The sequence below is a fragment of the Equus przewalskii genome, chromosome 6 (assembly GCF_037783145.1).
Source record: "Equus przewalskii isolate Varuska chromosome 6, EquPr2, whole genome shotgun sequence".
Lineage (NCBI taxonomy): Eukaryota > Metazoa > Chordata > Mammalia > Perissodactyla > Equidae > Equus > Equus przewalskii.
In genome coordinates this window covers 90,044,364-90,188,542 of record NC_091836.1, presented here as the reverse complement: position 1 = coordinate 90,188,542, position 144,179 = coordinate 90,044,364, and the positions used below count along the sequence as shown (strand labels likewise).

Below are 144,179 nucleotides of genomic sequence, written 5' to 3'. Positions count from 1 at the left end.
ATTTCCAGTCATAAAACAACGTTATTTTACTGTAGTCATGAGTGAATTCCGACAACAAAAATAATGCAATATCTGGTAGAATGTATTAATATGTATTATATATTTTATTATACAAAATACATATAATATAATAAATACATTACCTCAGTAACAACTGAATCAAATCATATTTTCCTAGACCATTTGAGAGAGAAGTAACGACTGATTCTCCATTCCCTTAGTGAGTATACACATTTATTATTTAAAATGAAGCCCCTATGTTTTTGTTTATTTTAATATAATAAATATCTTAGATTACATATGAAGCATATTTTTGTAGAATGATAGTTTATCTGTTTTTTTTTTGAGGAAGATTAGCCCTGAGCTAACATCTGCTGCCACTCCTCCTCTTTTTGCTGAGGAAGGCTGGCCCTGAGTTAACATCTGTGCCCATCTTCCTCCACTTTATATGTGGAATGCCTACCACAGCATGGTTTGACAAGTGGTGCCATGTCTGCACCCGGGATCTGAACCAGTGAACCCCGGGCCGCCAAAGCGGAACGTGAGAACTTTGCTGCACCACTGGGCCGGCCCTGATATTTTATCTTTTAAACTTTACCTTTTATAATATATTTGCTTAAATTAATGGTAGTGAATTTCCACTGCATTGGTTTAATAGTGGTCCCCTATCAGTCTGGAAAAGATTATCCCCCATTTTAGCAATGTAAATAATAACATTTACAATGAAACTTGAGTGAGTATTAAAATATATACAACATAATAGATCATTTGGACTATTGTCCTAATTTTTAAAGATATAATTAACAAAAGTTGTTTTTCTATTCCACACCTATTTTGCTTTTGAGTCATTTTTCTGGTGTGTCTATTTTTCTAGGCAAGAACAAGGACTGTATGAGAGATGATGTATTTCTACTGAGTACATGTGAGTAATACAGAAAGGAGAATTTGAGAAAACTTTCTGGCCCCAGATTTCCAGTGATATATGCCACTTGTCAAATGCCTTCATGTTTTCACTGCTGCAGCAGCTCTTGGGTGAAGCCATGTGGACCATTCATCACAGGGTTCAATGTTGAGTGTGAGTGTTGTTTACATATAATTCTTGCTACGTCTTCACGTTCATAGAATGAAGCAGTGGCTAAAGAGGAGCATGTGGACTACTATAAGTTAGAGACAGGTCCACACCTACTCCATTTCCTGAACTACATGAAGTCATTTACTGAAAGGTTCATTACTACATTAAACATGGCTAATATGCGACTTGAAATCAAGGAAATACAATTAGCACTTTTTTGAATTTATTTATAATTAACTTTATTAGTAGTATTTATTTCACTAATAAAACAGTTAATATTCTCTAAGCTGCCAAGTATCTGTATGGGCAAAACAGAATGAGAGGTATGATTCCATTATAAATATGCATTATAAGTACACACAGTACATTTTATAAATCTGGTCATAATATGCTATACCTAATCATCCTTTAAATTAAGTGACCGTAAATGTCGACTTCAATACACAGCATCTACTTATCAAAAGAACCAAGCCTTCCTTACTCATCTCATCACTAAGCATCTAGTTCCTCATTCATTCAGTCAACACCTTGCCCCACTGCTGCTATGTGAGTCTCTGATCGTGATAAAAGATGAGTACGTGCATAAGATAAACACTTTCATTGTATAGTTTGAGAATTGTTCACTTGTAAAAGCTATGTTAACACTTAAATTACCCTAAATTCCAACAATGGAATACAAAATTAACAAATTTAGAGTTGCTTGTTATAGAAATTTATGGAAAGCAAATTCATCCACTCCTAACTATGAAGCTTAAAACTAAGAGGGTTAACAGAATTTGATAATTAGTGTTAACAATGGAAATGCAACCAGGATCCTAAGTTATATATTAGCTAGGCGTTTAGTTTTATATCAAGTAAGGTTTTATTTACTTGATTTATCTTTTTTCTTAAACTCCTACTTAACAACATATTTGTTATTGCATTACTAATAAATAAGATGCACTTCAATCTTGATCAAGTTCTTTTTTGCCCACCTAGAGTATTGAAAATAATGGAATAACAAGCACAAATGTTGTGATAAGAGCAAATGAAAAAAGAAAAAGAATAAAGAGACTTAAGAGCTGGCTCTGAAATGATAAAAACCAGCAGAAGCTGAAAGCTCGCGTTAAACTTGGCTTTTCGGGGGCTGGCCCCGTGGCCGAGTGGTTAAGTTCGCGCGCTCCGCTGCAGGCGGCCCAGTGTTTCGTTAGTTCGAATCCTGGGCGCGGACACAGCACTGCTCATCAGACCACGCTGAGGCAGCGTCCCACATGCCACAACTAGAAGGACCCACAACGAAGAATACACAACTATGTACCGGGGGGCGTTGGGGAGGAAAAGGAAAAAATAAAATCTTAAAAAAAAAAAAAAAACAAACTTGGCTTTTCGTCCTGAGGTATTTGCACATGATGTTTCGCTGTCAAGAGCCGTGGAAAGCAGATGATCTTACATGCTAAATATTTACTAGTGATTAGAGAGAAAAGACTGATCTTTCTGTCTTTGAAAGTATAAATCTAGAATGTTTTTAAAAGAAACAAATTAACTCAAAATTAATGTAAGTTTTTTTTTCAATGTAGGGTACTAAAAAGATGCTGGGTGAATCATTCAAATCTTAACCTTCCATTTAGCTCATAGTACAGTAGGTGTAAGGACAAAAATCATGTAACAATGACAATGAAAGTATTTCCCTATCGAGTCTGATTCTCTTATTGCTGTCGTAACTACCAAAATTATCAAAGTATTAAACTATCAAAATCACCAGCGGAATCAAATATCTTGACCTTCAACAAGTATTTTTATAGGGAGAAAGATTCAAACGGAAAACTGAATTCTTCCGCTTTCGCCTGGATTGGGGATGGTTCTATCTGACTGGTAGTGACGGCTTCCTGAAGCACTAAGATGGGGGTTGGGAGACAACCTTGGGGCTCAGTATTTACTGATCAATATCGGCTGACCCCACTGGAATGAGGCGGTAGGGGCATGTCCACCAGCTGTTTATCATGGGCTGCATCTAACTTTTCACTAAGAATATTTCTGTGTGTAAACTGTCAGAGGATAGAACCAGTAACAGGCAGTCTCTCTCCTTAGCTGTCCTACTGATTCAGATCATAGGTAAAGATTTCTCTATGTCATTTATGTAAAATAGATGGTATGGTTCAGCTGTGGACTCTAACTGAGCAGGACAGAGGTTCAGAAACAACATTGGTGGATGTGATTACTTTACTTTTTACCTGGCATATGGTTCTTTTATTGAGGGAAAGAAATCTCTCCTGCTGATTTAATTTTTCATGTTTATAAGGTGTAAGTATAGGCTCATATGGTAGATCCATATAAAACGGTCAGCTGCGAATAACTTATAAAACACGATTTATTTATATTAGTTCCACATTTTCCTTTTTATATAAAAGGCATTTTATATATTTGGCCAAAGTTATCACATTTTATCACTTAAAAATTGCAAAGATTGTGCCCATGCTTTCTTTGTTTTTTAGTTTAAAATGAGATTTATTACTCTTAGCTGAAAAGGCACTTCTCTAATGACAATACCATATGCACCAGCAAAGATAGTCTCCGTTCCGGCTTGTGCTGGCCTTGGCTGCCTGTCATGCCTGTTGACACACCTTTTATCTATTGCAAACTACAGTCTCCACCTTAGCGTCTCAGAGCACCGCCATGCAGGGCGTTCAGAGGCTGGCCTTTTCGTACGTAGCCAATTCACCCACGTCCCCGCCTCTCACAACTCATGTGGTCTTCTTAACGTTTTCATTTTTAATTTCAAACATAATTTAAATCCAATCACACAGCCAAATAGTGAAAGTCCCCTCACATCGCCCCTGTCACCTACACCCTGTCTCGCTTCATCTTTTAGAGATGATCACTTTTAACAATTGGTGTGTATGCTTTCAGACAGAAGAGTTTTTTTAATTATATATATCGTGGTGATATTTCCAACTTGGTTCATATAGGCCTAACTCATTCCCTCTAATAGCTGCATGTTATTCTGTAATGTGAATACATCATTATACACATTTTATAAATATATAAAATCATTCCCATAGTAAGGACATTTTAGATTTCCTGTTTATTGCTATTAAAATATGGCAATATGCATCCTTTTACAGACATCCGTTTTTATGTAAAATTACTTCTGCAGAATAGGTTCTGCATCTCAGCATACCATTATTTTAAATTTTAAAGCTGTCTCCAAATTTCCTCCTCCAAAGGTAGTACTCATTTACAAATGCACAGATTTCATTTGATCCAGTAATTCTACTCCTAAGAATCGATCCTGCAGGCATATTCACATCTATGTAGTACAACATATGTATAGTGTTTTTTATTGTAGCATTATAATCAACCTATACATCCATCAATTATGTTGCATTTACACAATAGAATACTATAGAGCCATAAAAAAGAATGAGAAAGCTCTCTGAGCGTTTGTATGAAAATTAAAGTGCAAAAGTACTGTGTATTTGCTTATAAATGCATAAAATATTTTTGTAAAAAGACAAAGAAGATCAATCAAATTAATTGCCTGTAAGAGATAAACTGTGGGCAGGGAAGGAGACATTATTATATAGCATTTTTTACTTGCACATTTTGACCCATGTGCATATATTACCTATTCAAATATCAAATTTAAAAAATATACAATTTGCCCTACCAAATTTCATACGAACGTACTCTATATCTTATATGCTAACTTTTCATTTTAAAATGTACTTCCCTGACTATGAGTGACATTAAGCATCTTTTATATGGTGATTGGCCATTGGTATTTCTTCTTTAGTGAAATATCTGTATATCCTTTATCTCTCTTTTTTTTTTAAAGATTTTATTTTTTCCTTTTTCTCCCCAAAGTCCCCCAGTACACAGTTGTACACTCTCCGTTGTGGGTCCTTCTAGCTGTGGCATGTAGGACGCTGCCTCAGCATGACTTGATGAGCAGTGCCACGTCCGCGCCCAGGATCCGAACCAATGAAACACTGGGCCGCCTGCAGCGGAGGGTGCGAACTTAACCACTCCGCCACGAGGCCAGCCCCTACCTCTGTTTTTATCTTACAGGTTTTCAGCCTTCTTATACATTTGAGACATTAGTATTTTATGTGTTAAAAATGTTCCAAATACTTTCCAAGCTGACACATATTTTAACTGTTATTGTAGCATCTTTAATCATAATAGTCTTGAGTTTTTAAAGCCAGTTACGCTTTTTCTTTTACAGTCTCTGACTTGCTTACTTAGGAAAGCTTCCCCTACTTTGGTATTATCAAAACTATCCTCTTCTATTTTCTCCTGAAATTTTATAGTTTTTGGTTTTTATGTGTCTTATGTATATTTTTTATTATATCTAATTCACTTAAAGTTTATCTCTATTCCATCTGGGATTTGTTTTTGTCCTTACTAGGTACAAATGGAGATCCAGTTATCCCAACACCACTTATTAAGTACTGTTTATCTTCCCCACTGATTTGCAAAGTTAGCTTTTTATATGCTAAAATCCCCATGAGAATGTTTCCAGATTCTCTATTCTGTTTGATCTCTTTCTTCACTAAACCCACTCTGCTTTAATATCTGTATCTTTATAATGTGATTTGATATCTGATAAGTTTCCTTGCATTATTTTTACCAAGAATTTCTTAGTTATTCTGACACGTTTTCTACTTCAGGTGAACTTTGGAATTACCATACCAAATTCCATCTAAATATTTAATGGTTTTCTCATTGGATTATATTAAATGTGTGCATTAATTTGGGGCTGACACCTCTATAGTTTTTGAGTTTTCAAAAATCATCCGGGATAATTATAGCTCTCTCCTTTTTTCAGTGATTTTTATGTCCTTTACATTATTAATTTTTTTATCCTTTATGTTATATTATTTAATGTATTCTTCATAGATCTTGGACATTTTTTGTTAAGTTTCTTTCTAGTTATTTTACAGCTTTGCTGGTGTTTTGAAATACCTTTTGTTTCTAAAGTACTTGAAAGGACTGTGAATAAGAGGCAATTAGTTCTGCCAGTCATTTTTTTTTTGCTTTTTTTGAGGAAGATTCGGCCTAAGCTAACATCAGCTGCAATTCTTTCTTTTTTTTTTTTTTCTTGCTTGAGGAAGATTGTCGCTGAGCTAACATCTGTGCCAATCTTCCTCTATATTACGTGGGATGCCACCACAGTGTGGCTTGACAAGCAGTGCTATGCACCCAGGATTCGAAACTGTGAACCCCAGGCTGCCAAAATGGAGCCATGCAAACTTAACTGCTATGTCCCTGGGCCAGTCCCTGCCAGTCATTTCTTATAATCAATATTTTTGTCCTACTGTATATAAGATCTTTTATTTGAGAAATGTGATTTTATGTATATATGTATAAACTAAAAATATATTTTATACGTGGACATATACACACTTGCTTGTGTTTGTTGGTTTTTTAAGCTTCAGCTCTTTGAGGGTTAATCTCAAGCTATCTCAAGCTTGTCTCATCTGGCTGAACTCTCAAAATTTCAGGGGAAAATATTCTATATTTCTTGTCCTTGAGAAAAGGCAACACCCCTGTCTTCAGTTTCAGTGTTTCTGGGAATGAGTACAAAAAATGTATTCAAGTATTTTTAGTTTTTCACCTCAGATTCAGTTTGTGTGCAAAGTGAAATGTGGAACTAGATTTGAGTGCTTGAATTAACAGAACACTTCAGTTTATTTTTACCTAAGACTTCTTTCTCAGTTGGGTCTCTAAATTTCTGCCAGTCAAGTTATGAAATCTAAATTTGCATAGCTATTTTGGACATTGTTCATTATATCATTGACTCAACTCTATATTTTTCGTGATGGTTTATTCGTTTCAGAGTGGCAATGCAAACAAAAGCAGCAAACAATTTTTAAATTCATGTCGAGTAACGGACATTTGGGACAACACTTGGATTCACCGCGGCAGACCATTTCAGCGTCTTCCTCTCTGGTCTACCACACTAGGCCTTAAGCAGCTCGGCTGTGGCTAACCTTGATCCCAATTTCTCTATGCCATATAAGTATATATATATGCTTTCATCTCAATTTCTATATATGTTAGCGCTTACTAACACTTCCCTCATCTTGCTTACTTTCACTGGTTCTGCTACTGAAGACAGATTTTTAAGAAATAAAACCAGACCAGAGCTCATGTTGAAAAATCATCCTGACTTTCAGGAAACATGGGCCTTTCTGTTTCATGTCTCACAATAAGGAGCCATCGGCATTGAAAGAATCGCAGGGATGAATAACTACTTTCATTGTTAGCCGTTGTCCTGGGAAGGCGTAAACAATGACGTGTCCCTTGTCCTTGAGTAGTGGTAGTCTGGCGCCTGTCATCGTTGGGGCCCTGCCCTTCTTTCTGTGTGGTTTGGCTTCCAACCCTACGGCTCTCCATTGGAAGATTGCTTTCAGGAGCTGTGGCCTGCTTTGCCAGACTTGTGGGGAATTAGAAGTGTGTTGGGACTTAAATTTATGTCTCCCCACTTCTCTGGGGATCCTGAAACCAATGGGTAAAACTCCAGCTCTCTTCATCTTGGGACAACTTTGAGGCGAGCTTGCGCTCCAGGAATTCCCTGAAGGTCCTGCTGAAGTTTCCCGCTGTGAGACTTTTCTTGGGAGACAACCCACCTTGTTTGGCCTTCTCCTTTCCTCTAGTCAGCTTCCCACTGTCTCTTGCTGATTTTCCCCAGAATCTCTCCTTGCTAACCCACTTATTGTGAAACCTTGTCTCAGGAGCTTTCTTGCAGGCAATCTCATCTAAGCTATGGCAAATAAAAGCATTTTGAATGTCATTTTCATATTTTGTGCACATTTTCCATTTTCCTCATTAAATAGATTGGCTCTCTATATGTTCTGCTTTAGTTCTTTTCTCTTCATTTTACTGTAAAAACTCTGCCTTTTTTCGATAATTACTACCACTTCACTGTCTGGTGTCCCTAAGTCTCTTGACCCTTTGTTGGTCCTGCCTTCTCCCTCAGACTTACTTCACAACCCTGGGCCTCCTGCATTTGCTATCAATTTCTGCAGGGGTTTGGGTGGATCAAAGCTGGAAATATTAGGCTTGGGGTTTAACCTCACTTAGCCAACAAAGAGTTTTTTGAGCAAGTAATCTCAGTCATAGGTGGGGGGAAATCATGAGACCCCATACTACCATTTATTGAGTGCTTGCCATATGCCAGGTACTCTGCTAAATATTTTAATACATTATTTCAGTTAAATATCATGATACCTCTACAAAATACTGATACTGCTATCAAATTTTTATTTGTAAGGAAATTAAGTCAAGGAGAGATTAATAATTTCCCTGTATTTACTCAATTAATAAGTACAGGAGTAAAATTGGAGCTCATGTCTCTCTGACCGCAGTTCATGATTTTAAGTACTCTGCAGCATTGTTTCACAGACATAAGACCCTCAGGAGCGAGTTAGACCCCTGTTTCTGAAAGTATGGTCCAGGGAACAGCAGCACCTAAATCACTTGGGAGCTTATTAGAAGCACAGAATCTCAGGCCCCACCCTGGATCTGCTCAGTCAGAATCTGAACTTTAACAAACTCCTCAGATAACTGTATTCACATTTGTTTGAGAAGCATTTGTCTTGAGCTCTTGATGTCATCAACTTAGATGGAAGTCAAACTGACAAACAGTTAATTTATTCTACAAACTTTCCTTGAAATTTTACTGTGGGCAGCTTTGTATGCAGTAATAAAGTTGATCCCTGTCTTTAAGGTGTTTATAGCTGAGTTGGGATCCAAATGAGTCAACTGATGAAATAGATGAGCATTCTCAACTGGATTGTCAGTGTGCAAACAACTGGGAACCTTAGAGTCAGTTGCACAGTGAGTGGAAAAGTCTATCATCTAGAAAAGTCTAAACCTGATTTTCCTTAGTCACTATCTTACGCAGATCTATCTCACGATCCTGGACCTCCTGCCATTTGCTATCAGTTTTCGCTTGGGGTTGGGGGAATCTAACCTAGCAAGATTAGGCTTGAGGTTTAGCCTCAGGTAGCCTCCATCCATCCATCTATCTATCTATCTATCTATCTATCTATCTATCTATCCATCCATCTATCTGTCTATCATTTATCTATCTGTCTATAAAATATTTTAAAACAGCTAGTGAATGGTGTATCTGACCTTGGATTTTAGACCAAAATTACTCATAATTTAAAGGACTTTAGCATTTTAACATTTGTTTACAGTTGATAAAATGAACTTAGCTAGTCAGGTATGTACCATAATTAAGAAGTAGAGGCTCTTGTTTTCACCTTGATATACCAGCTTAAAATGGAAACTCAATATCTATTTTATAGGTAGAATAGCATTAAAAATAATGAGAACTCAATAGAGCATTACTTTTTTTTAAGGAGTGATGGAGTCCTAGTTATTTCTGTACTTGCTTTCACTAACTCCCGTGTGGCTTAAGTAGAATACCTGACAGTTCTAAAACTATCTTTACCCAAGTAGGTCAAGGATTCATGCAAATATTATCTTGTTAAGTGTGAATATTTATCTTGGACACAGCAAGACTATTTCTTTCCATTTTATAGTCTAAGCCTTGCCAGATGGCCATAAAACTACTGGATTACCAGAAAAGTCAGGGAAAAAATCCTACTCCCTGCTCCTCAGTCTAGGACTCAAGGGGAAGTTTTCAATGACATGAGCACCAAGAACTCAAGAATAACTGATTGATGCCTTGTCCATGACCCAAGAAGTCCCACAGAAAGCTCCACATTCAAAGAAGAGCAGCACAGGTCTTGCTTTTGTTTAACTGTGAAGTGCCTGGTAGCACTTAATACCGTGTTCTGCTAAAGCTTAGTTGGAAAATCAGCTTAGATTTGGGGTCTAAACAGAGCCTCCATCTTTTGTCTTAGTCCAATGGAAAACTCACCCCTAGCTGGTCTCTGAGTCAGAAGACATGACAGTACTGTGGTGCGCAGGGGAGAAATGGGGAGCAAAGAGGGAGATGGTCGAATCTGCTCTGAAGAAATAAGACTCAGTTTACCTATCCAGCAGCATAGCATGCACATGGGTGCACTCAACTCTACCAGTAACCAATAGGTAGTAAATAAGGCCCAGTTAGGATCTGTAATCTAGACATTCAAATATGTATGTAATTTCCCTTTGGGAAGAGCAAGGAGTTTTTCTTGGTGTGGGAGGACAACTGAGAGCTCCCTCCCCATGCAGCGATTATAAGAGCCTTTTTGAAGTGGAATTTTTAACACCTCAGTCTGAAGTACTTCCATTCCATCAACTCCACCAAAATCACAGGCTGAGTGGAGGATATTGAGCAGCAACTTACCACGAAGTTGATAAACTGATCCCTCTCGCAGTTAAAAAAGAAAAAAGAATTTAATAAAAGAAATATTTCTTCTTCTACCCTTAAAATCATAAACATCTACCAGTTTTAGGATTTAATCTCTGCTTTCACCTTTTAAAAGTTCAGGAATATTGCGTTTAATTTGAGCTCACAGGCTCACATAGAGCCTCCCTCTTTCATCTTAGCCCAGTTTGAAAACTTTCCCATATCTGGTCTCTGAGCAGAAAGAGATTTGAAACAGCCTGTTAGCTGCTCATAAAATGACTACAAAAGCTGGAGGAGCAGGCTCTAGCCTGGTGCCTGAGAAAAGACCCCAGAATAAACTGTAAGGGAAGTGCTGTGTCTTCCACGAGGTGGAATCATGAAATCATTATACAGCTACTGGCTCTCGCACCACATTTCCTCATCCACAATCCAGTCAGGAAGCTGCTGCTACTACATCAATGTCTCCAGGAAATCACTGCTTGGCAGTGACGTGGAAGTCAGGAGGAACCTGCAGGAAAGGTGGGCTTCGGGTCCTTGCTGCACCTGCTGATCTGCACCTGTAAAATGGATGCCTCAGGTCCTGATTCTCTCCTCAGAGTTCACCTGCTTGGCAGAACCAATATCATGTCTGGAACTCTAGCTTCAAGGGAATCTGGGACAGTCCCTTTTCACCTTTCCAAATTCCGTGTACTTCTTCCGTGTAGAAGAAGACTGGAAAAGATGTAGAGTGAGTCCATCTAGAGAATAGGATGTGGTCCAGTCTAGTCTTAGAGAATCCTGCTATAAAACCAAGAACGTTTTAATGGTTAAGATATGGTTTTTGTACATCTATTGTTTTCTTATTTCATTTACTATAAAGAAAGTTAAAATGTCAAATTATTAAGTTAAAGTTCAAACAACTAGCAAACATTAATAGCATGGGAAGTTTAAGTACCAAAATGAAAACTACAGGAAATGTCAGTGACAAAATTATAGAAACCAAGAATAGGAAATATGTTTCAATTTCTAAGTATACCACTTCTAAGTCATTTTAGAAAAGTGTATAAATGATTAATGAAAATATCTTCCATTCATTATACTTTTCATGATGGGGTCTGGGCATTTGAGAACATTTTTAAATTTTTCATGATTTAATGATTTCTCTAATAACTATTTGAGCAGGAATTTCAACTATGTTAATAACTGGCAATGCTGGATAAACCAGGGTAATATTTTAGGATGCAAATCTGAGCCATGAATCTATTTTCTCACATAAGAAGACACAATATTAGACTATTTGGCTAACATCCCTGCTCCACAATTCTGAAGTATATGGTGTAGCTATGAGTACCTAAACTGAATCCATTAAGAAAAGCATTCATGTCCTCATTTTTTCCCATTCAGCTTTGATTTTGCCTTTGATTAAAAATTCTTTATGCCATATGCAGACTATTTGAAGAAGTAAAACAATGGATTTATAAGCCATCTGGTTCCCCTTGGGTAAAATGGTACCAATGTTCCACTATTTGCAAAATCTTCTAGCTGTATACGTCAATTTGTCATTCCTCAACCTTTTAGAGAAATTCAGCCATAATTTCTACAACTTTATATTCTGCATAAGCTTAGTCCAGTGCTAAGGCAAAAATATCATACTCCCAAGGGTATAACTGAAACCATATCAACTCACACAATCAGGCGGTCTCACTCTAAGATGCATATTGCCTGGAAGATTCTGAGAGCCCTTGAGTCTTTGAGGTGGCTCACTAGATAGGGGGCTTTGCTATAGGGGTGCACGTAACTATAAAGAGGGAGAATTGGAAAGGATGACCAGATACATGCGTTATGAGGTTTTAAGATTCAAATCTAGAGAGTCATACATAGTTATATGAAAAAACAAAATGGTAAAAGGCCAACACAAAACCAGTGGTGGATCAAAAGGAAGTAAGCATAATTTACGCACCCAGCTTTTGGCATATCTCGCTTTTCCTCAACATTTAGATTTCAGCACAGCTTTCACTTCAGTTGGCTCTTCCAGAAATTAGCTACCCATACACTAACCAGTTACTTTCCATTTCATCCTTCTATTTTATTTTTTCATGTATCTTACCACTGTCAGAAATTATTTTACTTGTGTGCTGGTTTGGTTGTACGTCCCCTAACTCCCTCCAGTAGAATATTATCTCTACAAGCACAGCTGCCTTGTCTCTCGTGTTCCCCATTTGTCTCTCCAGGGCCTAGAATGAGGTCTAGCACATAGTAGTCACTCAATAAATATTCCTTGAATGAATGATTGAAAGAATCCTTAGCCAGGTGCTCTTGCTTTCTCTGTCAAAGCTTTCTACGTATACTCATACGCACGAACTACAATATGTAATTTCCGAGATTATCCTCAGTTAAGCTTCTGTGGAAAATTCCTGAAAGGTGTTCTAACACCATCTTATACCCTTTGGCTATATTGAATCTACTAAAACCAGTCTATAAAATCTCAAAACTAATAACTTGACACTTCTGGTTAGAGCCAATATCGCAAGTCAAATGTACCTCATGATTGGGTGCTCTGTGAGGGTTTGTGTCACAGCTGTTATTTATTGGCTGTTGCTAATGAATCAGGTCTTCATATCAAATCGCCCTAGGTCCATTTTAAGGAACACATATTTATATAGAATATAATAGTAACATTATAGACCTTGGCATAAGCCCTTGGAAAATTCTCTCACAGGGTTATGCTTTTCTCATAACAGTGATTATTTTTCCTGCACAATGATCTTGGCCAAGGCAATGAACATTCCATATTACCCAGTATTGATTCTTCATTGTTGAGTTTGGTTTCCACGTCCATAGCTTTCTCTGCCTATCCATCTCCAGAGTTTGTCCTTATTATTACTCATCCTTTTATTAAATTTCCAATAGAATAGTTGCGCTTTTCAGGTTATGAGGAGTTTTCGTTGAGTGGATTTTCTTTTTGATCAAGGGTTACCTTAGGAAGTGGGGGGTGTCATTGAATCTTTGATGACGGCAGTTTCACAGCGCTGACAGTCACCGATCTGGACGTGACTCCCATTTAAAGTACCTTGGATGGAGAAGGAAAGGATTTATTGAGTCCATGAAAGTAATTCTTTTTATCATACCTCAGAAAAAGAACAGCTCACAGGTTGAATGGCTAATTTCTTAGAAAAAGAGAGAATAGGAGAAAAATCCGATCGATAAAAATTCTGTTACTTTGTAATGCTGATGTTTTTTACAAAACCAAGTTATTTTAAATATTTGCATTCAATTTTGAGGAAAAAATTCATTTTTATTTGTTCAAAGTCATTCATATTATTAAAACATTTTATATAATCCACAAACATCTTTAAAATTCATTTATAAAACAGACCATAATTCCCCTTATATTGTGAGACTTGTGAGAACCATAAAGTGTCTATTCGAGTACTCTATCTGAGAATTACATACTGCCTGCACAGGCTCAGAACAGGAAAGTGAGAGAGGTAGCTACTAGATCTTGAGAGCTCAGATCTTATGGCAATTTTTTTAAGAGCTTAGATTTTGTAGTTGGATCAACCTGCCTTCAAACTTCCGTCCTGATAATCAGATTTTGGACAAGTTGTTTAACTCTGAGTCTCCCTATTTGTAAAATGAGAAAAATTCTAATATCTACTTCTTAAGGTAGCTGTAAAGGTTAAATAAGAAACTATTAGCACAGTAACTGACACAGAGTAACTTATCTCTTACATTAGCTGTTATTGCTGTTGGTTTTGTAAAAGTCCTTGTACCCAGAAAAAGTTACTCCTAAACTATCCTCTCTTGTGAAAATGCAATAACCAAAATCTTTGTGATGCATTATAAGATCTTTGGATGAGGGAATAAGAATTGGAACCTTAGGCTAACCTTAGCATTTGAAGATTTCTCAGTTGGTACAAATTAGTGACCTGTGAACTACTTCTCTCTACAAATGTGTTTATCTTATACCTATCCTGAGGCACTCTTTTGTATTACCTGCCAGTAATAATATATGCTCTTGAAGTTTATATATATGTATATATAAAATAATCTAAGAATATGTGTGTATATACATATACACACACATATTTACATAGATATACGTAAGAGTATATATGGATAAATACATAAACATACACTTAGAAATTCTAAACCATGTGCATGTACTATTTTTATTTTAAAAAATGTCAACAGTGGTTATGTGGGTTTTGTGGGTAGTGGGATATGATATGTTTTTTTGTTTTTTTGTTTTAATTTTTCTGAGATAATAAAAGAAATTTATACATAGAAACATTTAAGAGATTCATCTGATTAAAGTGGTGCCCCTCTTCCTATTTCCTTTTTCTAGTCCCAAATATAAAGTCTAGTTATAAATTATGGAAAGAAAGTTATGAAAACATTTGTTTCCTATTAACCTCAACTCTCAGTTTAAAGGAGTTCTGCTTATGAAATCAGAGATAAGCAATGATAATTATATAATCACGTGTTCACTTCTGACAGCCATAGACAATTGTTAATTTGCCATGGATTTGAGGACATCAGTTTAGTTACAGGTTTTCGCAAGAAAGGCTTGGTGAATGTTACAAACAGCATTCCACATAGGACACTTGTAACTTACCCTCGGGAGCTTTGGGCTACACTGATTGAGGCTGCCAGCATTTCTCTGATGGAATCTGGTTCATGATAGTGGCTCACTCAAGACAACACACAGAGATTTGACCCAGTCCTCACTCATTTAACACAGGAGCCATGGATGGAAATGCTTTGAAATATATTTTTTAATCTATAAACTGTAATAAGTCAACTCCAGAGACCATCTGGAATAAACTTCCAGTGCACAATGTCATCAAAGGAGAAGGCATATATCATTTTAAGACATTTGACAGGAACAGATTTCTAATAGGGAAGAAACATTGAAGAAACTCAAATTATATCTAGTTGTCTAGTTTTAGCTTCTTTCAAAAGAATAGGCTGATGGAGTAACAGATTTCTCTGGCTTGAGATACACTTCAATGTGGGCTACAAATAGACTCAATATCACTTATCAAATTGTGTCGTAAACACATTTCAGAACCCAGTGCTGTACAGGGATGTATCTGGGAAATATTCGCCTAACGAGGAAGGGAAAAGGAGAACTTAGGCTTTTTATTACTGAAAAACCAAGCCAGGTAAATCATTAAGATGACATAAGAGCTCATTGCCCTCAGCAGCAGTGTATCTCTTGGGACTTTAATGATTAAGATTTATTGAGTTTTTCTTTGTGCCGGGAAATGTGCCGAGTATTCAATATGTGTTATCATATTTAATCCCTTTTAAAACCCTGTGAAGCAGGCACTATTATTGTCTTCATTTTACACACACACACACACACACACACACACACAAAGGAGGTTGCTTGTAAATGGCCAAGCTGGGATTCAAAACTAGGAAGTCAAACTCCATAACTCACTCCCTTAACCAGAAAGCTATGCTGATTTTAACAAATGCAGAGCAGTTGGCTGAAAGACACATTACACAGTTTTACGGACCCCTTGATGTGTCTGATAGCCTGTAAATAACCTTTAGTGATTCATACAGACCTCAAATTAGGACCGCTCCAGGTGTCTTACCTGGGATTCCCAAGTTTTTAATTGAAACAGTCACCTTCCTATTTCCTAAAAGACTTTAATCAGTCTAGAAAGAATAAAAAGTAAAACATGGACATGTGGAGGGGCAATTAAGGGGAAACATGCACTGCTTTAGTCATGGGAGGAGCTCCTTTAATAGCTGCTGCCATTGTGGAGTATCCGGGACTAACTTTAAATCTCGTCCTCATTACAAACTTGCATGGTGGGTATTATTTTACTGATGAGGAACTGAAGCTGAGAGATGTTCAACAACTTGCACAGAGTCACACAGGACTCTGGTAATTTGTCTCCTGTGGTTTTTTTCTTCGTACCATACTGACTACTTATGACCAATCAGGTAAAATTTAGTGATTAAAGAACTCCTGGGACATCTTAATGGGCCTTTCCAGGAACCTTCAGCCTTTGAATATCCTAGCCTTGCGAGGAGGGTGTGGGAAACTGCTGCACAATCCATTTTAAGAGGATTATTAATATGATCCAAAATGAACAAACAGGAAATAATTAAAACCAATAAATAACCACAGAGTTCTGCTCATGCTTGAGAACTCATGACCCTAAGGAGTGGAAGAATAATTACATGGGTAAACAAGTCAAACACATGAAAGCCCTGGGGTCACATATCCACCTCCTTCATCTACTTTAATGTGCTCATAAGAGCCGCTCTGACCAAATGATGGCTAGCAGGGTATATGTTCCAAGCAAATATGGCCCAAGAAAGACTGGGTAGTGAAAAGGATATGCGTAGAGTACGATGTTGCAAGTTTAGTCCCTCTAAATCAGTATAGAGACAAAAACAAAGAGCAGAGCTAAGAATCACAGTGACTTAGCAGTATTAGCAGCAAGATTCAGAAGAAACCTGGTGATAATACTTATTGGAAATATTCTACTTTCAAAGAGACTCTAAGATACCTGAGTATCCTTGACTAAGCAGTCAAAGATTCTTCAAGAAATAGACGTTCTTCCAGCAGAAAGTATTAAGGAATACAAAGACTGAAGTAAGAGACTATGGTTGGGATCAATCCCCCTTGTCTGTATTGATTATCTACAGTGGCATAACACATCCTCCCATTAAGTGCCTTAAAGCAATAACAATCATTTATTTATCTTGCAGTTTCTGTGGCTGGTGCATTCATGAGCAGCTCACTTGGTTAGTTCTTGCTGAGGTCTGTCGTGAGATTATAGACAGATGTCAGCTAGGCTTGCTGAATCTGAAGGTTTGCTAATTAGAGGATCCATTTCCAAGGTGGGTTATTCAATGTCTGGCAAGTTAGTGCTGGCTGTTGGCAGGAGGCTCACTTTCTAGCCTTGTGGGCATCTCCACAGGACTGCTCTAGTGTCCTCATAGCCTGGCAGCAGAATGAAAATTTCAAAAGACCGAGGCAGGAGCTATCCTTGTTATGACCCAGCCTTGAAAGTCACTTACCATGCTATCTTTTGTATTCTATTGATTACACATACCAGTCCTGATTTTATGTGGAGGAAAACTATGAAAGGGTGTGAAGACGAGGAAGTGAGGATCATTGGAGGTCATAGAAGGCTAGATGGCTAATTTTCCAATCTCCTCCCCAGAACCTTGAAAAATGGCTTGTGACCTATTATTGGCTACCAATGTGGGGATCCAAGCCAAGTTCAGAGTTATAAAAATGTAGCATAAGAGATGTGTAATTGGTTGCATATCTCTTATTTAAATATTCAACAAATCATTATTTTATCCACATTGTGAGTATAATGTTTTTATTTAATATTTTTTCATTATTAAGAAGCTTATCATGTTATTTCACTAAAAATAGTTAAATAATGATATTTACCAGGAGTACCATTTATTGAGCCCTTACCCATGTAGTAGTCATCTGCCAAGCACTTAGAAGCATTACCTAATTTAATTCTCACAATAACTATATAATTCTCATTTTGCAAGTTAAAAGGTTAAAGCAAGAGAATTTAAGGAAGATGCTCAAGGCAGTAGAACTGAGGTTTGAACTTATATTGATCTGAATCCAAAATCTTTCCTATTAACCTCTATGCTATTCTTCTAGGTTCCTGTAGTACTCTGATCACTAAACTTTGTGTCCTAACATTAGTAGTAGTAAGGGGCTACAGAGTTAACTTCAAAAGAGGGATAGTTACCAGTTGTAAGCAATAGAAAGAGAGATTGAGGTGTACTCGAGGGATTGGGAGAATTGTAATGGAGCTAGAGAGAGCACAGCAAGGTTGGAGGGTATCAAGAAGGGAGATATGTAGCAAAAGAGAGCATAGTATGTATGCCGATGATCAGGTCCACAGCCCCTTTGAAATATCCAGACAGAAAAAAAAGTGAATAACTAGGAAGATCTGGGCTGGATTAAGTGCTAAGGAGATTTTGAGGGTAGCAGGGTGCAACGGGAAAAGCTGGCATGTACTTGGGATCAGGCTGACCAGGGTTCAGACCTTGGCTACCACTGCTACTAGTCACTTGGTGATCTCAGACGAGGTACTTGAACTCCTCGAACCTTAGTGTTCTAATCTTTAAAATAGGCATGATAAGGATAATATCTACCTTATTGGGTAGTTGTAAGGATTAAAGGCAATGCCATTGTTAGTGCACCGGGGGAACATTTACTGTGTTTCAGGCTCTAGGCTAGGTGCTTTACACAGTAGTCCCCCCTTATCTGCGGTTTCGGGTATCAACTTGGGGTCTTAGAACATATCCCCCATGGATAAGGGGGGGCTACTGTACACATTATTATCTTTAATCATTAATACCAGCTTGGATTCTCCCCTTTCTAACACAAGATCCTGAGGGATGTAAGGTGAGGTACCTATAATGCCAGAACAGTTTAGAACTGAGTTTAGTTAACGTTAATGCTAACAGAAAATAAACATTCTCCATAAGAATTCTTTCATTAGGAAATGAATGTATATATTCTTGTTTTTTGGATTAAAGACTCTGAAATACACTCCTTTAGCATTCTGTAATTCTAAAACTATAGCACTTCATTTGCTGTTTGATGAGTATTTGTTAATTAATCCACACCTCCTCCATCCCCCCAACTGAAATCATAGACTCTGCGAGGGCAGACATTTCTCTTTCTGACTCACTCTTGTATTCCCAGCCCTTGGTACAGTACCCGACACAGAGGGAGGCCTCAAATATTTACGTAATTAAACAAAAGAAGTCACTGTAAAGCGTTATGGTGAAGAATAGACATGAATTAGCTTTGTAATTGTAAAACAACATGCACATACATGAAGTTTTATTGTAATGAACTTTTTGCATTGCTGTACTCAGGTATCACTTCAGCTTTAATCCAGGCCTGTAAGATGAATTTGGGGTCTTCTCCAGAGAAGAGTGGCAAGAGTGGGAAGATAAATACTCTTTTTCATGAATGAAGCCAATTTTCATTTTCTTTTTAAAACTAGAATTCTTTTATTTTTAATTTTTTCCCCAGCTTTATTGTGATAAAATTGACAATAAAATTATAAGATATTTAAAGTGTGCATTGTGATGATTTGATATACACATACCAGCCAATTATGTTTTATCAGTCATAGCAAGGTCCTTATAGGTAGTGGGGCAATTGTGAGTGTGGAAAATTGATCTATAAGACTGATATATTTTAAGCAGTCACTGGCAGAGCATGCTGTACATACTCTAGTCCTGAAGTCCCTCCACAGACTAGAAAAAAAGTGGACTCTTGTTTTCCTTTAAATCCAATAAATCCACCCTTATTAGACACTATGACTGTGTGTGACATAGTTGAAAATATATATTGGTCTGCCCCTGGTTCGTGGCACAGAGCTTCTGAAACCCTTGCAATTTCCTAAGTGATAGGAGTGTCTTTGGTTCTAATGAGGTGCTTCTGGGTGAGGGCTCGTCACGGGAAAGACCAAGATGTGACTAGAAGCTTGGCATCTTCAGCCACAGCCCCCATTCTCTTGGGAAGGGAGAAGGAGTGAAAATGGAGTTAATGATACATCATGTCTATGTGAGGAAGTCACCACAAGAATCCCAATAGTATGAAGTTTGGAGAGCTACCATGTTGGTGAACTCGTGAAGATGCAGGGAGACTGGTGCACCCAAAGAAGGCATGGAAGCTCCGCGCTGCTTCCCCCCTGCCTTGCCCCACGCAGCTCTTCCTTCTGGATGTTTGTTTAGATCCTTTTATAATAAACTGGTATAGGTAAGTAAATGTTTTCCTGAGTTCCGTGAGCTTCTCTAACAAATTAATTGAACCTGAGGAGGGGGTCATGGGAACCTCCAATTTGTAGTCAAAGTGGACAGAAGATGTGGGTAACCTAGAGACTTACTATTTGTGGTCGGCATCTGAAGTGGGGCGGGAGCAGTCTTGTGGGACTGAGCCCTGTACCTGGGGGATCTGACACAATCTCCAGGTAGATAGTGTCCGAATTGAATTAAATTGTAGGACACCAGATGGTGTCCCGGAGAATTGCTTGGTGGGGGTGGAGGTAGGGGTGGGGAACCTGCAGATGTTTGGTAATGAGAAGTGTCAGAAGTGAAGTGTTGTGTGTGAGTAAAGGAGACACACAGGAAAGAAAGACACAGGGGTAGAAGACTGAGTTTTTCTAACTTACTGGGCATTGTATTAAACCAAGAGATACAAAGATGAATATGTATAGGCTCTGCCTGCCCTCAGGGAACTTAAAATCTAGTGGGAGAGAGGCGTTACTGTAATTCAGATTAAACCATGAGAGGCAATGTGTTTTAAGACTATGGGGCTCATAATGGGAAGTATTTTGACATAAAGGATTGAAGGACGCCTAGAGAATAACCAGGATTTTGAACGTTAGAAAAGAGACAAGAAGGAGCACTTATTTTTATGCTTATGGTTTGTTATGTTATTTTAAATAAAGTCATCCCACTCAGTGCTGAGCAGTTGACACGGAAAGTTGATACAGAGAGGAGTGTTCTGCTGACTTTGCCATTGAGAGGTCGTGGATGTCTCCAGATCCCTTGGAATAGGATGTGTCATTGTATCTTACTGGAACAGCACTTTTTCAAAGTTAATGTTAGTATATTTATTTTTCTGTACAGAAAAATTAGCTGGGTATACACAACCTAATTTGGTTGCAAGCTCCTTCATAATTGCTTTTTCAAAATTCACAGGGTGTACAGTTTTTTTAGAAAAATAACATTTGTATTCTGACTACAAAAGCAGAACACGCACTTGCTCATTACTCATTTTCTGAGAAGTCACCATATTGCCTCCACCAGAAGCAGCGATGTAAAGACAACCATCAGGAGTGTTTACAGCAGAAACAAGTGATTTCCACAGAATGAGTACCTGATTCCGCAAAGTAAGACGAGTGGACATGATGAGCTGGAGTATCAATACAACCTTGGACGTCCTGGGTTATGTAGGAGTGTGGAAGAGACCCCAGGCATCATTTGAAAGGGAGGAATAGGAGGAAAGGAGGTGAGGGCAAGGGTTTTAGGGAATTTTACTGATGAGGAAATGAGCTTCAATTTTTCCTTTCCGTCATTGGGACCCATATTTTTCAACTGCAAACTTTGTCTGGTATGGCAAGAATAACGTGTTTCAACTTGCTTCAATTATTTCATTGTGCTTAGATAGTCCTATCTAATGTTTGCTGCTAGTTACATTGCATAGTCAACAAATAGTCTTTGAACACCTACCATGCATGGGTGCCATGGAAACCCAGTGATAAACAAGGAAAAGTTCCTCCTTTGTGCAATTTACAGTGTTATTGAATTTGCAAATAAGCATATATGTCAAGTTTGAATTAATGTTTTTGGTATGACAGATTTAAAAGGAAAATACATACACTTATGCTGGGTCTTTCTAGAAACAGCAATCAATGTAACTATTTTATTTGAGATTCATTCCATTAACCTGTAGAACTAAACAGACGTTATAACTGTTTTTACTAAGGTTATTTTTTTCCCCATTGCAGCCCTTGTAAATTAGTTTTCACACAATGGCAATGATAACAGTAAAATGATATTTTTTCAAACTCTTTTTTTCTACCAGCCTTCCTCCTCCTGGCAAATGTGCATTTAAAGTGGGATTTAAATGAAAACCTTAAACCCACTACTCAGCATGCAGGTCTCTCTGACGTGCTCATATCCATATAAGGCTATAGGGAGGTGAGGCACGGAGAGCTGTTGTAATAAAGGGATTTGGTGATGAGAAGAAAATGAAACAGCTGGGGCAAGATGAAGCCATGGACTCCAGGGAAAATCAAAATCATGTCCACACTAATGCTTTTGCTAGCTGACTCACTGGAAAACAAATACAATTTATTAGATAAATTTACTGGAGTGAATGTTTTTTGCAGAATCACTGGTGCACGCTGCTGAATACTATAACAATAGATAAAATAATAAAGATTTTTAATCGTGTTGATTACTGATTTGTTTCCATTTACTTCAAAAGCAGTTAAAAAAAGAAGCAATTACGTGCTGTTTCATTTGGATTGATGAAAGAGTGAAACCCAGTGTATAAAGAATGACAAGTTCATTTTCTTTCCTTTTTTTTTGGTATGGACTTTCAACACAATTTATAATGCATTCCCTTCTAATTAGACTGAACTAAAATTTCAGCTAAAGCAAGCATGAATCCTCTATTGTTTTATTTAAACAATGACTGTACAGAAACCCAACTTTCATCCAATGCAGAACGGGGAGCAGGTCTAGAAGGTTGCCATTGAGAAGGGCAATGACTGTTTCTATTTAAATGGAACGTTCGTATCTGGTGACCTTGCTGTATAATTTTTTTTATGTGTGCGTGCAGTTTTTATTTTTTCACAGGGAGGTGAGATCGTGTGCTGTGGGTTTTCTCTGGAGGTCTATTCTCCTGGCTGGATGTGTATGACAGGTTTAGACATTAAATGGCTTTAAGCTTGTCAAAGAAAGGTTATTAAAAATGTCCCTGCCTTTCAGGCTCCGTGCTCAGTAGGAGCCCAAATGCAGTCCTATGGGGCTGTCTTTCTATTTAGTCATGTCATTTGGCTCTTTGCCTATAGCAAAAAATGAGACACCATCTGTTATTTCTCACTAATGGCTGTCGGACCTGAGCTGGCCGGCCTCACGGTGCTGATCCGTTTTCCACCAGTGGCTGGACACAGCTTCGCCAGCACGAGTCTATCGAGAAGTGTGCTTTTTATCAAATAAGCTCAGAGATGTGGAAGCACTCACATATTCTAAAACATGATTCAAATCTAAGGTATTGTCATTATTTTATTACCACTGTGAAATCTATACTTTTTTTATATTAGGGTGATCCAGATTACATATGGACAGTGCCTTTTTGCTGATAATAACGATAGCTCATATTAATTGAAGGCTTAGATGAGTTATCCCTTTAATTTTAACAAAACCCTATGAGCTAGGCATTATTACCTCCATTTTATAGATGAGAAAATGAGCACGTTTACATAACTTGCTCAGTTCCACAGCAACAGAGAGCAGAATTAGGATTCACCCAGTTCAAACCTTCCTCCTGAGCTGTACTCTCAACCACTATCCTACTGCATCTTCACGTAACACGCTAGGCTCTTTGGGGTTATAATCTGAAACTTGAAGCTTAAAAATTGCTATATGCTGGAAGCAAATTATTTTCTCTTGGGTGATTTTCAGTGTCTGCATGTATTTATGAGGGAAGAAACATCTTCTGTTTAGCTTTAAGAACCGTCGTGGATTTCCAACTTTGCAGTCAGCCTTGCTGAGACTACTCCTCAGTTTACAGATGGGGGTTCAGAACCCAAGGAAGACCTGCTCTGTCAGCCTGGGGTGAGGCTCCCACAAGCTGCACTCACTTGAAAAACATTGGCTGAAATACCACTTCTCATCACGGCCTTTTGTCTTTTCCATTTCAAAACCTCAACATGAGGCGATGTTTTGGGAGCGAACGTTGTTCTATAGCCACAGATAACTGTGCTATCAGACTAAAAGCTTGGTAAGTTTTTCAGGTAGGATGCATCTTTTTCCCCAAGATACAAACATTTTTTGCATGGTTTTAGAAACCTTATTGCACTAGTTGCGATAGAGGGATTTGCAAATACTGAAATAGCTAAAAGAATAAAAATGTTTGATTTTATTTATAAATTCAAATCAAAATTCATTCCTGAAGAGTTCACTATGACTAATGTGAACCTAAAAAACGTGTTAACTACCTTGTTGGAGTATCATTTTTTGCAGTTTTTCTTGGCCATTTAATGATGAGTTGGGCAAACTGTGAATTGTTATCCAGAATGCTAGATTTACAGTATGTTAACAAAAGTCAAGCAAAGGGAAGGTTCACAGATTTTCTAAGCCTATTTATCATAGAAACTTCCTTTTTGAAGTTTTCACGTGACTAGTTTTCCAGTGAACATGCACTGGAAAATTCTTATCAGATATATTACCTGCATGTTCAAAAGCTATCTCAAGCTTGTATTTATGCTTTATCACCTCCCCAGTTAGAGCCCCTTCTAGCTCTCACTTCCCCAGCGGCCCAAGGCAAAAGGTCATCAACCTCACCTGTGTCTTATTTTCTGTCGTCTCCCACATCAATTGATTGCCAGTTCCTGTTCATTTCACCTCCCAACCAGCCCTCGGAGGTGATTCTCCTTTCCCACTGCACATGCCCCAGCTCATGTCATTATTGTGTCTTGTCGCCATACCACTGTCACAGTTTCTCAGCTGATCTCTCTGCTTTCCTTCGCCACACTATGGCGAGAACAATCTTCCTAAAATATGAATTGAATTTTGTAAATCAAGTCCTTGCATGACTTCACAGATTCTCCACAGTGAACAACAAAGTCACTCCTTCTTGGCGTGGCTTTTAAAGTCTTCTGTGATCTGACCAGGCTTATATCTCTCACTCTTCCTATGCTTTAGCCATGTGAGGCCTCTTGTGGTTTCCCAATACAGGGTGACGTTTTTTCACGCATGTCTGCTTTTCCTGTTTAGTCAGCTCAGAGTGTCTGCCTACATGTTGGCCCCATTCACGGGTGAAATTATCATTCTTTCTGCAAGGCTGTGATTAAACTCATCTCTTTTGCAACAGCTTTCTGGCTTCTCCAGGCAGAGTTATATATTTGGCTTCCCAGTAGCACAGGGTTTCTTAGCCTAGGATCTATGGTGCATTTTTGTGGGAATCAGTCCAAGGAGAATGTGGTAGTTAACTCTAAAGATGGCCTGTCTGCCCAATAGGATACTGCATACGTGATGGCATGGCACTTCTGATGGTAGCTCATAGAAAGCATCATAGCTTTCTCCTCCGTCTCTTCATGAATTACTTGTTCTGAGGAGAGCCATCTGCCATGTTGTAATGAGTCCTATGAAGAGGCCCATTTGGCTGGGAACTGAGTTTCTCTGCCACAGCCTGTAGGGAACTCCCTGAGGCCTCCTTCCAACAGCCATGTAGAGTGAGCCATATTGGAAACTTAGCCTCCAGCCCCAGTCAAGCTTTCAGCTGACAGCAGCCACCCAGACAGCTTGACTGTGGCCTCATGAGAGACCCCAAGCCAGAACCATCCACAAAGCCACTTTCAGAGTCTTGACCTTTAGTAATTACATAAGATAATAAATGTTTGTTGTTTTAAGCTGCTAAGCATTCAGGCAAATATTTGTTATATAGCAACAGATAACTAAAACTGACCATCATATTCTCAAAAGGGTCTATGACCCAAAAATGACTAGGAATTCCTGGCATACTTATTGTTCTAACTTCTATTTGCATTTGTCACTGGGTGTCATTTAGTTATTCTATGCATCCCAGCCTAAGCTGCCTGGAAACAACAAAACTGCATTCATCATTACGCCATCAGTACCTCCTACCTAAGAGCCAGAAATGTTAACAGATATTGTTGAAAAAGATTTGCTGATTCAATAAAGTTTGCCTTTTATGTGGATCTTGAAACAAAGGCCGACTCATAGGAAAGATTCAAGTCACTGGAAAGCCATCTTAAGGGCTTTTGATGCTATGGCAGTTTTACTGAGAAGGACTAGAGAATTCCAAGCTATCTGAGATTTTAAAGGATTTCTCCAAGTAAAAGAGATATAGAAAAAGTCACATGTAAATGAAAACCTTTGGCCTGAAAAGGTACTACAGCACTTTCCTTGTCTCTCAACAGAATTAAAACCTCTGACTTATGACGTGAGAGTCAGGGAGAAAAATGTCCCTCGGTCATTTTGAGGTGATTGGGTCATCAATGAATAAGGACATTACAAACTAGGTATGTTCTCAGGCTAGTCCGTGTGTGCGCGTGCGTGTGTGTGTGTGCGCGCGTGTGTTTGTCTGTTTGTGTATTTCAGATGTATTTGGCTAGGAGGCAATTAGAAAGTGTCATGTTTCTGTAAAATCCAATATCTGGCTTGGAGAAATTTTTATGGGATTCTATAAAAGGCACAAAGGGCTTTTGACTGGGGTTAACTACAGCATGTATGCACAAAAAGAAACAGTTTTATAATTGCTTGTATCCACTGATTAAGATATTTCATATGAGTTCTAGTTTATGATTAAAAGACTCACTCTTGCACTTTATAGTAAAGAATATTACTTCTTTGTCTCCCTTGCTTTTGCAAGAGAAATGACTCTGTTATGCAGAAATGACTGAGTGAGTAGTCTAGCAAGGGTGGCTGTATGTATCATACCATGCACAATCAAAGAACATTCTAGAAATCCCGGATCATTCAAAAATACAAAATGAAAATGACTCAGGAGAGAAGAGTGGACTTAACCAAACAGAGCTGCCTTATAAACACCTTATGTCCATTTATATTTTTATTCAACAGTGGAATCAAAGTGCACAGTTTTATAGGGAAAAATTGACACTATCTGCTCGTATTCTTGTTTTCTCATCAGTCTTCAGCTGCATGCAGGTTATTGACATTAATCACATGCAATCAGCCAGAGTGAGTCAGTATTTTCCACATTTTGACATCTTTTGGAGGGAAAAAAGCAAAGAAGAAAACAGCTTTCTCAAAATGTGAATGCTGTGTTCCCAGGACTGCACAACTCTAGCCAGGACTGAGATTTCTGAAAGTCTTGCGATTGCCTGATCAGAAAGGAATCGCCCAGACTTTACTTTGCCCCTGGGGAATTTTTAATGGCATCCTTTCATCAGATGTTTGCCTCTATGGACTAGCTTGCTTTGTTGTGGTTGGTTGTTTGTTTTTAATTGAAAGTAAGTGATTCACAAAACCTTCCTATTGAGAAGGGCTTAAATATTCAACAGGCCCAGCACCCTTTTATCTTCTCTACAACATCCTAACCAAGTAGTGATCTAGCTCACACTTAGACAGCTCTGGGGATAGAGGCTCACTTGCATCACAACACTGACGCCGGAAGTTTCTCCTCATTTTAAATTAAAATATCTTTCTATAGCTTCCACTGTATCAGGCTAGGACAAGCTATCTAGAATACTCTCACTCGGCTCAACTCTACCCCAGTCCCAAGCCACCACGGTAATCTGCTCTTTAGACTAAATATGCAACTTCCTTGTGTCAGCTTTTCTCTCAGTCTGCTAATGGGCTCATCCTTCCTCATTCAAGACCTTTGTGCATGCCCTTTTCCCAGCCTAGAATACTCCCTAGTCCTTTACCCAGTTAACTGTTAACTTGCCCTTCAGAGCTCAGCCCTACAGTCGCTTCCTCAGAGCTGCAGTCCCTTGCGCTGCCCATAGAGCCCCCAAGGACACTCCAGTAAAAGCACAAGGTACATCTACTCATTGCTCTTACTATAGTCTGTAATTTTACATCTGCTTGACCACTAGATAAACGTCTGTGTCCTCTACTAGACTCCATGCTCTACAGGGCAGAGAACTCTGGATATCCAACTCTGGCACAGTGCCTAGTGCATCATAGGTATTCAATAAATGGATATTGAATGAAAGAATGCCTCATATGTCATGGGCTTATCATCTTAATAACCCAGGAGCTCTTCTCCTTAAGAGAATTTCCCAGATTGTTTTGACCCGCAGAGCATAGAATGGGTCTGTCACAACCCTTTATTAGATACTATGATTATTTTAACGTAGCCCAAGATCTCATTAGCGTTTTGGTAGTCACACTCCCCTGCATCACCGTGTTGACACATGGGGACTCTTTCTCCTCCAGTGATGCTGTTAGGTCTTCACCTTTACTCCTCTCCCCATTTTTTTAAATCTGAGCATAGGAACAGAGTAAATCAGGCTGCAACCGATAGCATCAAGGGTCTTGTGGTGTGCAAGTGGGAAATGTTCCTCAAATTATTCAAGAGCAACAGGAAGGGAATTGTAGTTTCTCTCCAGGTTTTGGTCAGGATCTTAATTAGGACTACTAGAATTCTAATTATTTAAAGGCAGGTTACCAGTTCTATAGAAGGTTTGAGTACTAAACAGGCTAACTAGCAGAAGCTACGGAGGGACAACCTAGTCGAAACTCAGGTTTCAAAGTTGACCCAATCCAGGATTAGGAAAAAACACAATTTAGCATCCACAGGGGCATTTAGGCCTTACATCATTTTTGTACTAGATTTCCTTCCTGGCTGGAAGCAAATAAGATTCTAGGTGGGAGGTAAAAAGGGATACAAGGACATGAGAACCCAGCAGAATTGCTGGGGCCACAGAATTCCAGTTCAAACAAGGATGATGACTAGGGTGACCGCATAACCAACATTTAAGAGTGAGGGGCCTTATTAAGAACTATTTCAAGACAATAAGTGTAACCAGGGACTGTCTTTGGGCAAACCAGGATGTGTGGTCATCCTAGTGATGGCTTAATTCTCCATCCCATCAGCTTTAGACACTGTTTGCTTCCTGCTTTATTTTTCTCATCTGTAAAAAGAGAGCTAATAATACTCACCTCACGAGTAGCGCCTAACACACCACCTGACACAGTGTAGATTCTCAAATTTAATCACTATTAGTTACTCTCCCCACTTTTTTCTTCATCCTCTCAGTAATGACTCAGAAATTGAGAGATTGCTCCTGGAAAGAGGGTAGAAGAGGCGTCAGCAGACACAGCAGAGTGTTGGGAAAGACAGAAAAAACTAGGACTGCCAGGTCAAAGAGATTTTTTTAGCCTAGGTGTGTGTTGGCTGGGATGTTGGCTTTCCAAATTCCTTCAAATTCTAGAACACAAGAAACTGTCACTCGCCTGCTTATGTGCCCAGTACCAACCAGAGACTGTTGTGGCAATCCTTCGGGGGAGATATTTTTAACAACTAACGCTAGAGGTCTAAAATAATTAATGTTGCAGCTGTTTGATTTATGAGCCGAGTATTCAGGAAAGGCTGTATAGGAAAAGGAGAAAAGAAGAAGGCACGATTGGTCCATCAATTTAGAAGCCCAGGCCCCATCCCAGGGGAATGCTCCCAGGACATAACACTCAATTCTCCCGAACTCACACTTCATTTTCTTGGTTTACGTATTTAGGATTTTCATAGTTCTTCATTCTCTCTGAATACTTTTTCCAAACATTAGAGTTTTGAAGGCACGTTTCCAGGGAAGGGAAAGAAAACACAAAATGGACAGTGGCTGATTCTTTTTATTGTTTTCTTTGAAAGTTTTCAGACAGATTGCCAACTTAAAAACACAGTGACACACTGAGAACACAGAAATCCGATGCAATATGTGCCAACCAGCAACAAAAAGGGGCTGTGAGGAATGGACTTGTTAGCATCTTCCCAGGGATGTCGGAGAATAAAGGGAGCTCTCAGGACTTGCTTCCAACTCAACCTCACTCGTTATTTCTAAGCTGAAGCTGATACTAAGGCCCGGTAGGGGTGGAGAGCACTGGGGATCTAGGAAACTAAATTCACAGGTTCACTGCTGCTCTAGAGGAAAGTGGAGGCAGTTCTGCCTGGGCTGTGGGGAAGTGGGAGAGGAGAGAGAACGCCGGAAGACTGCCCCTCCACTCTCTCACCCCGTCCCTCATGATGAGAAGTGGGATGACGTGATGATTAGGAAGGACTCCTGAGCTAGACTGCTGGGCTCCAATCTCTGCCCTGCCCCTTATTAGCTGTGAGACCAGGAGCATATTATTTCACCTCTTACACCTCATTTTTGTCATCTATAAAGTGGGAATAATTCAACATTATAGGATTTTTTTCGAGGATTAAATGAGTTAATACTTGTAAAGCTCTTAGGACAGGGTCTGGCTCAGAGGAAGTATTTTATGAGTGTAGTCTGTTATTACTATTAATTATTATTATTAGAGAAATCCTCTTCTCTCCCCTTATCCTCCCTGCAGGTACGTCAAGAGCACCATATCCTTTCTCATTGGACTCAACAAGTCGTAACGTTGATTAACCCATCCAACAAGCAAACCAATGTCTTATTATCAGTATCCCCAGTGTCTAGCATAGTGTCTGGGATGTGACATTTAATAAAGTTTGTTGAACTGAGCTGTCGTACGTCCATATGACAATACAGAAAAATGTGCCACTTGAGATCCCAGTTTGGCAGGATCTTAGGATTACCTGAAACATATAAATGAAACAAAGGTTCAATACTATGCCTACTCTGACTACCTGAGATGCACTGTGACATTTTTATTTTCCCCTATTTATTTCTGTTCTGTCCTGCTCTAGCCCAGTGGAGTTGATTTTATAACTACAATATGCAGGTTTTAGGCACCCACCCCCATAGCTGCCATTCTGACTTGCATATATTGAGTTTCTTGGTTCTTATCTTTGCAAATACAAAACTCGATCAATGTTCAAACTTGTGGTTCAGAAAGACATTAACTTTTCTGATGGGCTGGAATGCAAGGGTGCAACAGAAGCCATCTTATAAGGGACATCTAGACCCAAAAGAAACAGCCCAGGCAGAAGCAATCTCGCTGAGTGAGCTAGATAAAGCCAGTGACTGTTACTTGAACTTTCCTGAAAAAAGAAAGAAAAAGAAAAGAAAAGAGGCTAAAACCCATAGAGAGCCAATCTGCTCTGCGGTAGGATCTCTCTTAAAACTCAGAGTCAGAGAAGGGAAATGTACTTCCCAACTGGCAGGTTCAAGGTGACCCTGGGAGTCTTGTGCTGAAGGCAGCTTTAGTGAGCAATTTGAGGGCATTCAGTGGATGGTTCAAGGGAAAGTATTTCACAAATATCTCAGAGATGGAAGGGAGTGGCATTGATCATTCCTTGAGGAAAGCACCTCCTACTCTCTGACTTTTTTCTCTTTCTTTAAAGAGTGGTTCAAGAACAGATCTTTTTCCTTTATAAACAGGTTAGATATTTTAAAAAGTATTGCTGGGCAACCACTGTGTGTGAGGAGTTGATCACATGGAAAAGAATAATAAAATAAAAATTGCTAATTTCATTACATGCCTAATATCTGCAGCTGCTTTATATACATTAGCTCATATGGTTCTCACAACAAACGTATGATGTACTTTTGTGTTATCCTCATCTTACAGATAAGAGAAATAAAGAATGATTTAATGTGTCCACTTCAAGGGTCAGAAACAATCTTGAAAGCCTGGGGTCGTTCCACCACATTACTACTGAGAGGGACCCTCCATTCTCCTGGGCTCGGCATTTGTATGAAATGAGAATTGAACTGGAATAACATTCATGGAACTTTCCCATCCATCACCCAATCCTCCCCAGGATCAGGGGTGCTTTATTTGATTGGTAAATAGGGTAATGGAACCAAGCTTGCTCATCTCCTTATCTGCTCCTTTTGGGATCTATCTACCTGGAGACATTGCATTCTGGTCTGCTTTCTAAATGTCGTAAGGTTACTAGACAGAATGTTCCTCTAGGAGGTGAGGAGGTGGGCTCAGTTGTCCAGCTGAATCAAAAGTGGGTGGGGAAATCCATCTAATAATGTATCAGTGAAATATTAGCAATTCATTTGGCCACTTACCTAACCAATGTTCTCCACGTGTGTCTTATTTCTCAGTTATTTCTGAAAATGAAGGGAAGGAAAGGGATGATAGTAACAGACCTCTAGCCCCAAAGATTATCTGGCAGGATATATCAAGTGAAACCTCCCCTTAAAAGAGGCAGTATTTTAACTAGTTTTCAAAACTATATTTTATAGGTCGATATTAAATTGGTCTTTTAAATTTTAATTTACTTGTTTATTTTTTTTTACTTTGATGCCAATTAGGGTGTTATGAATTATGTTAACTTGCAGTCTGACTAATGGAGATAGACAAATGGTAACCATGAAAGCTCTGCCTTTCCCTGACTCAGATTTTGATGGTTTGCTTACCTAGAATACTCTTAGGTTTCAAGTAATTCCTTGATTTATTGGTCTGAGTTGCTGATTTATCGTTTTCTCCATCAATAACATTATTTAGCCTGTGTTCTTGCCTTTAAAGTTATGGAGAACTCTATAAAATGGCACATATGGTGTATGGGGAGAAAATTTTGAATCTATCCCTTAATAGCATCACTTCAACTGATATTTTGATGATGATTGATTGTTCTATAATTGTCTCAGTTCTTTTGATTTTATCGAGTTCTAGCAACTGTGTTCATTTGTGTACTTTTGCCTTTCTCAGCTTCTTTGCCGCAAACTACTTGAGATCAGGTCCATGTCGTAATCATCTCAGTATTACCCACATAGCTTGAACTCCAGCTTAGCAAATTATAATCATTTAATATGAGCATCTTTGACAAATACATAATACTAGAAGCGATCCTTCTGTTTTTTCCAGTTATCAGGTTCCATCATGGCGATTATGTTGGATATAGTTCCCAACTAGTTGCTTACCAATGCCTTTCAATTCCTGAGCAGTAGGATGGAGGGGAAATTCAAGCCAAAGGCATGGTCTGCTGGTGACAAGGCTTCTACCACAAACCTTATATTCAACCCTGGTGAGATAGATGGTTGAATGGAAGAACCTCAAAGACCTCCATTTAAAAACTCTTAATCCCTGGGAGTTGGTATCAAAATTATCTTGTTGCGGTGGGGTGGGGGGAGGGGCTGGAATCAATAGCTTTCTAAAATCATGAATTTCAGTGTTAGTTAATCACAGAAGATGTACCTTTACAAGTTTGTATTAAAGTTTTCTATTGGTAACTCTCTTACTTCTTTACCCTGCCAACCAAAGATTTTTTCCATAAACCTGGCAAATGGGGTATCTAGAGCCTGCAGGATGACATCACTGTGCCAGAGCCCTTCACAGGTTGGGCTTGGAGGGCAGGTGTTGAGGGATGGGTAGATAAAGGGGAGGGTGGGCAATTGCAGCAAAAGAGGGTTTTGAACTGGGTGAGTTAGGCTGGATTATATGAAGATGGGGAAATTCATTAATAGGTAAGCCACATAAAAATGAACCATTCATCCATAAAATCTAAACATATGCTAAGGGATTGCCTTTCCATCTGTACCTCATGGATTTGGTTTTAATATTGTGCTCTATTTTGAAGGATTTGCTCAAATCAGCAATTCCAGAATGATTCACAAAGGAAAAGCTAGGGTTCTCGTTTATGCTTTATTAATGGCATTTCCCAAACCTCCCATCAAAATGAAAAAGCCCCCCACAAAATAACAATCTCTTACTTCTTAGATTGCTTTTGTGATTGTTGCTTTGGTTTTTATTTTAGGCTGCTTGAGATTTTTTTTTTGTTAATTTGCACAGAACCTTAGTAGAATTCATCACTTTTTGTCTACTGACTAAACTCTACCAGGAGGCATCATCTGGCAATTGTCCCCTGTGCCTCTAATTGCTTAATTAACATTAAAATCCAAGGTTTTAGGAAAGACTTGGCATTATTATAAGTTATGAGGTAGTTAATTGCTGCCATGGCACCTTTGAAGCTGTCATATAGTATCTATAAAGAGATCTGCTGGAGATGGGTCTTGTTTGAGGTAAAATGAAGAATTACAGATTTTTAAAAACTATTTGAATAATAACTCACAGATTACTATTTCTCTTGAGGAAAAATAATATCTAAGCATGAAACTTATAATTTAGTACCACTTATTCAGTCCAATAAATGAACAACTTTTTAAAAATGTTTATGGATTTTAAAATTATTTTATGTTGTTTTGAAGCAATATTTACACCAAATGGTTAGGTGCCAGTGTATTTCATTTTATTTATGAATTTCAGAGAATTTTAGAAATAATGACTCAATTTGACAAAAATATGGCACGAGAAGACTCAGTGATGCATATTTAGAGTATATGCCCTATAAACAAGTACAACTTCTCTGATCTAGTAAACTATTTCATCCGGAAAATATTATCCCCTAAAAATAATCGCAGTTAGCTCTATCTCCTGTAGATATAATTTAATTTGTAATAGAATCTTTAAATTTTCAATTGAAAAGCAGAGTTAACAGCTTATGGAATTGTTTATACAACCTCAAATCAGGAAAAACTGTTCTATTAGAAAAATCCAAATCATTAAAGGAAAGATCAAGATTATAATGGACAGATACATAAAAAGCTCAAGTACATAGTTCACAAAGGCAGAAACGTTAAACAAGAATGTGTAGACAGTCTTAATAAACGAATAATAAAAAAACGCAAATTGAAAAATAGAGCAATGTTCTTTACATTCATTAACTTAACAATTAAAATAGTAATATTTAATGCCACAAAACTGTGGAAAATCTATACATTCACACCTAGTCACAGAGTAAATTGACATAACACATTTAAAAAATAATTTGTCAATATCTATCAAAACCATAAAACATTTAACATAATTTAGCTTATTAATCTTTGATAATTTTACCGAAGAAAATATTTCAAAGGAAGTAAAATACTATATGCACAAACATGCTTGTTTTGGTATTACCCATAAGTACGAAGAAACTGGAGACAACATCAACATCTGAAAATATGAGAAAGCCACTCAATGGTTTCCATTTGTCAGCCAAGAAGGGTAATAATTAATAAGAACTTTAATTAGTAATATTATTTTTAATGTAGTATTACGTGAAGAGTGAAATGTGAAATTACATTTGCGCCAACAATAAAAAAATATGCATGTGACCACAGAGCACAGAAATATAAAAATAGTTGCTGGATTGGGGTAGTGGAATTATTGATGGTTTTGGGGAGGCAGCTTCCTAATAGAGGAGAAGGAAACAGATCTGGGCTGGGCTGGTATTTGCTAGATGTCCAATCTTTAAAATTCTATAGATTCTCTGAGTCTCAGATTTCTCTTTTGAAAAATGAGGTTACACCTATTTCATAAAGCTGTCAGTGTTAGATGACATAATGTATATACAGTGCTGAACGGATTCTCAAAAAAACAAACACTGTTACCACATTATTCATAGCAGTCCTAGTATCAAATAATATGTGAAAGAAGTTGAATAACAACACTCATGAATCATTAAAGGAACCTCTCCTTTACTTTCAACATATTGGTTAGACACTGTCATACGTGCAGAAGTAGCAAGCTCTGACGGTGACCCAAGATGAAAATAGGCACACACACCACCTTGTTCAACCTTGAGAGGTGGATGGTGGTTAGCATTACATCCCTCTCTGTGTCAGGCTGAGAAAGGCTAAGAAACGTATGGAAGGGAACACAACTAGTATTAATCATTGGAATGAACGTTTACTGAGTGCTTTTCAAATGCCATGAACTGTCTAACCACCTGACAAACCATCAAGTCATGGAAGACTCTGAATAGCTCTATGATGTAAATACTACTATGATTCTAACTTTTCCAAAGAGAGACTGAGAAAGATAGAAAGTAAGTCTCTTATCTCAGTTTTTACCACTAGTCAGTTAGCAGAAACAGGATTTAAATCAAGCAACTTACTCCAGACCCTATATTTTAAACACAGAGAGATGACAGTCATACAGGAGTCTGTCTGAATCGTAGCACATTTCTTGATAGTTAAAGTATAATGCCTTTCTTTGAATAAAAGGCAATTTTAAAAACTGAGTTGTTTATGAATGACCTAGAAAGATGTTTGTTTTGTAGGATTTCTTTCTGCTTGAGATGCAGAGTGTGTAGGAAGATGCTTCATTACCTTGACAGAGCGAAGTTACCAGCATCCCCCAGGTGAAATGCCTTCCACTGGGCTGCAGGTTTATTACAAGGATGACCCAATTTTGTAATGATTAATTATGGAATTGAATAACCAGAATAAAAAAGTAAGAACAGACTGATCAGTACAGCATCCCTGCTACCATGGGTCCTCCAGTCTGCAGGGAGAGAGACGATCAACAACGGGCAATTGGTGAGGAGCTGATAGAGCTCTGATGGGAAACAAAACCCAGCAAACTCTCAGTGGTTCTCAGCATCTTTTGGTTAACTGATGCTGTTACATGTTTTCAAAGCTATGGAGTGTCGCACAAGAAGGATGAACATTTGTACCACATTTACAATTTTATATACAATTTCAAAGGATTAACAGCCTGCTATTCAGAACCCCTCTCAAGGGGCCCCTGATCCCAGAGGAAGAACCACAGGCAGGGTGATGACAGGGCCTGATGGTGATCGTTTAGAGAGAGTGCCTATCACAGGGAAGACCTTTGATAAAGTAGTATTTCCACAGAAAATTGAAGGAGGTGACAGACAGAGCTGTGTGGACATCGAGGAGAAGGTTTTCCAGGGAGAGAGAAAGGCAAGTGCAGATACCCTGGTGGGGAATTTGTATAGCTTTTGTGACAATCATGTACATGGTAATAGCATCAATCATTACTTAACAATTCTTTTGCTAGCTTCTCCTGAGTACCAGGCACTGACTGAGTATAGATTTAAAATAGTCCTTCCCCTTGAGTTGAATAAAATAAAATTTATTCCCCTAAAATAGTCCTTTCCTTGGGAATGGAAAACACATATGTTTTAATTTATGCATTACAAACACCCCAAAACTCAGTGGCTAAAAACCACTATTATTTACTATTGTAGTTCATGGGTCATTGGTCCACCGGGAGTTGGCTGAGGGTTGGCTGATCTTGGCTGAGTTGCTCATGCTTCTGTTGGTTGGCTGGAGGCCGTCCTTAGGCCAGGCTTGACTAAGGCACCCAGGGTGGGGCAGCTTTGCTCCATATGTCTCTCCTATTTCTCCTGGGACCAGTTGGTATGCTCTCTTCACGGTCTTGAAAGAAATGCGAGATTGAAGCCCAATAGTTTTTTCAAACCTCTGGGGCCTAAGACACAACCCTGAGAGTGAGAGCTCCCTTAAACTTTGCCCCCGGCTACCTCACTCGAGGCACCATCGTCCTGGACTGCAATCCTTCATTTGCACTCTGTCTGCTAACATCCCATTAGCCAAAGCAAAACACATGGCCAGGCTGGAGGGCAAGGCTTTCCACCCCATCCACAGTGGGAGACTACTACACAAGTGCATAGCAAAGGGGATGGGTAGAGGGAGGGCCTAAAATTGAGGCTATTTAAATCAATCTATTAACAATTCATCATTGTAAATACATAAGCCAGTGGTTCCCAAATCATGGTATACATTTCATTCATGGTATGAGGAATGATTTCTGATTGTGTTTGGAACAACTGACATCATTTTCATGTTAATAGTATTATTTATTTTCATGTGTTGAATAATACAATAAGCACCTTGAGAGTTTGATTTGATTTTAGAAGTATTATTGTATAAGACGAAGTTGAATTAAGGACAAACAGTGAGTCAATATAATGAAAATTATACAGTCCATGATGATATAAGTGTATGGGCATTTTGGAAAAAAATTCAAGGGAGATGAGTGAATGGAGTTTGGAAAACATGGCTGGTTAGCATATGAACCAACCAAGTGTTAGGAATGAGGAGTGGGGAGAAAAGGGAAGGTTCCATGAAGAGGGTGGCATTGGAGTAGCATCTTGAACAAGTGAGGATTTATAAGGCTGAGAAGGGAGTGTCTTCCAGATGGAGAAAGCAGCATCTACAATGGCCCAAAGGGGTGGAAGTACATGATACATAATCGAATAATACATCCTGCTGATTGGTACCCAGTGGCCCAGGCCCTGGGCTAGAGCTCTCTGCACAGGATCTCTAATCCTGTGGGTGATGGGAGAGCTTCACCTCTTCCCCTTATACCACAGGCAGGGGCACTCACACAGGTCCACGGCAAATATGTGTCGGCTGAAAGAATTACTCGTGAACTCTTTTACAAATTTATACAATATCTTAATCCCAAACCCAAGCATCTCAAAATCAAGTCTCCTTTTTAATGTTCTTCCTCTTTGGAAGGAGAAATTCTATCTTTCTAATGGTTGCCTCAGTTTGTTTTTCATGGTGAGCTCTCTGATTCCCAAATGGCCAACTTCCCCCAGAGGTATGAGACTTGAATGGACTCATGAAACAAGCCCAGATCCACAGTCTGAGAGAAATATTTATAAACTAAGACACTGTGAACTACACTCAGGAAAATAAGTGGAAACTCTTCCCTTGAAGCCCGAGCCTGAGGAGCGGCTGCCATCTGCGTCTCCTGGCCCTGGAGCCTATGTTTGAATCATGCTGCTGAGTTCCCTCATAAAAACCAGTCAAAACAAGGTTCTCAAGGCAACTGCTCTTTTAAGGAGAGTTTTATTTAGTGTGGCTGCATTACATGTAGTTTATGCGTTATTTAGAGTCCCAAACTGCTCCCTCTCCAGCGTTCACCATAGAAGTAAATAGTATCACCACTTGTGCAATTGCTCAGAAGAAAAACCTTGGAATCACCCTTCACACGTCTTTCTTTCATGCTCCACATCCAATCCATCAGGAAATACTGTAACTCAACCTACGAATTACATCTAGGATCACACCACTTCTCATCTCTACTGTCGCACCTTTTTTCCAAGCCATCATCACCTCTCACCCACACAAAGTAAGAGCCACTTTACAAGCTCCCTCCTTCTGTACCTGCCACCATATAGTTTATTTTCTACATTGCAGCCACAGGAGTCCTTATATACAGTAAATGGGATCATGTCACTCCCCTTCCCAAAACTCTCCAATGGCTTCCTCTATGGTTAGAATAAGGATCAAAGTGTCCCTATGGGTCCAAGAAACAAAATGATGGGCTACGTCAAGGGGCCTCAGGAACCCACTGAAAGAGCTCCCAAAGGCTACACCTGGAACAAGCTGAACAAGAAATAGTTAATGTAGTATACGATTATAACCCAAAGTATAAAATCAGTATCCATGAGTCTAAACTGACATAGATACGTTTTTGAATAAGAAAATAAATAAATAAATGGAGGAGAATAGACAAATCTCCTGTGAAGAACAATTTCAAATGGGTTATGCAGACATTCTACTCTCAAGAAGATGAAGCAGAACTCTCTGTCTCTTAAGTGTGGGACGCTGATATTGATGCCCTTGTAAAGAGTACAGCATGACAATGGGGGAAAATAACTTTACAGAACTTTGGCAAACACTCCATTTGGCAGCTGACCGAGGTGAGCAAAATCAGCGATAAGTCACGTTAATAACATGAACCCCTGATGACGTGTGATGAAGGGAGCACTTTACCTCTCTCGTCTTCCTCTCAAGAACCCATAACCCAGTCTAACCATAACAAACCCAAACTGAGGGAGAGTCTACAAAATATCTGACCAGTACATCTCAAACTCTTAAAATCATCAAAAACAAGGAAAGTCTAAGAAATTGTCACCATTCAAGAGGAACCTGAGGAGACATGATGACAGATGTAAGGTGGTGTTTTGAATAAGATCCTGAGCCAGAGAAAAGATCATTATGTAAAAACTAAGGACATTTGGATAAAGCATGGTCTTTAGTTAGTAATAATGTCTTAACATTGGTACATTAGTTGTGACAAATGCACAACACTAATGGAAGATGCTAATAATAGGGGCAATTGTGTGTGGGCTAAACGGAAATTGCTCTATCTTTGCATCTTTCCTATAACTCTAAAGCCATCATAAAAAAAAATTATTTAGAAAAATCTCTTGATGGCCTACAAGACATTCTGTGAGATGACCACTGGCACCTCTCTGTAACTTACCGCCCTTATGCTTTCCCACTTGCTAACTCACTTCCGCACAGTGACGTTCTTGCTATGCCTTGAGCCCATGCAAGCATCCCCCTACCTCAGGGCCGTGGCTCTGCCTTTGCCCCAGTGCTCTCCCTCAGACAGTCACACGCCTCGCTCTCTCGCTTCATTCAGTTGTCGGTTTAAACATCACCTCTGCAGAGAGTATTTACCTGTCCACCTTACACAAAACTGCATCCTCTGCCATGCTCTATCATGCTTCATTTTTCTTCACAACACTGAATTTATGTTCATATACTACATATTATTTGTTTATTCCTTGTTGTTCTCTCATTAAAACCAAGTTCCATGAAAGCGGAGGCTTGTTCACTTTGCTCAAGGTTGCATTTATTTTCTCATCCTAGAAGAGGGCCAGGCACATAATAGATGCTCGGTGAAATATTTGTTAAATAAGCGACTGAGTGAATTTAAATATTTCCCCCAAGGTTGCATCATGATACTTCCAAAAGCCAGATGCTTTCAAAAGAAACAAAACTTCAGCCCTTGGAGCCCTATTATCTCTGTCAAACACGCCACATCTGTTGTTTCATTTGATTCTGTGTTTGATGGTTCTGTTTGACAAATAAGATATCTGGAACCTAAGGATGGTCCATTACTTGCTTCAGGCCATGTGAGCGTCCATCTCAGTTCTCCAGATGCCTAGACCTGGGGTCTTTCTACTGGACCACATAGAGGTAGGGTTTGTCTTTCTCTCACTTTTGATTGCACACACACACACACACACACACACACATACACTTTTAATCTGGTAAGAAATCACGAGTTGACAAAACAACTGAGTTGCCTGAGTGAATTTTCCCTCCCCCCTGAGGGTATCCCAAGGGAAAAGATCATGCTGGTCCCTTAAAAGGAAGGAAATAAGTGTGAAGTCAGCCCTTCTTGGCATGGCACTGGTTCCCAAGGAGACAACAGCTCTGAAGACGTCCAAACTCCCTCTTATCTGGCTTTTGGGACTGAGCTGGGGACTTCAAAGGATGCAGACCTGTGGATGTAATCCATCATTATGATGAGGCTCTCGAACAGCAGGTCAGGATGCCCATGAACTTGCTTAGTCATCAGATATCTCCAAATGCCTGTTATGCACCAGGCACTGTGCTGGGTGTTGTGGAGGTGGCAGAGATGATCAAGCACAGCTGGGTTTTCCAGAAATTTACAATCTATGGAGATACAAAGTAGGAGAAAAAAAGATGAACCGTGGCAAGAGAATGGAAGAAGAGGCACCCAAGGGAAGGCTTGGTGAGCCAAGGAGTGAATGATAAAGATCTGGGAGTCAGAACTGATCACAGGGAGGGAAAGCCAGAGGCATGATGACAAGGTGGGAAGCAGCCACAAAAACATCTAAAATGCACGTTTATCAATGTGTGTGCAAATATATGATTTTCATTTACCACCATTTTTGTTTTATTCACATGCACATACTCTAATCCCTGACAGCTTTTATTGAAAAATATTTCTTCCTATCAGTACGGGAAGACAATGATGAGCTCCACTCCTGTTAAAAGTAAAAAGATCATAAAAAATACAAAACCTTCAGCAATACATACTGTATTTCTATTTAAATGGAGATGTTCTATCATTAAAGAAGCGTAGTTATTCTTCTCCAGGTATTTTCTGGGTGGAGATGAGCAGGGTTCATATGTGAATTCCACCTTCTTTGTGAATCATTCCCTTAGTTAGGTTTTGAAAACCACAATTGGTAGCACATTTTTCAAAATAATAATCACTATTGCTAATCCTGGTGCGTGCCCAGGTCTTCTGGCCTATCTCCTTCCACCACTAGAGTGCACCAAAATATTTATTACCGGCATGGAGAGCCCAGAGACTGTTCAACTGTAGATTCTCATCTTTTCTTTCTATTTGACAATTCTATCACAGAATCATGTACTTGTCTGTGAGAGATTATGCACAGTCCAGGACCACTAGCTGATGGAAAAAAAAAAATCCAATTGTTTGAATCAGACAGGGATTATGACTTCATTCAGTGGCCAAAATTGCAATGCATCGCTCTTTTTGGTGTGCGTAGTTTGAATTACAAGCTTGCACTGAAAGTGGAGAAGGGAGTCTGTTTGGCAAGTGTAATGGAACAGCTTGAAATATACGCAATCCTGGTATGAAATTTGGCAAAAGATCCTTTTAACGTGTCAGCGAGCCAGTGGTGTTCTGCAAATTCCTAGAACGCTCCAGGGAATATACAATTTAAAAAATCCAGACTAGTTATCAATACATTTTAGTAGTGCTCATTGCACAAATAGCATCTTAATACCTATTACGTGCTTGGCACTGGATGGGCTAGGTTCCAGGGTGCATTTCATGCAGAGGGGGGCAGACGTTATTATTTGGCCTTCTAATTGAAGGCTGCAAAATATCCTGCTTCCAAAAGTATTTCTCCTGTAACAATTTCCCCTATGTCTGCCTTCCCCTTCAATTTCCTTCTGGAGAGTCACCATCTTTGAGTAAAGTAGTATTTCCACGATATTTTAATTAAAAAGAAAAAATTACCCAAAAAGGATAATTCATAGAGCTATTAGTGATGATGATGGCGATGATGATAGCAGCTCACATTTATTTAGGCTTAACACAGTTTAATTTTCCTAAATTCTTTACATGTATTAACTATTCACATAAGGTAGTTCCTAGCATTAACATCAGTTTATAGATGGCAAAGCAAAATACAGGTAGGTTAAATAAACTGCCCAAGGTTACACAACAAGTAAATTGCAAAACCAGATAAACTCAGGCAGTCTAGATTCAAAACCACGCTTTTAACCACCATTCTATATTGTGGTAGTTTTGAAATTTACATCTCTAGTCTATACATTTCCTCTAAGTTGCAGACATGAGTATGTAATTGTTAACTTGACATCTTTACTGGGAGGTTTCAAAGGCACCTCAGTGATAAGATGTGTAAAATTGATCTCTTTATTTCCACAACCATTCCCCAGAGGACACACATGGTACACATCGAAACAAACATTCTCTTCTCTCCACAACCCCATATCCTCTCATTTCAAAGTTACCACTCTGAGACACGACTGTGAGGAGCATGCCTGACTCCTTCTGGTCTCTCACCCTCTATATCCAAAATACCTGCAAGTGCTGTTGGTTCAACATCCAAAATGTGTTCTAAATCTGCCCACTCCTCAACTTACTCCCAGACACTGGCATCGCTCGCAGCAATAGCATCCGATCTGGCCTCTGTGTTCTTTCTCCCATTCCCTCCACCACCACTAGATCCATTTTGTACATGGAGATCACTGTGAACATTCAGAACCATAATTCAGAAATGTCACATCCCTCTGTAAAAACTTTCACTGTTTTCCCATTGTACTTAAATACAAATTCTTTATTATGATTCTAATGACCTGTATCTTCTATCTCTTTTCTCCCTTTCTAACATCCTCTTAGGGCCCTCCAATGCCTTGCATACGATGTTTGGATTAGAGTGCTCTTCTGCAGATTCTTGAGCATGCTCAGTCATGCTGGCCCAGGATGTCTGTGCACATCTTCGCCTCTGCTGTGTTTGATTTCCCAGCACCTCACATGGCTGACCCCGTCTCATCCTTCAGGTCTCAGCTTAAGTAACGCCTTCTCTTAGTCTTCCCTACCCACACTATCTAAAGTAGTCTGCATCCATTATCCTCTATCCGAGCACTCTGTTTCTATACCTCATAGGACTAATCATAATCTATAGCCATTTAGTCATTTGTTATTTGTGTATGTATTTATTTTATTTCTTCCACGGCAATGTGCATTCCGTGAGCTCAGGGAACTTGTATCCCTTATTCTCCATTGTACCTCCAGTACCTAACCAAGAATCTGGCTTCCAGGGGATATTCACAAATTATTGTTGAATATTCTATTTATGAAGAACATATTTAAAATTAAGGACATGAAAAGGCTAAAATTCGAAGGATAGTAATGGATACAGTAGGCAGAGACAAACCAAAAGAGTTGAAGTAACTGTTAACAGCAGAAAACACACACACATACACACAGATTTTAATAGAAAAACATATATATAACCCATAACTTTAACTGATTCAAGGATAAAACATGATCATACCCAACAGATGAAGAACATGCCTTGATAAAATTGAGTGCCAATTTTTGATAAAGACTGTTAGCAAACTAGGAATAGAGGGTAATTTCCTTAATCTGATACAGGGCATCTTCAATACATTGTCAGAAAACCCTTTTTTTTTTTTTTTTTTTTTTGCTGTGGAAGATTTGCCCTGAGCTAACATCAGTTGCCAATCTTCCTCTCTTTTTCTTTTTTTTATGTGAGCTACCACCACAGCATGGCCTCTAACAGATGAGTGCTGTAGATCCGCACCTGGGATTGGAACCTGGGCTGCTGAAGCAGAGTGTGCCAACCTTAACCACCAGGCCAGGGGGCCAGCCCAAACAGAATTTTTAATAATAAAATGTTACAAGCTTTATTTTTAGATTCACATACAAAGCAAGTTTGTCCACCGTCCGAGACAATGCGGTCATAGCTAAAAAAACAGAAATATTGGGGTTGGCCCAGTGGCGTAGTGGTTAAGATTCTGCTCTCTGCTTTGGCGGCCTGCCATTTGCGGGGTTCAGATCCTGTGCACGGACCTATGCACGGACCTATGCACTGCTCATCAAGCCATGCTGTGGCAGCATCCCACATACAAAAAATCGAGGGAGATTGGCACAGATGTTAGCTCAGGGCTGATCTTTCTCACCAAAATCAAAAACAAAACAAAGCAAATAGAAGTATTGAAATTTGGAAACAAACAAACCTATCATTAGTCTCAAGTAATACAAATATTTACTTCTTAAGTAACTCAATAGATCCTACATTGAACAATTAGAATTCATGAGAGTTTAGGAAGCTGTCTGTTTATTAGGTTAATACATCAAGACCAATTGTGTTTCTATACAGAGAATGTGTACAGTTCCTTAAAGCTTGTGTTAATGTGATTTGACCTATTAAAATGCCACCCTTCTTGCTTTTTACACAACTGACTAAAAGTCAGAAGGCTATTTGAATCCTCAAGCTGTTCTCATCTAAGTCAAAGGAAAAGGTTTTGGATTATAGGGTCATTAAATTTTGTTAAGGAAAGAACTAATAGAAAGGAGAATAATTATATTTCCTAAAGATGGATGTGTCCTGCAGAAGGAAAATGAGAGCCTAATGCTATTATGTTTCATTTCCCTGCCTCTCCTTACTCCACAAATAACCAAGATTTGAAATATTAATACTTTCCATGATTGTAAAACTTGCAAAGGACTTATCAAGACAGGAAGACAAAGTGAAAGAAAAGCACAGACCAAATCTCTCAAATGCACAGGCAAAATCTTGCTTTGAAATTTCCCAACACAAATCTTTTTCTCAGCTTTTCAAACTGAAATTATTTTTGGAAACCTTTTTGGATGACTTTGAAAATATAATCATTTATGCCTTTTTAGGTACATTACCAAAGGCGTGATCCCTGGAAGAAATAATTGATATGCTAGACTTCATTAAAATTAAAAACTTCTGCTCTATAGAAGACAGTGTCAATAAAATGAGAAGACAGGCCACAGACTGGGAGAAAATATTTGCAAAAGACACATCTGATAAAGAACTGTTATCCAAAATGTACAAAGAACTCTTAAAACTCAACAATAAGAAAACAAACTACCTGATTAAAAAATGGGCCACAGACCTTAACAAATAGTCCACCAAGGAAGACATACAGACGGCATGTCAGCATATGAAAGATGCTCCACATCGTATATTATCAGGGAAATACAAATTAGAACAACCATAAGATACAGCCATACACCTATTAGAATGACCAAGTTCCAGAACACTGACGTCACCAAATGTCGGTAAGGATGTGGAGAAATAGGAACTCTGATACATTGATGGTGGGAATGCAAAATGGTACAGCCACTTTGGAAGACAGTTTGATGGCTTTTTACAAAACTAAACATAACCTTGTCATAAGATCAAGCAGTTGCATTCCTTAGTATTTACCCAAAGGACTTGAAAACTTATGTCTACACAAAAATTTGCAATGCTTTGTATATATAATTACAGCGGCTTACTCATAATTGCCCAAACTTGGAAGTAACCAGGACTTCCTTCAGCAGGTGAATGGATAAACTGCGGTCCATCGAGACAATGGAATATTATTTAGCACTAGAGAGAAATGAGCTATCAAGCCATGAAAAGACATGGAGGAAACTTAAATGCTTATGAGTAAGTGAAAGAAGCCAATCTGAAAAGTCTGCATACTGGACGATTCCAACTGTATGACATTCTGGAAAAGGCAAAACTATGGAAACAGTAAAGAGATCAGTGGGTGCCAGGGGTTGGATGGGAGGAAGGATGGATAGGTAGAGCATAGAGGACTTTTTGGGCAGGGAAAATGCTCTGTATGATATAATGTGAATATATGCCATTACATGTTTATCCAAACTCACGGAATGTACAGCCAAGAGTGAACCCTAAGGTAAACTGTGGACTTCGGATGATTATGATGTGTCAGTGTAGGTTCATCCTTGGTAAAAAAATGTACCATTCCAGCGAGTGATGTTGATAACAGGGGAGGCTATGCATATGTGAGGGTGAAGTCTATGGGGGAAATCTCTGTTCGTTCCTTTCTATTTTGTTGTGAATCTAAAACTGCTCTAAAAAAAGAAAATCTTTGAAAAGTATATGATCATTCTCTTCCAGATTAGATATTTAATATATGTCAGAATCTTCTATAAAATGTTTATCAAAGTTTCCTTGGTATAACAGTATTTTTTTATATAATGGATTTAACCATGACACATTTCCATATATAATATTCGTTTTCTGCTTCAGTTTAAATTACTTTCTATTAAACACCATTTCTAATGACAAACAATGGAAAACAATGTACCATCCCCATCACTTTTGTTCATATAGTAAGATTTCCTTGATTCTTTGTTATGTTTCAAGCACCCATATTGGTAATATAAAGACAAGAAGATCTAATTCCTACCTTCAGGGTCTTGACTGCCTAGCAGATGATTACACAAATTATTACAACAATACATGGTGGCTAATGCTACGAAGGGCTAAGGCCAGAAGAGCCATGAAAATACATGGAGTCACATCACCATGATGGGCTGTGAAGGAAAGCCTCCTGGAAGAGGTGAGGCTTGAGTTAAATCTAAAGGATTTGCTGAGCTACCTAAGCAGAGGGAAGGCAGCAACTGTGAGAGAATACTGCTCATTAGATGTTTTGAGTGGAATATGGATAAAGGAGGTAGGAGAAGAGTAATGGCAAAAGATGAAGATTGAGACACAGGCAAAGATTATGGAGGATTGTCTGTCACGATAATTCATCCAGAGGGTGAAATATTACGTGGATCCACTGCATGACTTAAGGTGGAGAGGGACAAAATGAGATGGTAGTTAAGGCATAATGTGGAAATTAAAGAAAACGGGAATGAAGCTGGTCTGGGGACACAGTTAAGCCATTTCCAGAGCTGTTGTGGCTTAAATCGTGTCCCCCAAAAAGGTGTGTTGAAGTCCGAACCACTGGTACTTGTAAAGGTGACATTATTATTATAAGGTCTTTGCAGATACAATCAAATTGGGATGGGGTCATACTGGATTGGTTTGGGCTCTAACCCAATGACTGGTGTCCTTCTAAGATAAGGGGAATTTCTATACAGGCACGCACAGGGAGAATACCACGTGACCACGTAGGCAGAGCTTGGAGTGATATGTTTACAAGCCAAGCACTGGCAAGGATTGCTGGTGACCACCAGAAGCTGGGAAGAGGTAAAGAGGGATCATCTCCTAGGATCTGGAGCGAGATCATGGCCCAGTTGACACCTCAAGTTCAGACTTCCAGCCTGCAAAACTGTGATACAGTAAACTTATGTTGTTCTAAGCCACACAGTTTATAGTGAGTCTTTCTGGCAGCCCTAGGAAATGGGTACAGAAGCTGTCACAGTGTTGTGGGCTGCACCGTGCATGCCCTAATTCAGCTGTTGAAGCCCAAGTCCACAGGACCTCGGGATGTGGCTGCATTTGGAGAAAGGGCCTTTAAAGAGGGGGTTAAGTTAAAATGAGGCTGTTAGGGTGGCCCTAACCCAATCTGACTGGAGTCCTTGTAAGAAGGGGAAGTTTGGACACAAAAAGAGACACCAGGGGCCAGTGTGCACACAGGGGAAAGACCATGTGAGGACACGGGAGAAGGCGGCTGCCTGCAAGTGAAGGAAAGAGCCCTCTGGAGAAACCAACCCTGCGGACACCCTGATCTTGAACTTCTAGCCTCCAGAACTGTAACCAAATAAAGTCCCATTGTTTAAACCATCCAGTCTGTAGTATTTTGTTATGGCGTCCCTAGCAAACTGCTATACACAATAATACAAATAAAAAGAAATGAAGTCTTGAAACAAGGTTGTGGCTGTGAGGATGGAGAGCACACAGATTAGATTTAGTAACAAGATAGAACTGACACGTGATGAGTCATCCAATGTGCTGAGAAAGAGGGTGAGGGAGAGGAAGTGTCCATGGGCGAACCCACAACTTCTGCTTTGGACCACTGGGTTGCAGGTGGTGCTTTCCCCTGAGAGAGGGAGGAGGAAGAGCTGTAAGGAGGGAAGAGGAAGATGCACACTTCACTATTGGGCATGCTGTGAGTTTGAGGTGCTGTGCCTGCGTGGAATGGTCACTTTGCTGTCAGAGAAGCAGGTCTTGAGGTCAGAAGAGAGATCAGGTCTAGAATTACAGCTATGAGAGTCATCATTGTATAGAGAGTCCTTGGAGTCACGGGAGGTAAGGCGATCCCTTGGAAGAGGCTGAAGAGAAAGGAGAGAAGAGAGCTGAGGATCTGGGCAACACCGACATTTATGGAACAGTCTGAGGAAGAGGAGGCCATGAAGGTGGCAGGAGAGTGATGAGGGGATTATGAGCAGGCCACGGGAAGAGAGAGAATCCCTCAGATGTGACAATCAAGGGACCGTTTGCATCCTCTGCCAGAACATTTTCATTTGAGTGGTAGCACCAAAAGATAGGTTTCAAAGCTAAGTTGTGGGCAACATGGAAGACAAGGAGCAATAAGTGTAGACGACTCAAGAAAGGAAACAGCATGGTGTCGTGGTACCTAAGAAATTTTTAGCATCAAGGGAAGACATTTTTTAAGGTTGGAGACAACTAAGTATGCTCAAATGTTGTTAGAAAGGAGTCAGTGGAAAAGAGGAAGAGAAGGAAGATAATTTGTGGGGAAATATACCTGGGACAGTGGGCAAGTTCAGAAATCAAGCACACGCTTGAGGGAATTAGCCTTCCACAGAAGGAGCCACAGCTAGTCCACTGAGAGAGCAAAAACAGAGGTCAGAATGGGATGTGGGGGAGTGTTGTCAGGGGAATATCAATAAATTGCTGGATGAGGCTGCAGGAAACTGAGAGTTTCTATTTTCATTGTGAAATAGGAGGGCATGCCATAGATCATAGGTGATGGATAAAGTGAGGGGCAAGATGGAGAAGCAGGAAGTTTGAGGAGAGCTGAGAGGGTTTAAACAGCTCCTGTGATGAAAGGGATGGAGGATCGCCTAGCGGTAGATAGAAAGCCATCAGGGCTGTGGGAGGACTGATTGTTGGCAGTCCCCAAACTCCTCCACCGTGGAACTTTTTCTCCAGCAATGCCCAGTGGTATATATTTCGCTTAGCATAATGCCTTCAAGGTCCATCCATGTTGTTGCAAATGGTGTATTTCATCTTTTTTACGGTTGAGTAGTATTCCATTGTAATATATACCACATCTTCTTCATCCTGTCATCTGTTGATGGGCACTTAGGTTGTTTCCAAGTCTTGGCTATTGTGAATGATGCTGTGATGAACATAGGAGTGCATGTATCTTTATGCATTTGTATTCTCATGTTCTTTGGATAAATATCCAGAAGTGGAATAGCTGGATCATATGATAGTTCTGTCCTTAATTTTTTGAGGAATCTCCATACTGTTTTCCGTAGTGGCTGCACTAGTTTGCACTCCCACCAGTAGCGTATGAGAGTTCCCTTTTCTTCACAACCTCTTCAACCCTTGTTATTTCTTGTCTTGTTTTGCATAGGTAATTTAATCCTTAGCACAAGTCTATGTGTTTGGTGTTAATATCCTCATTTCTCTGAAGAGGAAACATGCTCAGACAGGAACATAATTTATGGGCACAAGGAAATTCTTGATGGGCGAGTTGGTATTTAAAACAGTCTTTGCAAGGTGAGTGAGGTTTTGCCAGACAAAGAGGAGAGACTGGCGGTATCAATTCCTGAGTGTATTTGAGGAATGACAAATTATTCTGTTGGACTGGATTATAGGAGCGAGAGACGAGATTATTTTACAGTTGGGCCTGGGACACTAACCTCGAGAGTTGGGTCTTTTATTTTGCAGGCACTGAGAAAGGATGGAAGGCCTTTGAACAGGGATTAACATCTTCAACACTTCAGTAGCCTTGCGCAATGCAGACTGAATAAAGGAGAGATTGGGCACAACAAAACCAGTTGATAAGCCAATAGAGATATCTAAGAGAGGGTGGCAAGGAGAAAGGAGACCAGGGCACTGCTCCTGACTCCCCATCTATCTAATTCCATGTTTTGGACATGCCGCTTGGCCTCTTCCAGTCTGTTAAGGTTCCTTTTGAAGAATATAGTTTTAGGATTCTGAGGTCCTGAGCAGGAGTGGTGGCAGTAAGAAAAGAATGTATGGAGCAGAGAAAGAGAATTGATGTAGGGCCTTTTGAAACTTCAAGCACAATGAACATAAATACATTATTTTCCACTTTGCCTCCATATGCCACCTCCACCCCAATTAGGTAGGTTTGTTATAGGGTCTCCTCTAGCATCACAAACACACATAGACACATACACGTAAGCAGTCTCTCCTACTCAGAGGATGAGAGAGAACACTTGGTATTCATCCCTCCTCTGGTCTAGTTTCTACTCGTCTTTTCACACTCAGATTCATCCTCTTTTTAGGAAGTTTTCTCATACTCAAGACATCCAAAGATGAACTCATGATTTCAGCATCTTTGCCCCCTCCCCAATAAGTTTCTCTTCTTCCAGTATTCCGTCTCTCTGTACTGACTACCACCCACCAAGTGCTCAGGTCATCATGATTCTCTCCCTCTCCCTCATCCTCTCATAGCCAATCACCGGCCCATGGATTTGCTCTTCTCAAGTATTTCTTGATTCAATCTTTACCTCTTACTCCCCCTAGCGGTGATTCTCATCACCTTTTATTTGGATCACTCCAATTGTCACCTAATTCATTTCTGTTTTTCCATTACATTCCATTCTCCACACTATTTTGCTGAAAAATTTATTTCTGATCACTTTATTTTTCTGCTTAAAACAGTTCATATATTTGACTTAGAAGTTCATCCACATTTCACATATGTTATATATGTTTGCATTGATATCCACTCCCTTCTTCATTCTTTCCAGAAATTGTTTTTAAGCGGTTTTCATATTTCTGGACATATATATATATATATATATATATAGATATAGATATCTCCAACAGAAAGACACATATAAGAATTTTATAGAAGTGTAATTTGAATATCTAAACCTAGAACCATCAGAAATGTCAATCAACCATAGAATGGTTAAATAAACTGTGGTATATTCATACAGTAGAAGAATCTCACAAACATGTAATGTTGAGGGGAAAAAAGCCAGACACAAAAAAAATACACAGTATACACAATTCTATTTAGATAAGTTCAAAACTTGGCAAAACTAGGCATTAGGAGTAGTGCCTGCGAAGAGACACAGGGGATGGTGCCTGGGGGCTGAGAGTGTGTGTTTTCCTCTAGTTAGAGGGCATAGAGGTGTATCCACTCAGTAAAAAGCCACGAATAACTTTATGAAATGAATGAATTTTTATAATTATATAAAATATAGCAGGACAAAAATCAAAGACTGAAGAAATCAGGCTGAAAGGAGATTGAGAGCAGAAAAGTAGAGAAAACGCCTGTGTACAATGAGAAAATTATGAGGCCCATCAGTGGCTGTAGCTGCCTCACAAGCTAACTCTGGGCTTCCTAGCACATCTTTCCCAGCTCTTCCAAACCAATGGGATGGACAACACGCTCGATAATATCCCTTTGACAAGGGATTCGTCCATTGTAACGTCCTACACTGAAGGCTGTTGCCATCATAACCGGTGGCAATTTAGGAAGAATGATTTGACCGGGTGCTAAAACAATGCAGCCCAGCTATGCTTCTCTCTCGTACTCTGTCTTGATTCAAGAATATCTTTTAGGATGTTCAGAGAAATTAGACTGAGCATCTTTCAGTTGATCTTCCATGGATGTCAATTTTCTCAACGGGCTTTAAGTAAGAGATGGATGGACGTTAGCTTGAAGCACTCTCTGGTAAGGGCCTGAAGTGCAGACAGTCTAGGTTCTGGTTAAGAGCAATTCCACATGTTTCCAGTCACCCTAGGCCAGGGGACAGTTTCCACGTACAATGAGGAAAGTGGGGGAACCTCCCTAGCACACTTGGCTGCCTCTTTGGCCAGCATGGTTCTAGAGAGAGGTTGCTCAAAAGAATGCCTTGGAGTTGGGTCCAAGTTTTCCTTAGGAAACAGATTTGGCTCCACTTTATCATGGAAATCAATGGGTAGCCACGGCTCAATGCTCTACACTGTTAAGTATGACTGGAAATTTCTTGAAGCAGGTATTACTAATCACTCACCATTGCCTTAAAAAAATTCACGATGGAGAAACTTCCTAGTGATCCCTCTGAGGCAAATTAATTGCAAAATGTACTTCCTTGGTAGCTGAGAGATTCAACCTGGGGCATCAAATTGTTACAGGTAAGCCAATTAAGTATTGGGAGACTTCTGCCATAAAAAAAAAAAAGGTTTTACTTTTAGAATCTTGAGGCATTCTTTCTGAAAATAATTAGAGTGTGTGACCCATTGCTTTCTAAGGCAACCCTTAGTATGCAGCTTCCTAATCATGTTATTGTCATAGAGAAAAATATTTATCTTTCTCTTCTCAGTGGCAGAATGGTATGCATATATTTAATCCAGAAATATCATGTCATTAATGGAAAAGTTCAAAAGAAGAATGGTGAATAAAACACATTCCTCACTTTTGTACAGCTTGAAATTGTCATCCAAGGACCTTGACTCCGTGGTACTAGGATGCATCTGTCATTAGAGTTCAGAGTGAGTTTATGCAGCTAATTCCATGTACAAAGCCTCCACAGGCTTTTGTCCATATTACTTTATGAAACAGTATAAAATACAAATATGTAATAAAAGCAAACAGTTTGTATTTTTTTTATTTTTCACTCAGGTAGTTAGGGTAAAATATAGGTAGAGTGTAAACACAATGGTTGCCTTAATCATATCTTAGGAAATGTACCAAATGAAACATTCATCTTGGGTGATATGAATTCAGTTCAGGAACCCATATCATTGAGGTTATCCAGGGTCAAAAACTTTGAATAATATTTAATGTTCTGTCTCATCTTATACATGTAGCTTTTATGAATATTCTATTTTTTTTCCCCAAAATGTCTTTGTCTTGGGTAGCCTGGCACGATGACTAAGGATATGCTTTCTGCAGGCGTGTGATCTCAGTTTTAGCCTTGGCTTTGCCAGTTCCCTACTGTGGTCTCAGGCAAATTACTTAAACTCACTAAATTTTAGTTTCATATTTTATAAAAATTAAAATAATCATCATTTCTATTTCATGAATTTATTTAGGAGGATTCCAAAAGATAATGCATGTGAAAGGTTTAGTACAGAGCCTGGCAGAGAATAAATGCTTGTACATATGAGCTGAATGAATAAGTAAATTAATGAATGATTAAGAAAAGTCAAGACATTCCTTTTTCTTCCCTACCCTTGAAATCTGTGATCTGCACCAACATTTATTAAAACAGCATAAAAAGGGAAAAATCATAAAATTATGATATCATAATGCCTAATGTTTCCTTGTGCACTACTGCGGAAAGTTACTAAGGACAAATCATGCATGAAGAATTCAACAATTCTCATTTCACTAAGTGACACATTTAATGGATAAAAGGTCTCCAGTTGCTATCATTTTCGTGTTCTTCAAAGACATGTTGGCTATAATGCCTAACAATGCTTCTTTATGCTACTTTAAACAAAGCTATAAAGACATGCTTAACAATCCCCAAGTCAAAGAGAAGTCCACAAAAGACGAATTTAAAAACCATAGAACTTGGAACATTGATTTTATAAGTTTAAAGATTGCTTTTAAATGGCATTGATGATGCAAATCATTCATTAGATGTTTGTTGACTACTGTATTTCCATTAATGATAACTATTTTTCAGTATCTTTAAATGCCCCACATAATTTCATTGAATTCTCACAATAGTCCTGCAGAATGGGTATTATCATCCTTTAACAGGTGCATGAATTATAATTGGTACACATGGGACCAGAATTTTCTTGATTGTGATGCCCTGTTTATCCTTCTGTGCTTCACTCTTCAGTGCACAATGTTGTTGCAGTTCCTATTATTATTTTTGCTATTACATTGAATTAGGTATTTGATACTATATAGATGATTATGAAATGGATTCCTCCTTTAAGAATATTTTATAGTTTACAAAGTAATCCCATCTATTATCAAATTTAATCTTTATCATAATTCAATGAGATAGACATTTTTCCTCTTCTCATTATATAGTTAAGTAAACTGAGGCTAGAAAGGTCAATTAACTTGTCCAAGGACTCACGTCCATTAAATGCAAAACTAAACCTAAATTGAGCTCTTATTCATCAATAACCAACTATATATAATTTTTTTTTTAAGATTGGCACCTGAGCTAACATCTGTTGCCAATCTTTGTTATTTTTCTTTCTTCTTCTTCTTCTGCCCCCCAGTACATCGTTGTATATTCTAGTTGTAGGTCCCTCTGGTTGTGCTATGTGGGACACCATTTCAGCATGGCTTGATGAGCCATGCTGGGTCCACACCCAGGATCCAAACTGGTGAAACCCTGGGCCACCGAAGCAGAGCCTGCAAACTTAACCACTCGGCCGTGGGGTTGGCCTCTCTCTATAATTTTTTTAAAAAACACAGTGAAATACAATTTTCTCCCATCAAATTGACAAATATAAGAACACGATAATATATTTATAAATTATTTACAAAGCTATATGGAAATCACCATTGTCATTCATTCTGGTAGAAACGTAAACTGGTAAAACCATTCTGAAGGGTTCTTGGAAATATGTTTCTCTCCATGGGATGATTATATTTTTCTGCCTCCTTGAAGTCAGACTTGGCCATGCTACTTGATTTGGCCAATGAATTTTAATGAACTAACAAGAAACTTGAAAACCCATCATGTGCTTCACGATTCTGTCCTCACTGCCTGAATCACCAGCAGTGTCTACGATAATGACTGCTCAGTTGGCCTGGTCCCAGATGAAAGACACCATAGAGCAGAGTCAAGCAACTGCAGGTGAACTGCTGTCATGAGCCACTGTCTTAAGCCTCTGAGATTTTGAGTTGCTGTTAATCCAATATAATCTAACATATCAGAAAGTTTTCCACTGAGAATTTATCCTAAAGAGATAGTTAAGTATGGTCACAAAACGTTAGCTAACTTTATCTTTAACGGTAAACTTGGAGATAAATTAAATGCCTGTTTATCCAAAAACCTTCAAATAAACCATAGGACATTTAAGTACATCTAGAAATTCAGGGTGATGAGTGAAAAGGAAGGTCAAACTTGAAGTATTATATAATCGTAATTTTTTTTTTCCAGAAACACTATGCAGCAAGGTATTTACAGGGTTATTTCTGGATGGTTAGTATTTAGTTTTCAATCTTTTTTATTTTTGCATTTCCCAAGTTTTCCTCCATAAACTTTTAAAAAATAATCATGAGAACAGCAGCAACAATAAATACAAAGCATCTGACGCTGCCTGATCCCGAGCCCTATTTGCTCTGCATTGCACGCCGCTATGTCATTAGTGGTAAACCTGTGTATTTCTATAATAAAAGGAGGAGAATCCGAGAAGGCTTGGCTTTGGCCACTGAGGCTGTATTTCTCTTCTAGAACCAACAATTGCACACTGCTTTGCAAGAGCCTAGTCTTAATGATAGTAGTTTTCTCTGGAATCTTTGCAAAGCTGGAATATGATGCTCTGGCAAATCAAGCAAAGATTTTCCCTTTCTGTCTTTGCTTATTGGCTGAATAAGGAAATGTGACGTACTCAGAGCAGGGGCAAACTGTGAAAACATTGTGCCCTTCAGTACTCCTCAAACTGTGAAGGTCACAAAAAGCAAGGAAAGACAGGAATTATCACAGACTAGAGGAGGCTGGGCAGGCATGACAACTAAATACAGTGTGGTACAGGTTGGATCTTGGAAGAAGAAAAGAACATTAATGAAAAACATGGTGAAATCCAATAAAATTCTAGATTTAGTTAACAGTAATGTACAAGTGTCAGTTTTTCAGTTTGGGCAAATGTACCAGAGAGGGTAATGTAAGATGTTGGCAATGAGGAAACCGGATAAGGGGTGTGGTAGGCAGAACAATGGCTTTCCAAAATTATCCATGTTCCAAACTCTGGAACCTGTAAATATGTTAAATTATATGGCGAGGGGAATTAAGGTAGTAGATGGAATTAGGTTTGCTAATCATTTAACTTACTATAGGGACATAATCCTGGATTGACCAGGTGGATACAGTATAATGACAAGGGTTCTTAAATAAGAAAAAGGGAGGCATAAGAATCAATGTCAGTGACATGGTAGGAGAAAGACTTCACTAGCCAGTGCTGGCTTTGAAGATGAAAAGAGGCCACACATCAAGGATACATGGGAAGTCTCTAAAACTGGGAAAAGGCAAGGAAATGAACTCTTCTCTGGAGTTTCCAGAAGGAACACAGCTTTGTCAGCACCTTAATTTTACCCAACGAACTCCATTATTGACTTTTGATCTCCAGAATTGTAAATTAATTTTGTCATAACCCACCAAGTTCATGGTAATTTATTATAATAGCCATAGAAAACTAATACAAGGGGGATACAGGAACTCTAGACAGTCTTTGCAACTGTTCTATAATTCTAAAATCATTCTAAAATAAAAAGCTCATTTCAAAAAACCACTGTGCCTTTAAGAAGAGTCAGGTGCATTTATAGATCTGCAGCCATTCGAAGGACTCCTCCAGGCTCTCCCGGTTCTGACACCTCAGTGGGATGCCAAGTACAGGTGGCTGGGATTTGACATCCCTCCCCCTCTCACAGATCTCTGATCTCCCCTGGTTGTGGTTTTGCCACTCCTGCTTAGATACTGACAGCTCGCATCGTTGCCACCACCTCCCACAAGGTAGGGCAAAAACAACCCTTTTTTATGTAACACCTTTTATTGAGGGTAGAAATTTAGAAAAGAGCTCAGCTGTGTTACCATAGCAACCAGAGAGAAATGAAGACATGCAGTCAACTCGTTGGTTGGGGCTACAGAGTATCAGAGAACTGTGGGGCCATCAGACCGGTTTGAATGGTCCTCCTTCCTCACCAGACCCCGGGCCAATCCTCTGGTCATGCTGTCAGTGTGGGATGTTTTCCGGGTGGAAGCCTGCATTACCCTTAGAGATACAACGGGTTAGTGTATTTTACAAGTGCAAAAATCACCTTCCGGAGAGAGGGCATTCTCAACCAAAGGCTTTCCTCAGTTTTTGTTGTTTGTTTGGTTTTCTTTTTGTTGTTCATTTCTCAAACATGATTATTTCACATATACGGGGTCAGCCTTTAAAAAAATTGCCTGTCCATAGATTCCAGGAAGTCTTCTCTGTCCTGAATTATTACTCTTAATTCTATATCTGGGTACCAGAAATACCATCACTAGCGTTTAGGCATTGTGTTCAAATCCCAGCTCTACCATGTGTACACACTGTGTGTGGGTAGGTAGACCTTGCAGGGTACTCCTGGGGTGTCAGCTCTACCTCCAGGTTTTTGGGGCAGCATCAATGCCACATGCTAGGTACTCAGTTACTGTGAATTCTCCTCTTCTTCTCCTCTCCCTTTTTGTGGGTCTTGATGGTCTTCAAATATACCCCGTAAAAACACAGGGGAGCTCATCTGAAAAGATAACTAAGTTCATGAACTTTCAGAATGCAAAACATCTGTAGGTGGACTTTAGTTCAAATCTTCACCCTGTAGACACGGAAGCTGAAGCCAGAAGACACTGGGAGCTCTTCCCAAGATCAGAACACCGATTGCTGGCGGACCCAGGATCAAATGCTAGGTCTTCCAAAGCTTCATTTCCCTTCTTCTAGCAGAGAAAGTACTTGCTAACACTACAAGTATAGGGTAAATGGTGGTAATTAGCGGACAATTTCCTAGGGATACACAGAAAGGACATAGCCCAAAGGACAGACCAGATCCCTGAAAGGAGAATTAGGGACACAACAGATAGCAAGCCTTCTTTACAAGTAAGTCCTGCTCATGCACCTAAGGACAATTTGTCTGCTACATCTTGGACTTCACTGGTCATGGTAAAAAATAACTACATCTAATTGTCTGGGTGGCCCATAACTTTTTATATGCCCTGGCGGCAAAAAACATACTGATGTTGATTAGTTTTGTCTTGCCAATGCCTAGCACAAAGTCTGTCCCATATCAGATGCAAACATTTCATTTAAGATTGTACTGATAATTTAAATGCATCTATAGCGAAAAATCTCCCTGTAAAGGGAATGCAATTAATTATTGTAACTATATGCATTAGTATTCATTCATTCAGTTGATCATTAATTACATAGTTTTGATTCTGTAATATGGAAATTAGATAATGTATGAAATTATATAAGGTGTGTATAAGTATGTGTGTAATTGGGAATTTATTCTGAGTGCAATTAATAAAAGAAATCAAAGACAAAGATATTGGTTTTTGTTAGTTTTGCATCATAATTTGTCTTGTTTTCCATGTTATTATGAGTTTTTTTTTGCCAATTAAAATAACCAGGCCATGTTGGATTAACCTTATAGAAGAACAAAAGAATTCCTATCTGGCAGTCTAGAATTTGTAGTTCTTGAGACACTACGGTGTCTTGGGGAAGAAATCATTCAGCATTTTCTAATTTCATATTCTCTGGTTCAACATGAATGGAAAAAACAGCAAGAACACTCATTCCATCTGATTATTAATAAAATAAAATATACATGACAAAATGTCCACCAGGAATGGATGACATTTTTCCTAGATGTATGTTATAAGGAAAGACTGTGTGTAATGATCAGCTGACCCTTATTCTCCTTCTAGATAATCAGCAGCATTCTTTAATATGGTTTTATTTGTATTACTGTAAAAAGAAAAATCAAGGTATGGAGCTATAATCTGTTTTTCACCCTAAAATCATCTCTCTTGGAGTGTGGGGGATGGAAGAGAAGGAAGGATGAATTTCCACAGCCCCACTCACATCAGCCTAAATGTTAAAATAATACGTCCTTTGGCAATCACTAAATCTTGTTACTGGTTTGAAGCAATAAATCTTCCAAGGCATTGAAAAAAAAAAAAAGAAACCCCATTGTAGTAATGAGATTACTCTGAAAATAAAGCGGTGGATTAGTAAAATCTAATTTGGAAGTGATGAAGTACATGTGATGTCCAAGTAATTATTCCTGCACAGTCCCCATCCGCGGGGAGCTCGGAGTTATTGGACGCTGCACTATGTTAATGATGCCACTGCCTGACATTTGGGTGAATGCGCTGACCGTCTGCTGTGTCGCCTTTCCTATTGTCAATACTCACCATTGGGTCCAGCAGCTGCATTCATAACGCTGCGACAGACACAGCCAGAGCTGAGTGTGTGTGTGTGTATGTGTGTGTGTGTGTGTGTGTGTGTGTGTGTTCTCTTTCTTAGGCCAATGTTTTTTCCATTTTCAACTTTGAGCAGAGACAAAAGGGTAACCTGAACCCTGTTAAATGTACAGTTGAAGCTCCAAATACACTTCTCTGAGCTTGATTTAAATACTTAGACTAAGCAGACTATCTGAGTTCGGTTTGGACTCCCTGGTTTTTCAAAAGCCTAAACCTAAACCTACACTTGGCTAAAAGCAGGTGGTCAGGTAACACTACCTCGTGTGGTCAGTGAAAACATTTCCAATGCAGTGTTCTACTTCTTTACACCTTGCTAATGGAAATCTTCATTATAAGACACTGGAAAGCACTTTTTGTGATACAGAATTCTGTGGCTTTAATATATAACTAATCTGACTCCAAGTTAAATGTGTAAAAATTGCTTAGGGACATTGAAAGATTGAGCAAACTCAAAGAAAACGCTGAATACAAAAAGCCTGTTTATTTTCAATCCCTCAGTAGTTTAATCAAGCTGCCCGTGTAAGAGACATCTCAGAAGACTAACATCAGATGTGGTCAGGGAGGGCTTCTCAGAGGAGGAGGGACTTGGATGGATGGATTATGATGACAGCCACAGGCAAAGTGGCAGAGGAAAAGAGGAAGTCTCAGTGAGGACAATGACTTCAGCTCAATGATGATACTTTGCTTGGCATGTTTAGAGTTAGTTTTTTATTTCAGTGACCAAAATTAACTTGAGCTATATTAAATAAAAGTAATTTATTAAAATGTATTGGGATATCTCATGAGATTCCAATCTTAGGGCTCTCTCTCTCATCTTTACCACTTTTTGTATGTCCATTATTCTCTTTCTCAGAAGAATGGCTTCTTCCTTCTTCTTGTGCACAGCAAGAGACACATCCAAGATAGAGCCTGAGCATTTTCTCCTACACTTTAGATCCCAGCTCCAAAAGTCCTGGGGAATTGGTTCCTTGGCCCAGTTTGGGTTAGATTCCCTCCCCTGAGTCAATTAATAGTGGACAAGGGGCAAGAGAAAATTAAAACATAACTGCTTCCACTGCAAATAAGAGTTTGGGTGGAGGAGCGATTCCTAGAAACAGAGTATTGATTAGAAAACACATGGATATCTACTACATGGATTATTTCTTTAATTGCTTCATTTGTAACCATTTGAAGACCATGGGAACCCTATAAAAACCACTGCTTCCCTTGGAAAGGAACTGCTCTAGTTTGCACCTCCAATTCTCTGCAGCAAACCTTTACTGTCCATTCTTACGGGTCTCCACAGCCCCTGCAATGCTGAGCTCCATGCTCTCACTCTCTCTCTGCCCATCCTCCTTGGGATGCTGACTGATTTGGAAGCCTCTGCTTGACACCTTATCTGATTATAAAACAGCCTCCCTGATTGTTCCAACAACACGCTTGACCACAGATCCCAGATTTGGCACCTTCATTCCTTGTATCTTGAATGAAAATCCACAGATCCATGATTATATCAAGTCCAAATAGAAAGATACCATTTAATCAGAAGGATATTCAAGATTGACAACCCAGAGAGACAGCAACATATTTGGAGCCAAAGAATAAAGCAAGAATGAAATGACAGAAAAGTGAAAAATTGGTGACCAGGGATTCAAGAAAATGGAGTGAGCAGTACAGCATGGAGAGGCCAAATTAGAAGCTGAGAGTCAAATATCCAAATACTGCAAGTGTGGTAGGTAACCCTTTTCATACTCTGCAGGTTTTTGCTATAGGGAAGGCAGCATTCAAAAGGCACCAGTACTCTGGCATAGACATGGCCCATTTTCCTTGCTCAGCACTCAAAAGTGAGAAGATCAAATGGATATTATGGATGGGATAAGCGAAAAGGCAGGAAAAGATTTTCCTTCTCCAGGGGTGGAGGACAAGTGCTATATCCTGAAAAAAATTACAGAAGAAAAATGACTGATAGTGGGATGGTGGAGTGGTAGTGATGGTCAACATGGTACAAGTTGTGGAGAAACCTATTAGAAATCCCTTTTAAAGGGGAAATACAACTACCATCTGCAGATCCTGGCGCTGCTCTAGTTGCCTTATATTTTCCGTGTTATACTTGGCAGATGAACTCTGCAAGGTAGGTATTGTTATTATGCCTATTTTACAGAGGAGCAAAACTGAGGCTAGATGAGATTAAGGAATGGATCAAGGTCACATAGGGTGGAAGTGGGATTTTATACAAGGTATGGTTGATCACTAAATCTGTAAGCTTTCAACCATGTAATGCTGGAGGCAAATTAAATTCTTGTTATGTCTGAGACATATTGTAGAATTTGTATCTTGATTATTCTGTAGCAATCCATGTGTGTGTGTGTGTGTGTGTGTAGGTGTGTGTATGTGTGTCTAACCCACCATTTAGGGAGAATTCTTGAAACACTTAGGCCTAAATAATCAACATACAACTTCTTTTCTCCCTTCGCTGTCCTTCCAAACAAGTCCTCCCAGGGAGAAAAGCCGCAAAATCAGCTTGGCCTTGGCTCTTCACGAAGCAAGAGGGAAAATAAACAAATCCTTTATTCCAGCTCAGTTCTTTTCTTCCCCCTCTCCAGTCCCCACTGTGTAAATCTAGGCAATAGCTGTGAGGTTGTTTCTGCTTTCTTTATGGGCTCCTTAAAAGGCACAAACAGGGGGTGCACACTACCTTGTCACATCGCCATCCCAGCCATAGGTCCCTCCTGCCTGCCTCAGAGCCTGGCCCATCACGCTGGCTGGCACTGGAGCTCTGAGTCAGGGTCCTATTACCCACGCTGTCCACCCACTGCCAGTTTCCTGTGGTACCTCCAAGAGAGCAGGTGAAAAATAACCCACTCCTCAGACTGAAATGAGAAACACACACACACACACACACACACACACACACACCACTCTCTCTTTCTCTCTTTTGAGATCAACTTTTATCTTTAACAAGCTGTACAGATCCTGGAATTATGGTGAGGGCCTTTTCATGTATTATCTCATTTAAATCTCACGGAATGACAGGGAAGAGAAGTCACACCCTCCACCTCACTGATGTGGGATCTAAAACTCAGCAAGGTTAAGCTAATTTATTGAAGATCGCAGAGCACTATCACGTGGTGGTACTATACGTGGTCTAAATGACCTGCATTTGCATCTAGGTGCGATTTACTACCTGTCTTACCTTGGACAAGCGACCTAAGTCTCAGTCTACTCACTTGTGTAGCAGAAATGATAATGACAAAACAATTTCTTTGCTTCTATGAGGTGGTTGGAAGAATGAAATAAAACTCTATATACATACACTGTGTTTATCACCTTATTAAAGATTCAAAAGTGGCAAATATTAATTTGAGGCAGAGTCAAGAGTTGAATCCAAAGCAATGCTTTTTTCACTCTACCCTGTGGATTCTCTCCAATTGCTTAACTATTCCAGGAAGATTTTACAGCACGGGAGTAATTCTGCGAAAAGAATCAGAGGCTGCTCCGCTTTCATAGGCCAGTCTCGGGTTTCATCCTTCTCAAAGGCCGCTGTCCCTATCGCACCCTACCGCAGGTACCTTTTGCTCCCTCCATGCTCCATGCCTTCAGCATAGACAACTCTGAAGAACGCCTCTCAATGGCCCTGCCAAACACTCCATTCCTCTCCCCACGCCTTCTCTCATTTAATCCTCGCCACACATCTGAGCCCATTTCATAACCAAGGACCCCACGAGGTGAAACACACCTCCTAGGTGACACTCCGGATCGAGCTCATCTCTTTCTGTTATATCACGCAACACTTTCAGCATAGATTCTCATTCCTCAAGTCTGGAAGAATACAAAGTTATTAATCAACGATCTACTTGCAAAATGTTTCAACTAATTTGACTGATGATTGTGTATTTTGAAAATGAGGGGAAAAATAAGCTATTCTACGAAAGCTGATAGTGTTAGCCATTCCTGTAACACGTCCAAGTCAGTAATTACTGTGTCCGGAAGTTAATCATGGGGAATATACCTTAATTAAATCAGATTCCTTGTAAATATTCCTCTTTAACACACTGAGATGTTTGGCCAAACCAATTTTCTGCACAGGAACAGGCTCCAAAATACCGTAAATCTTCTTAGTCCTGGAATCTCTAACAGCATTTCACTCCATAAATGCCTCTCAGAGCGCCTGCTTCTACAAGCAATGGGAAGGCCGTAAGGCTCTGGATAGTTCCTAAGAAACTGAAAAGCTTTGTGAACAACCGTTTGCAGAATTGTACTATATTCTAGGGATGCAGAAGGTGACTAAGAAATCATTAATACTCTTAAAAGTCACTTTCTGATATAGGAGACCCACAGGTCAACAAATAACTACAACAGAGAGTGGCCAACGCTATTTAGAAGTCTGTACAATACACTGTGGGCAAAGAGGTGAGTGAGCAGTTTTGGGGTAGTGGGAGGGGGCAAGTAAGGAGAGCTTAGTTGTCAGGGTTGGCCCTGGAAGGCTCTGTGAGAGTTCACCAGGAAGATGGCCCAGGGAAGAGCAAAATCAAATACACTGAGGCAGGAACCAGCATGATGTGTTTTAAGAAACTGAAGTGTTCGGGGTCTTGGGGTAGAAGAAATGGTAGGAGATGTGCCTAGAGAGACACAGAGGCACACAGACAGAGGCCTGGCTTATCTGGGGACCACGCAGGCCATTTAAAGCATCTGGATTTTGTAGTAAATTGAAAAGTCTTTAAAACCAGTGTTCTTATTCTGGTTATCAGGAGTTACATAAACCCTCCCAAACTGCACGAAATACTGAATAAGTGTGTTTGGAGTCCTGAGCAGGGTGGCAATGGGAGAAGGAAAGAGGGGCCACAGCATTCCTCAGGGTCAATCTCCACGACTTTACAAAGGGACTGACATAATAAGATTTATTTGCCACCCTATCGTTTCTTGGAAAGAGTAGATCCAAAAGGAATTTGGAGTTCCGAGTATTTCTTTAATCTCTTTAAGCATCCTGGAACATTCCAAGTTTATAGTGGAAAGTAGAAGTGACGCAGCAGTGGTGCTCTGCCAGTCTCAACCCTCACGGGCCAGTGAGACAAGAGGGTGGGGCAAGCGCAAGCATTAGCTGTGGCCTCGGGACTAGTAAATCACCAGCAGCCTCGCTCTGGGCCCTCCCCACAGTTCCTCAACCTCTGCTGCCACTTGGCTTTTCACATCTTGGGCAAAAATGCAGGCTCATTCCTGCTCCCCTCAGCCCACTGCAGCTTCAGGCTAGAAACAATAAACAAAGTGCAAAACAAACAGCACATTTCTTAACAACAGTCTTTTAAAATATCAGCTCTACTCTCCAATAGGTTGATTATCAAAACATATCTGCATCTGCGTTCATGCTGGAGAATAGAACCTAGAACTCTTTGCTTACCAGTCATAAGCAAAAGTCTATCTGTAAGAAAAAACGTGTATAAAGGATTTCCTTAGTAGTATTCCATCCATTTTTCTTTTCCTCTGGATAATCAACATTTTGTTCTTGAATGAACAAAGCGTCAGAGAGATGAACACCTGGACTACGTAGTTTTGACCCCTCGATAAAACTGCTTTTACTAAATTGCAATTGATATGAAAGAGATTAAACTTCATTGAGGTGTATTAAAGAATCAGTTATAACATTGATTATAGGAGTGTGAGTGAGAATATTGATCACTATAATCTCACCAGAAGCCCTCTCACAGAGACGTCTTAACGCATAGCTCCAGGGGAAATTTATCTCAGATCTCAGTATTGGGCAAAATAGACTGCTGAGAAACGAGACAGTTTCTATCTTATGTCTGCAGTGAATTTTAAAACTTGCTGTGTTTAAGTTTTTGCTTTGGCCGCTAGGAATTGAGAGTCAAATGTATGACCTGTCTCTAGCAATGATGTAGAATCCGATGGCTTATATTATAGGAACAACTCTTCTTTATTCCTTACTCTGATTTCCCTGTCACTCCTATTTCTTGGTCTCATGTTTATGTTACCCAGTGACATTTACGTGTATGTGTACAAACTGACATTTTGGGACACGTTGCATGTCACCAATGTATAAAGAAAATTGATAATTTTTTCAAGTGTGTTTTGCTTTAAATTTATGAACTGAATATAAACTAAATAAAACTCTAAGTGTCAGACCTGGGTATTATGTTTCATCTTTAAATTCCAAATATCTTTCATCTGTAATCACTCCTCTGAGGTGTCTTTCACAGTTCAGTGAAGCACCCAGGAGTCATCGCAAGTGACCTGTGAATTTGCATCCCCATAAATAATAATTCACAAGCAGGTTACGTCTCCAGCGCTCACCCCAGGCAGAGAGGAGCCTTGCATGGGTTAAATTCACCAGCCAGGAAAACATGTGAGCTGAACATATGGTGGAGTGTTTTGAGGTTTGGAAAAGCAAGTTTCTAGTACAAACAGAGTCTAGCCTCTGAGACCCCACTGTCAGCATGAAAAAAGATCTCCTTATTTATTGGAGTGAAAAGAAAGGGGCGCTTTCAACTACTTTAGCTTGGTGCTGTGCACAATGAAACGGGAGGCGAAAACGCACATTAATAGAGAGGAAAACAGTGTAAGTTCATCAGGGAAGTCAGAGAAGGCTGCGGAAAGCATGTAAAAAGTAGTTTACAGCTCTGATTGGAAGTGAAAAGAGAATAAATAGGAAGTGAAGCACTACAAATGAAAATTAAAATTGCAATTCCCGTGAGCTCTCTGGCCTCCCCATTACCAGACCATCCCCCACGCCACTCTAATTGTCCCACTTCAAACCTAATGAGTTGGGTTTGGGAAGTACCGAGGCCTGTTAATGAACCCGTTTATCATTGTAGCCCTCTCATTCGATATTTGATTGAGTACTTGTTTTCAAAGCTTAGGAATAACACACAGAAATCATTCATTGCAGGTATCATCTCCTGTATTTGAAAAAAAATGAGAAAATACGCTTGCCCTAAGAAACAGTGAATTGTAAAAGACATTATTTATCTGACTCCTTCATTGTCTACAGGAAGATTTGAAGCTGGAATTTCAATTCCTGTTCCTTTAGTTGGGACTGGTATTTTAGTTGAGTTACTGGTTGGTTTCAACATGTGGGAAATTTGGACAGTCTTCTAAATCTGGGCAATTAGGCAGCTATTTTATTTTCTCTATCCATTACCTATGTCATAGAGTTGTGGGGACAATTAAGTGACATAATATAAGTGCTTAGGGTAGTGTCTGATACCTGGTAAATTCTTCTCAAGTGGTTATTCTCTCTTTTTTTTTTAAAGATTGGCACCTGAGCTAACATCTGTTGCCAATCTGCTTTCTTCTTCTTCTCCTTCCCCCTAGTACATAGTTGTATATTCTAATTGTAGGTCCTTCCGGTTGTGCTATATCAGATGCCGTCTCAGCATGGCCTGATGAGTGGTGCCATGTCTGCGCCCAGGACCCGAACCAGCGAAACCCTGGGCCACCAAAGTGGAGTAAGCGAACTTAACCACTCTGCCACGGGGCCGGCCCCTCAAGCGGTTGTTCTTGCACCTCCAGCCCTCAAACTCAAACTCCTGGAGCCAGAATAGCACATCAGCAGTGTTTCGACATCATAACATCATTCCACATCATTCCTAAAAGCATAAATTTTTAAAAGGCAAATTAAAACAAGGAACTACAATGCCTGTAACACTGACAAAGATTTAAATGTTTGTTAGTACTCAGTATTAGCCAAAGTAAAGATACTTGTAGTAGTCATAGGTAGGAATGTTCATTGAAACCCTTTTTGGAGGGCAATTTGGCACTACCTGTCAAAATACTAAATGCACATACACCTGGACCCAGGAATTCTACCTCTAGAAGCACTGCTTAAGAAACGATTACTTTACTTACACGAAGGTCAAAAACAAGTTATAGAATAATATATATAAAATATATGAATTATATTAAAAACTTCTATAGCATGCATGTATATAAATCACTCTAACCATCATAGTAACAGATTAAAAAGTAAAATCTATATAATAATCTTAACAGATTCAGAAAAAGCATCTGACAAAACTCAATATCCACTGATGATTAACAAATACTCTCAACAAACTAAGGATAAAAAGGAACTTCTTCAATCTGATAAAAGATATCTATGAAAACCCACAACTAACATCATTATTAATGGTGAAAAGACTGAATGTTTTCTCTCTAAGATTAGGACTAAAACAGGAATGTCCTCTCTCACAACTCACATTCAAGATTGTATTGGAAGACTTAGACAAGGCCAGAGGAAGAGATAAAATTGTATTATATCCAGTTGACATGAATGTTTACATAGAAAATCCTATGGAACCTACAAAAAAGTTACCAGAATTAATGTGAGTTTATTAACATCACTGACTGCAAGGTATATATACAAAAATGAATTTTATTTCTGTCTACTAGCAAAATCCAAAATTGACATTAAAAACAATAGCATCAAAATTATGAAATACTTAGGAATAAATCTAACAAAATATGTACAAAAGCTGCACACTGAAAACTAAAAAGTATTACCAAGAAAAATTGAAGGATATCTAAATAAATGAAGAGACACTACACTGAAGGACCAGAAGACTCAGCATCATTAAGAGGTTGCTTTTCTCCAAAGTGACCTACACAGTTCCAATTAAAATCTCAGTAGCCCTTTTTTGGTAGAAATTGATAAGCCAAACCTAAAATTTATATGAAAATAGCAAGGACATAGAATAACAAAAATAAGTTTGAAAAAGAAGAATAAAGTTGAGAGATTTTCACCACCTGATTTCAAGACTTGATATAAAACTACAGGAATCGAGACAGTGCAGTATCAATGTAAAGATAGAATAAAGATGGGTGGAACAGGATAGATAGTCCAGAAATAGGCCCTGTCTTATACTATCCATTGATTTTTAACAAAGTCACCAAAGCAATTCAAAATATAATCTTTGCAAATATAACATTTGCAAAATATAATCTTATGCAATCTATGCATAAAGACATACAAAATTTAATTTGAGTTGGATAGTAAGCCTAAATACAAGAATCACACATGTAAAACTTGTAGGAGAAAATATAGGAGAAAATCTTTGCGATTCTGGGTCAGGCAAAGATATCTAGGACATAAGCAATAGAGAATAAAGAAAAAAATGATAAATTAGATCTCATTAAAATAAAAAATAATGCCTTCAAAAGACATTGCAACGCGAATGAAAAGGCAAGCCACAACTGGGAGTAATATTTGCAAAATATGAGTCTATCTGATAAAAGACGTATTCAGAATATATACAGAATTCTTATCAATCAATAACAAGAATAAAAATAACCCAATTAGAAATGGACAACAGTTTTGGAGAACACATCCAAGAAGATATGTGAATGGCAAATAAGCATTTAAAAAGATGCTCAAAATCATTAATCATTAGAAAAATGCAGGGGCCAGCCCATTGGCATGGCAGTTAAGTCACACGTTCTGCTTCATTGGCTCGGGCTTTGCCAGGTTGGATCCTGAATGTGGTCCTGCGCACTGCTTGTCAAGCCCTGCTGTGGCAGGCACCCTACACATAAAGTAAAGGAAGATAAAGGAAGACGGGCATGGATGTTAGCTCAGGGCCAGTCTTCCTCAGCAAAAAGAGGAGGACTGGCAGCAGATGTTAGCTAAGGGCTAATCTTCCACAAAAAAAAAAAAGAAGAAGAAGAAGAATGCAAATTAAAACCACCACGATGAGATACCACTACATAGTCACTAGAATAGCTAAAATTAAAAAGATTGACAGCACCAGCTAGCAAAGATGGATACCAACTGGACCCTTCATACACTGCTGGTGGGATACACCTTGGTGGAAAAGTTTGGCAGTTTCCCATTGACACACACTTACCATATAAACCAGCAATTCCAAGGGTTACCCAAGAGGAATGAAAACACATACCCACACAAAGATCTGTGCTTGAATTCATTGTAGCTTTATTTATAATAGCCCCAAATTGGGCAGCATCCAAATGTCTGTCAGATGATGAATGGATAAACAAATTGGGGTATATCCATACAATGGAATAATACTCAGCAATCATAAGAAATGAACTAGTTTAAAAAAGGAAGAAGAAATGAGCTGTTAATGTGTCTCACAACTTAGATGAATATCAAGGGCATTCTGCTGAATGAAAAAAAGCCGGCCACAGAACATGACAAGCTGCATAGCTTCATAAATTTGAATTGCTAGAAAAGGTAAAACCAATAGAAATAGAAAATTGATCTGTGGTTTCTAAAGGCCAAGAATACAAGAAGGAGCTTGATTGCAAAGGGATACAAGGGGAACTCTTATAGTACTGAAACTATGGTTGCGTTGGTGGCTATATCAACTACGCTTATTTATCAAAACTCATCAAATTGCACACTTAAAATTTGTGGGTTTTATTATATGTGAATTATACCTCAATAAAGCTGATTTAAAATAAGGTAAATCAAAATGCTTTGATTATGGAACGACAACCAGGATATAGAGTTAAGTGTCAAAATCATTATGGAACAATATGTATAAAATGATCATTTTATTAAAAAAAATCTGTATGCACATATATGTGCTTTTCTAGAAATATAAACAAGTAACAAGTAGTTACTTCTGGGGCAAGGAAGTAGTGTTTGAGAGTTGGGAAAGAGACTTTTAAAATTTTTTATCTCATTCTGTTCTGTTCTTGAATTTCTTTTTACCATGAACATGTATTACTTTAATGATAAAAGTATAAATAATGAAAAATGAACAGTAAGTGACTAGTTTGAATACTAAGACCATATTTTTTTAGTTAAAAATCAAGACACAGAGACTAATTAGAGGGTATGAAGTAGAGATTGTCCCAGCAGAAATGTTTGGTAATCATGAATATGAATTATGTCTATTTTCATGAAAATGAATTATGATTTTTACCATTTAGAAACTCTCTTGGCACAGTTGGAAATACCCTTGAATGCTACAAAAGTGAAAATGGTGATTGTTGATTTGTGACAAGTCAATCATTTACCATAATAATGCCATTAACTTTGGGCTTAATATACCAGTAACCTATCATTTTTGCATAATGACTAATTCAAGAAAAAAGAGAAAGAAGCATTGTACTATATAATTCTGATCACAACTGATAGCACTCCTGTTTTGAGATGTTCTAATAACCTCATTCAAGATGTGGCCTCTAAATCAGCATTTGCAAGAGAATGTTCCATGACCACATAAATCTTTGAAACACAATGAAGAAGATCCAACAGGAGATCTTAGAGGCTTTAATAGACCAAGAGGCACCGAGAATCTTAAAAAGAAGTATACGAACTGTAGCATTTCCTATACATTTTTGACTGCTGAACCTCTCATTGGCCAATAACTTGGAGGGTTAGAATTTTGCAAAATACAATGCTAGTAAACACTGCTCTAAATTCAGTTCTTGAACACTGGAGAGACTAAAGAGTTGTAAACAACGGTTACTGACATTTTCCAGGTAGGATAAATTCTCTTCTCTGTTCACCAAAAATACTGTGGTCATAGCTAGAGTATAGTCCTTATCACTGTAAGCAAAATGCAGTGGAAAAGCAGGGGGTTTGTCACGAAATAAGTCTGGGTTTTATTCTCACTTCCATCATATAGCAGGGACTCTTCAAGCTTCAGTTTCTTCATTTGTAAAAGGTGAATGGAATGCTGACAATGCAAGGATAAAATGTTATGTTTAAAACACTTATCATTATGCCTGGACATGATTGGCTTTCATAAATACTGATTCTCCTTACTTTACAGCTCTTCACTTCAGCAGATGATAAACTCCTTGAGGCAGGTACCGGGTCTCATTCATCTAGGTCTCTAACATAGTAGTTGGCATTTAGTGGGAGCCTAATGCATGTTAATTGGTCTGATGTACTCAGTTTTAACGGTGAGGTAAGAGACATGTGACAGCACCTAAGTTTCATCCTTTCCTTTCTCCACTTCTCTTTCTTCTATTTCTTTCCTTTTTCTGTCTCCAGGTTCTTCTCTTTTCTCTTTGCTTCTGTTTCTTTCTTTTTTATTTTCTTCCATTTCCTTTCCATTCTGCTATTTTTTTTCCCATTATTTATCTTGGCTGGACTTTGCTGAATAATAAATCTTTCCTGTTCTTTTGGAGGAGATAAAAATCAATGTTTTATAGTTTGTATTTGTATATGTAAAAATAAAAACAACTAAATAAGGTTTTCAGTTTGTTTGATTAGTTTTTTTCATTTTCTGTGTGACCCTTAATAAACTTGAAATCTCCTAGGAAAGAGTGGCTCGTGGCAGAACAAAGGATTCGTATCCTGGTCATACAGTGTTAATATTAAACCAACTGTATTTGTATTTTCCTCATGATAACTGGCAATTTTGGCAAGGAGTCAACACAAACAGTATGCCTAGAAGATAGGAATCTAATTACAGTGAGAAGATCTGAAGTCCGTTCTCTTTGGAACTCTCTTGTTTACAATCTCCTTACCAGAAGAATAGTTTCTGCACATCTCAGAGAAGAGAGGTCCAAACAGTTCCAATGGGAATTGTCATCTCCCTGGTCCCTGGTCTGATGGCTCTAAATGATTAGTACCTCAATGGGAAATTCATTAGTTTTGGATCACAGCCCAATTCCCACAAACACTTTATTTTCACCTTCACACCTTTGGAGAAAATTCTGCTTTTAGGTGCCTGCGTTTTGGATCTGAGTGAAACTGTCATATCTTAATTATATTCAAAGCTACCCTCTTGACTTCTATTTCAGCTGTGACATTAGCCTTCACACTTGGATTGGCTTGCCTTCTCCTGGCTTGAGAGTGAGAATTTCATATGTTTTCTTTTCATCTGCAGACATCTGGGTTCTGTTTAACTCAGGATTGTAAAGCTCACAGAGCAGGAAGGGCTCAAGCACATTGTGATCACTACGGGACTTGTTCCTTTCAGGCCAAAAGCTACAAAAATCCTTTTACTGGTGCTTTTAAAAAATATCCTCGTAATAAAGACCAGGGACGGAGAACATCAAATTACTACAATTATGATTTTTAAAACCCCTTTTCCTTAAATGTAAATGTTTTACTCATCATTTCTCACTTTGGCCATACCAGCTGCATAAACTGGGCTATTTAGAAGAAAATATATATATATGTATTAGTGTAATGTCTAACCTCCTTTGGTGCTGAAGAGACGCAAACATTATTTATGAACAAATCAAATGTATTTACTGAATGCTTTCTGTGAGTGAGGAGGAATCATAGTCCCATAACCTGCACAGTCTTATAATCCCTAACGTACATTAGTATGTACTGCCTCATAAGACTCTCATTGTAATTCTCTGAGGGAATGGCTATTATAAATAAAACATATGGGACTCAGAGATTAAATGATTCACTCAGGTTACATATTAGTGGATAAGTTAGGACTAGAATACAGGTTTTTTGGTGCCTTCTTAGCTCTGAGGTCTACAACTTCATGCTGCCTCTTAAAAATATAGTCACTAGCTTGAGGAAATGAAAAACTTAACTGAAGAGAAAAGATAAATGAAATAACAGAAAATAAAATCACTCTATTTTAGCTCAATTAATGAGGTGTTGTCGGCCCATTAAACTTGACTTGTATTTCCAATTTTTGCACAAGAATTTTGTCATTAAACTGGGCATTTGACCTCTTCACTAACCCATGCCCTGTAGAAACAGTGATAGACACCATCTTAGACAGCATTAGTCAGTAGTAACAGTGAGCTTTAACATAAGCAGGAGGTAGTACTCTTCTCCAAACTGGTCACATTCCAACTGGAGCCATCAGATGAATTCAGTTGATAAAGCAATGAATGAGGAGGATAGTGGCCATATTGAAATATCATGGTTTTCAATAAACAATTGAAGATGTGGGGACACACCAGCTATGTGTCTATCTTAAAAAAGGAAGATTCTAGATGATACGAGTATCACCTTAAACTTTTGAATGAGCATCTTATGCAAGATTTAGTCACATATTTTCCTTGTTTGCAAAACAGTGATAAACAACATTTTGAGTACTGTCAAAAAAAGATAGAGAATACAAGATTTGTATTTACTAATACATATACAATTTTTCAAAATTATTCTCTACAGTAAATATCTTAGAATTTTTAATACTCTTGAATTATTCAACATTCATCGGAACTTTGGGTTTTTTTTTTAATCACTCAAAATTTTACTTTATTTTCCACCAGGGAGTTTCATTTTCCTGGAAATTTAGTGCCAGAAATACATTTCTCTATAAATAAGCTGTAGTCCATGAGAAGATATGCATAAACTGCAGTTTGGAGAGAGTAGAGAATTGGGATTTCTTGGAAAGTGGAGTATACACAGTGAAATGCCAAATATTCTGGGTTGTTGTGGTATTCTTTGATGACTCAACAGTGTTCCTCACAACAGATTCTGAAAGTCTAGCTGACTCTTGCCATCTTAAAACTGGGTTCTTTTCTATGGTAAGCGTCTTTGCTAAAGGGGTCTGCCAGGTGAGTCCCGAGATTGACAGCTTGGGCATCTGCAGGTTTCCAGGGAAGATAAACAGCTCAGGGGACCATATACATGAAGGATTTGTGTTTGTATCTAAGAAACACAAAAATATTTGGGTCAGAGTTACCTGGGAAGGAATACGCAAATGTGAAGGACATAATGGAGAAGTGATGACGTCCAGGGATCATTAGAGTGTCCTTCGCAGGTATTTGACAAATACTTATTGAATTAATAAATACATAAACGAGAAAATGAATGAGCCATGCCTTCTCAAACTTGAGAGGAAAACTTTAAGGAAGGGAACTTTAAAGGAAAAGGAGAAGACAGAGAGACTTTATGACCAGGGGAACGTAACTGTGGAGAGTTCAGCTGAGCTACGCCATGGGAGAGCCGCCTCGGGATCCATTTTGTTTGACCAAGTGGCCTGTGGGGTCCTTAAACTGGTCCTTAAACAAGCCCATGCTCTGGAGAACAGCTTGCAGAACCACATGCAAATATAAGTTCTGGGTATGACTCCTCCAACAGCCCTTGTGACTAAGTCTTCCCCCCGTCCTAGGGCCTTCCTCTTGTGTGCTCTTAGATGAGACCCCCATGGAGTTTACCAAAACCCCTCTTTTTGCTTTGAATTGACCAATCTGGCCTTAGCCTGGGAACCCCAAAGCACTTCACTCACAGACCCTAATAAAGGCATGGGCGCCAGGTCCTGCCTCTCTCTCTGCCTGCACTCTGCCTCAACCTCTCCCTGTGTCTCCTCGAGCCGTGTCGTGTACTTCCTCGAGGACATATGAGTAATAAACTTCTCTAGTTCAATTTCTCTTGTGGTCTTTTGTTAAGCTGTGGCTTGCCATTTGGCATCCTGTGCTCCACTCAACAAACGTTGATCTAACAAAGTCTTAACAGCAACATTATTTGGCTACTTGAAGTGTTTTACAACTTTGGGAAGGATTAAAAGACCCCTAGTTAGGACAGCGCTTTTCTAGACCAGAGGAGGCAATGCTGAATATTGCAGGACACTGTCTGTAGGCAGAGAGTGACCAGTGGATATGGGAGATCAAAAGGAGGAACTTGGGGGGGCTGGCCCCGTGGCCGAGTGGTTAAGTTCGCGCGCTCCGCTGCAGGTGGCCCAGTGTTTCGTTGGTTCGAATCCTGGGCTCGGACATGGCACTGCTCATCAAACCACGCTGAGGCAGCGTCCCACATGCCACAACTAGAAGAACCCACAATGAGAAATATACAACTAGGTACTGGGGGGCTTTGGGGAGAAAAAGCAAAAAATAAAATCTTTAAAAAAAAAATTGCTTTTTAAAAAAAAAAAAAAGGAGGAACTTGGGCGGAAACTGAGCAAAATCTAAAAGGCATGGACAAGTGTCAGAATTATTTATCTGCCATGAACAATTCCCTTCTCAACTTCGAGTCCATCCAAATCTTAGTTCATCTTGGAAAGTTGAAGCCTTTAAGCCTCATATTCTACAGCTTTTCTCTTAATGAACTCTGCCCTAGACTATTTGCTCTTTTCCAAAACTGCATGTAAATGTAAATGCTATTCCTTCTGCCTGGAATGCACTTCTCACTCTCTTTTTCCCACCTGGAAAACTACTCCTTACTCCTTAGGACTCAATTCAAATGTCTTCTTCAATGTGACTTTATTCCTGTTTCTGATCCTCCAGCAGAAGTAATTTTTTTCTTCAATATAGTTCCCTGTATGATGTTACTACAATAACCGTGTTGTTCCATAATTACATATTCACATTGTTTCCTACTAGATTAAGAATTATTTGAGAGCCATTACGTCATATTAATGTTTGAATCCTGAGCATCTATCACAATGCATATAAGCCTGATAAATAAATGAATGGATGGTTTGAAGGATGGCTGATGAATATCTACCCTTGAATCACTGTTATACACTCTCTAGTCACTCATTAATTCATTTAATCGCGCATGCATTTAGTTGACAAAAAAATATGTATTGTATACCTCCTATGTTATTATCTAGAAGTATGATTTATATCGTGTTGTTAGTGTCATCCAGTTGATTCCAAGGTTTAGTGGCCTTGTGGACAGCAGAGCAGAACCTGCCCGGTCTTCTTGCACCTTCCCCTCACCTTCGGGTGCTGTATTAGATGAGGCTCTGCTGACATTCATAGGGTTTTCATGGCCACTTTGTTTTAGAAGTGAGAGGTCAGGTCCTTCTTCCTAGTCTGTGTTAGTCTGGAAGCTCTGCTGAAACCTGTCCACCATGGGAGACTCTGCTGGTATTTGAAATACTGGTGACAGAGCTTTCAGCATCACAGCGACATACAGCTGTCATAGTATGACAAGAGACAGACAGGTGCTGTGGTTCCCTGACCAGGAAACAAACCTGGGCCACAGTGGTGATAGCACCTAATCTTAACCACTAGACCACCAGAGCTGCATTTATGTCATTAGACCATATTATTTTCTAGAAGTATTCTTTACATCATTAGGTTGAGAGGATTTATTTTTTCAAACATTCGATATCCACTACCCTCCTCCAGACTGTCCCTGACATTGCAGCTGTTCCGTCTCCCAGTCCACTATAATTTCTATAATTTCCCAGTCACTAATAATTTCTCCCATGCTCCCTTTACCCTGGTGGCTATAGCTGCTGATCAGCTTAGTGGCGGAGTTCTCCAGGGAACCTGTTTCCAGATTTGATTTGTGCCTGAGTGAAACCCCTGCAGCCATTTGGAGGTAAGGTCAACAGTTCTGTGAGGGTTTCTGGTCTTTGATACTGTAGAGGGTCAGCGTATGAGCAACATGGCAAACTGGGTCTAACACAAGCTAATGAAGCCAGCGCACATTTCCCTGGCAGGCACCCTAGGCCCTGTTCTTCATCTATTTGAACTAAGATGCCTCCTGCTCACCAATGTGGCTCACAGGACAGGGCAGTGCCTGCCAGATGTGAAAGAATGGAGGCGGAGCGAGGGAGTACAAAGCACTCTGTGAGTGCACTTCAGACCAGAGTAAACATACCTCAATCAAATACCAAACAACCCTCTGCAATAGGGATTATGACCCCCTGTTTACAGAAAAGGAAAACACTGAGGTACTGAGACACTGAGTAACTTAAGTTAGGTCCACAGCTAGAAAGTGATAGAGTCAGGTTTTAAGGCCAGATCTGGTTGATTTCAAGGTCCAAGGTGCATCATTTTTTCTGTACAATCGCCTACCATTCCAGGAAAGCTAAGTTCAGTTCAACATGAAACAAGACTTCTTAAAAATTAGAGCTATCCAATGAATAAATGTCTTCAAAACTTAGTGAGCTCCCTAAGTAGAATTCAACCCCAGGTCAGAGGAACATGAGAGAACAAAACTGTCAAGGAAGCTCGAAAATAAATTACTCTATTTGCTGGAATGCTGGTTTTTAGATTCCTTTCTTTGTCTAAAACTCTATGATTATAGACAGACACACACACGCACACATGCACACATCCAGAGAAGGTCCTCATGGTGATGAGGTAAAGAGTAACAAGCTTAAAACTGTGTGCGCTTAAATTGCAAGCATCCAGGGGCTGGCCCCGTGGCCAAGTGGTTAAGTTCGCGCGCTCTGCTGCAGGCGGCCCAGTGTTTCGTCAGTTCGAATCCTGGGGGCTGACATGGCACTGCTCATCAAACCACGCTGAGGCAGCGTCCCACATGCCACAACTAGAAGGACCCACAACGAAGAATATACAACTATGTACCGGGGGTGCTTTGGAGAGAAAAAGGAAAAAAATAAAATCTTAAAAAAAAAATGCAAGTGTCCATAATAACAACAATAATAATAATATTAATGGAACTCCTCAACCACACCAGGAGATGTGCTCAACACAGTTCATATATTATCTCATTTAATGGGCATAATAATAGTAGCTACCTTACAGGGATGTTACAAGGATTAAATTAATACATGTAAACTGCTTAGAATAGTGCCTGACACATAGTAAGTGTTGAATAAGCATTAACTGTTCTTATTACTATTACTCCTTGCAGCAAGGAATAAAAATAGAACACCCATAAGCCACACGTGCTGGAGGCTACAAATGCAGTACGGAAGCAGGGCAAGAGAACGAGGACAGGAGTGAGCAAGGCGTCTTACTATTGATTACAACGTGGGTAAAGGAAAATTGGGATTTTTAAAGCACTAGTGTTATAATCCAGAGTAAATAATTTAGGCAAGTGTCTTAATCTTGCAAAGCTTTGATTTCTCCATCCTTAAAAGGGAATATTATAGTACCTACCTCACAGGGTTGTGTTGAAGATTATATAATATCATGCATCTAAAGCACTAAGTCTGGGGGTTGGAAACTAGATTTAGAAAATTCCCCAAATATTTAAAACAATTGAGATTCACAGGTTAGTGTAAAATATCTTCAGGATATTTTTCTTTCTTTTCTGTCTCCCTTCCCTCCAGTACACCATTCCATTGACTTTGGTATGGTTTACCAGAAAAAAGCAAAGATGTAAGTGGTTCAAAATAAACTTTCATGGTTTATTAAAATATAATTCAATAAGAATTTATTGAGCATTTATCATGCTACAGAGTAGTGGTATTTTGCTCAGTGATGTGAAGGAAACAGGAGTATATGAAAAAGCAAAGCACGGGAAGGGCGTAATAGGACATAGTGGTCAGAACCTGGCTGGGAATCCACACATACTCTGTATTATCTGTGTGACTTCGAGACAGTGTTTTAACCGCTGTAGGCTTCAGTTTTCCCAACCATAAAGTGGGGATGACAATGGTATTCATCTCATACGGTTGTCATGAGGATTAGATAAAATATTCCCTGATTAGTGCTGGCACATAATAAGCTTTCCCTATATGTTAGCCATTGCATACATTTACACATAAATGACAAAAATTTCTAAATATATGTTAGGACACATTACCTGACAACTCTTATGTGCATTTATGGTAACAGAATAAAATACTTAAAATCATAATTGACATGAAAATTCTGTGATTTAGGAACATTCACACACGCACACGGTAGCTTCTAAATTTATAATTTTAATGGGAATACAATATTTGCACATAAGTAACAACCAAGATCAATAATCACATGTGAATAATCATACATTGAATGTGTGAGATCTCAACTCTAAGAAACGGCGAGTCCAACAGGCAACTTCCACTCACTGGCTATAGCCCACACTAACAGCCAGCTCCCTAAGAACCAGAACCACAGCTCTCCCATTCTATCTTCTACCTCACAGTGCCTATCACCAACGCTGTGTTCAACAGGTATTTATTGAATACATGAAAAAAATACAAAAATGATGGTTACAAAGTCTACTGTAGCACCATGAGAAATGTTTATGTTACTCTATCCAACAGAAAATCACAATATAACATTCCAACTACAAATTACTAAACATATTTATTCATCCATATAAACTCAGACTAAAAGGAATTAAAATAAAAAGAAAACAGTTGATTTGTTAACACTGTCACATCTTTCGTCTGACCCATAGAGTTTGAAGACATCTTAAAGAAATACTGGTCCAATGTGCTCATATTACAGACAGGGAAGGAGCCCTAGAGAGCAGAAGTCATTTACTCAAGTTTACCCAGATCAAATAGCAAACGGCAGGTTTCTTATCTCTCAGTCTCTTGGGTTTTTTCTACTAGACCAAACACCCCATTCTACTCCCTTCTTATACTCACCCCCCACTCCACCATCACCCAACCCTCCCCCACACAATGAAGTACTTGATTTAAGTGAATTTTATTTTTGTCTCTTTATCCAGGATTTCATCATGAAGTCAGAGAAAATAATCCCTCTATATTACCCATCATAATATAGGGCACAAAGAATGTTTCAATAAATGTTTATTTGAATATTGATTCCCTCTAATGGAATTAATATGGTGTTTCAAAGGATAAGATTTTTGAGATATGAAAGGAGGGAAAGGGTAGAGGTCATTTCAGTTGATAAGAATCAACAACATTCTCATAACAAATACATATACCACACTTACCATATTAGGCGCTAGGAACAGAGTGGTAGACAGAAACGCACACCGTTCTGTTCTCACAGAAGTCTCTGCATAGAAGGGGAGGCAACACCAAGTCGTTCAACAGTTGTACAGGCAATAGTTGTACTAGCAGTGTAGAATCACAAACTGAGAAAAGTCTTCTGAGGAAAATGGACTGTTCTTTGACAGTATATGATAAAGGCACCTTCCACTAGGAAGTGGTACTTGAGTTTGTGATCTGAAGGACAAATAGGAGTTAGGGGATGACACAAGTGTATAACATGATGAATTTGAGGCTCGGAGAGGAGACTATCTGATTAGAGTGATGGGTCCATGCAGTAAGGAAAGGGGTGTGGAAAGGAATATATTGGAAACAAGGATGGACAGATGGAGAGATGGAGACCAGATTATGAAGGACCTTGAAAACACAAGGAAAAGGTTACCAAAAAGAGGAGCTATTAAATAATAGTAGTGAAAATAAAAATAGAAGATACATATGCATATGTATATTTATACAATAAATAATATATATGTAATATGAGCCAGAATAAGGATGGACCGCATCTCCTTTAATCTGGTTATCTCCACGTTTACAGATAAGGAAACTGGCTAAGAGATGCAAGACAACTTTGTGGCCGATGCCAATCAGTAAGTGCTGACTTCAGCTCACGGCCACCTGCACTTGAGTAAAGGTTTTCCAGAAAAGGACTGAAGTGATGACAGCTGATGATGGCTTATAGCGCACATTAGGGGAACAAGAGCCAAGGCTGTTTCAGAATCCAAATGTGAAGAAATCTGGGCCTTGGACCAGAGTATTGGTCATGGGAATGGAGAAATAGGGTCAAAATAGGGGGAAAACCCAAAAACCAAAAACAGATGCCTGGGTGGATTGGGTAATGAAGGCAAAAAGTTAGTCAACTATGAGTCTAATATACCGAATTTGGATGATTTGGAAAGATGAGGTGCTGTTCCTCTAGAAGGAAAGTTTGATGAGAAGCTGGTTTTTAAAGAGGCAGGTGTTAAATAGGAAAAGAAAAGTCTATCGAAACTTTACACCCAGATTGGGCGGTAAGAATATAAAACTGATCAAAAAGTAAGTTAGCTACTCAAGATTCAAACTTGTCTGAAATGGGCTTTGAACTATTCATCAGAATTTACGACAAAATGCCAAATGTATTCACTAATACATATGTTAAAATGCACACTACTTGTCTCACTTTTGACTAATGAGGCTTCAAATCCTCCCTGAATCTCTCGCGTTTACAGAAGGAAATTAAAAAATTGATTGGTTACTTCCTCCACACATGTGGACGCCTCGATTGGCCAGCTGCCGGTGGCTAGGCAACCGGGCGGAGAGTCTTTGGGACAAGTAGCCGACTTCATCACAGCAGGAGCCGTGAGGCAAGGAGCTCTGGGATCAATTAAAATGCCAGGCTTTTCCAGGCTGGTTTCCAGCGCATCTGTGCATGATTCCACATAAATTTAGGGAATTAGAGATCAGACAAAGGTAAACATTTCTGTGCCTTGCTTCACACTGATTTAAAATGAGAAGATGAAATACACCCCAGTCATCCAGCCTGGAGGGGTTTACACGTTTAGCTGATTTTTTCTCCCTCAATTACTTTATTATTTTAGGTATGTTGTAATCCAAGACTCCTTAAATCATCTGTGCATTCTTTTGAGGAGGGGAAGAGAAAAAGAAACAAAGAAAAAACCAGTTCTTAGTTTCATAGACTAAACAGCAGAATATGACTCATTCTTTAATTTTATAGTCACACCTCTGAGAGAAGAAATTATTAATGCTCTTCATTTTCTAGCTATTCAGGCTCCTGAGCTTGGTTTCGATAAAAAGCTCATTCATGTCCCCATAGAAAAGGAAAGACATTTTCTCCCTAAGACTCTGTAGAAGTCTGACCGTTTGCAGAGCCTCCTCCCCTTTTGTGTTTTGTTTTCTTATTTTATCTATCCCTTGGAGCCTATGGTTCTGGCTATTTCCCTAGTGCCGGAGGTCACGGACTGCCTGCTTGTCTGGGAGGGTTGAACTTCCACAGAATCCTTTTCACCTGGGCTGAGGTAAGGGGTTGGAGGTGAATCTCCGAGGCAGCAAGCAGCAAGATAAAACCAGTTCAGAGATGGGAAGGTGCAGATGAGATGCTAGAAGACAAAGACACGGCAAATATCATGAAGGGCAAGTGATATTATGTCAAGTCCTATAGAGAAAGACAATCCTCTGATATCACAGAGGTGAGACACAGTTACCTTTCATTAAACAGCAGTAAAGCAGAAAGCCCTCAGCTTTGGCCGCATAGTCAATATGGACGTGAAGCAGGACCTGGAGGTAACTTTTGAGTGAACTTGACCCGCTCGTTACCTGCTCGACTCTATACTGGTAACAAGCGTCGGCAAAGAAGACCTCCAAAGTTCTTTTCAGGTTTATAGTCGCAAATTCTATGAATTAATTCAAAATGTTTTAGGTACAAAAATAAGTTTATTTAGAATTGGAAAAGAAATCACACTAATTGCTAATTTGTAAAAGCTTACAGGAACTACAATCTTAGAATTATCAAATCTGTCCAGTGACTTGAACCTTGCACCATTGTGAGACAACGCAGTCTAACAGAATGCTTTCTATCTGGAAATCTACTTGTCTAAGAACTACACCCGTTTTCCTTTTCCATGGTATATCTTTTCTCTTTCTTTTACTTTCAACTTTTGTGAAACCTTATGTTTTCAAATTTTTTCTTATAAACAGCCTATAATAGGTGTTTCTTAAATTCTACCTGAAAAATCTTTGCCACTTAACTGGAGCAGTTAATTCAAAGTACGAGAAAAGCAAAAAAGGAAATCAACACTTATTGAGCATGTAGGGCTGGACTCAGTGCTATTCATCTATTTTATTTTTAATTCTCACAACAACCCTGTGAGGGAGACCCAATCTCTACTCTGCGAGCGAGGAACCCAATGTTCTGTAACATGCCAGTGGTCACCCAGTGTTGGATGACAAGGCTCCTGTCTTTCTTACTATCAAGCCCGTATTCTTTCTGCCCCACCACACAGGATTCTCTCACTCTCAAGAAATCTTATATAATGAGGATTATCTGCCTAAAGTTTGACTTAAGTTAAATAAATCATTTGTTCTGTATGTATGTAGGTGTAAGCGTAGTATTACGTAAATCCATAATGAACTTTTCCAGAAGAACAGAAAAGCTTAAGAAAATAACAGTTTAACTCTCTCCCACAATTTGGTCTGAACAAAGATCATGAGAGAAATGGCGATCTCCCAACAGAACACATTTGAGAAGGTTGCGGGTTGGATCCTTGAGTCTGGTGTTCCAACTCTAGGTACCTTTAGAGTAACGTAATGCAGCTCTTGCCAAAGCACACAGTGAAGTATTTTAATAAGAGAGTGAGTGCAGGTTTAAAACTCAAGCAACCTGTGGAAGGGTATTTTAATTTTCTGTCATCCACAAGTGCCTGTAATTAATGCTGCTTATATGCAGTTGGCATATTTATGACCTCAGTTTCCTTCTTATACGCACCCTTCACTTTTTTCTATCTATTAATAGTGCTCAGAGCCCAGGGAGCAAGTGACTGCAAGTCAGCGGAAGCTGAAAAAATTGTCTAAGAAGACATTCATACGAGAATGGTTTCCAAAAAGCAGTAATTACTTCTGCCACATTCTTTGAGCTGACTTAAATCTAATTTAGGAAATTCTTCATTAGTTTAAAAATATTCTGCTTCTTCCCTGAAGGAATTATTTTTTATTTATTTATTTTTTTTCAAGTGGAGGGTCCCTCAATAACGACTTTAAATGGTAGATGCTTGGGATCCCCATGCAATGGTAGAACATGGGATTCCCATGGGGGTGGAGGGCAGCAACTGGTTGAAGATGAGCTCAGAATTAAAAATTAGGAATTACATGAGAACTGACATGCCATATGAAACATTCCAAAGGTATGTTTAACCTAAGTATGTACAAAATAATTAAAGACTATTATTACAAAGAAATAAAGACCACAATAAAATTATAGGATATTGTGAAATAAAGATTAGATATGGAAACAAGTAGAACTTCTAAAGACAATATTGATACTTAAATTAAATTTCTTATGGATTTGTTATAAAGATTAGGTAATATTGAAGGCAGAAATAGTGAAGTGAAAGATAGATATGAATTGCCCAGAATTGGTACGAGATAAAAATGTATGTAAAGAGAACAATAAATGTGTGGGAAATATGAGAGGGAGGTTGAGAGAAATTGAGGAAAAGATGTGATGATTCAATATGCATCTCGTACAAGTTCTTCAACAAGTGAATAAATAGAATTGGGCAGAATTAATATTCAAACAGATAATGATTAAGAATATTTAATAACTAATGAGAAACATAATCCTTATATTGACAAATCACATCAGGTCTGAACTAGGGCAAATACAAATACATCCCCACATAGACATATTGTCATGAAACTGCAGAACACCAAATTCAAAGAGAACATCTTAGAAGCAATCAGAGAGAAAAACCAGATTATCTAAAAAGGAATAGTAATTAGATTTTTCAGCAGCAGGAATAGAAGTCAGAAGGCAATGGAATAATATCCTCAATAAAATGAGAGATTAAGAAGTCTCTGTCAAAATTGCTAAATCAATCCAACAAAAAATTATTACGGATGTAAAATATTTCAATAAATCCAAAATCTGTTTCTTCAAAAAGACTCAATAAAATAGATAAACCTTTGGCAGAGTTGTACCAGTAGCAGTAGTAGAACAAGAACAAGAATGAGCGGAAAAGGTGCACGTATGCAATTATACGAACTAAAAAGCCATTGGTAAAATATAATTAAAAATAAAAGAATTAGAAAATTTAAGGCAAGTTTTCAGAAAATTATCAAGATTGACTCCAGAAAGAGATCACAAATCCAAATGGATCTCTAAATTATTAAACTCAATCAGTAGTCGGAAGTCCGCTCACAAAAAAGTTATGAGCCCAGACGGTTACAGAGGTGAGTTTTAGCAAACTTTCAAATAACTAGTAGTACTACCTCATACTTCACACTTTGTACTGTTATGAAGACTAGAATGGAAACAAAACAAAGAAAATTTCAATTCACTTTTTAAACTTGCATACACTTGATAGTAAACTGAAAAGTGTAAGAAAAAAATGATAAGCCAATTTTATGTATAAGATAACGCCTAATCCTAGTAGGTGTGTATAAAAAAATACATCATTCTTAACGATGAAACTTCCAAAGTCCCTTTAGAGGCAGTAACCAAAATGATGACTGTTTTCCTGTTTCTTCCAAAGTTGTAATGGTGATCCTACCTAGTGCAATAGGAGAAAAGAAGAAAGAAATAGGAGGTAAAATGATTGGAAAACAAGAAATAAAATGAGTATTCCCAGGTGAGAAGATGCTTTACATGAAAAAATTCCAAAAGAAAATCAGAACTCTCTTAGAAATAAAAAGATAAATCATCAAGATTGCTGGCCAATAAATTAATAGAAAAGAAAAATCAGTAGCTTTCCCATAAACTAACAATAACGAATAAGATTATACAGATGATAGATAGATAGATAGATAATCTCTTCACAATAGCCTCAAAACTATATTACTTTAAGAATTGTCTATCAATATAATATAAGATTTAATGGAGCCAATTGTAAAATTTTATTTAAAAGCATAAAATAAGATCAAAGTAAGTGAGGAGGTATTCCATGCATGTGGATGAAATGATTCAATATTCTAAACAGGTACATTTTTCCTAAGTAAATCTATAAATTCAATGCTATTCCAGTCAAATTCCAATAAAATTTTTGAAAAACTGATCACATATTTACATCGAAAGTAATGAACCTGGAAAAGTCAAGTCCAATTAGAGGCAGCAAGGCAATGGGAATCACTCCATCAGTCTATAAGATACCAAGATGACTTACAAAGCTAGTTAAAACTTTAAACCTGGGAGGTAGTGGGACAAGGATAGACAAAGACAGAAATGCAGTAAAATAGAGAATACATGAATAGAATACACACGAGCACATTTAGACTGAACGCTTTTCTATTAAAATCAGATAAAAGCAAAAATCTTCTCTTGCCACTTCTGTTCAGCATTGTCCTGGACATCTTAGCCAGTGCCAACAATAAGGGGAAAAAAGAAAAAAGGAAGAGAGCAAGGGAGGGAAGGAGAAATTAAAGGCATCCAGAGCTGGAGCAGGGGGCCAAGGGGAATGAAGTATAACTGTGTTTAATGCAGATAAGATTATTCTACATATAGAAAATATTGAGATTTTTAAAAAAGTACAAGAACTCATAAATGGGTTCAACAAAGTTGTAGGATACAAGATCAATATACACATATTGTTTGTATTTCTATATATAATAATGAGCAACCTGAAAATGAAATTAGAAAACAATTTCATTTACAATAACATCAAAAAGAACAAAATACTTAGGAATAAATTTGACAAAGGAAGTGTAAGACTTGCACTGAAAACTAGAAAACATTGCTGACAGAAATTAAAGAAGATCTAAGTAAATAAAAGACATTCCATGTTCTTGGATTAGAAGACAATATCACTGAGAAAAATAATTCTCTAAATTGATCTATAGATTCACCATAACACCAATTAAAATCCCAGCTGGAATATCTTAGGAATTGACAAACTGGTCCTAAAATTTATATGGGAATACCAATGGCCCTGAACAGCCATAACAATTTCAAAAACAATGAACAAAGATGGAGGATTCTACCCAATTTTAAAACTTATTATAAAACTACAGTAATCAAGATAGTGTGGTTCTGGGGCTGGCCCCATGGCCAAGTGGTTAAGTTTGCGCGCTCCACTGCAGGCGGCCCAGTGTTTTGTTGGTTCGAATCCTGGGTGCGGACATGGCACTGCTCATCAAACCATGCTGAGGCAGCATCCCACATGCCACAACTAGAAGGACCCACAACGAAGAATATACAACTATGTATGGGGGGCTTTGGGGAGAAAAAGGAAAAAATAAAAATTCTTAAAAAAAAAAAAAAGATAGTGTGGTTCTGGCATAAGGTTAGGATAGATCTATGGAACAGAATTGAGAATACAAACATTAACCCTTACATTTACAATCAACTGATGTTCAACAAAAGTGCCAAGTAAATTCAATGGGGGAAATTCTGCTGAGACAATAGGCTATCTATGTGAAATAGGATGAATTTAGAACCTGATATCACACACAAAACTTACCTCAAAATGGATCATACATGTAAATGTAAGAGCTAAAACTACACAACTTCTAGGAGAAAACACAGGAGAAAATCATTGATTAGGCAAAGAGTTCTCATGTAGGAAAGCAACAGCAAAAACCACAAAAAGAAAACATATATATTGGACTACAATAATACTTCACACCCACTAGAATGTCTGTTACCAAACCTCTTAATTCTCAAGTTCGTGTGCCCAATGCACAGTAAGCCAAACACTGAGACATCAGTGTTTGGAGATGGAGAAAGTTTTATTCAAACTGGCCAAGACAGCAGTTGGGAGCACGGGTTCTCTCAAAGTTAACAAGAGAAGAAAGCAGGGAGTTTTATAGAACAAAGGGATGTGGCAGGAGGAGTTCCAGAGAAACGAAGGGGTGATCTGTGTTTCTTTCACTCCTGATAAGCCCCTGGGCAATCTGACTTCTGGGAAGCTCATAAATCCTTGTGACCCTTGAGTCATCCCTCAGGTTATTCAGGAAAATAGCAAATTGACAAGATTGACTTCTTTGCATAACAAGGTCAAAAGGTAACTTATTGAATATTTACAGTAACCCTTAGGTACCCAGGTTCATGTCTATCATCAAAAACAGCATACAGCGTTAGTGAGAATGTGGAGAAAATGGAACTCTCATATGTTACTGGTGGGAGTGTAAAAATGGTACAGCCAGCTTGACAACAGTTAGCCAGTTTCTTGGAAAGTTAAACGTAAACTTACTGAATTAGTCTGCTAGGGCTGCCATAAAAAAACACACACCCACAGACTGGGAAGTTTAAATGACAAAAATATATTTTCGCATGGTTTCCTAGGCCAGAAGTCCAAGATCAAGGCATGGGCAGGTTTGGTTTCTCCTGATGCCTTTCCCCTTGACTTGCAGATGGCAGCACTCTTGCGTGCCCTGGCATGGCCTTTCCAATGTCCTGGAGCATTCCTGGTAACTCCTCTTCTTAGAAGAACACCAGTCCTATTGGTGTAGGGCCCCACCCTTATTACCTCATTTAACCTTGGTTGCTTCTTTAAAGGCCCTATCTCCAAATATGGTCACATGTAAATTTGGAGGGAACACAATTCAATGCATAACATTTACCATACAATCTTGGGATTCCACTCAGACTTATCTACCCAAAAGGACTGAAAATATGTTTACACAAAGACTTGTATGCAAATGTTCACCACAGCATCACTCGTAATGGCCATAAACATGAGACAATTTTAACGTGCATGAACTGGTGACTGGATAAACAAAATGTGACCTATCCATCCAATGGAGTAATGCTCAGCAAGAAAAAGGAAGCAACTACTGACACTGCCCCTATATGGAGGAACCTCAAGAACATTATGCTGAGTTAAAGCAGTGAGACACAACAGACTACACTTGGCGTGATTACATTCACGTGAGATGTCCAGAAAAGACAAAGCTAGAGGGATGAAAAAACAAATCAATGGTGGCGGCCTGAGGCTGGGTATAGAACTGAAGAGTAAACTGCAAAGTGTACCAGGGAAATCTGGGGGGTGATAGAAATGTTCTAAAACTGGATTATGGTGATGGTTGCACAACTCCGTAAACGTACTGACCATCATTGAATTTTATGCTCACAGTGAAGGAATTTTATGTTATGTAAATTATACCTCAAAAATCTATGGGGGGAAAACACTTTTCAGGAAAGAAATAGTGTAGGGATTTATGACAGAGCAGGCCCATGAATCTTAGCGCTTTCTCCTTTCCCATAGGTCACATTCCTTTATGGAAATGACATGTTTCTTTTATAAGTATTTCTGGTCATTGAAAAGAACAGAACTTTGAAATGACCTATTGATCATGAAAGCTTGATTCTCAGGAGAAGTCAAACATTGTCAGAGGTGACTTTCTATCAAGGAAGCATTTCGTATCTGGAATCTTTTTTCAGCACCATTGGTTTTGATTCAAGACCACAAAGCTAATTTCTGTCAAAACTTTAAAAGGATATTGTTAAGCATTATTATTTTTTTTCCCACAGCCAGTTAGGAGCAAAATACAACATACAGTTCTCACTTTTATTAAAGATAAAGGCCACACTAGAAATCATATTATAGGTAAGATGTCAATTAGTTTTAAATTGTATGTTGATAATTCCATTCATTTATGAATTTTTCTTCCAGACTTTTCCCCCATGGGAAAAACAATAAGCGAGGGGCTGTTCTTTGTTCTTTGACTGATATTCTCATTTCAATTAGAACTTTTCAAGCAACTGTGGAAATGTTAATGTCACTATGCTGCTTTCTCAAAGCCCGAAGGCTGCACAAGCCTTTGGACCTGGCACCACTTCCCAAGCCAAAAGTCATTTCCAGCTTTGTGCTAGGAACTTAATTGTACTTTTTGATTTGTATTCTGCCACTTAGAATTTCATAATTTTGGATATACTTTTGCATCTAAAGCCAGTTTGTGTCTTAGGCCAAACCCTGAACTGAATTAACTTACCATAAACTCGGTGACCCCGGAGCTATATCAAACCATAACACCAGTGCCCAGTTTGCATAAATCAAAGTAGGGCATGCAGCAAGAATGCCTTTTTGTGTCAGCTAATAAGGCATTATTTTCTGAAGTCGAAACCTCCTAGCGGACAGACATTTTTAATCACTGCATTTTTATACTCAAGCTTTCAAAGTTCAAATTATAATTGCCACAGGACAGCCAGAGGAATCAGATCTTTTTGTTTTTTAATTTCTCTGAATTGCAAGGGAAAAGATTTAGATGGCAAGTGATAGAGAAAATTGAAAAACAAAAACACTAATTCAAAGCTGTATGGTATAACTTGAACAGACCAAACTTGGGCCCAGAGCGATCTGCGTTTAGCTTCAGCGTTGTTTCTCATCGACTCCATCAAATTATTTTCAATCTTTAATTTTAGTTTCTCCATTGATAGAAAGGTGGAAAAACACCTACTTCTCAGGAGGACTGAGTGAGATATAAGAGGGAGAGCTTAACCTGAGAAATTTGACTGTAAAGTCCCTAAAACTACAAGAGAAGTTTTGTATACGGAGTGCTCATGGTTTTCATCAGTTCTCAGAGTTTGTGTGCCCAAGAATCACTAAGGGGCTGGTCCAGTGGCATAGCAGTTAAGTTCACGCGCTCCACTTCAGTAGCCCAGGGTTTGTGGATTCAGATCCCAGGTGTGGACCTATGCACTGCTTATCAAGCCATGCTGTGGCAGGCATCATACATACAAACTAGAGGAAGATGGGCACAGATGTTAGCTCAGGGCCTATCTTCCTCAGCAAAAAGAGGAAGATTGGTGGCAGATGTGGTTAGCTCAGGGCTAATCTTCCTCAAAAGAAAAAAAAAACAAGAATCACTGAGATGGGATACATACGTATTTGGTAAATGTAAATTTGATGATAACTTTTAAGAATGTGTTTATGACGTCAATAACCTCTTTTCTCCATTCTGGAACAAATGATTAGATTAAAGTGCCAACGAGAAGAAGATTCCATTTTGAAGATTCTTTTATACTACCTGTGTAGATGCACTCAACAGACAATGAGAGGCAGTACAAATTGGTGGTCAAGAACGTGGCCTTTGGCTCAGAGCTGGCTAGTGAATGCAGTAAATGTAGTTTACCGTGTTTGACCTTGGACAAGTCATTTAACCCATATGTGATTCAGTTTCCTCATCTGTAAAATGGTGGCAATAATAATAGCCACCTCAAAGGGTTATTTGGAGCAAGAATATAGTTTTGAGGCCAGTGCTTATCTCACGGTAAGCACTGAGAATAGAGAAATAAATCATCTGAGCCCTGCCCTCTTGGCACTCAGCCTAATAAAGCCTTATTTCAAAGATCTAGCCCAGGAGCTCCCCAACTCCCATTGTGATTTGCTATGCTGGCCATTGGTCTTTGCTACAGTTGATGCTGACTAGATGTGGAAATGTGAGATATCTTAGCCTCTCAATTTTTCCTAAAAGATAATGCTATTTCTTCTACATAAGTAGCTTCTGCTCCTGTATTCACTTATTGCCTCACAAATTTTTGCATAATTTGATTAACATTTGAGCATGTTAGCAAATCAGTTGAATAATTTCACACAGAATCGACTTTACTCTATTAGATAATAATAATTATCAACATTTATTGAATAATTACCATGTGTCAGACTTACTCTAGAAAATTTATATACATGAGTTTGCTCAATCCTTGCAACAATTCTTTAAGATAGATATTGTCATACCCATTTTACAGAAGAGGAAACTGAGCTAAGCTAGGTTAAGTCACTTATAGAGTAGCAATTATTTACTGGAGCCAAGGTTCAAAGTCAAGTTGATTTCTTAATTACTTAAGATGGTAGTTTTATTTTACGTTCTATAATTTGAGAGATACCTTACAAAGTCTATTCCCATCATAGAATATTGCCTTTAGAAATTCAAACTTTATTTTTATAAATGCCAGTATTCCTGATAAAAGTAACATATTAAGTCACTAGCAAGATATACTGGTCTGAGGTCTGCAGAGAAGCAGAACTAAAAGGATGGAGATATATATATATACCTATCTCCACATACACACATGTATACATGTACATATACCTATGCGTGTATGTAATATTTGTATATATATGCATACATACATGTATATATGCATATATATGTTAAGCATGTAGGTATATGTGTGCGCATGTGTGTGTGTATACATATATATAAAGAGATTTATTATAAGGAATTGGCTCATGTGATTACACAGGCTAAGTTCCAAGATCTGCCCTTTGCAAACTGGAGACCCAGGAGAGGTGTTGGCATAGTTCCAATCTAGCGCAAAGGCTTGAGACCCAGGGGGGCCAATGGTGTAAGTTCCAGTCTGAGTGCAGGAGAAGACCAGTGTCCCATCTTGAAAACAGGCAGAGAGAGAAGTCTCCCTTACTCCTCCTGTCTTTTCCATTCAGCCCCCTGAAGGATTGGACGAGGCCCCCTCGCACTGGGGAGGGCCGTCTGCTTTACTCAATCTACTGATTCAATGTTAACCTCATCCAGACATGCCCTCACAGACACACTCAGAAGAATGTTTGGCCAAATCTCTAGACACCTGGCAGACCAGTCAGGTCGGCATATAAAATTAGCCATCACACAGGATATTGTGAAGCCGCTATCCCTGGAGGCAAAATACACATTCTTATCATAATTTAGGAGTCATTAGTGAAATATTTTATTTCCAGTATTTTGCCTGATAGAACCCACGATTAAAACACATATTCCCTATGTTAGGCTCTTCCATGTTGACTAAAGCTGTTGGTATCCAGTACATAAATTTGTTTTTCCTATTGTTTTCCTCTCTTTTAATTTCAAATTATTCTCCTTATAGAGTTTCATTTGGTTCTTTTGGTCTAACACATTATTTGACCTGCTCTCTAAAGTTGCATTAGTATTTGTCTGTGGTTTCTCAGAATTCTTGCAAGTTGTTCTGCAATTTTCTTAAAACCTTTAACCTATTGATCTATAAAGATGTTCTCAAAAAAGTACACAATTTATGCTTTTATGCACTGAATTAAGTCAAAGTGAGTAAGGTTGTAGAATTTTAAAACTCGTTTCCAATGAGATTAAGTAAATAAATACTCAGAAACCCACACAATTGTTACGGTGCTGACTACATGCCTGTTAATATTTATAGGTCAAACTATATGAAATTTCCAAGATTTGCCTGTTTGCATGTGTAAAACATTATCACTTTCATCTGGTTCAACCTAATAGATTTAGAACTCGTTTTTCAGGGTCTTTGTTCTTACTAATACTTTTGTACAAAATATCCTTTTTCAGGCTATTTTTCATAATTGACTCTTTCTTATCCTTGAGTTCTTAGCTCAAATTTCCCTTCTTTGTTGAGGCCTTCCTAGACCATCCAATGTAAAAGCACCAAACCGTCACCCCCAGTGAAGTTCATACTCCATACTGTGTACTTCTCTACACTCACCAGTATCTGATTGGCCGATTTGTTTACTTATTAAAACCGGCTCTCTCTAAAAGAGAGCACTTAGTACCTGGTATATAGTAGTTATATGGTGGACATTGAATAAATAAATGAGCTAATAAATTAGTGCTTATGCTTTTGTTGCCTGAAAAGATCATGTGAAAACCGTTTGGGATACATTCTAAGTATTTTATTGACTAAAATAAGTTTTCAAAACTTTTTTTTGGTGATAGGAGGGAATAAAGATGTTGAAAACCCACAGGCCCCCAAGATAAAGGGGCTTTTAGGTAAAACTGTGGTGAGGGGTGTGAGAGAGAGAGAAGAGGATGACAAAGATAGATACTGCTGGGAGAGAATTCTCCACGGGCCTCTCTTAGTTTTGCACATTTTGCAAGCAAAGGCACTGGTTGCTCTAGTTTCATATTTTTTTTCAAGGATGTTTGTATAGCAAATGGCCTTGGAAAATAGAGATGGTGTGTCCATTCAGAGTAAAGAGCAGGTTTGATAACTGCCCAGTGTTTGAAGGGTGTCTGTTTCTCAGGCAAAGATCACAGAACATCTGGAATGCTCAGTCAGAATATCTGGATATGAAATCTGGTTCTGCCACTGATTAGTAAGGTATTTCACCTACTTTGAGTTCAGATTTCTGATTTTGTAAAATAGTTTTAATAAAACATGCCTGAAGAACGGTTCTGAGGAGTAAACAAGATGACAACAACCTGTACCACGACAGGCAATCTTAGGTGCTCACCTCCCATCTATTTCGGTCTCCTTCTTCTCTGCCTTCCTTCATTCCTTGAGCTGTCTTTAGAAAATCAAAATACCCACATTTCCTTGGAAGATCTCAACCCATGTCAAAGTATAAAGAAACTGACATTCATGAAATTTATCCAAATATAATGAGCTTAAAAATTTCTGGACAAAAATACAAACATAAACACAAAGTAGATATCATAGAGGCCTAGAAAATCATAGTCAAACTTCTCTGTCACAAGGTCTGCCTTTCACCCAGATAGCTTAGTCTCCCTTGTCAAATATCTACAGGGCACTCACCCAGTGGGTGTATTGAGAGAGAAGAGGATGAGTCAGTGTGAAATGAATTCAGCTCAAATAACAGAAAACCCAACAAACAGTGGCTTAACAAAGTAAAGGATTTACGTGGCTCATGCAAAAGAAAGCCCAAGGGCAGCTAGTTTAAGTGTAACGATGCCATCAAAGATCTTTCTAATCTTCCATCCTTAACATGAAAGCTTTCAGCCTCAGCTTGTCTCTTCTCACTAACATCAGGTGAGCCACATTAACAGCACCCATTAAATTGGTAACTCTTGAACTCTCCCTCCAAAGTTCTTTTAAATTTCCTTAACAGCACTTACTGACCAAATACCTCATGTCCAGTTGGTATTTAGCCTGAGAGGAATTCTGCCCAATTGGGCTGCATTTCAGGCCCAGAATGCTGACAGCTGCCTCCAGCCTTGAGCAGCTTCTTCTCTACCAGAGTGGCCCGGGTGTCCCATGGTGACATTTCTCATACCCCACTATGGGGCAAGGATCAAGCACAAAGCTCTTTCCTGTTCACTTGCCCTTCCCGGTCGAGTGCTTATTAGGTTACTTTACTCCACTGACTAACACGTTTGTTACGCTGAAATTCAACAGATCATTGCAACTGATCTCAGCTCAGGTCATCACCCCTCTTCTTTCTCAGAGAACACCAAGAATAGTTTGCCCTATTCCAGAATCACAGTTACCATGGAACGAATGACAAGTGATCCTATCCCCTTGGCACAGATTACACTAGATGGGAACATGTCAGCCCTTAAAGTTGGGCTCCCAGAGGGGAGTGGGTAACAGGAGAAGCACAGTGAGAGCAATTTCCTCAGCCTCAGAATTAGGCAACTGCTTACACTTCAAAAAGATGTAATTCTTTTTTAGAAAACAAGAGTGCTCTGCCTAAGCAGTCCAGGGTAGCTGCATCAGCTTCACAGAATCGAGAATCTAAATCTTTCCATCTTTCTGTGCCACCATCATAACTCATTTCTTGTGAGAAGGATCTGCCTTCCCAGAAATCCCCAGCTAATTTCCACGGATATCTCTTTGGTAAGAACAGTGTCACACAGTCACATGGAGTTGCAAGACAATCTGGGGAATAAAATATTTTAGGAGCCAAATCTGGCTTCTGCTAATAAGGAAGAAGGAGAGAATGAATACCGGGTAAATAACGAGCAGCATCTGCCAAGCGATAAACTAGGAAGTGGAGACTATGCTAGCTTTTATAAATTACATCTGCCTCCATTTATTAATTATTGCCACATTTTGAATTATTTTCTATTGGATGCAATGAATGGACTTTAAGTCCTATGCAAGTTTCAATGTTGAGACGAAAGCCCCATCTCTCTGCCACTTTATTCTGATCATTTCCCTCATACCCCAAACTCTCCATTCCTCACCACTGGGTCCCATGCCATTATGTCCAAGTCTTCAGTCACTACCCACTGAAATCCAGAACAGTCAAAACCAGAGGGAAACCAGTTAAAACCGGAATTCCCAGAAAATTCACCTGTAGGTGATTAGCGAAAGCAATCTGAAAAAGTAAGATATTTCACTGCCTGCCACATAGCGTTTCTCTAGCCCCAGCCCCTGTAAAAATAAAATAGCTTTAATGGAAGCCAACTCATTACCCCATAAAATTACTACAACACATGTGCTTGAAAATGTAAGACAGATATTCTTCACTTGGCATTCCATAGTGAACCACAGAAATGTTCTCCAAGAAATGATTTCATTTTGTTGGTTTTATATTTAAAGTCACATTTTTGGCAGACAATCCCGAAGACAAAATATTGAGAGCAAACCGGCCTACGGGATAGAACTCAGACTTCTGGCTGCTCGCCCTCATTTGTGTGAACAGCTTACCTGCCCTGTGTACCTGACACAATGAGCTGGGATCATTGGCTCCATGCTTTCTAGCTGAATATCTCCTCTTGCCAGCTTTCCTCCTCCCTCCATACTCAGCAGAGCTTATTACTTTAGCACACATGTGTGGGGTTATAAAACAGTCTGGATCAGAATTGCTCCTCTGGCACTTAATAGCAGTGTGACTTCGGACAAATCACTTAACCTCCCTTTGCCTCAGTTTACCCATAAATAAAGTAACTATCACAGTAACATCTACCTCATAAAACTATTATGAGGATTGGATGAGTGAGTACATTACACAGAATTCAAAATATATTATGATGTACATCCGAAAGCTATATAATGTTATAATCCAATGTTACTGCAAATAAAAAATAAAGAAAAAAAAAAGAAAAGAAAAAGGTTCTCAGAAGAGTGTCCAGCATGTAGTGTTACATAAGTTGTAGCTATTATTATCATCTAGCTGGGTAATAGGACACGGCCTAAATTAGCCACCAAAATGGCCCCCTGAAAGTAAGACTTTCACAACCAGAATAGAAGTATTCTGTAGAAATACATGCAGAAGGGGACAGCTTTTGGTCGAACAAGGATCTGAGGAAGCCGAGTGATCATGGAAAGTTGCCTAGGATTCCAATTCACTATTTCCTCTGAATGCTTAGGGATTATAAAATTGTACGGAATAGACGCAGCTCAGAGTTTATCACTTACAGTTTCTTCACTTTACAAACGAAACACATATGTGAGTTAACACAAGGTCACATGAGTAATTAGTGAAGAGCCAATACCAGGATCCAAAACTTTTGAGACCTGAGACAGTCATCTTTTTTCCACATCAAGGCAAGAAAATGACTTCATCCCCTCTCAGGTGAGGATGGAAGAGGAAGAGAAGAGTGACCTGACATAGACTATGAATCCCAGAGGCATCTGCTTACGAAGGGGCCCATTCTATCTCGGGGATATTTACCTAACACGACATCTTGAAATCTTAGAAGTCTTCAGGCTTGGATCTCTACAGCTGTTTATTCAGCTGATTCTCTATCTCCGTTTCTTACAGTGAAATGTGGAACTTTTTTTAAATAGTGTCTGGGCAGCTTGAAATTTTCAAGATAGGCCAAAAAATGTCCTAGTTAGCTTTTCCCATTTCGAGGCCAAAATGACAATCTTATCTTCTTCCTGTTTCTCTTTGCTCCTGGAGTGCAGCTACTGATTTCAGAATCATGTCCAGCAGCAGGATATACATTTGTGTGGCATTTTCATTTCCCAAAGTGTCTGCATCGTCTCTCTTAAGCCTCCCAGTATCATCCCCACTTGACTGATGAGGAAATCAGGACGTCGAGGGGATTCACTGATTCTCTTCCAAGATCACGTAATGAGTAAAGGGGAAGCCTGATAAGAAAACAGATTTTTCTGAGTCATTCTCTCTTTCCTCCAGTTATTCTACCAATATTAATGTGTGCTTTCCACGAGCACTGAGGATACGGTGGTGAAAGTCATTCGCAGTCCTTGCTTTCACAAAGCTTATCTCACATCTAGGTCAGTTAAGTTCCATCCTAACACACAGTAAAACTTTTCAATGCCATCCATGAGTTTATAAACTAATCAAAAAAGTAAAATATACCAAAGGGACCAGGCAGAGAGAAAGAGGAATATTTGTAAGATAACTTAATATAAAATAAATTATAAACTTGCTGAGGTGACTAAAGTAGTGTTCAGATGACAGGAATGGTGGAAGCAACTGAGAAAGACCACGTGGCGAAGTCACCGTCACTGCTTCCCTTCCAGCTCCCCTCCCCGTCACTCTACGCATCCTAGCCACAGCCACACCAGGCTGCTTTCATTTCTTAGCACACCTCGTGTACTTTTATCCTGCCTTGCTACTGTTCCTGTTCTCTATACACCTTCCCCATTATTCCTTTCCAAATAATTGATTCACTTTTCATTTTATTCATTCTTCAAAGCCTAGTTCAAAAGTTCTTAAGATTGATAAAATCACCTGTTTAGGAATCTTTACCCAGTAACTGGGGCCTTCTGAGAACATAAGAGATTCTAGGGAATAAAAAGAAAAAGTCAATTTGTAATAACTTGGCAAACTTTTTCATCCCCACAAAGTCAAGAGACTCTATAAGAGAGAGTGATGCGATATCTCAACCTTGTTCACTCACTCAACAAATTTCTATTGAGCACCTATTCTGTTTTTCTAAGTAAAGATACATCATTGAATGACAGGTGCCATCCCCTTGTGAAGCTTTAATTTTGGTGAGACAGGCAGACAATAATAATAAATATAACTTAATAGAAATAAATATATATAATTCAAAACTGTGGTGAGTACAAAAAATTAGAGAGAATGGGATGGTGTCTTAGGGGAGGGAGAGTACTTTGGTCGATTCCCCAGCAGCTGCTCCATCTTCTCTTGACAAATAGCAGCAATGTGTGGTTAGAGTAGCAATGTGTGACCTCAGCTCAAAGAGGGATGACTATTATTACATGAATGAATCCCAGCCACTTTATTAGTGATTGGTTCAAGCATAATCATGTGACACAGTTCCAGCCAACGAAATGTAAAATAAATCTGTGGCATGCATCTGAGAAAGTTTTTCTCATTTTTAAGAAAGGGTTGTGAGAAAGTAGTTTCACGGCATTAACAAAGAACCTATAGCCTAGATTTTCCCTAGGACCATCTTACGACCATGAAAAGCAGCAGCCTTAGAAGGAAGATGATGCTGTGGAAGCCGGAGTGGAGAAAAGGAAAGAACCCTTTCAGATACTAAACCATTCACCTGAAACTCACCCAATCTCAGGCCTTCCTCTTGCGTGATGTGATGTTTCCTACTGTTTAAGTGGATTTGAACCACATTTTCTTTTACTTGTGCCTGAGAGCAAATGACACAAAAAGCTGGATGGTCAGGTAAGACCTCTCTGAAAAGGCAGCATTTGAACTGAAATCGAAATGATGAGAAGGAGCCAACTGGCCAAAGAGCTGGAGGATTTGGAAGCAGCCAAGATAAAGAGTCTAAGAAGGAAAGAAATAACTGCCAGTTTTTGAGGGATAGGAGGAAAGCCAGAGCAACCAGAAAAGAGTGAACGAAGGGGAGAATGAGATGAGAACAGATCAGAAGGTAGAGAAGCGTCAGCTTGTGTAGAGTTTCATCAGCCACAGTAAGGGTTTGAACCAAGATTTGTACAGAATCACAGCATCCCTTCCTTGAAAAGTATAGCAGGAACAGAATTTTTTGATTCTCATTCTTTCCGAAGTTATGGACTTTTCATGACATTCACAGCAAAAACCACCTGAAATGCTCTCTAGCCCCCTCATCCTTTCTGGAGCTAAGACCCACATCTCAATTTTGAAGACCCGAAGTTATCTAGTTCTGATAGAACACTGAGGAATATGCATCCTTCTTAGGGTCATAAACACCCATAGGCAAGGATGTGGGCAGAAAAGCTATGATTATCGAGAATTTGCTGAAAGACAAATGGAAAGGGAAAAGAGAAATCCAGAAATCCAGATTTCCGAGCATACAAACAATTCCACCTTAAGGTACTTTTCAAATATCCAGAGCTGAAAGGAGAAGGAGCGTGTTAAATTGTCACTGCTTATCTTTGTAGGTTGTTTAGTAACTGGGAAATTGTATCTAAATCCTTAACATATGACCAGTATAACACCTATTTGTAATTACTCTATTTCAAACCTAATATTTTAGTTCTGTATGTATGAGTCTGTCTTCCCTAAGAGATTGTAAGTTCCTGAAAGAGAGAGACACCTTTGAAATCTCTTTTGTATCCCCCACCACCTGACAGTTCTAGCCATATAACAGAAGCCCATTTTTGATAAATTAATGGTTCCTTAATTGCTATCTAACACTGACAGACAATACTAAGATTTCATTTTTCAGTCATACAGAATGCACACTACATAAGCTCATTCCAGCAGGTTGTGACAAAATTTTATATAAAGGAAGGATTCTCTTTTGGTTTTTGAGTAATTGCAGTATGTCACCTGTCTTAGAAGTTTGACTGCTGTCTGAGTTTCTGAAGCAATAATTTCTTCACTCATTTCATAGAAACTGCTCTGAATTGCAAAACTCTGTCTAAAAATGTACCCTCTTTCACAGTATTCTTCAAGTATCAATTTCCTTAAAGAATCATTTCCGGGCACCCCAAATTTGGTCTCGATGTCCTTCCCATGTGTTCCCAGAGCAAGCTGGTTTATATGGCTCAGCTTAAATGGCTCAGTCTTATTCTGGTAGATACAAATTACATGTTCAGTTGATGGACTAAAAGAAAACTGGTGACCTTCAACTCCTTCCCCACCTCCAAGCTCTTTCCAGGGAGTTAATCAATAAAATAATGTCTGCCATGTATCTTTCATGCAATAAACAAATACGTACACATATTGTTGACATTTGTAAAGTAGCACACACTGTGCTAAGAGCATTCACACGTATTATTTCATTTCATTTCATCCTCAAGACTTTTCCCTCCAAACCCAGGCACCTTTCCCCATTCTTCTTCATTTCCATCTCCAGCATGAGCAATGGAAACTGAAACTCAAAATGACAAATCTGGAGGGCTACGGGAATAAACAGTTTTCAGACTACTCCCTTATGCTCAATATGTAAGCCTTAGACTCACTGAGTGTTAGCATGCCTTGAGAGCAGGGCTTTCATTCATCTGGGTAGACTCTTAGCTCCTACCATCATGGCCAGCATGTGCTTTGTGCGCAATAAAAGGCCAACTGAATTCAAGGCAGGAGAATGATCCCTTTAGGAAGATTTTCAACATCAGGCTACAAATATAAGGAAAAAGTATTCTATTTTCCAGGCAAATCCAAACTTTTCTTGCTCAGCCATTTCTTTTCCTCAACTCTTCTGCTTAATCAAGATTTTACTGAAAAAATAACTCATTAATTAAAATCAAGTTCTCTTGCAGAGTTTAATATTCTTAGCTTCTTTCTGTCTCTTCATTAATAGCTCTAAAGCCAGTCGTAGTTTTAAATTCAAAATGGAATATATTACCATGTTTATCCTGCTATTTGCTGGACATTTTAACAAGCAGACTTAATTCATCATCAATCTTTTGACAGAAAATGTTCTTGCAGCCACTACATGATCCCGGGTAAATAAGGACTAGCTCCCACAATTAATTTCTGAGGCTTTATACCTGTCAAAGAGAAACTGCAAATGACTTAATGTCTGGAAGGATGTCAGTGTCCCGGCTGTCATTATCTGCCAGCGAGCAATCTCAGCCCCTCTGCTCAGTTCCAAGTGAGGTGAAAGTGCAAGATTCTGGATCTGTTCCTAAGGGTTCCTCACTTTCAGAGAGAAAAATTATGAAATTATTGAGGTCTCATTTGACTCCATAATGGATATATTTTAAAGTGTGTGTTCACTTTTATTTAAAATATTGCTGTATCCTTACAAATTTAATACACTTAAAAAAAATCCTTTGAAAGTGCAAGTTTTGATTTTTGTCATTACCAAGTTATTTGACATTTAATAAAGTGGAATGAAAAGATTTTATCTCTTTTAAGCAAATGAAGATATAAAGCGGTTGCCATTTCCCCATCCATTTGTAGTTGCTGTTATACAGAGAGAAATGAGCTCGCCCTCAAACGTGTGTGCCTCAGTGTCCCCAGGCGGCTCACCAGCAAACAAAAGTGAACTCATGATTCAGATGGACTGGTAGGTTTGGGTCTTATACTGAATCCGCTTCTAGAATTTTTTCTGGAATTTGAGCCAATCATTCTGGGAAAATCATTTGTGATTTAAACGATGAATGGAGCTACGTTGTTGTTAGTTTACCTCTTTCGTTGGAAAGACATCCTTGGGTTCCTCAGGAATACAAAGGCAGGCAAAGTCACAGCCTTTCCAGGCTGAGATTCTTCTGCTCGAAAGCCAGCCCACAGGCCAGGGATCGCACCGCTGAAGAATTCTCATGACCAGTAACCCTCCAGTTAAAGTGGCCATTTGTGTGTCTTCTTCAAGGCATTTTTTTTTTTAATAAAGTTGCCCAGATTGGTTTTTGTCGTTGCTGTGAGACTTTATATCAGACAAGCTGTGTCTTCTGCCTCCCCTAAAACAGCTCAGTGTCTCACAACGGGAAGCTACTGGGCTATCCTCCAGTGCCTTGAGATGGACAGTCTCATGGCACAGGAGAACACAAACAGGGGTAAACAGACAATGAAATCCAGGCTGTCCCACGCCTCCACCAGAGAATCGTGGACTTTAAGGGCTTTCCAGGACCATCTAGCCTGATTTTCCATGTTACTGATGGAAAACCCTAGGACTAGGTTGGTTCAAGCACCTTTCCAAGATCACAGAGTCGATTAGTGGGTTAGAAACCTATCTTCTGGCTCCCAGATTTGTTGTTTCTAAGTCGTTTTATACTTCAGATCTTGTTCTCACCATTCCTGTGCTCTCCTGCAAAGGGCTGGCCTCCCCCAGCCTCCACTGCCATCTGCCTTTTTCACCAGCTTTGGCCACTGGTGGAAGATTGGTGGGCTGGAGAAGGGGAGAAGCAAGGAGGGTTTTAACAAGGTCCATGAATGGGAAAGCCGTAATATTCCATCTTCCATCCACAAGCATGAGGGTGAAAATCAAGATTTAACCCTTACATTAAGGATGGAAAACTTCAAAGCTTTCAGGAGCTGGCTGGGTCACCTGAGTGAACAAAGCCGGCCCGGGGGGCACCATGGAGAACACTTAGCCCATCTAAAGAGGAGAGGCCACCACACCACTCCAGACAATTACTGCCGTGTGAAAAAGCTGGCTTATGCTGCCAACTAGTCTGGTTTTCTAATTCAAGGAAGACATCCAGAATTGTATGCGAATTCTCTTAGTTTTAAATGATAGAGAGTATTTCATTTTTAATATTTTACATGATATGGGCCAAACACAACCTGGCCGTAGGAGGAACCTGGTAAAGAGCTTGTGATCCTGGCTTTTTTTTAATTAATTAATTTTTTTTTTTTTGAGGAAGATTAGCCCTGAGCTAACAACTGCCACCAATCCTCCTCTTTTTGCTAAGGAAGACAGGCCCTAAGCTAACATCCATAGCCATCTTCCTCTACTTTATATGCGGGATGCCTGCCACAGCATGGCTTGACAAGCAGCGCCATGCCCGCACCGGGGATCCGAACTGGCTAACCCCGGGCCATGGAAGCGGAACATGCGCACTTAACCGCTGCGCCACCAGGCCGGCCCCTGTGATCCTGGCTTTAGAACAACCGCTCACCTGGGGACGGAAGGTGCACTGAGGTGTTCACAGTGCACTGCAGGGTCAGAGCAGCCATCGGGGCAGACCCTCTCTCCCCGCCCTCCACGTCTGATGCTTGGTTCTTCACAGCCGTCATTCTATCTTGCCAAATCATCTCAGCACCATACTGAAATATTACACTTCGCTTGGCCTATTTAAACCCAGACCAAGCATGATCCTACAGTGTTTGTGGGGATGGAAAGGGCAGCATTTGATAAAGAACATGCAACCGAGTGTCTAAAAAGCACACAAATCCTGTTGTAAGTACACGGCATACCTTCAGTTATTATCCACAAATAAACCCCGGTCATGAGGTTTGGGGTTCCTCTCGGTTGCATGTTGATGATAAATTCTCTGTGGAACTGACTCCAACCCATTAAGCAAGCTTGCTCCTGCCACCGTGGCTGTTAATTTGACAGGACACTGTCACATTAAGTAGAACAAACATGTTTTCGCCCAGTCGGCCATCCAGAACCGACATGGCTGTTACTCTAACAACCGGATATTGATTGGAATCACTCACCCCTTCCGACCCTCCACTGGGAGGTAGAGACCAAGCTTGGGCGGAGGGAGGGTTTGTTTCTTTGGCGCACACACGGAGCATGTTAAGGAGAGCCACAGATTTTAAGCCATTTAGTTCCTTGTCAGGTTCACCCTTCAGACACTATCTGATTCTCATTTTCATCAGTGGGGCGAGAGGCTCTGAATATATCACTGTGTTTATTAATTTTATGGATCTATGCATCTATTTGAGAGTCCTGTTATTTTTAACATTTACAGCTTTATAAATGCAAAACATCAGAGGGCACAAAAAGAATTCTATAATAAGTCCTAAAAGGGACTCAGAAATTTAAAATCCCTTGAATTTTAAAAAGGAAGATGGACTCTAGACCCACTTTTTTTTTTTTTTTTGATGAGGAAGATTGTCCCTGAGCTAACATCTTTGCTAATCTTCCTCTGTTTTGCATGTGTGATGCCACCACAGCATGGCCTGATGAGCAGTGTGTAGGTCCACGCCTGGGATCGGAACCTGAGAACCCTGGGCCACGGAAGCAGAGCATGGGAACCCAACCATTAGGCCGCTGGGGCCGGCCCCTGGACTCTCTTTTTTAATCTGCATAATTGGGAGTCATCTACTTAGTTTCCAAATGACCAACCCATTTGCCAGATATTATCTTAAAGTCTTCTATAAATCAAACTCACCAGAATAGAACTAATATTTAGTCCATTTCTAATTTTTGGTTATTTTAAATCTGCTTACTACTATGTGTACATAACATTTAGCAGAGCTGGCTTTTCACCCAGAAATTGATTCATCATAAATAAAATTTATCCTGTGCAATTGCTGGGCTCTTATTTACCTGTGCCTCTGTGTCAGCTTGAGCTTCTTCTGTGCCTTGCTCTGTGTATTAACTTCCATGTTCATGGTGGAATCTCCTGGTAAAAAAGGACAGTAAAGGACATTTAGTCAAATTGTTCATCAGTGTCCCTTGTCTGCTCTTTAAAATTCCTAAGTGGGCATTCAATCTTTGAATACCTCCAGTCATGGCAAACTCATTAAACTCATTACCATGCTAGAGAATTCTATTTAAAAGTTATTGTTTTGCTTGGCAAAAATATGTTGGCATAGAGCTTCTACTCATTAGTCATAGATCCTCTGGTCATACAGTATAGGTCAAATCTCTTTTCTGTATGGAATTCGTTAAAATATTTGAAAATAGATAAGGTGCTCTCCCTTGTCCTCTCCAAGCGAAACAGTTCTTTCAAACTATTTCTTCTACAGTAGGGGTCGGCAAACTCTGGGCCAAGGACCACATACAGCCTGCCACTTATTTACGTAAAGGGACTGTTATTAGAATGTGTCCATTCGTTTACTTGCTGTCTATGGCTTCTTTCATGCTACCATGGCAGAACTGAGGAGCTGTACGGAGACCCGAGGGCCCACAAAGCTGAAAATATTTAATGATCTGGTCCTTTATACATATAAAAAAGCTTGCTGACCCCTGACCTACACATGACATGTCAAGCCCCCTCATCATCTTTATTCTTCCCTGGAAGTCTTTCAGTTTTTCACTCTCCAAGACTGTGACCCCCAAGTCTTGAGAAGCTTGTGTCACTTTGTCTGGATCTTCCTTCTGCTAATGCAGACGAAGTCCATTGGCTTACAGAAATCCTCCATCTTAAAGCACAAAGAAACCCTCAGTGAAATCACTGAGATTAGCCTGGTTTGTGGTAGAAAAATAGAAGTTTTGGTAGCTGTTCTCCAAACCTTTTCTTATTCTGATGTTTCACTGCTGCTTTAAATATACATTTGAGGACGTATTCCTGCATAGCATTGCTCTAGACGCTGGATGAAATGCTAAATAAGACAGAGTCTTCCCCCAAAAGAGTTTACATCTGGTTGTATAGAGGAAATATTTAGGAAATCACTTGTTTATTTGTAAATTTCTTTATCTCCCTGCACTGATTATCAGCTCCACGAAGGCAAGTGCTCTGTCTGCTTTGTTCTCCTGGAACGGTGTCTGGCACATGGTAGATGCTCAGGAAATCTTGGTTGGGTGAGAGAACTAATTAAAAGAGGAAGACAAAATAACTACGTATTAAATTATGTGGTAAAGACTATTTAAAAAATAGGAACTTTGGGTAAAGAGAAATCAACATGGTCTGGACATAGAGCTGGATGGAAACTTGGTCATGCAATCCAGCTTCTCCTTTAAAAGCAGAAATCCTGCTTATAATCTTTAAGGTTAATATTTCTTACCTGCATCAGAATCTTCTAGTTCACTTATTAAAAATAAGCAATTCCTGGTCCCCATGACTGAACTACTGAATCAGAATCTCTGCATGCCAAGCCCAGAAACGCGTATTTTTAGCAAGCAGCAAAAGTGAATCTCCTGAACTCTAAACTTTAAAGCTACCACTCTCCACAGAAGGTGATACAACCTCTCTGTGAAAACCTCTAATGATAAAGAAATCATGCTATCACCGGCCAACTTCTGTTTTTGTTAGCTTTAGTTGTTGGAGAGAAGATATTTTTGCAATCCGCCTCTTGTAATTCCCAATCATTGGTCCCAGTTGCATCCATTGAAGTCATATGGCATGAATGTTATATTTTCTCTTCTACATGACAGCCCTTCAAATGTGTGAAGATTCCTATAAAATTTCTTCTCTAAGCTAAACATTTATTAGATGCTCTTATTTTGGTTGCTCTTGTTCATTGGCAGAACTTCCCGGTGTCTACCAGTTCATCCAGGATTCCTAATCTCTGTTGCCAGAGGAACCTGGCACCCAGAGCAGAGAGTAAGTGGTTCAGGAATTCACAAATAAACCTCTCTTCCTTCCGCTCCAAGGAAACAGTCCACCACAGCCCCATTCCTTACTCATACCCGCAGCCGCACTGTGTGCCTCTCACTCTAGCCCTTGATGTTGCATCTCAGCAGACCCATTGGAAGTGGGTAAGGAGAGTCTTCCCCGCTCATAAAGATCATGGATTCCAGTCTCTACACTATTTTTGGCACTCTCCTGAGTTCCATATTTCTCCATTTCTATCTTAAAATGTGTCTCCCAGAACAGACCAGTGTAGTGGTCAAGCTGTATGTCATAGACTCAGACTTAACCACTAATCAAGCACTAATTAGCTCTACAACCGTGAGTGGTTATTGTTTAAGCTTTCTTAGCCTCTGGTCATTTGTTCTATAAAATAGAGTGGTAAATCAGTGGTAATATAAGTAAGGCATTTCACACTGTACCTGGTACATGGTGAGCTTTCAATAAATGTTAACTATTATTACTACCTCCTGGTAGAATGAGACCAGTACTTCCCAGCAGCCCTGTGAGTGTTGTAATTTTTAATTTACATTCCCGTCTCCTCCTGCACATGGTGAACTTCTCAAGGCAGGGACCACATCTGACTTCTCTCCAGTTACAGCTACTAAAGGGCCACTGGGGAGAGCTCAAATAATCCAATACTCTCTAAATAATTTTTCAACCTGTCCAATCATTTGCATATTGCCAACACTCTACCTTGTGCTTCTAAACTAGGCCAACCCTAACACACACAACTCTGTGGGCAACCAATTTTAAAAAGCCACCATTGCACCAGTCCTGTTCTTGTTAATTGTCTTAACTTCCCTGCCCTTGTCCTTGCTCATATTCTGAGTCTATACCCATGTCTTACACCTGATCCTTTGGCTTGGTCACAAGGTTTTAGTTCTGCACTAGCCTTGTGGATATAAGGATGAGGTTTGAGCCTGTTCTCTCATTCTCCCTGTTTCTGACCTCTAAGAGTATCTACCCTGCCTGCCTCAGTTGCAGTTCCTGGAGCCTAGAGCTGCCTGCTCTGTTGGACACCTGGCCAGCACCCCAGCCGTGCTTGCCTTCCCACCCTAGAGAAGAGCAAAATGGGAGAACGAGAAAGATGTCACAAGACAGGGTTGGCTACACATCAGTCTGATCTGGCCCATCATGTCATTTTGCTCTCAACAGTCACATGCAGACCGAGGGTAACAACAATACATCGTTAATATTTCATTGCATTATCAGTGAGGAAGTGTCAATATGGCTGGTTCAAGAAGCCATGGGGCTATGTAGGTAAATCCCAGAAAATTTCATCAGTGTCATCTCTAGAAGTCAGAGGGGATGATGATGGTATCAGGTCTTAAAAGGAAAACCGCAGGTGCTGAGTTTGACCTCCTTTGTCTTTGTGGTGGTGACCCAACACCCAATCAATCTTAGAACTGGAGTGCGATGCTTTGCACAGAGAGGCTGGCGCAATTCAGCTGAGTGGGCGGGTTGATGGAAAGTGACTCTGGCACTGCTGAGTTCAAATGGAATTAAGGATTCATGAGCGCGCTGCACAGGCAGGCAGCAGAGCCCTGGGTGAAGACCGAATGAGTCACAAGGGAGACCCGGCTGGGCTTCAAATCCCAAATAAGCAAGGAATTGCTTTTTGATGATGCCAAACTATAAATATCATCACCTCAGAAAACCAGGTCCTCCTTTTACAATGTCAGGAATGAGCAAAGAAGACTACGAGGCCAGATGTGTATGTTATAGATGGGAATAACTCTTTGCATAAAGAACACTGCAACTCTGAAACCATTTTTGAAAGAATTTTGAAGAAATATTTCCCTTAAGCTATTCTTTTAATTGTATTTTAACCATATTAAAAGTCATGGATAGAATTCAAACAAATTTAGTTTCTCTGGGCTACTTACTAGGTGATAAAATTAAAAGCATTTTCTCCGTCCTACTTTGAGTCTGGTTCTGAGATGGCTCACGTTTAAGTGTCACACATCATAGAAATGACAGTGTGTCTCAGGTTCACCTGTTGTGTTTGTCCCTCCAGCCCCTTACACTTTTTCGAATTTCATTCTTTCAACTGAGGACAGAAAGCTACAGAATAGCAATTGTATTTTTGCCAGAAATTTCCTAAAACCATTGAAAAGAATGTGTCCAGAATCCTTGGGTTTTAAATCTTTGATTCCGCTGTGCAGCTCTTCCAGGATCCCTGGCTGCAGGACTTAATGAATTAGTTCAGATCTTGCTCACAACCCAGGAAGGTATTAAGTGCTGGATCCTCGAGACCTGTCCAATTCTGCAAGGCCAGGAGAGTCCTATTTTCAGCAAGGCAGGGCCCAAATAATTTGCCAAAGTATAGGAAGCTGAAATCCTGCTTATAATCCTGTTCTGCATCCATGATGTGCCTGGGATGAAGCGACACACTTTAACACTGGAGCCATGTGTGCAAAAGCTGTAAGTACATACGGAGACACATACAGACATAAACCTGTTACAGTACTGTAGTCCCACCCTGCAGCTTTCAATACAATGTGTCAAACAAAGGGAAATAAACAAGACCTAATTTAGGGGAGATAAATTATGCATGTAGGGGCCTGGATCAACATGGCTGTACCACACTGTAATGTCTGGAAGCTGATTAAACCAAAGCAGGTCTGAGCTCTGAACTACGTGACCAGAATTCCATTAAGGCTGACTCTGTGCATCATCTGGCAGGAACTCATCTACTTGCTCTGATCTCTTCCAATTTCTGACTGTTCTCTGTGGTTCTTTGTTGACTCAAGGGAAGGAGGCAGTGCTGCTGGCTACTTTGTGTTCCTATCTTTACAAACATCTACTAAAAAAATTCCAGCACCTTACCAGACAAATGCAAATAAAACATTATCTATTTGATTAATCGCAGCAATGTCACAAGACATTCATCTTTTATTAAAAAGAATCATTGGCTTTCCAGAATTTTCCAGGAGTTTTCATTGTTTTCCTCCATTTTCATGGTAATGTAAAGGAAAGCAATGTTGTATAAACCCAACACTGCTCTTTTTGTTGGATGTAATTTACACCATGTAAACTTCACAGCTCCCTTTCAACACTAAAATTACACGGTGGGCTCTTCATCTGGGATTTTTATTGTGTAAATAAAACACTCTCTGAGTTTAAACTTAAGTATATATATTTTCTCTTCTTTGAAAAGAATTACAGCTTGGAATGCACAACACAGACATGCTTTTATTCTTTCAATCTTCCCTCACAATATGGCTGTACATTAGAACCAGGTTTTAACCCTATGAAAGTCCATCTGTGAATGTGACATATATTAATGAAAAAGTCATGGTAATTTTTTTCCTTAGCATAAAAGCACATGAAAAATGGCTTAGAATCTGTGGATGAAAATAATAGAAAAGTTAGCATCTAAGAAAAGTCTATGGAATATCAGAATACTATTAAAGGCCCTGAGATTTAGCAAAAAAAGTCTCTCCTTCAGCAAAGTGTTTATAGGTTCAAGCCCCATAAGACCATCCACCATCTGGCCTCCATCCATCTTCCCAGGCCTCCTTCCCCTCTTTACCCCTCTAGTAACCACTCGAGACCTATTTGGCTAGTCTCAATTCCATGACCATATATACTCTCATACCACGGTGGCAGTGCCCATGCTGTTCCCTCCATCTTCCCTCCTTTCCTGTTAAGAGCTACTTATTCTCTAAGACTCAACTCAGATGTCACCTCTGCAGTGAAGCCCTCCTAACACACGCTTTGTTGAACATCTCCTCCTCACCCAGCTCAAAAAAATGTCAGCCCCTGGCATGGCCACCACAGTTTATCTAAGTTCCTCAGCCTCTAGCCTAGTAACTGGCATAAGCAGTGAATGAATGAACATCAACCAATCAGTCATCAATGAAGAAACCTGAAAACTTTATTCTTTCTGAATCACGTTTCCCATTTAAATTCTTTTTGCCCTAATTTTCCAGGGAACCCTGCTGCTCACTGGTGGTTCAAAAGCCTCCACCAAGCCCTGGACTTGTCCTATCAATGTCTATATTTTTCCCATCAACAAGGCCTCCACATTTTCTTTAGGACCTTCTAATACGCTTTAAGATGAAATAAAATGGAGCACCAGACAGAGTAAGAGGCAGGAGAATGATAGTCTGGTCCTAAATAGTCTACTCATTTACTGTAAGGCCTGAGCAAATTACCAGTCCTTTCAGGACCTTCAGGGTCTTTGTAGACTCTGTTGTAAAACTAGGAGGACACACAGAATGTCTTAGGTAGGTCCTTTCAACTTGAGAAAAAAACTGGTTGACAATTTTCTTATGAGTGGTGCCCCCGATAGGAATAAGTGCAGTTTAATAGAGATGCCATTCTTTCAGAAGATATTGACTAAGTGCCAACCTCTTGCCAGGCATTTTCCTAAGATCTGGGAATACAGCAGTGAGCAAAACAGAAACTCCATCTGTGTAGTTTATTTTCTGGTGGGGATAGGGAAAACAGATGGTAAACAACTCATCTACATATATGTATATGTATGTATATATCTATAACTATCCATCTATAAAATCAGGTGGTGATAAACGCCGTGGAAGGGAAAATTTTAAAAACAGATTAATGTGGAGAGGGACTATTGTTGGGGTGAAAGTATAAGAATAGGTGGGTTTATGATTTTACATAATACGTTCGGGGATGGCTTCACTTATAAAGTGACAATTGATTTGAGAGAGAGAGAGGAGCGTTCCAGTTAAAGGGGACAACAAACAAAGGACCTGTGGAGAGAGTGTGACTGGCTTGTTCAAAGAAGAGAGAGAGGTTAAACAGTGAACAGAATTAGAGAGAAGACGAGAAGCGATGCTGCAGAGGTTGGAGTCTAGGAAGCAGATCACTAGGGTCTTGTTGGCCACTGTAAGTCCTTGACTTTGAGTGTGTTGAGAAACTGTTGAAGGAATTAAAGGAAATGAGTGACAAGATCTGATTCAGCATTTTGGAATGATCACTGAGACAGCTGGGTTGAGAGCAGACAGGAAATGATCAGTGAAGCACATAGATATAAGGCTGTTAGAAAAATCCACAGATAAAACTGCAGGGGGCTTGAGCAGAAGCAATAAGGATGGAGAGAAGCTTCTGCATTCCATTTTTATTTTGAAGGTAGAGCAGATAGAATTTTCCCATTAATCACAAGCAGAGTGGGACAAAGAGAAGTTACAGACTACAGTGTTTGTGGTCTCAGCAAGTGGAAGGACAAAGTTGGCACTTAGAGAAGATGCAGGTGGAGCCAGAGAAGGAGGCTGGCAGGAATATTCCGGAGTTTAGATTTGGACAAGGTAAGTTTGTGACGTCTCTAAAACATCCAAGTGGGTATGTCAAGTAGGCGGTTGAGTATGAACCTGGAATTCAGGAATGAATTCTGGGTTAGAGATACACATTTTGGAATGATCAGGATACAGATGGTTTTAAAGATATGAGAATGGGTGAGATCACTAAGGGAATGAATGTAACTAGACAAGAAGTGGCCCAAATACTAAGTCCTGGGGAACTCTAAGAACCAGAGATGGAGGTAATGAAGGGAAACCAGCCAAAGAAGTTGAGAAGGAATGATCAGTGGGTAGGAAGAGAGCCAAGAGTCAATATGGCCCAGAAGCCAAATGAAAAAAATGTTTCCAGAAGCAATGGATTATGTCAAATGCAGCTGAGAGGTAAAATGTGGTGGAACTTGAGTCAACTCTCAGCTCCCATTGAATTGCTGGGAGTCTGTTTCTAATCGTGGTCATTCTAGACTCTGTGTCAATAAGGGATGCTAGGCTCTTATCATGGTCTGTACGAATTCATGTGTCCTGGAGTTACGCTGTGCAAAGCCTGAGAAGATACATGTGACAGCTTGAGCCACTAGAAAGGGTAAGCAGAGCCTTTTTGCAAGGATTCTTAAATCAGCATCAGCAGACAACTGGATAATAGTCAGCAGCTCTGTTCAAATGTGCATAAGCACTTCCCCTCCATCTCATTACACACACACACACACACACTCACTGTGTGGAAAATGGCACTAGTCATTGATACTGCCATCCTGTTATTATTATGAGCTGCTCACATTTATTGAGGGATTAACAGGTACTAGGTATCATTTTAATCATTTTGCATGTATAATTTTGTTAAATCCTCCTGTTAGCTTCTGAGGTTGGTATTACTATCGCCCTGATTCTCAGGTGAGAGTATTAAGCCTTAGAGAGGTGAACTAGCTTGTCTAAAGTCACACAGCAAGTAATGGCAGATTCCGCTTTCCAACCCAAAAGTCTGCCCCTGGGGCTCTCAGCCAAGAAATAAGAATGTGAATGTTCAGTTCTCCTAAATGCCCTGTTCCTTGAATAATACATGGACTGAACTCTCTGTTACCAACTGTTCCTTTTTGTGATTCCCAAAAAGGCTGGGTTATCTGGAACCAACCCCAGAATCTTCCTGATGCTTGAAATGCAGGCAATAGCCAACTTTGCCATCCACTTAGACTGTTAACTATTGCTCAAGCAGGGTGTCTCATGGTCAGACTGACTGATGAGCAGCCAAGAGCCGTTTGAGCGGTAGACTTCCGTTCCTTCAGGACTGTCAAACTGACCCAAATAAGGTTATCAGCTAGCATTTCTGCACTCACGTCACCATGTGATCACTAACCTCTCAGTTTACACTTTTGGTCCCAGTCCAAAGGTTAGATACCAGATCTCCAATGACTGAGCAGTAGCTGGAACTTTGCATCTTTGTTATAAGAAGTATCAATTTGGTAAGAATAAGATAATTCTTTTTGTTTAAGTGACTAGTGGTTGAGATGGCTGCTTTTAAAAAAAAATCCTTAAAGTTGAAATCTTAAGTCATTTGTTAGAGAGAGAAAGAAATCATTCAAATTCCTTAGCAGACAGAAAAAACTTTTTAAAAGAATGTCTGTGCTATTGAAAAACTGCTGGTTAGAGCTCCTGTCCTCCTCCAAAAAAGACAAACATGTAAGTTTAGGCTGTAGGTTTGTGTTTTTGTTCACTGAAAACATATTCTTGGAAAGTCTTATTTTATGGAGAGTGTGGCGAAATGATACTAAATCTCCGTGTTTAATGGATACCAGAACACTCTTCTTGGACTGTTTCCATTATTCTTCATGCCCTTCCATTCCCTCTGACAATCTTGATCACTCCAGGTAAATATGTGAAGGGTTAGGGAAAGGAGGAACAACTGACATTCTCAGCAAGGCAAGCGTGCCCTGGAATTCGAATTCCTAACCGTCGGGACAGGCTGTGCGGGGTCATCCATAGCCTCATCTGGCCTCCCCTCTGCCCCACCTAGGACCGTCCACACGCCTTTGGAAGGAGTCTCACTGGGATCGGGCCTGGGGTCTCTAGCAGTGATTTAATGTGTGTGGGTGTGCGCTTGCACACACGTGCATGCAGGACCACTGGCCCCCACAGGGAATAAGCCTAAATTCCCCACTTCATTAGCAGAACAGTCTACCTAAAAGAGAGTTTCCTGATGTAATTGAAGTCTGGGCTCCATCCCATCTTTCCTTTCTCAATGGCATCAGGTTATGAAAACACTGGGTTTGAAATCAGATACAACCATGTTCAAATTCACATTCTACATTCTCATTCCTAAACCATCTTAGGAAATTATTTACACTCTGAGCTTTGGTGTTCTCATCTGATCAAGGGGAATAAACAGATCTATAACATGTAAAATGTACTCATATATAGCAAGTGCGCACGTGCTCACCCCTTTAATTTGGACATCAGTGAAGGCTTCAGCAGGACTATCTTCAGTCACTTCCTTTAAAATTATTGTCCTGTTCTAGAAAATAAGGTTATCAAGCTGCTCTTTATAAAGTGAGAGAATTTAATTCATAGCTGGTCTGAATTTAGAAACCACCTCGAAACCAGGTTAAACCAGTAACATGACATGTTCTGCCCAGTTTTTGCCAACTGGAGTGTGTTATGGAGCTCCAACTAAAATATGGATGTGCTCATGCCTCAAAAGGACTTTCACAACTAGCGAGAGCAAACGAATCATCACAACAGCTAGTGTTGCCTGAGTGCTTATCGTAGTAACGTACTGCTGCAGAACAAATTACCCCAACTTAATGCAACCAATACTATCTCACACATTTTTGGTGGGTCAGGAGTCCAGAAGCAGCAGCCGGGTAGTTCTGGCTCAGGATCTCTCATGAGGTTGCAGTCAAGATGATGGCCGGTTCAGTTATCTGGAGGCTGGAGGCTCTGCTTATAAGCTCCCTCACAGGGTGGCTGCCAGGAGGACTCAGTTCCGTGCTGACTGATTACTGAAGGCCTCAGTTCCTTGCCACATGCACCTCTCCATCCTGCAGCTTACATGTCCTGGTAACACGGCCGTTGGCTACAACCAGACCCCGTGATCCAAGAGAGCAACTAAGACGCAATGCCAAGTATCAGGGAAGTGACACATCATCACTTCCTCTGTAATCTAGCCATTGGAAGTAAGTCACTGAGTCCAGCCTGCTGTCAAGGGGATGGGGATTGGGCCCCACGAGACCTCTTGAAGACAGGAGTATCAAAAAATTTGTGAACGTATTTTAAACTCACCACACTTAATATGCTAGAAACTATTCTAAGTATGCAGTGTAAATCATTCCTATTTAGTTTGCACATAACCCTATGAGATGAGGAATTATCACAGCTCCCACCTTACAGGCTTAGGAAGTTTAAGTTCCTCACTCAGGGATGGGCAGTGTTGGCATTCCAAACCAGCCGGTGTAAATCTGGAGCCCAAACATTTTGAATCACCAAAAAGCAAAAGGTTAATTTCCTTCAGCAAAACTCTTAATAATTTTCTTTTAAATGGATAATCCATGTGTAGAATATTTCCCAGTGCTTTAGTAAATAGAATTTTGCATTAAGCAGACTACATCTATCTCTGACAATGCCAAATAATTAAGAATTTACTGCTTATAAATTAGGATCAATTGTGACAGGTAAATACAAATCTACAATATTTGCTGTATGGATTCTACTTCATTCAATGCCATCAATTCCAGAAGAATATTTTTTTAATTATAGGAAATATTTCAGAAATTTGGCTATTTATTCAGTTTATTCAGCCAGGATGGTTAAAAGTTCTAAAAGATTCCTAAAGAATATGGTGTGAAATTATCTTTGTATCTTTTTCATTCCCTCTAATTTTTCTGGTCTCAGATTTCTTTCCACTTATCTCATAACCATGAGGTGTGGGGTGGGGGGAGAGCCCCGTTGAGAAATAACTTAGCCTGTCATTTAAGAGCTGCTTTTCTGCCAACAATGGCTCGAGTTTAATTTACTAAGGGAGAAAATTGCAGTTGTTGGGCAAGTCAAAGCAGAAGGAGGAAGAGTCAATGATCCGGATCACGCTTCAGTAACAGGCAAGGAAAAATGTCAGCAAGATATTAATCAAATAAATAATAGATGAGTGGTGGAGGGGGAGGGGGTGGCAGAGAGGTGGGAGGAGGACAGGAAGAAAGGAAGGGAGGAGGAAGGGAGGGGGGAGCAAAGGAAGGCAGGAAGCTGGGAAGCGGGAAGGAAGGAAAGAAGGAACCAAGGAAAGAATGGAGAATGAACAAATGAGTGACTGAAGAAAAGAATGAATAAAGGAAGACATGGGCGTCTCAATGCAGAAGAGGGAGAAGAATGGTGTAGGGGAATTGACCCCGCTGTGGCAGGGAGAATGATGGTCTCACGGTTTTGTGCAAAAGCCTTCATGGCTCTCCATGGTCCAGAGCAAGGATGGGCAAACCACTGCCCATGGCCTGGCTCCTGCTGCCCAGCCCCAAGAGGGTGACAGCTTAGGGCTGACAGCCAGAGCCTCCCAGAAGTGCGGCAAGCAAGTTCTTGAGTTCTAAAGAAGGATCTTGGCAGCACAGCACAGAATCCTTTCCCCTCTCCAACCACCCTTTGCAGCTTTAGACAGTATAGCTTTATGCTGCTTTGTCAATAAAGGGAGGTATTCTAATTCCAAGATACTGAGCCCAAATCTCAACCATTTATCTGAAGGCTAAAGATAATATACATGTTCATCAAAACTATTATAACGAGGACTAAACAAGATAAAGCAAGTAAAGCATTCAGCATGGTATCAGTGTCAGCTACAATTATTATTATTAATATTGTTATTATTATTAACTATATTTCAAGCTTCAGAAACTTATTATTCCAGCAAATGCTCCAAAGTTAAAAATGAATATGTAAATATAAAAATTCAGAGGTCACGGCTAGTGAGATCCTTAAGCAGTCTCAATCAATGGCACCTCTGTAATCACCCGATTATCTGAACAAATAAAAAAATGAGGCCAAAGAGTGGCAAATAGATATCCAAGTATCACATTTCGACCAATAAAAGTTGAGCTGGGCCAACTCATGAGTGTACCAGAGAATTAGGCAGACATCCACGCAGTCACTGCCACACCGAATTGGGGCCAGCTCCTACCGCGTCCCTTGCAGGGGCAAAAGCAGCCCCTGGAGGAGCAGAGCAGAAAGACTCCATCAAGAAATCGAAGGGAGTGGCTGCACTGAGTAGTGTCCACCTCGTTCATTCATCCCAAGTGTGTTAATCCGATAAGTCCCTCCTTCTCTAGAGCAGAGTGAGGAAGAGACGGACGAGGTAAGGGGATGTGCTCACTGAGCTCCTCCCATGCGGGAGGAAACATCTAGAGTTGGAGAGCAGCACTTCTCCATAACAGTGGTTTCATAGAGAAATTCTAACTGTTTCAACTCCAGGTCAGGCCTCTCTGGCCAGAACATTGGGTCTGGGAACAGAGAGACAAAAGGTCTGTTCGAATGTTCTTAAGCTCTCTCGTTAACAATATGGTATATATTCTATAAAAAGTGTTTTGTTTTAGTGATGTATTTTCTTTCCTTGCAAGAGATTTTTCTTGGGGAGTTCATTCCCTTCACAAAGCCTAAGGAATCACAATGACAGTACACAACACAATGGCAATAGACAAATAAAACCTAAAGCACGTAACCAGGGAAGTAACTGTATGAACAATTACCACAATCAGGGAAAGCTCTAGCCTTGTCACCTGAAGATTTGATTTTCAATCCCAATTCAACCATTTCCTAACTGAATATCCTTGACTGGTCATTTAAACTAAAGTCTCAGTTTTCACATCTTTAAAATGCAGACAATCGAAGGTTGCGTAAGGTGTTTCACATGATGCTGGCCAGATCACCAAGGATATATGTAGAAGCACCTTGAAGGTGCTGTGACTGTAGGTGTGGCATCTCCCAGGGCTTCAAATGTAGTTTAATTTAAAGGATCTTGTACCTCAGAATCACAGACAAAGGAAAAGAAACCATCAGTGTTTTAACAGTATGTGACAGCAAAGCAAAAACAGAAAAGAAAAAGAGACCTTCTGTTTTCTCCCACTCATAAATCTATTAACTTTTCATGATGGGCTCAGCTCTGAAGAAGTTTTACATATAAGAGGAGTTTCTCACTATGTAGTCCAAGGGCCAAATATTTGGGGGATCAATAATATGGTAATAACTGCATGGCGACAGATGTTATCTAGACTGAGCATGGTAAGCATTTTGTAATGTATGTAAATATCGAATCACCGCACTGTACACTTGGAACTAATAAAACATTGTACATGAATTATAATTCAATAAAAAATAAATAAACACAGACACCGAGTTAAGACAAAAAATAATAGTGAATAGAGTGCTTCTAATAAACAAGTGTGTAGTGTTTTACAGTTTCCAAAGTGCTTTTAAAATCTCTGAGCCTTTGATATCCATATTTTGTTGATTTCTGGGTATTATATGAGTGAATAAAAGCTTAGCTTCTGTCAAAAATAAATAAAACAATGAGCAAATAAGTTGCCAAACAATTGGATATTTCATATAGAGGCAAAGCCACTATATTCATTCTTTTTTTACAAAGTCAGGCTGAATCTACCACTAATATCTTCTTGTAAATGCTTTTAATTCAAAATCGAAACAAAAGACGTGCTGCTGCTGAGAGCTTTAAGGTCTAGAATGCCTATGTGCTCCTTATTATAATTCCTTTCTTCAAAATAGGCATTTTGTGTCCCTGAAGGCCAAGCCTTGTGTTCACTCAGTTCTAGGAATTGATTAATGTGTTGGGATGTGATGTATATTTAAGCCAGACTCGTGGCCCATTAGCAAGTCACAAACCATGACTGTGCACAGCTCTGTGCTCAACTCTATTTTGCATTACAAAATGTTTATAAATCTGCCTTCCTTCCCAGAATGGTGTATAAACACATCAACAAATCGCATGTGTATTGAGGGAAGGGAGGTAGAAGGTTATGAATTTATCATCGCCTCAGGCTGTTCTGTGACAAATTAAATATGACCCTGGCCACTGAGGTCTCTACCGCGCAGTTGGTCAGAATGAACTCTAGACAGATTGACCCTCTCTTATTGGAGACAAGACAGCATCTCACCCAAATGTTATAATTTGTATCCCCCCTCACCAGAAAGAAATTACACTGGGTTAAAGGCAAGCCTTTCATTTCCACAAGACTGCAGTCTTATGTTTTCCTTAGAGGACAAAGAGATTTTGTGGCAAAAAAAAGTCACAAGACATAGGTGGAGAGCAAGGAAGAGGGATGGTGGGGACATTATCTTATTTCTATCCCCAGCTCCTGGGAGCAGGGCTCAGATTAGTCCAATATATATATATTCTCTTTTATATAAACATATTCTGTTTCTGGAAGGTGAATTCTTTCCCCTCTCATCTTTGGGACCTTAACAGGAGGCAGAAAGGAGATAAAAAGGGGCCTCCAAGGAAAGGGCTCACAAATTTGCCCTGAATTCCCTCTAAGAGATAACTATCTAGATTCTAGTTTTCAACAGGATTCAGTCACAGGCAAATCCCATTTTCTCTCTTCATCTAAGGGTTTACAATTGGACTCAAAATGTAAGTGGTCTCTTTTTGTTCAGTGATTGGTGTGGATTTGTGCTTTGATATGAAACAGCTATCCTAAAAGGTCCTGTAGTCAATTAAAATGTTCATCTCTTAAAGCTTTAGCTTATAAAATAAGGTGTTTCCTTTTGGGTTATATGTATTCTACCACAATAAAAAGAAAAAGAAATAAGGTGTTTTCTCCCAGAGAAGCACACATCCTAACTAGTAAGGGGAAAGATTTTCTGTGACTAGGTCATAGAATTATAGACTTTCAGAGTTGGAAGGGCTCTTAGAAAACTTGTCCACTACAGAATTTTCCAGAATGTAATTCTACAGGTTAGTTATAGCTTTTACAATAAGAATGGGTTCCAAAGTCATGGTAGTCATTAGTTCTGCTCACCACCAACCAGTTTTCCTCTCCTCTGGGCATGTCCCAACTTTCTTGTAATTGACCAGGGTCATGTCTAATTCTGACCAATGAATTGTGAGTGGAAATTATATTCACTCCCTTTTTGGCTGTAACATTCAATGACTGGTTTGAGACCCTCCTAAACTTTCTCATTTCTTTCTAGCAAAATGACCTGCAATTTTCATGGTACTGTCTCTCTATCAGCCAGTATCCTTGAGTGACTATGAAGAAAAGAGCCCTTCTGCCATCAAGCCATGTTTGCACATGTTATGACAGAGAGTTAGAGAGAGAGAGAGAACTTTCTTACTCTGAGTCAATGAGATTTGGATGTGTTTTCTATCACAGTGTACACTGACTGATACAATGGTCAGTTAACACAGATTTATAAAGGTTTCTTTACTGCATACACTTTCAAGGCTATAAAATGCTAATAGGAAACATGAATCTTCCAGAGAGGAATACATTAGGAAGCATTTCTCCCACCTAGTTGATCGCGGAAGATTTTGCTTTGTTTGTTTTAGATTCTTTGTGTCGTGCAGAACACTTGCCACCATGTCAAAGATGGCTGTTCCACAGATCAATTAGGGAAGGCACTTTTACAGTTTACAAAATAGTCAGAAAAAGCCCTGAGGAATGAAGGTCTTCTCCAAGGTCACACTCAGTGATGTAGTCAGTTAGCGGCAGACACGGAAGCTGAGGCCTGATGTCCGTGTCCTGGACTCGGCAACCCGGAGTAACTTCACAGGTGAACCAAGTGTTTGCTAATATTCAGACCTTTCACATGAGTCTTTAAAGAGCTAGGCCAGGGGACGCACCCATCCCACCTTACCACGCAAAGTAAAATCAATACGGACTTACCTTTTGCCCACAGAGAATTAAAACAACGAAACAATCATAAGAAAAGCTCAAAAGATTTTCCAACAAAGACAAAAGCCAGAGTTTTGGGGGAAAAATCTCTCAGCTGGATCTTCTGAACCAATACTCTACAATCCTCTGCAAAAAACAATCAGTTCTCTTGCTGAAAACCTGGCGGTGAGAAACTCAAGGACATATTACACTCATTTTCCTGGGGAAAGCTTTGACCAAAAATGAGATTTCAGCCTGGAATGAGGGGGAAAATATCTGATTCACTGCTGTTAAGCCACTGAGGACACCTCTCTCTTTTGGAACAATTTATTTTGACTGGTGCTAGAGGCCCGGGAGATCCTCCTCCCTAACGCAATCACAGCCATAGAGTGCTGGCTTTGAAGTTGTGGCAGTGAAGACCTACTGGAACATCATTTGGATTTAATCACAGTATTGGAGAGAAGGAGTAAAAGCTGTTTGAAAAATATCCACAAGCAAAAAACCAAACTGCCGTATGGATATCGCCAGAAACGCTCTATGACATTTTTTTTTAAAAACCACCTTTTGTAGCAACTCCATATTTGATCTCTGAGTTTCACCAAAGCACTGTATCTCACAAATTGGGGAAGATTCTAAAGGGTACACTGTGTCTTTCTGGAAATATGGCCCCCAAATGCAAGTTCTCTGTGGCAGCTTTGAAATTAGCCAAATTGTATTGGGTTCTTCACTGGAGTGAAATGAGATCTTTAGTTAAAAAGTAATGAAGCGTAATTGGAACATAAATAATTTTAAGACATTTTGGTCTGGGCCTGAACACTGGCATGTGAATAATTTTGAGTCATGCCCCAGGGAGTATATTGGTAGACACTGGTGGGGAGCTTGAATTCCTATTACTGCCTTGAGGATTCCAGACACAATGGCTGGAGCAGACAAATCTCCGCTTTTTCAGTCCAAGAGCCTCTGCCAGGAAGCCTTCTGCTGTGTTGCTTACCCCCATGGAGCACAGAGAGCCCCACAGCCTCTCGTGCTCAGCTGCAGAAGCAGGAGCAGCTCAGCTCAGCAAAGCTGTCTCTGCCTCAGCAAAGACAAGTCACAGGTGTACTAGCCTGAGAGCTGCTCCCACAAAACAGGAAGAGAAACCAGGATAAACAGGACTTGGGAAAACGACTTTGAAGCTGCTGTGACAGCTTCTTAGGAGGATCAGAATACAGAGGAAGGCACCAACTAGAATGCAGAAGGCAGTAGTAGACCAAACCTGGAAGCCCAGAACCTTCCTTTACCTGCTGTTCATTTGCATAGCCCCACTCCTCCAGAAAGAGGATGTCCAGACTCAGCAAAGGGGCTGCTTGTCTAATGGCTGCAACCACGCAATGACTAAGTGTCATAGTCTGCCTCCCACGGAACAAAATCTGATTGGAGCCCCTTTCCTGTCTCCTGGGTTGTCTAAACCTTACAAAGTGGCTCATCCCTAAGTAAAAAACTGTATTGTCATCTCACCTTCTTTTCTCCCTGGGCACTTTTCTAACTGCTAGTACTTCATAACTGCTCATAACGACCCTCATGAGAAAGATTTGACCATTTTGCAGGTGGCAAAATGTTTACCATTTTGCAAGTAATAAAACTGAGACAGAGAGGTTCAGTACTTTGCCCAAGGTTGCACAGCTAATGAACGTGAGAGCTGGAAAGTGAAGCCAGGTGGTCTAACTCCAAAACCTGTGACTTGAACCACTGCACCGGAACTGCCTCTCTAAGGTATATCGCGGTACTCGCTTTAACCAAGAGAACTCAGGAGAAGAAGTCTCATTAGGGCAGGAGATAGAGAATGGGGTAAACAAACATGGTTGGAAGCAAATTCAAAGAAATGTGCTTCCTAGCACTTTCTTCAGAATCTGAGTTACATCTAGTGCATTAGGATGAGCATCACCTCCTTAACAGTTGAGACTCACGTAAAAGATCCAAATATACAGAATAAACCCTGTGCTACAGCGCAGCAAGATAATGCCTCAGGGCACTGCAATAACTTATCAGAGGGGGAGATTAAATGATAGAAACCATCCTTCTGCAGGGCTCTTTGGACTTGCTAGTCAAATCGTTATCTCCATGCGGTCTATGGCATAGGCTCTATGCTCGGCTCCTCTGCAACCCCGGCAGGTGAATGCAGAGACCTTGGTCACTAGGATGAAGCGATGAGGTGTCATGTCCCAAACTGCTTTATTTCCCATTATGTTTGATACTACAGAGCCACACAATCATCAGAAAGGGTTTCATATGTTGCAACTCCGTTTAAAAAAAAAAAAAATCTCCTTTAAGCATAGATCGCCTCTATTAAGAACACACTCTCCTTCCTTCACAATAGTTTTTTTCATCTCTTCTCACTATTTGTGCTCCTTAACTCACTCTTCTATCCACAGCAATCTGCCTTCCACTCCAAGAAGGTACTCAATTGCCCCTGCCTACATTATCAACGACATGTCATTGTGTCATTGTATCATTCTATCAATGATTCATCTGAGCTTCTAATATCAGTATAGTATTTGACACTGATGACCTCTCCATCCTTCTTGAAACCCACTGTTTTGGTGGTTTGGAGGATATCATCCCCGACCCCCTATCCCCGGGTTCCTTCTTACCTCCATAGTTTCTTGTGTCCCAGTTTCTTTCTTGAGCACTGATTTTTCTGCTCATAATTTAAATCAGTGATTATCAAACGGGGCATTATGAACCCCTAATAAGGGGATGCCATGGGGATAAGGATTTGATAGGTGGCCTTATAGATGGTCTCAATGATCACTGCCTCATGGTATCATATCTTCGTATAATCCAGTGTGGACTCTCTTCTAGTGAATAGAATACTGCAGACACAGTGTGATGGTCCTCTGAGATCAGGCTGTGTAAAGACTGTAGCTTCCATCTTGAAAGACTTCTCTCTTGAATTGTTCAACCTGGAGAACCAGCTGACATACGGAGAGTCCCATGTGACAAGGACAGAGACCTGCCGAAAGCCATCTGAGTGAGCTTGAAAGAGGATGCTCTGTCAGTCAAGCCTTCAGACGAGACCACAGTCACAGCCAACAACTAGACTGCAGCTCGAGAGACCCTGAGCCAGAGGCACGAGCTACGCCTCACCAGACTCCTGACTCAGAAACGGCGAGATAATAAATGTTGGTCATTTTAAGCTGCTGCATTTTGGAATGATGTTATGCAGCAGTAGATAATATACGAACCCTAACCATAGGCTTCACCATGCACCTCTCCCTGCCCCCACTGCTCCAGTCCTGCCTGCAGCCTCCAGCTCCCACCCATAGCTCCCTTTCTCCACCACTACCAGAACCATGCAACCAGAGCAGCTTTGTTTTGATGTCTCCTATAAACTGATTTTCCTCATATAATTTCAGTTGCACAACTATTTACACAGCTAAAAATTGGGGTGAAAGACAGTGCTCTAAATGTTGGTGTTTTTCATGGTTCCATGTTTGGCTTGTTTCCCAGTTCTTCTGTGGAAATCATGCCGATGTCCATATCAGTGATTACCTCCCCCTATTTTTATAGTTCCCAAATGCCCATTCCTAGACTTACCTCAGAACTCAACTGATCATTGGCCATCTCCACTTGAATGTCCCATAGGCACCTGAAAGTGAAAATGTTCAAACCCAAACTTACAAACTTTCTTGCAAAATATATTTCTCCTATATTTCCCACTTTAAGAAATGATGCAGCCATTACCCAGACCATCCTTAATTTCTCCCTCTCATGCCCCAATGTTCTTTCAACAATCACTTAAAATCCCATAAAATTCTTTTCCTTCCCATGCCTTGGGTCTATATCCTGTGTCCCTACTGTCACCCTCTTAGTTCAGGCCACCGTCATTCCTGCCTGAATTATTTCAACACCCTCGTAAACGATCTACCCACATCCACATAACACAAAGGTGGAAAGATCAGGTCCTTATTTCAGACTGCCTTGTTTGAATCCCACCTCTGTTACTTACTCACTGGGTAGATTGAATAAATCATTTACTCTCTCTCCTTCTAGTGATGTCATCTATAAAACAAGTATAATAACAGCACTTGCCTCATAAGGTGGTTTTAGGTATATATTAGCTGATTCCTGTAAAACGTTTAGAACACTTCCTGGCATGTTGAAAGCTCTCAATAAATGTTAGTGATTATTCAAAGGCAGTCTAGTAGAGAGGTAGGGGTGTGGACAGCTAGTCTGATGGGTTTGAATTCTTATTTGCCATTCATTATCTGAGTGAACCTGGGAAAGCTACTTTACTGTTCTGTTCCTCCATTTCTTCATCTGTAATATGGGGATAATAACAGTGGTCAACACATAAAATTGTTGTAATGCTGGCATATGCTGAACGCTAGCCAAATATTTTCTATTATTATCCATTATGCCACTTTTAAGTCCATTCATCACCTTGCAAAAGTGATATTTCCAAATCAGGTCTAACCTCAGATCTAAACTTCATGACATTCCCCTGCTTATAGCTCTTTGATGGCCCACCCATCACCCCTTAGCACAGCATCCTACAACCTTCATGATCAGGCAAACCTCTCAAGCTTCATCTCTCCCCCTTCCTCCCCACTGAAACTTAAACTCCCATCAGACTAAGCTACTTGACCTTCTTCAAATAGGCTGTCTTTTCACATGTCTATCTGTCATTGCAAATGCTGTCCCTTCTACCATAAATACTCTTTCTATCCTACTGAACCGGTAACTCCTATCCATCCTTTCAAAATTTGGCTGATGATATCAAATTTTCCAGAAAACTTCCCCAACCACCACTGACGCCCTGTGCAACACACACATACACACACACACACACACACACTAACACACCCATGCATGCAAGTAGATCCTCTCATGAGCACCTGTAGTTCTCTGTGCAAATTCTATATCTAATAACTAAGAAATGTAACTAACTGTGTACATTTCTTTCTTTCTCCACTAGACATGAGCTATGTGCCCCAGCACTGAGTGGGAACATATGGAACATTGTAGGCCCTCAATAAATATTTCATCAATGAATAAATGAGGGCTCTGATGTAACATTTCCTTTTTCTTTGAGAAAGTGTGTGAACTTTATTTTGTTCCTACAGTCGACTTTTGTAGCGCTGGCTTCATGTAGTGTGGCGACACTAGAGGGATTCTTAGTAAAGATCAAACAAGTACATAGTTCTGGACAAGAGGGAACCGGAGAGGCTCCAGAGACTTTGCACCCATGTGTCCAACTTGGCCCAAGTGAATGAAGTCACAACAATCTCTTCAAGACTGTCTGTTCCATAGCTTCGGGCAGGAGCATACCTGGCTAGAGTTTACTATTTTTAATTCCCCACTCCCACAAAATTCCACAATAATTATTGTGAAATTGAAGGTTTTGAGTACTTTAAGCAAAAGCTTCAGACCAACAATTCCAAGGAGGTAAGTTTTGTGTCTCACCCTCCAACAACTCTTTCAGTACTCAAGTGACTTAGACGGGGACTCCATTAGCCAGTGTATTGATTTCCAGTTGGTGGGAGGGCCAAGGTCTGAATCACTTCAGTAAGTGCCCAGAAAGATAAATAAGGAGACTAGAGAGCTTCCTGTCTTTTTAGATTTAATCAAGGAACTGCTAAGTTCCTGATTCTTAAAAGCATGTAAGAATGAGGAAGTTATGCTTTTTTTTCTCCCTATACAATTTTCTCTTTTGATACCCTGAAGATGAAAAATAACTGTTGAGAAATGGCATGTACTGCTGATAGAAATGAGAGACTGTCTCAGAGCCTTAACAGCAACCAAAAAAATGAGGAGTGTCTGTATTACTAATGAGATCTCTTACTGAGCCCACTGGTTTCATAAAGGTTCTAAACGTGAGATAAGCAAGGAGAGCTTTCTCAACAGAACCTTTGTCTGTAGGTAGGAAAAAGAAGTGAAGGGAAAAGTATGCCTATAAAACTGATTGAGAAGGTAAGGCAAGACCTCTCTTTATATTTCTAACATAGAGAAGTGGAATCGTTTTTCAAGGATGCGTTTTCATTACTAGGATAAGGCAGCAATACACAGGGTAAGATTGAAGGAGAGCATTTTTATTCTTTGTAGTGTATAGCTATTGGGATCTTTGGCATTTTCTTTGGCATAAATAATTTTCCCAGAGAGGCTGGCTGGAAGTTTCTATGCTGCTGCAGAAATAGAAGCAATAAACAAGTGATTGGAATTTTTATGTAAGAAAAGACGACTCATAAAAGTCTATAGAGAACATCAGTTTCACCACAAACATAAGGAACACAGCGAACCATTTTCGGTGCTTGATTAGCGCCTAATTAACTAGGGAAACACATTGAGCTAAACACTTTATAAGCATTATATTATTTAAATACCAATTCTGGGATTTAGGTATTATATTTGTTTTTACTGACCAAGCTCATCTTGATCCTTGTTGCAATCTTCCTTCGCTCACCCTGTCCCAGCCATGTGACTTTCCTTCTATTCCTTGAATTCCCATCTCAGAGCTTCCTACACAGACTGTTTCCTCCATCTGAACGCTTTCCCCTGCAAGTCTTTGTTTGGCGACTTCCTTCTCATCCTTCAGGTGTCAGTTTACATCTCTCCATCTCACAGAGGCTCTTCCTGACTCCGGGGCTCAGGTTGCTGCCTGCCCCTCCCAGTCACTCTCCAGCCCTCCCTCTTTATTTCTCTCCCTTACAGCAGTGGTTCTACAAGTGTGCTCTGTAGCCCTGTGGGGGCCTTTGAGACCCATTTAGGGGGCCCATAAGGACAACAACATTTTCATAATAATACTAAGATGTTATTGGCCTTTTTCACTGTGTTGACATCTGCAACTAACGTGTAAAAGCAACGGTAGACATCATCCTTGGTGCCTTGGCATGAATCAAGGCATTGGTACCCACTGTCCTAGAGGTCATTGTATTCTTCAGCGCCATGAAGTCACAGGATGCAGAAACAAAAACCAAAAAGTTGCTTCAGAATATCCCTGATGAAGCAGTAAAACCTATTGATTTTATTAAACCTTGACGCTTGCGTGTACACCTTTTCAATCTTCTATGTGATGAAATGGGAAGAACACATAAAGCATTTTAGCCGCACATCGAAGTATGCTGGCCATCTGGAAGAAAGGCGCTAGGAGGATTGAATTGAGAACAGAATTCGCTAATTTTTCTTCATGGAACAGCATTTCTATTCAAAGGAACTGAGAAATCTGGGCATTTGGCAGACATTTTCTTAAAAATAAACAAAATGAGTCTATCACTTCAAGGAAAACAATTGACAATATTTGTTGCCAGTCATAAAATTTGAGTTTTCCAGGAAAAATTAGAGTTTTGGAAAATTTGTATGTGCCACCAAGAGCTTGAAAGATTTCCAAAACTTAAGACTTTTCTGATGAGAACAGTGGTAATATTAGCAAATGTGATATTTTATATTGTTTAAAAGAAATATGCCAATATTTAGAAGATGTACATAACTTAGTGAACCAATATTTTCCAAACGACCATTGCATAATATTACAAAATCATGAATGAATAAAAGATCCATTCAAAGTGCAAGATAGACTGATGGCTTTTATTGCAACAGAGTATGCCTGGCCTCACGCCCAGTTGCATGAGCTGTGTGGTATAAGTTGCAGAGAGACCAAAGAAAACACCTGGAGATGGCATACGAGACATAAAGGTTTATTGAATCTTACTTATGGGGAATGTCCAGGAGTGACCGGACAGAGGCGTGCACCTGCACCTGCTACCATGAACTGGGAGGGGTTGCTTATATATGCAGGGGAACAAAGACCGTGTGCTTGCCAAGAGGGACTGTCCTTGCATGGCCAGAATTGCAAGGATCAGCAGCTCACATAGAAGGGCTCTGTGTTCCCTCAGAACGTGATGTTCCCTCAGAACGGGATGGTTGGCATCCTGCCCAGAAAGGGCCAGGAGGACACATAGTTAAGATAAGGCAGTGAGGCTGGTGCCCCTACAGTGTATGAAAAGTTCATTGATAAGATTTTAGATTCTACATTGCAATTAACATTTAAGAAGCTGCCACTTGCTCAGCTTTATCACCAGCTTGCATTCTATTCTATATTTTTAATTACCGCTTATCTCCATCCATCAGATTGTTAGCCGTGAGAAGAGGTCTACATCTATCTTAATCATTGATACCTGCTGTGCCTTAGAGAGTGACTGGCACGTACCAGATGCTCAATGAGTATCTGATTGTGTAAATGGATTACCATTTTAAAGATGAAGAAGCTGAGTCTTAGCGACTTGAAGTTATGTACCTCGGGTCACAGGTCTAGTAGGCTGCTGAGGAGAGATTCAAATTCAGCTCTGTCCAATTTCAAAGCTCATGCTCTTCATTCAGTCACTCCACCAACTTGCCTCTGAGGTGAAGATTTTGAAGTGGTCTGGTCACACCAATATCTGGCTTTCACATCAACAGACTTCCAGCCTTTGTGAACTTTCATAGCATCTGCTATTTGATAAGAAATGATTTTAGAACTACAGGAACCTGAGAGAGTATTTAGTCCTGCTTCTCACAGACTCACCCAGGGGCACACATTTAGTTATTCATACAGCTGAGAAGCAGCCCTGGAGCTTCCATCCATACCCATTAGGGCAACATGTGCGGAACCAAGGCCGTGGAAATCACGAGAAGCAGTTTTCATTTCTTCTGCCTCATCCCCAGCTCTCTTTTTACTAAAACCCCAGATGAGGAGGAAAGATGTGAAAGAAATGAGCCTCGCATGCTAAATTGAGGGTTTTAACTTTCTGACCACAGCTGACATTTTCCCATAGCTGACAACTAGGTCACAGATCTTGCAGAGCTGTGCCTTGATGAATGAGACCCGGCTCCACCAAGCAGGCCCCATCCTAGCAGAGACTGCAGCATCTGAAGTGCAAGCATATTCTGGCGATTCCAGCACTTGGCAGAGGCACAGGGCACAAGTCTTTAGAGAACAAGGCCCTTTGGAGAGGCCCTTGCCAAATCTCTCTTGTAACTTAATTACTTTTCCTTTACACATGACACTTAAAACAAACCAACAACAAAAATACTTTATTACTAAATCATTTGAAATGCTGCGAGGCAGCCACCAAAACAGATGTGACTCAAGCTGTCACTAAAGAATATGTTCACGTGTCTGTTCACAGGTAACACAGCTGAACAGCTGGGGAATAGAATGAAAGGGGCCCCGTGCCTCCTACACTTGGTGCTAATGGTGCTCAGAGCAATACTGACCTCACACGGATGCCAACGCTCAGGGAAGTACGCGGGATCAATGTTGGCCTTAAGCACTGAGTGGCTACTTAGCAAGGTAAGCTCACTGGCTTCTAGCACAGAGCAGATGATCAATAAATAATCATTGAACGACTAATTTTCCACAATGCCAGTGCATATTTCATGCATTCACCCTGAGTATGGCTCCTTTAATCTGGAAACTCTGTGGCTATACCAAGACCAAACAGATCTGCTGTCTGGAGCAGAGAAAGTCCAATTCGTAAATCATGGTGTTTACACACTTCTGTTGCTAAAGAGGATAATATCTCACCGTTAGAGAAATCTTATATCCAGATCACAGCTGTCAGATGAAAATGCTGACTTAGCCCACAGCCCTACCACAACATAGAAAATAGCAACGTCTACCTCTCCTAGAGGAAATTCAAACACACTATCATTTGTGGGACGGGGGGAGAAATATTAAAGAAGTCAGATACTTAAATTACTTGAGTTAATAATAGGTTTAAAATTATCCTAATTAATGCATTTGCTAATTATTTTTCCCTAACCTTGACATTATTCATTTTAGTTCTGGATTTCAATCTATACCTCGACACAAAATAAGTGCTTAATAAATTTTTGTCAAATTAATTTGATACCGTCATTCTCAAAGTATGGTCTGAGGACCCCTGGGAGCTGCAGTGTACTACAGCAGCTTTTATCTTCTCAAAAGCATTAACAGTCAAATTTTTAAAAATTTTATGAGCCAGTCATTAAATATAACCATTACCAAAAGTTAAATTATAAAAACTTACAATTAAACAGATTATACTAAAATAAAGGTAATATATACTCAAAACCCATCATTTCCTAGATACTTCACTACATTTCACTATGTCTAGGCTTTTGAGGTTGTCTATAGCCATTGTATTTATATGGTAGAAGTCTTACATGATGCTGTGCTGCTGTGTGTTTCTTCCCAGCTCTGGAGCATCAGCCATGTTGAGAATATTTACACCAGGGTTACTGTTGAATGCTACAAATTGGGCTTTTCTTCCCTCCCTTGTGAACTGGTTATCAAAATATTTACCAGGACACCACTTCCTGAGAGTTCCTAAGACTCTTAGGTGTTCTACCAAGTCCTCCCTTTTCAGGTGAGAGGTTAAATTTTCTTCATCTATGTCAACAGATTGAATGCAGAAGCAGATACGAGCCTACAACTGTAAGCTAGATAGTATTTTTCAAAAAATATAAAACTATGCCCTTCTCACTTTTTTTTTTCACAAAAAGTGTTATTTGTGTGAACATGGAAACTTTTAATTTCTATTTTTAAATGGATCAGTATTTTTATTCTTAGTTTTACATTCTAGTGAGATAAATATTGATAGACATACTCACAAAAGCAAAAGCTCTCGGGTCTTGAATAATTTGTTAAGCCTATGAAGGAGACTGACATCAAAAGTTTGAAAACGCGTAATTTGTGCTTTTTCGACACAGGAGAGTCAAACTAGAAATGCGGGTCTATATTCCTATGCCTCTGTGAATTTGGGAATTTAATTCTTGACCTCTTCAAATCTTTATTTCTCCATTTGCAAAAAGACAGTGCCCAGCAGGATGATCTCAATGAATCTTATTTTAGCCCTTAGATTCTGCAACTACAAGAATTATAAATGAGCTCTGCTCCTAGTTTGAAGGCAGTAGAAATGTTTTTGCTTTGTCATCGTTTTCATTCCTCCAACCCACATCATCACTGTCCTTAATAATCTTTTCCACCGAAGCTCCTGCCCCCAAATGGATTTAACACTCGATTACACTACTATAATTACAGAAGTCACTACTTCCAGTTGTCGAATCATCAGACCAGCCTTGGACTAAACTATATGCCATGAGGCAGACACAAAAACGCAATGCAAACCAACAAAATGCCACGATTTAGTGATACCCTATCCATCAGGTGGAAAATGCAATGCCTAACGCAGGCACTGCGACAGAATTTAATAACCGCAGACTACCGCCCAGGCCCTGCTTTGCATCTCTCCACAGCAGCAGAGTGAAAAAGACATGTGCTGCCTGAGTATTTCCTCTTTTCTTTGCAAACACCACAAATTAGCGTCTGCTTCGCGTCCTTAAGAACGTGTGAATTATCAGTCTTAATTGAAGGCAAGTCTGCGTCTGCTTTGCCTCCTCCGAAATCACTGCAGCAAAATGCAAATGATGTCTGAAATAAAAGGCCCTTGCCAAGCGCGCCAAGACTGCAGCCTTCACTTTCCTATCACATCTGCGTCTCCTTTCCCTCGCGCACCGGCAGCCAGAGAGACGTGTAATAGTATCCCAGGCTGCTGGGAATTCAATTTCCAGATCCCCTCCCGACACCTAACAAACGACCAGAGAGGCACCACCGCCCGGCGCGAGGCTGCGCGGGGATGGAGACGCCGAGGGCGCGCGGGGCTGAGGGGGGGCTGCGAGCGCGCCCGGAGCCCCCGCGGGTCACGGGCTGATCCGGGCCCGTCGGGGCCGCCCTGGAAGGGGCCCAGGGATGGGAGCCGGGCTAAAATGGCTACCAGCATCGCGGTTGCCGGGAGAGGGCTGCTCTGTGCCGCCGGCTCGTCGTCCTCCCGCGGGGCCGCGTGCTCCCGGCCCGCGCCGCCAGGTAGCCTCCGCCTCCCAGCAGCAGCCTGAGCGCGGCCACACGCCCGCGCTGGGGGCCCCTCCAGGGCCAAGGCGAGGCGGCCGCCACGCCCTCCTGTAACACTGCGGACCGCCACGCCGCCCCGCCCTCCTCGGCGCGGCACGTGCGGCAGTGTCGCCATGGCAACCTCCCTCTCTCCTGCTCTGTGGCGTTAATGAACAGCTGAGACGCGGAGCGGCCCTGAACTTGATGCGGCGCCTGTTCAGGCGGTCTTCCGAGGGCTGAGTTTCCGAACTATTGTTCTCTGCGCAATCGACTGCTTCCCGGAGCTAGAAAACCTACTCCTGGGTTTCAAACGTTATCCCCATCGTTCCCGGGCGGAGCGTGTCAGTGAATCCCATCGCTCTCCTGCAAGGAGGTGCAGCCCAACAGACTGGAAGCATCAGGATTCAGCTCCAAGCCCAATTTCCTGACGCTAACCTTGGAGGCATTTTAACGTTCGGATGCTTCCGTTTTAAGAGAGATAAGCCATTAACAGTATATAATTATTAAATATTACATTATGTATATTAATAATTATATGATTACCTTCTCTCCTTCTCCCACCTATAATTAATGTTTGAACGTGCAGTGTTCGCTCTAGCTATGGCTTATCAGAATGTTCAGGGAAATGGCATTCAGGGAAGTAAATTGATAAACAACTATTCCTTTTAATTGAGAGTGATTGAAAATAATGACCCCAAAGAATAAAACTGTGTGTGCTCATTAAGAATCAAAGAAATGCAAATTAAAATAGCAAAGGTATGCTATTTAGTAAGGACTTTGTTTATTCGTTTTTAATCATAGCCAGTGCTGACAAGGGTGTGTTCATAATGGCTGGTGAGTGAGTAAATTGGTATAATCTTCCTGGAGACAGTTTTTTCAAGAAATAATTAGAGATTGAGACAAAGTACAGCTACAAGTTGCTCCTAGCAGCAATGTTTATAATAGGTTTTTTTAAAAAAATGCAGCTAGATGTAACACAGCGGATCAAATAAAGAAATCAGTACAATGAGATATTGTCTATCTTTTAAAAATGAAATAAGAGAATACATAATTCCTTGAAAGATACCTTGATTTATTGTGAAGTGAAAAGTAGATATTAAATAGTGATTTATTTGACTATATTTTTATTTTATTTGAATATATTTAACAAGGAAAATGTTAACAATGGTTATCTCTGGGCAGACGAATTGCAGGTAACTTTATCTTGTTCCTTATTCTTTCTTTGAGAGTGACAAGCATTGTTTTATATAACAACAAAAAACCCACCATGTTTTTTTATTGTCAACAGTTTCGAGTGTTTTATGAATAAATACATATACATATTTATAATAATGTATTATAACCTATTTACATGTAGATTATAATTAAATATGTTTTCCTCAACGGAAAGTATAAAGATTTTAGTAGAAAAAAGCTCTGGATCACCCTAATCACTTGTTTTTTCCCCTCAGATATCCAAGTATTGGCATTTAGTTTGGAAAGGAAATATTTCTCTAATTCTTTACTTTCTACTGAAGGGAAGCAAAATGAGTTTCCGTTGAAAGCATAATGATATTAAGGAATACTCAAAAACATTTTAGCATCATAAACCTTCATTAAGGATTAAAGCTTTCCTTTTGTTCTCAGTCTCTGGCTACAGAATTGCAAGTGGAAAAGCAGTTGTTGGTTTAAAGTGGAAATTCAGGAGTGATGAGGCCTGGCTCCAGTGCCAACCAGATAGTGCTCGAAGTGGAATCCTTCGAAACCGCCTTCCTGTGGTCCCTGCACCCAGGCCCCAAACAGCAGGGAGTGGGCTGGCATCTCATTCACACAGAACAAGTTGATCTGTGAGGGAAACTGCTCTCTTCCCGCCCTGGCGAGAGCGAGCCGGCTGCTGTCACGCAGCTGGGGCGAAGGCCTGCAGAAGTGCGCTCGAGGCCCCTCGGGGCTCAGGAAGACTCAGCGAGACCCGTCCTGGCCGATGGTCGCCATGAAACCTGGCCCTTTTAAGGCTTCAGAACTGCTCCCTGTGAGTAATCCTGAAGAAAATAAATCACAGACCTGGGCAGAGATATAGCTAGGAGACTGTTTGTTTTTATATTATTTTGTAACAGTAAAACTTTAGAATCCACACAGATGCCTGAGTTAAAGAAATTACATCACAGCTGGACTATAAAAAACTATGTTGCCGTTAAAACCGAAGATAGAGAAGACTATTCAGTGACGTGAGAAAGTGCTCACGGTGCAGTGTTAAGAGAAAAGAAAGGATGTTAAATATAGAATGTACAATGTGACCCCACTTTTATAAAATATTTTATATTACACACAATATTTAATGTACCACATGCATAACTGAAAATTTAAACTCCCAAAATTATAGATTGCCAGTTCTTTTTCTTTTAACATCTTTAATAAATCCATTAATAATTAGCTAGTAGTGGTTAAGGAATTATTAATAAGATATTAATGGGAGAATGTTTTATTAGAAGCCAGGGAAAGGTACTCCGGGCTCTGACAACTTCTCAGGTGTGCATTTTGCAGGCACCTGAAAACACCTTCAAAGCATACATTTTATTAGCTCAGCAGTTAAAGGGTGATCTGCCACCGGGGTCACATCCCCCATCTCGCATACCCACTCATCTGGACGAGAGTTCTTGGACCCTGTCTTTCTCTCCAATCTGATTGGTAGAGCAGATAAGACATGCTTCAACTGAGGACATCTGTTTACAGCATTGAAAAGATTAAATCTAGCTAAAGGTTGTCCAGGTAAGCACGTCCTATGCATTCTCAGAGTCCACGCATGGTCTGGATTCTGGTCTGACTTTCCGTAAGCCACTTTCTTATAAATGGGGAAATGGTTGACCACATAACTCTCTACTTGAAGATGCATAGGGCTACTCCCTCAGGGTGCATGGCCAAGCTTTTCAGGCTTTCAGAGCTTTTATTGCCTGGTCCCTGCTGACAGCTGGAGTCTCAAGTCCCAGCCTGGCCCTTGCCCCTCCTGTGCTGAGCCGTAATGAGACCACGACAGCTAACACAAATGGAGTCTTTATGATGTCCTGGACGTGCCGGCGAACCTATGCAGTAAGTAAGTTCTTCCCATTTTACAGATGGACAAACTGAGGCACGGAGATTAAACAATCTCGTCATCCACAGTTCCCATCATCCACAGTTAATAAACATTAGTGCCAAATTTATTTACTTCCCTCAGGAGGCTCAGCTCCAGCTCTTAACTGTTACACCACCACCCAGATATTTAGTTTGCCAAATAAGTGATTGGCTTCAATGACTTTCTGCCTTACCCTCAACTCTTCCCTCTGTGTAGAAAGCCCCTCCACTTAGCCAAACTCTGACTCTTGTTTCAAAACACAGACATCATGTATCTCCTCTGAAAACTCTTCCTCAATCATCTTAGGTAGGCTTAAGGATTTTCCTCTGTGCTCTCATGTGTACCTCAGTTGTTGTGCTCATCCCATTGCTGTAAGCCATGTTTATTTCTCTGCTTCCACCGTTAATCTGTGAGCCCTGCAAAGCCAGCATTCAAATTTCTGTTAATCTTTACGCCTCCAGTGCCCCACATAGCATCTTACAGGTTAAAGGTTCTTAATAATTGATGTGTGTATGAATGATCATGAGGAGCACCATATAGTTCTGTTTGCCCAAAAATAAGGCTTTTAGTGTTCCACGATGACAGCTACTGTCCCTCCACTGAAGTAGGCACTGTGTAGATGAACATTGGACTAGCAGCTGGAAGACCAGTATAATGCCAGCTTTCCTCCTTAAAGCACAATCCTCGCCTTGCTGAGTTCTGAAGTGTTGAAGTGGACCTATCCGTAGGGAGGGAAGACAGAACATTAGGAGAACCGAAGAAGATATTATCAGGTATAGTTTTGACGATGTTCAGCTAGTCTGTTAGGAAAGAGGGCCCCAATAGGGTGGGACAGAGGATGGCTGAGTCTGATAAAGGGCTCAGGACTCAGCATGTGGCCAGAAAAAGAGCTCACCTTGATGAAGTTCTGCAGTTGGCAGCGTGAAAATATCAGCAGACCATCTACTTTGGGCAGGTCACACTTCCGCCACCTCACAGGCTACACCAAGACAGGCATGAAACCCATGGTCTCTCAGAATCAATGTTCTTGAGTAGCGAAAGATTATTCTTGCTGGTTTCACTCAGGCCTCTAGTGGGACTGCTTGAAGCAGTGGAAGGTAACTAATATTTATGCATTAAAATACATACGTAATTAGTTTTAACATAAAGACATGTTTCTGTTTGCCTCGTTCTTACCATTTGCATCCTCTTACTATTACGCCTGAAGTTTTATTAAGCTATCTCAACTCTCTTTTGGAACAACCTGAGAATAAATAAATTCATAGGATGAAAATAAACAACTGCTGATTCATCTTGAGGCTCTGGTTGGAACTTTGCTTTGGGCTTCTAGGTTTATTTGTGACCACATTTCTAAGGGAATGTGGGATATCCTCACAGATACCAGAAGAAGGGTGTGGAAAGAAAGGGTCAAAAGTCCAGGAGCCTCTTGGCCACTCATTTGGAGGAAAATAAAACCAGTTTCACCCCAAATATTTCCTACATTCTAATTATAGAAATTGAGGTTTGGCTCTTTAGAGGTTCATTTGACCATCATGGAAAAATTTATTTCATGTTATAGTGCTAGTGCACTTTAAACTAAGGGTTTTTTTTTTTTTTTTTTTTGAAGTTCTGCAAAGTTCTCATAGATATCTAGTGACTCCTTGTGGAGTTTTCTCTCTACATGTAACAATTCACTGAAAAGTTGAGAAATCACAGAATCAAAGGGGCTGTAGAAGTATTTCATGCTCACTTCTACCCAATTGAAAATTTATTTTGCAGGAACCGTGAAAGAGGGTTGAAAATCCCTGGTGACAAGAAGGCATCTTTTGGATTACTGCCTCCTCTCTTCTCCTCTAATGGTAAATAGATTTACAAACCATGTCGCAGTTTTCCTGGGGTTTTGCCACAGAGGTAACCATTTCAGCAGGGCCCACCAGGAAAGTAAAAGAGAGAAGGGGATTTCACACTGGCCGAAGGCTGTGATGCCCATTTGTGATTCTGTGGGAGAACCAGATCCTCAAGAGAGTTGGTCTTACTTGACCTCCAAGTAATCAATGTTCCAAGTATAATGAGATGTCTCTAAAATCCTCTCCACCCGAAAAAGAACATGCCAAATATCCCTCTTACCTTGAAATTTCACCACTACTTTATGTTTTTCGTGTTCGATTAATATCCAACAAGCTAAGTAAGTCGGCGTTTGTCATTTGGGTGTCAGTACCAAGTCTCTTGCCCTGATAGTCCCCTCGTCTTTTGTGGAACAGTTGCCTGTCACGTTGTGTGTAGTGTAGGTGGGAAGGGAAGTCTACTTGTCCACTTCCTACTCTTGAAGGCTGAGTACAGTCAGATGGGTAGCCAAGCCACCCAGACAGCTTCTCCCGGGACACCGGACTTTAGGAAAGTGAGCAGGAACCCAAGAAGCCCATTTGAGATGGTCATTGCATCAGTGGTGCCCAACCCGACTCTTCCAGCTATGAGCCCATCTCCTCACCCAATAGAGCTGTCTTGGATCTTGGCTAGTTCTGTAGTTCCACCATTTCTTGGCATTCCCAATATCCTTCTAATGCAGTCTTCTTTTTGAAAAAGTAAGCCAGATTCTAGAATTGATTGTGGTGGTGGTTGCACAAATCTGTGAATATGCTAAAAACTGTTAAATCAAGCAATTTACATGGGTAAATTAATTGCTATATGAATTATATTCCAATAAAGCTCTTACCAAAAAAAAAAAAAATCTGCCAGGGTTGGCTTTCATTGCTTGAAACATAACCAGATCTAACTGATATATTCCTCCTGTCAAAATGCAGATATCTAGCCAGAAAGTATTGCACATTCTCAAGTCTCTTTAACATTGAGTTTACCAAGAAAAAGTAATGGGGCATTAGTTTTGATGGGGCTTGAACAAGCCTAGCAAATACAGTGCTATTCCGAGAGGGCAGCCAACAAGGAGGCACCACGTGGGAGAGATTTTAGATGTTCAGACCAGCACGAGGCATTGAACAGTGGGGGTGCTGGAGGTGGAGGTGTGGATATGTATAGTCCCTAAGGGGAGGGAAGTTTATTTGTCTCTGGTCCTTAGTCCATAATTATCTGAAATCATATACCTAGGGCCAAGTTTATAACTTCTCTCCTGCAAATCATTTATTATTCACCCCATTATTTCTAATAACAAGTGTAGTATTTGAAGATAAAGGACACACCTGTGAAAAATGCATCATTAACAATTAATACACGTTGCAAACCCTGGGGTAAAATCTTTCTGTGTTCTATTTTATTTCCAACTTGTAACAGCTCTGTACGGCAACCTTGAACAACTTAGTGGTTTTCTCAAGGTTACAGAGCCAAGAGGTAAAGGAAATGAAATTCAAACTCAGCTTCGTCTGATTCCAAAGGCCGTGCTCTCTCTTCATGTCCCCTATTATGCTTTCCTTCTAAGATGAAATCTTGAAATTGCCAATCATAACCTAGGGTGGGAAGAACCAGATAATAGTAATAATAAAATATATATATCTCCTGACTAATAAAATGTGAATTTTCAATGAAATCAACATGGTGAGCAACATTTTTTCCTTTTTCATGCATACACCAAAAAACCCCACATCATCTAGGAATGTAAGATCCCTTTAATTTGTCCTAGCTTACCTCCTAGCCTCATCTCTTCTTCCCTGCACCCTGCACACTCCACAGACCAAGAGTTACTGATGTGCCATGTTTACTGGAGTGTACGCATGCTGTTCTTTCTGCTCAAAATATCCTTCCTCAAGTGCCTGCATTTTTGCTTAATCATTTCAGGGCAAACGGCTCAGTTCATCCTTCCCTTGACTAGCTCCCCACAGTGGATAAACTCAACACCCCCCACCCTTCCACAGACATCTAAAGTGTCCTGTGTCCACCTCTGACACAGGCCCTTTCAGTCTATGTTATATTGGTGGCTCACTTCTTTCTGCCACTAAAGGGCAAATTACGTGAGTCTAGATCCTGCATCTATTTGTCTTTAAATTTCAGTCCCTATCCAGCACCTGGACTATATTCAGTATCCAATAATTACCTGTTGGTGAATTGAACAATCATTCAGTAGTTTGGAAAACTAAAATGGTTTTAACCAAAGCCTAATAAACTCAATTTAGTATATGATAGAATGTTTTGGTTAAACAAATAATCTGTTGAGAGATTATCTATACCATAAATGTTATCAAAGAACCATCATATCGTGAAATATATGAATACCGCACTAAACATAACTTAATTTCTCCTTGATGAAATGATTTTGGACATTATGATGTTTGGGGACATTGTAGGCCCTCCTTGGTTGTCATCAGTAGGTGTGCTTCAGCATCGTTTAATAAAGAGATCTGGTTAGCAGATGTCAAATGCCAGGGAACTTATATAGTGGTGTCACTGTTATTATTCCAAATATCGATTCAACAGTGTTTCTAAACCTAGAAAAAAAGCTTCTTTTGGAAGAGCCTGTAGAGATTATATTCAGTTGTTCTCTGAATATCTTAATCTTCTGATGCTGTCACCCTGATGCACTGACCTTGACAAGAATATCACCAATATCAATGTTGTCCTAGGCAAAAGCTTGGAGGCTAAGCCAACAACCTCCGGCCTATATATTCCCAATTTATTTGTTCTATTTTCATCATTCAAGGCACAACTCTCGGTTTGATATCCTGACTTGGTATCATATTTTCCCCCCTCCCATTTTATAACCTTCCAGACTCTGTCCCTGGCATTTAGGACTTCCGTAATCAGGAAGGGCTTTGGCTGTAGTCCCTCCTTAACCCTTAACATTCCCTGTTGCCTCTGGTGGGGACTCTACTCCAGCTCCAGCGGGCTTTTCCCTTTGCCTGGACCACTCCTCAGCTTCCTCCAGGGGGGTTGGAGGGGACAGGGATTAGACAGGCCAGGTTTTGAGAAGTCTGTTATTCCCTTTTGCCATCACAAACATATGACCAATCTCTCATAACAGGAACCCAGTTGACTCCTGGCCAACTTTGAATGACAGGCAATTAACACTGAAGGTTGCTTGGGGAAAAACTGTGGTCTCAGCATTTCCTAAATTCTAATTCTTACTCTGAATATTTGTGTATATGCACAGGCAAGACAGTTATCTTTTGTGTCTTAATGCCACTACCTGTAAAATTGATTATAAGAACAGCTATCTCCCAAAAAAGTAGATACCTAGATTAACTTTTGTTTGTGAAGACAGAATGAAAAAGGCTTCTATGTACTAGAATGCTGGTTCTCTCCTATTTCATTTGGGGCAACACCAGGAAGTCTTGACAGGATTTTAGTGTGTTCTGTGCATATGTGTGCAGTGCCATGAAATATTTGTATATTAAATTATGTCAAATGCACTAGACATAATTTTTTAGCAGAAAATATGACTCTGTTATATGTCTGCCATGAAGTCACAAGCATGGGTGTCCTAGGGTTGGGAGTGGAGCAGGGCAAGGAGTTAAAGCAAGCATGAATTTCCATTTCTCAGTTTTCCACATGCTCGTTCCTCAATCATTCCTTTTTTTTTTTTTTTAAAGGCAAGCTGTAGAAAGTATCAAATATCAAGAAATATATATGGAATAAATTTTAAAATCAGAGCCAATGCTTGTCTCAGAAAATCATGGCTCACTTTGGAAGCAGAATGTTCCAGCTTAGTTCAAGGAGCTCTTAATTTCCATACCAGAGTAGTTTCAGAACCACCGTGCTCACATCCCAAGACCAGCGTCTAAAGCAACTGTTCCCATTACTTTTTTCCTTAAAATGAACTGCAAGTTAAAATAATATGGTTTTACTCAGCTGGGGCTTGACATTCTAATATTTCCAAAGAGAATGAATCCAGAGTTTAGCATAAATACATAAAGCGTACATTTCTCATTTTTAATAGTCTTTAAATGTTAACATAGAACACTCACACTGCTCTCATTCACAGAATTGATGCCTAATTTGAAACATATTTTCCATTAGAGAGATGATTGTATATAGAAAAGGAAATAACTCCCTTAGTCCCTCTGTGTATATCGAAAGAGGAATCTGGAGCCATTGTATAGTTTATGCCTAAGTTTTATTAAAAGATGCCATGAAAATCGCCTGAGAGCTCAGCCCAAGGCGGAGGCTCTGGCTCGAGCATATTGGAAAAGGATTGGGTGCCCACATACCAGTTTTAAGTACCTTTTCTTACTGAACTATATAATAAACAACTGCATGAATGTAAAAACCAGCAACTCCCTGAATAATGGTCACATCTGTTTTCCAGTCAAACTTAAATCCCCTATCTCTAAATTTAGTGAATAATTCATTTGAGAGCTGGAAGAGAATTTGGTCCAATTCCCTCATATTACAGATGAGGAAATGGAGGCACAGAGAGATTTCTCCTTAATAACCCCTACTAATCCTGCCAGCCTCAGCCTAAGAGTCACTCCTGGGGGAGCATTCTCTGATTCCTGCCGCCCCCAAACAGTGAAGTCCTGCAATGACAGACTCACAATTCCATGGCGTTTTTCCTTCTTAGGGCTTAACATACTTGTAATTATGAAGTTGTTTGTTATGACTTTTTGGTTTGGGGTCTGTTATCACAAGGGAAAGCTCCAGGAGTGCCCACGAGCTGGGTGCTCACTATCACATGCCAGGTGCATGCACGGTGCCCAGTAAATACTTCATCAATGTTAAGTGATGTGTAATGACACAAATATATGTTACTTCATTTAGAAAATGAGGAGTTAGACTAGATGGTCTTTAAAATTTATACCAACTCAAAAAATTTTTGAATGCTCTGTTCTTTCCACTATGCCACAGATAGCCGACGAGATGTGTCTTCTTACTATTCATAGTTGCTTCATTTACTATCTGTGTGACTGGGCAAATTTATTCTCTACATTGAAGCTCAATTTCTTTGATGTAAAAATAATAATAAAAATCTCTCTTCCAACCCATTTTTTTAATGAATTTATTTTTTAATTGTGGTAAAAAATATGTAGCACAAAATTTACCATTTTAACTATTTTTAAGTGTACCCTTCAGTGTCATTAAGTACATTCACATTATTGTGCACCCATCACCACCATCCATCTCCAGAAATTTTTCATCTTCCAAAGGAGTATATTTCTATACTTCCTCTTTATCAAGCCTTCCCTCTTGCTCAGACCTACAATCTTTTCCCCTTTCTCACCTTTCGTTACTCATCTTTAGTCTATCATCTATTGCTATGTGACAGGCCATTTATTAACTCACAATTCTGCTAGGCTGTTATTCTGGTCTAGTCTGGGCTCAGATGATCTTAGCTGGGCTTGCTTATGAGTTTTCAGTCAATTGGTCAGTTGACTGGGTCTTGGCTGGTCTTGGATGGCCTCACTTGCATGTCTAGCAATACGTTGACTGTTGGCAGGTGTGACAAGAATGACTGAGTTATGTGATTTTCATTCACCTCTTAGGATAATCAAAGCTTATTCATATGGTGGTGATGGCAGGATCCCAAGAGCACCAAGAGGTCAAGCCCTAATGCTCAAATGCTTTCCAAGCCTCTGTTTATATCACATTTGCTAATGTCCCATTAACCAAACCAAGTCAAATGGCCATAATCAGTGTGGAAGAGACGACTAAAGGGCATGGATGCAGAGAGGCCTGGACAAATTGGGGTAGATTACTACAACAATATATCACACCCTTGTTAACCAAACTGGATTCCGTGCTCTATTATTTTATTTCTTCTTAAACATTATCAACTCTTTTTCCTAATTCTCTCTCCAAAGAACTCAACTGGAAAAAAATCCAAACTCTGTTCAAACCCAACAAATCTGTGTACTCTTGGCCTATATTGGAGCAATTGTACGTCACAGAAGAAAATCACCCAGACAGAGGGCTCTCACTTGCAATTCACGATTACAAATCTCATCTGGGCACTGAATATTACTTATCAGTCCCACTTATTTTTCTGATTAATTCACTTTGTTATTCTTCTCGATGATGAATGATCATACTTATTTTGTATATCACGTATACACACACAGAAAGAGAGAAAGTATCGAAGAGTCATTTGGGTGTATCCTTACCTTCCTGATAACAACTCAAACGTCCTTCATCTATTGGCATATTCCTTACCTTCCTTCTAGATGCCTTTCAAATTGATTTTCCAGTCTTAATCTCTTTCTCGTGCTCCCTTCTCATATATCCAGCTGCTGACCTGGCATCTCACTTAGATGTCTGCTAGGCAGATCAAACGTAGCATGCCCAAACAGAACCCTTGATTCCGTTTGTTTCTTCGCCACCACCCTCCAACACACAAACCTCACCTCTCTTCCAGTTTTCCTCGATTTATAATGAGACTTAACAATGTTGCTCAGGTCAGTAACTGGGAGTCATTCTTGTTCC

General features: G+C 39.7%; 1 long non-coding RNA gene across 3 annotated transcripts; it reads right to left on the bottom strand.

Annotated features, from left to right (window-relative positions):
• Window positions 1-40,603: 40,603 nt before the first annotated feature.
• LOC139084008 (uncharacterized) lies at window positions 40,604-132,830 on the bottom strand. 3 transcript variants are annotated; one of them, XR_011541267.1, is made up of 6 exons: window positions 132,639-132,830; window positions 129,140-129,333; window positions 124,444-124,495; window positions 104,780-104,855; window positions 97,126-97,547; window positions 81,827-82,233 (listed from the first exon to the last, which is right to left on the bottom strand). It is a non-coding gene; the product is annotated as an uncharacterized lncRNA (long non-coding RNA). The 3 variants fall into 3 exon arrangements; XR_011541268.1 differs by lacking the exons at window positions 81,827-82,233; window positions 97,126-97,547 and adding an exon at window positions 40,604-40,984 and having other exon boundaries at window positions 132,639-132,826; XR_011541266.1 differs by lacking the exon at window positions 97,126-97,547 and having other exon boundaries at window positions 132,639-132,826.
• Between the last annotated feature and the right edge of the window lie 11,349 nt (window positions 132,831-144,179).